General features: G+C 40.0%; 2 protein-coding genes across 2 annotated transcripts; one reads left to right on the forward strand and one right to left on the reverse strand.

The window, feature by feature from the left end:
* Window positions 1-41927: 41927 nt before the first annotated feature.
* Window positions 41928-89993, forward strand: nvl (nuclear VCP like). Its single transcript, XM_052089678.1, has 23 exons — window positions 41928-42110; window positions 44743-44813; window positions 44889-44941; window positions 45324-45411; window positions 45567-45627; window positions 45740-45913; window positions 46005-46137; window positions 47441-47517; window positions 47624-47758; window positions 47851-47952; window positions 48185-48302; window positions 48431-48575; window positions 49474-49657; window positions 52137-52358; window positions 55026-55130; window positions 55235-55297; window positions 57229-57348; window positions 60929-61028; window positions 64919-65025; window positions 65151-65227; window positions 66371-66459; window positions 66878-66957; window positions 89773-89993. The coding sequence occupies exons 1-23, from the start codon at window positions 42054-42056 to the stop codon at window positions 89815-89817; spliced, it is 2406 nt and encodes an 801-aa protein (XP_051945638.1). The 5' UTR covers window positions 41928-42053; the 3' UTR covers window positions 89818-89993.
* A 413-nt stretch (window positions 89994-90406) lies between these two features.
* degs1 (delta(4)-desaturase, sphingolipid 1) lies at window positions 90407-105981 on the reverse strand. Its single transcript, XM_052089680.1, has 3 exons — window positions 105740-105981; window positions 100632-101374; window positions 90407-91328 (listed from the first exon to the last, which is right to left on the reverse strand). Exons 1-3 carry the CDS (start codon window positions 105819-105821, stop codon window positions 91182-91184), a joined length of 972 nt encoding a protein of 323 aa, XP_051945640.1. The 5' UTR covers window positions 105822-105981; the 3' UTR covers window positions 90407-91181.
* Between the last annotated feature and the right edge of the window lie 9086 nt (window positions 105982-115067).

The raw sequence follows: 115067 nt of genomic DNA on the forward strand, positions 1-115067 counted from the left end.
ATTAGTATCACTATGGTAACTGCCTAGCAACCAGATGGGCTTACCCTAGCAACCGAAAGTAACAAATCACATATCTCTGCATCACAAAAACATAGAGACTTCCGGGTTGACTTATTTCAATCAGGCTGGCAAGGACACTTGATTAGTATCACTATGGTAACTGCCTAGCAACCAGATGGGGTTACCCTAGCAACCGAAGTAACAAATCACATATCTCTGCACCACAAAATAGTACAGACCTCTGGGTTGATTTATTTCATTCAGGATGGCAAGGACACTTTATTACTATCACTATGGTAACTGCCTAGCAACCAGATGGGGTTACCCTAGCAACCAAGTAACAAATCACATATCTCTGCACCAGAAAATATCACAGACCTCTGGGTTGATTTATTTCACTCAGGATGGCAAGGACACTTGATTACTATCACTATGGTAACTGCCTAGCAACCAGATGGGGTTACCCTAGCAACCGAAGTAACAAATCACATATCTCTGCACTAGAAAACAGTAGAGACTTCCGGTTGACTTATTTTACTCAGGATGGCAAGGAGACTTCATTAGTATCACTATGGTAACTGCCTAGCAACCATATGGGGTTACCCTAGCAACCAAGTAACAAATCACATATCTCTGCATCAGAAAAACGTAGATACTTCTGGGTTGGTTTATTTCAATCAGGATGGCAAAGACACTTGATTATGATCACTATGGTAACTGCCTAGCAACAAGGAGGGGTTACCCTAGCAACCGAGTAACAAATCACATATCTCTGCACCAGAAAATTGAAGAGAATTCTGGGTTGATTTATTTTAATCAGGATGGCCAGGAGACTTGATTAGTATCACTATGGTAACTGCCTAGAAACCAGATGGGGTTAACCTAGCAACCGAGTAACAAATCACATATCTTTCCACCAGAAATTTGTAGAGATTTCCGGGTTGACTTATTTCACTCAGGATGGCAAGGAGACTTCATTACTATCACTATGGTAACTGCCTAGCAACCATATGGGGTTACCCTAGCAACCAAGTAACAAATCACATATCTCTGCATCAGAAAAACGTATAGACTTCTGGGTTGGTTTATTTCACTCAGGATGGCAAGGAGACCTGATTACTATCACTATGGTAACTGCCTAGCAACCAGATGGGGTTACCCTAGCAACCGAGTAACAAATCACATATCTCTGCACCAGAAAACACTACAGACTTCCGGGTTGACTTATTTCACTCAGGATGGAAAGGAGCCATGTGTTGTATTACCTTGGTAACTGCATAGCAACCACTTGGGCTTACCCTAGCAACCGAGTAACAAATCACATATTTCTGCACCAGAAAATCGTACAGACTTCTGGTTTCATTTATTTATGACCATAATTTTTGTTCTTTTCAAGTTATAGCATGCTGTTTGATCTAGTTTTGCCACGACAAGCACCACTCACATTTTCTTCAGGAAATGTACCTATCTAGTTAGTGGTGCTTGCAAAGCATCACTATTGTAATCTCACATACTTATTAGTGGTGCTTGCAAAGCATCACTATTGTAATCTCACATACTTATTATACTTTTTATTTTTATTTTTATTTTTATATCTCTTAACAAAACTTCGCACCTAACTCGTCCCAGCACCGCTTAGTGAGACCCACTAATGAGGTGTCAAATCGAACGGCCTATTGAGGACACGTGTGCTATGACTTTTATAAGTTTATCGGGGTACGGTATTTGCCCCAGGGGCAAAAAAGCGCCTAAAAATCCCATAGACTTAACATTGAGACAAACTTTGACGCCACAGCTCCAAGCTGAGGATTTCAGAGAAACGCAGTGATTTGCCACATTTGAAGAGGCTGGCAGGCTCTGTAAGAGCATACCTCAATATGGGGTAAAAGTTGCACTCCTGGGGGCAGGAGCTGCCCAAAAATGCCCCAATTGACTTATAATGGTGTAGGACGGCCCATGAAATGAAAAGGCATAGGGATTTGTATTGAACATAGCTCTGGATCACAGTGTCATAGAGACGAGGGGTGGGCTCATTTTACTCAGACAACCAATCAGTCTCTCAGGATCATTGTGAAGCTATCAAGCCACGCCCTAGCAACCATTAAGAGCACCTTAGCAACAAGTCCCATAGACTTCTATTGAAACAGATCAAAGGGATATCTCCGGATAGAAGTGTCATAGAAACACAAGGGTGGTCTCGCTTGACTCGGGACAGCAAACAGCCAATCATGCATCACTTCAACACTTCCTAGCCCCTCCCTAGCAACCATTGTCGAGCACCTTAACAACCAAAATCCATAGAGGGATATCTTCCATTCTGAATGTCACAGAGGCATGGGAGTTGGTTTATATCATTCATACTGACAAGCAGCCTTTGGAGATTCATGATTGGCAGCTGCCAAGCCACTCCCTAGCAACTACACAGAGTACCCTAGCAACCGCTTAGCAGTAACTATATCTCTGCACCAGAAAATCAGAGAGACTTCTGGGTTGATTTATTTCAATCAGGATGGCAAGGAGACTTGATTAGTATCACTATGGTAACTGCCTAGCAACCAGATGGGGTTACCCTAGCAACCGAAAGTAACAAATCACATATCTCTGCATCAGAAAAACGTAGAGACTTCCGGGTTGACTTATTTCAATCAGGATGGCAAGGACACTTCATTAGTATCACTATGGTAACTGCCTAGCAACCAGATGGGCTTACCCTAGCAACCGAAGTAACAAATCACATATCTCTGCATCACAAAAACATAGAGACTTCCGGGTTGACTTATTTCAATCAGGATGGCAAGGACACTTCATTAGTATCACTATGGTAACTGCCTAGCAACCAGATGGGGTTACCCTAGCAACCGAGTAACAAATCACATATCTCTGCATCAGAAAAACGTAGAGACTTCCGGGTTGACTTATTTCAATCAGGATGGCAAGGACACTTGATTAGTATCACTATGGTAACTGCCTAGCAACCAGATGGGCTTACCCTAGCAACCGAGTAACAAATCACATATCTCTGCATCACAAAAACATAGAGACTTCCGGGTTGACTTATTTCAATCAGGATGGCAAGGAGACTTCATTAGTATCACTATGGTAACTGCCTAGCAACCAGATGGGGTTACCCTAGCAACCGAGTAACAAATCACATATCTCTGCATCAGAAAAGCGTAGAGACTTCCGGGTTGACTTATTTCAATCAGGATGGCAAGGACACTTGATTAGTATCACTATGGTAACTGCCTAGCAACCAGATGGGGTTACCCTAGCAACCGAGTAACAAATCACATATCTCTGCACCAGAAAACAGTACAGACTTCCGGGTTGATTTATTTCAATCAGGATGGCAAGGACACTTCATTAGTATCACTATGGTAACTGCCTAGCAACCAGATGGGGTTACCCTAGCAACCGAGTAACAAATCACATATCTCTGCATCAGAAAAACGTAGAGACTTCCGGGTTGACTTATTTCAATCAGGATGGCAAGGAGACTTCATTAGTATCACTATGGTAACTGCCTAGCAACCAGATGGGGTTACCCTAGCAACCGAGTAACAAATCACATATCTCTGCATCAGAAAAACGTAGAGACTTCTGGGTTGACTTATTTCAATCAGGATGGCAAGGACACTTGATTAGTATCACTATGGTAACTGCCTAGCAACCAGATGGGGTTACCCTAGCAACCGAGTAACAAATCACATATCTCTGCATCAGAAAAACGTAGAGACTTCCGGGTTGACTTATTTCAATCAGGATGGCAAGGACACTTGATTAGTATCACTATGGTAACTGCCTAGCAACCAGATGGGGTTACCCTAGCAACCGAGTAACAAATCACATATCTCTGCATCAGAAAAACGTAGAGACTTCCGGGTTGACTTATTTCAATCAGGATGGCAAGGACACTTGATTAGTATCACTATGGTAACTGCCTAGCAACCAGATGGGGTTACCCTAGCAACCGAGTAACAAATCACATATCTCTGCATCAGAAAAACGTAGAGACTTCTGGGTTGATTTATTTCAATCAGGATGGCAAGGACACTTGATTAGTATCACTATGGTAACTGCCTAGCAACCAGATGGGGTTACCCTAGCAACCGAATAACAAATCACATATCTCTGCATCACAAAATCAGTAGAGACTTCCGGGTTGACTTATTTCAATCAGGATGGCAAGGAGACTTGATTAGTATCACTATGGTAACTGCCTAGCAACCAGATGGGGTTACCCTAGCAACCGAAGTAACAAATCACATATCTCTGCACCAGAAAACACTACAGACTTCTGGGTTGACTTATTTCACTCAGGATGGAAAGGAGCCATGTATTGTATTACCTTGGTAACTGCATAGCAACCACATGGGCTTACCCTAGCAACCTAGTAACAAATCACATATTTCTGCACCAGAAAATCGTACAGACTTCTGGGTTGATTTATTTATGACCATAATTTCTGTTCTTTTCAAGTTACAACATGCTATTTGATCGTAGTTTTGCCACGGCAAGCACCACTCACATTTTCTTCAGGAAATGTACCTATCTAGTTATTATTTTTATTTTTATTTTTATTATATCTCTTAACAAAACTTCGCACCTAACTCGCCCCAAGCACCGCTTGGCGTAGACCCACCTAATGAGGTGTCAAATCGAACGCCTATTGAGGACACGTGTGCTATGACTTTTATGTTTATCGGGTACGGTATTTGCCCCAGGGGCAAAAAAGCGGCCAAAAATCCCATAGACTTAACATTGAGACAAACTTTGACGCGCCACAGCTCCAAGCTTAGGATTTCAGAGAAACGCAGTGATTTGCCACATTTGAAGAGGCTGGCAGGCTCTGTAAGAGCATACCTCAATATGGGGTAAAAGTTGCACCCTGGGGGCAGGAGCTGCCCAAAAATGCCCCAATTGACTTATAATGGTGTAGGACGGCCCATGAAATGAAAAGGCATAGGGATTTGTATTGAACATAGCTCTGGATCACAGTGTCATAGAGACGAGGGGTGGGCTCATTTTACTCAGACAACCAATCAGTCTCTCAGGATCATTGTGAAGCTATCAAGCCACGCCCTAGCAACCATTAAGAGCACCTTAGCAACAAGTCCCATAGACTTCTATTGAAACAGATCAAAGGGATATCTCCGGATAGAAGTGTCATAGAAACACAAGGGTGGTCTCGCTTGACTCGGACAGCAAACAGCCAATCATGCATCAAATCAACACTTCCTAGCCCCTCCCTAGCAACCATTGTCGAAGCACCTTAACAACCAAAATCCATAGAGGGATATCTTCCATTCTGAATGTCACAGAGGCATGGGAGTTGGTTTATATCATTCATACTGACAAGCAGCCTTTGGAGATTCATGATTGGCAGCTGCCAAGCCACTCCCTAGCAACTAAACAGAGTACCCTAGCAACCGCTTAGCAGTAACTATATCTCTGCACCAGAAAATCAGAGAGACTTCTGGGTTGATTTATTTCAATCAGGATGGCAAGGAGACTTGATTAGTATCACTATGGTAACTGCCTAGCAACCAGATGGGGTTACCCTAGCAACCGAGTAACAAATCACATATCTCTGCATCAGAAAAACGTAGAGACTTCCGGGTTGACTTATTTCAATCAGGATGGAAAGGACACTTCATTAGTATCACTATGGTAACTGCCTAGCAACCAGATGGGCTTACCCTAGCAACCGAAGTAACAAATCACATATCTCTGCATCACAAAAACATAGAGACTTCCGGGTTGACTTATTTCAATCAGGCTGGCAAGGACACTTGATTAGTATCACTATGGTAACTGCCTAGCAACCAGATGGGGTTACCCTAGCAACCGAGTAACAAATCACATATCTCTGCACCACAAAATAGTACAGACCTCTGGGTTGATTTATTTCATTCAGGATGGCAAGGACACTTTATTACTATCACTATGGTAACTGCCTAGCAACCAGATGGGGTTACCCTAGCAACCAAGTAACAAATCACATATCTCTGCACCAGAAAATATCACAGACCTCTGGGTTGATTTATTTCACTCAGGATGGCAAGGACACTTGATTACTATCACTATGGTAACTGCCTAGCAACCAGATGGGGTTACCCTAGCAACCGAGTAACAAATCACATATCTCTGCACTAGAAAACAGTAGAGACTTCCGGTTGACTTATTTTACTCAGGATGGCAAGGAGACTTCATTAGTATCACTATGGTAACTGCCTAGCAACCATATGGGGTTACCCTAGCAACCAAGTAACAAATCACATATCTCTGCATCAGAAAAACGTAGATACTTCTGGGTTGGTTTATTTCAATCAGGATGGCAAAGACACTTGATTATGATCACTATGGTAACTGCCTAGCAACAAGGAGGGGTTACCCTAGCAACCGAGTAACAAATCACATATCTCTGCACCAGAAAATTGAAGAGAATTCTGGGTTGATTTATTTTAATCAGGATGGCCAGGAGACTTGATTAGTATCACTATGGTAACTGCCTAGAAACCAGATGGGGTTAACCTAGCAACCGAGTAACAAATCACATATCTTTCCACCAGAAATTTGTAGAGATTTCCGGGTTGACTTATTTCACTCAGGATGGCAAGGAGACTTCATTACTATCACTATGGTAACTGCCTAGCAACCATATGGGGTTACCCTAGCAACCAAGTAACAAATCACATATCTCTGCATCAGAAAAACGTACAGACTTCTGGGTTGGTTTATTTCACTCAGGATGGCAAGGAGACCTGATTACTATCACTATGGTAACTGCCTAGCAACCAGATGGGGTTACCCTAGCAACCGAGTAACAAATCACATATCTCTGCACCAGAAAACACTACAGACTTCCGGGTTGACTTATTTCACTCAGGATGGAAAGGAGCCATGTGTTGTATTACCTTGGTAACTGCATAGCAACCACTTGGGCTTACCCTAGCAACCGAGTAACAAATCACATATTTCTGCACCAGAAAATCGTACAGACTTCTGGTTTGATTTATTTATGACCATAATTTTTGTTCTTTTCAAGTTATAGCATGCTGTTTGATCTAGTTTTGCCACTGACAAGCACCACTCACATTTTCTTCAGGAAATGTACCTATCTAGTTTTAGTGGTGCTTGCAAAGCATCACTATTGTAATCTCACATACTTATTATTTATTTTTATACTTTTATTATTATATCTCTTAACAAAACTTCGGCACCTAACTCGTCCCAAGACCGCTTGGCGTGAGACCCACTAATGAGGTGTCAAATCGAACGGCCTATTGAGGACACGTGTGCTATGACTTTTATGTTTATCGGGGTACGGTATTTGCCCCAGGGGCAAAAAAGCGCCTAAAAATCCCATAGACTTAACATTGAGACAAACTTTGACGCGTCACAGCTCCAAGCTGAGGATTTCAGAGAAACGCGTGATTTGCCACATTTGAAGAGGCTGGCAGGCTCTGTAAGAGCATACCTCAATATGGGGTAAAAGTTGCACCTCTGGGGGCAGGAGCTGCCCAAAAATGCCCCAATTGACTTATAATGGTGTAGGACGGCCCATGAAATGAAAAGGCATAGGGATTTGTATTGAACATAGCTCTGGATCACAGTGTCATAGAGACGAGGGGTGGGCTCATTTTACTCAGACAACCAATCAGTCTCTCAGGATCATTGTGAAGCTATCAAGCCACGCCCTAGCAACCATTAAGAGCACCTTAGCAACAAGTCCCATAGACTTCTATTGAAAAAGATCAAAGGGATATCTCCGGATAGAAGTGTCATAGAAACACAAGGGTGGTCTCGCTTTGACTCGGGACAGCAAACAGCCAATCATGCATCACTTCAACACTTCCTAGCCCCTCCCTAGCAACCATTGTCGAGCACCTTAACAACCAAAATCCATAGAGGGATATCTTCCATTCTGAATGTCACAGAGGCATGGGAGTTGGTTTATATCATTCATACTGACAAGCAGCCTTTGGAGATTCATGATTGGCAGCTGCCAAGCCACTCCCTAGCAACTACACAGAGTACCCTAGCAACCGCTTAGCAGTAACTATATCTCTGCACCAGAAAATCAGAGAGACTTCTGGGTTGATTTATTTCAATCAGGATGGCAAGGAGACTTGATTAGTATCACTATGGTAACTGCCTAGCAACCAGATGGGGTTACCCTAGCAACCGAGTAACAAATCACATATCTCTGCATCAGAAAAACGTAGAGACTTCCGGGTTGACTTATTTCAATCAGGATGGCAAGGACACTTCATTAGTATCACTATGGTAACTGCCTAGCAACCAGATGGGCTTACCCTAGCAACCGAAGTAACAAATCACATATCTCTGCATCACAAAAACATAGAGACTTCCGGGTTGACTTATTTCAATCAGGATGGCAAGGACACTTGATTAGTATCACTATGGTAACTGCCTAGCAACCAGATGGGGTTACCCTAGCAACCGAGTAACAAATCACATATCTCTGCATCAGAAAAACGTAGAGACTTCCGGGTTGACTTATTTCAATCAGGATGGCAAGGACACTTGATTAGTATCACTATGGTAACTGCCTAGCAACCAGATGGGGTTACCCTAGCAACCGAAAGTAACAAATCACATATCTCTGCATCAGAAAAACGTAGAGACTTCCAGGTTGACTTATTTCAATCAGGATGGCAAGGACACTTCATTAGTATCACTATGGTAACTGCCTAGCAACCAGATGGGGTTACCCTAGCAACCGAAAGTAACAAATCACATATCTCTGCATCAGAAAAACGTAGAGACTTCCGGGTTGACTTATTTCAATCAGGATGGCAAGGACACTTGATTAGTATCACTATGGTAACTGCCTAGCAACCAGATGGGGTTACCCTAGCAACCGAAAGTAACAAATCACATATCTCTGCATCAGAAAAACGTAGAGACTTCCGGGTTGACTTATTTCAATCAGGATGGCAAGGACACTTGATTACTATCACTATGGTAACTGCCTAGCAACCAGATGGGGTTACCCTAGCAACCGAGTAACAAATCACATATCTCTGCACCAGAAAATAGTACTGACTTCCGGGTTGATTTATTTCACTCAGGATGGCAAGGACACTTGATTACTATCACTATGGTAACTGCCTAGCAACCAGATGGGGTTACCCTAGCAACCGAGAAACAAATCACATATCTCTGCACCAGAAAAGAGTACAGACTTCCAGGTTGATTTATTTCAACCAGGATGGCAAGGACACTTCATTAGTATCACTATGGTAACTGCCTAGCAACCACATGGGGTTACCCTAGCAACCGAGTAACAAATCACATATCTCTGCATCAGAAAACGTACATGACTTCTGGGTTGACTTATTTCAATCAGGATGGCAAGGACACTTGATTACTATCACTATGGTAACTGCCTAGCAACCAGATGGGGTTACCCTAGCAACCGAGTAACAAATCACATATCTCTGCACCAGAAAATAGTACAGACTTCCGGGTTGATTTATTTCACTCAGGATCGCAAGGACACTTGATTACTATCACTATGGTAACTGCCTAGCAACCAGATGGGGTTACCCTAGCAACCGAGAAACAAATCACATATCTCTGCACCAGAAAAGAGTACAGACTTCCGGGTTGATTTATTTCAACCAGGATGGCAAGGACACTTCATTAGTATCAATATGGTAACTGCCTAGCAACCAGATGGGGTTACCCTAGCAACCGAGTAACAAATCACATATCTCTGCACCAGAAAACACTACAGACTTCCGGGTTGACTTATTTCACTCAGGATGGAAAGGAGCACATGTATTAGTATTACCTATGGTAACTGCATAGCAACCACATGGGCTTACCCTAGCAACCGAGTAACAAATCACATATTTCTGCACCAGAAAATCGTACAGACTTCTGGGTTGATTTATTTATGACCATAATTTTTGTTCTTTTCAAGTTACAACATGCTGTTTGACGAGTTTTGCCACGGCAAGCACCACTCACATTTTCTTCAGGAAATGTACCTATCTAGTTATTTTATTTTTATTATATCTCTTAACAAAACTTCGGCACCTAACTCGTCCCAAGCACCGCTTAGCGTAGACCCACGTAATGAGGTGTCAAATCGAACGGCCTATTGAGGACACGTGTGCTATGACTTTTATAGTTTATCGGGTACGGTATTTGCCCCAGGGGCAAAAAAGCGGCCGAAAAATCCCATAGACTTAACATTGAGACAAACTTTGACGGCCACAGCTCCAAGCTTAGGATTTCGTGAGAAACGCAGTGATTTGCCACATTTGAAGAGGCTGGCAGGCTCTGTAAGAGCATACCTCAATATGGGGTAAAAGTTGCACCCTGGGGGCAGGAGCTGCCCAAAAATGCCCCAATTGACTTATAATGGTGTAGGACGGCCCATGAAATGAAAAGGCATAGGGATTTGTATTGAACATAGCTCTGGATCACAGTGTCATAGAGACGAGGGGTGGGCTCATTTTACTCAGACGACCAATCAGTCTCTCAGGATCATTGTGAAGCTATCAAGCCACGCCCTAGCAACCATTAAGAGCACCTTAGCAACAAGTCCCATAGACTTCTATTGAAACAGATCAAAGGGATATCTCCGGATAGAAGTGTCATAGAAACACAAGGGTGGTCTCGCTTGACTCGGGACAGCAAACAGCCAATCATGCATCACCTCAACACTTCCTAGCCCCTCCCTAGCAACCATTGTTGAGCACCTTAACAACCAAAATCCATAGAGGGATATCTTCCATTCTGAATGTCACAGAGGCATGGGAGTTGGTTTATATCATTCATACTGACAAGCAGCCTTTGGAGATTCATGATTGGCAGCTGCCAAGCCACTCCCTAGCAACTAAACAGAGTACCCTAGCAACCGCTTAGCAGTAACTATATCTCTGCACCAGAAAATCAGAGAGACTTCTGGGTTGATTTATTTCAATCAGGATGGCAAGGACACTTGATAAGTATCACTATGTTAACTGCCTAGCAACCAGATGGGGTTACCCTAGCAACCGAGTAACAAATCACATATCTCTGCATCAGAAAAACGTAGAGACTTCCGGGTTGACTTATTTCAATCAGGATGGCAAGGACACTTGATTAGTATCACTATGGTAACTGCCTAGCAACCAGATGGGCTTACCCTAGCAACCGAAAGTAACAAATCACATATCTCTGCATCACAAAAACATAGAGACTTCCGGGTTGACTTATTTCAATCAGGATGGCAAGGAGACTTGATAAGTATCACTATGTTAACTGCCTAGCAACCAGATGGGGTTACCCTAGCAACCGAGTAACAAATCACATATCTCTGCATCAGAAAAACGTAGAGACTTCCGGGTTGACTTATTTCAATCAGGATGGCAAGGACACTTCATTAGTATCACTATGGTAACTGCCTAGCAACCACATGAGCTTACCCTAGCAACCGAGTAACAAATCACATATCTCTGCATCAGAAAAACGTAGAGACTTCCGGGTTGACTTATTTCAATCAGGATGGAAAGGAGACTTCATTAGTATTTATATGGTAACTGCCTAGCAACCAGATGGGCTTACCCTAGCAACCGAGTAACAAATCACATATCTCTGCATCACAAAAACATACAGACTTCCGGTTTGACTTATTTCAATCAGGATGGCAAGGACACTTGATTAGTATCACTATGGTAACTGCCTAGCAACCACATGGGGTTACCCTAGCAACCTACTAACAAATCACATATTTCTGCACCAGAACATTATACAGACTTCTGGGTTGATTTATTTATGACCACAATTTCTGTTGTTTTCAAGCAGGCTATTTGACGAGTTTTGCCACGGCAAGCACCACTCACATTTTCTTCAGGAAATGTACCTATCTAGTTAGTGGTGCTTGCAAAGCATCACTATTGTAATCTCACATACTTATTATTATACTTTTTATTTTTATTTTTATTTTTATTTTTATATCTCTTAACAAAACTTCGGCACCTAACTCGTCCCGCACCGCTTGGCGTAGACCCACGTAATGAGGTGTCAAATCGAACGGCCTATTGAGGACACGTGTGCTATGACTTTTATAAGTTTATCGGGGTACGGTATTTGCCCCAGGGGCAAAAAAGCGGCCTAAAAATCCCATAGACTTAACATTGAGACAAACTTTGACGCGTCACAGCTCCAAGCTGAGGATTTCGTAGAAACGTGTGATTTGCCACATTTGAAGAGGCTGGCAGGCTCTGTAAGAGCATACCTCAATATGGGGTAAAAGTTGCACCCCTGGGGGCAGGAGCTGCCCAAAAATGCCCCAATTGACTTATAATGGTGTAGGACGGCCCATGAAATGAAAAGGCATAGGGATTTGTATTGAACATAGCTCTGGATCACAGTGTCATAGAGACGAGGGGTGGGCTCATTTTACTCAGACAACCAATCAGTCTCTCTGGATCATTGTGAAGCTATCAAGCCACGCCCTAGCAACCATTAAGAGCACCTTAGCAACAAGTCCCATAGACTTCTATTGAAAAAGATCAAAGGGATATCTCCGGATAGAAGTGTCATAGAAACACAAGGGTGGTCTCGTTTGACTCGGGACAGCAAACAGCCAATCATGCATCACTTCAACACTTCCTAGCCCCTCCCTAGCAACCATTGTCGAGCACCTTAACAACCAAAATCCATAGAGGGATATCTTCCATTCTGAATGTCACAGAGGCATGGGAGTTGGTTTATATCATTCATACTGACAAGCAGCCTTTGGAGATTCATGATTGGCAGCTGCCAAGCCACTCCCTAGCAACTACACAGAGTACCCTAGCAACCGCTTAGCAGTAACTATATCTCTGCACCAGAAAATCAGAGAGACTTCTGGGTTGATTTATTTCAATCAGGATGGCAAGGACACTTGATAAGTATCACTATGTTAACTGCCTAGCAACCAGATGGGGTTACCCTAGCAACCGAGTAACAAATCACATATCTCTGCATCAGAAAAACGTAGAGACTTCCGGGTTGACTTATTTCAATCAGGATGGCAAGGACACTTCATTAGTATCACTATGGTAACTGCCTAGCAACCAGATGGGCTTACCCTAGCAACCGAGTAACAAATCACATATCTCTGCATCACAAAAACATAGAGACTTCCGGGTTGACTTATTTCAATCAGGATGGCAAGGACACTTGATAAGTATCACTATGTTAACTGCCTAGCAACCAGATGGGGTTACCCTAGCAACCGAGTAACAAATCACATATCTCTGCATCAGAAAAACGTAGAGACTTCCGGGTTGACTTATTTCAATCAGGATGGCAAGGACACTTCATTAGTATCACTATGGTAACTGCCTAGCAACCACATGAGCTTACCCTAGCAACCGAGTAACAAATCACATATCTCTGCATCAGAAAAACGTACAGACTTCCGGGTTGACTTATTTCAATCAGGATGGCAAGGACACTTGATTAGTATCACTATGATTACTGCCTAGCAACCAGATGGGGTTACCCTAGCAACCGAGTAACAAATCACATATCTCTGCACCAGAACATAGTACTGACTTCCGGGTTGATTTATTTCACTCAGGATGGCAAGGACACTTCATTACTATCACTATGGTAACTGCCTAGCAACCAGATGGGGTTACCCTAGCAACCGAGAAACAAATCACATATCTCGGCACCAGAAAAGAGTACAGACTTCCAGGTTGATTTATTTCAACCAGGATGGCAAGGACACTTCATTAGTATCAATATGGTAACTGCCTAGCAACCACATGGGGTTACCCTAGCAACCGAGTAACAAATCACATATCTCTGCATCAGAAAAACGTAGATACTTCTGGGTTGACTTATTTCAATCAGGATGGCAAGGACACTTGATTACTATCACTATGGTAACTGCCTAGCAACCAGATGGGGTTACCCTAGCAACCGAGTAACAAATCACATATCTCTGCACCACAAAATAGTACTGACTTCCGGGTTGATTTATTTCACTCAGGATCGCAAGGACACTTGATTACTATCACTATGGTAACTGCCTAGCAACCAGATGGGGTTACCCTAGCAACCGAGAAACAAATCACATATCTCGGCACCAGAAAAGAGTACAGACTTCCGGGTTGATTTATTTCACTCAGGATCGACAAGGACACTTGATTACTATCACTATGGTAACTGCCTAGCAACCAGATGGGGTTACCCTAGCAACCGAGAAACAAATCACATATCTCGGCACCAGAAAAGAGTACAGACTTCCGGGTTGATTTATTTCAACCAGGATGGCAAGGACACTTCATTAGTATCAATATGGTAACTGCCTAGCAACCAGATGGGGTTACCCTAGCAACCGAGTAACAAATCACATATCTCTGCACCAGAAAACACTACAGACTTCCGGGTTGACTTATTTCACTCAGGATGGAAAGGAGCCATGTATTGTATTACCTTGGTAACTGCATAGCAACCACATGGGCTTACCCTAGCAACCGAGTAAAAAATCACATATTTCTGCACCAGAAAATCGTACAGACTTCTGGGCTGATTTATTTATGACCATAATTTTTGTTCTTTTCAAGTTACAACATGCTGTTTGATCGAGTTTTGCCACGGCAAGCACCACTCACATTTTCTTCAGGAAATGTACCTATCTAGTTAGTGGTGCTTGCAAAGCATCACTATTGTAATCTCACATACTTATTATTTTTATTTTTATTTTTATTTTTATTTTTATATCTCTTAACAAAACTTCGGCACCTAACTCGTCCCGCACCGCTTGGCGTAGACCCACGAATGAGGTGTCAAATCGAACGGCCTATTGAGGACACGTGTGCTATGACTTTTATAGTTTATCGGGTACGGTATTTGCCCCAGGGGCAAAAAAGCGGCCGAAAAATCCCATAGACTTAACATTGAGACAAACTTTGACGCGTCACAGCTCCAAGCTGAGGATTTCGTTGAAACGTGTGATTTGCCACATTTGAAGAGGCTGGCAGGCTCTGTAAGAGCATACCTCAATATGGGGTAAAAGTTGCACCCCTGGGGGGCAGGAGCTGCCCAAAAATGCCCCAATTGACTTATAATGGTGTAGGACGGCCCATGAAATGAAAAGGCATAGGGATTTGTATTGAACATAGCTCTGGATCACAGTGTCATAGAGACGAGGGGTGGGCTCATTTTACTCAGACGACCAATCAGTCTCTCAGGATCATTGTGAAGCTATCAAGCCACGCCCTAGCAACCATTAAGAGCACCTTAGCAACAAGTCCCATAGACTTCTATTGAAACAGATCAAAGGGATATCTCCGGATAGAAGTGTCATAGAAACACAAGGGTGGTCTCGTTTGACTCGGGACAGCAAACAGCCAATCATGCATCACCTCAACACTTCCTAGCCCCTCCCTAGCAACCATTGTTGAGACACCTTAACAACCAAAATCCATAGAGGGATATCTTCCATTCTGAATGTCACAGAGGCATGGGAGTTGGTTTATATCATTCATACTGACAAGCAGCCTTTGGAGATTCATGATTGGCAGCTGCCAAGCCACTCCCTAGCAACTAAACAGAGTACCCTAGCAACCGTTTAGCAGTAACTATATCTCTGCACCAGAAAATCAGAGAGACTTCTGGGTTGATTTATTTCAATCAGGATGGCAAGGACACTTGATAAGTATCACTATGTTAACTGCCTAGCAACCAGATGGGGTTACCCTAGCAACCGAGTAACAAATCACATATCTCTGCATCAGAAAAACGTAGAGACTTCCGGGTTGACTTATTTCAATCAGGATGGCAAGGACACTTCATTAGTATCACTATGGTAACTGCCTAGCAACCAGATGGGCTTACCCTAGCAACCGAGTAACAAATCACATATCTCTGCATCACAAAAACATAGAGACCTCCGGGTTGACTTATTTCAATCAGGATGGCAAGGAGACTTCATAAGTATCACTATGTTAACTGCCTAGCAACCAGATGGGGTTACCCTAGCAACCGAGTAACAAATCACATATCTCTGCATCAGAAAAACGTAGAGACTTCCGGGTTGACTTATTTCAATCAGGATGGCAAGGACACTTCATTAGTATCACTATGGTAACTGCCTAGCAACCACATGAGCTTACCCTAGCAACCGAGTAACAAATCACATATCTCTGCATCAGAAAAACGTAGAGACTTCCGGGTTGACTTATTTCAATCAGGATGGCAAGGACACTTGATTAGTATCACTATGATTACTGCCTAGCAACCAGATGGGGTTACCCTAGCAACCGAGTAACAAATCACATATCTCTGCACCAGAAAACAGTACTGACTTCCGGGTTGATTTATTTCACTCAGGATGGCAAGGACACTTCATTACTATCACTATGGTAACTGCCTAGCAACCAGATGGGGTTACCCTAGCAACCGAGAAACAAATCACATATCTCGGCACCAGAAAAGAGTACAGACTTCCAGGTTGATTTATTTCAACCAGGATGGCAAGGACACTTCATTAGTATCAATATGGTAACTGCCTAGCAACCACATGTGGTTACCCTAGCAACCGAGTAACAAATCACATATCTCTGCATCAGAAAAGCGTAGATACTTCTGGGTTGACTTATTTCAATCAGGATGGCAAGGACACTTGATTACTATCACTATGGTAACTGCCTAGCAACCAGATGGGGTTACCCTAGCAACCGAGTAACAAATCACATATCTCTGCACCAGAAAATAGTACTGACTTCCGGGTTGATTTATTTCACTCAGGATCGCAAGGACACTTGATTACTATCACTATGGTAACTGCCTAGCAACCAGATGGGGTTACCCTAGCAACCGAGAAACAAATCACATATCTCGGCACCAGAAAAGAGTACAGACTTCCGGGTTGATTTATTTCACTCAGGATCGCAAGGACACTTGATTACTATCACTATGGTAACTGCCTAGCAACCAGATGGGGTTACCCTAGCAACCGAGAAACAAATCACATATCTCGGCACCAGAAAAGAGTACAGACTTCCGGGTTGATTTATTTCAACCAGGATGGCAAGGACACTTCATTAGTATCAATATGGTAACTGCCTAGCAACCAGATGGGGTTACCCTAGCAACCGAGTAACAAATCACATATCTCTGCACCAGAAAACACTACAGACTTCCGGGTTGACTTATTTCACTCAGGATGGAAAGGAGCCATGTATTGTATTACCTTGGTAACTGCATAGCAACCACATGGGCTTACCCTAGCAACCGAGTAAAAAATCACATATTTCTGCACCAGAAAATCGTACAGACTTCTGGGCTGATTTATTTATGACCATAATTTTTTTCTTTTCAAGTTACAACATGCTGTTTGATCGAGTTTTGCCACGGCAAGCACCACTCACATTTTCTTCAGGAAATGTACCTATCTAGTTAGTGGTGCTTGCAAAGCATCACTATTGTAATCTCACATACTTATTTTTATTTTTATTTTTCTTCTTTTTATTATTATTCTATCTCCGTACAAAACTTCGGCACCTAACTCGTCCCGCACCGTTTGGCGTAGACCCACAAATGAGGTGTCAAATCGAACGGCCTATTGAGGACACGTGTGCTATGACTTTTATAAGCTGATCGGGGTACGGTATTTGCCCCAGGGGCAAAAAAGCGGCCGAAAAATCCCATAGACTTAACATTGTGACAAAATTTGAGGCGTCACAGCTCCGAGCGAGGATTTCACAGAAACATGTGATTTGCCACATTTGAAGAGGCTGGCAGGCTCTGTAAGAGCATACCTCAATATGGGGTAAAAGTTGCACCCTGGGGGCAGGAGCTGCCCAAAAATGCCCCAATTGACTTATAATGGTGTAGGACGGCCCATGAAATGAAAAGGCATAGGGATTTGTATTGAACATAGCTCTGGATCACAGTGTCATAGAGACGAGGGGGTGGGCTCATTTTACTCAGACGACCAATCAGTCTCTCAGGATCATTGTGAAGCTATCAAGCCACACCCTAGCAACCATTAAGAGCACCTTAGCAACAAGTCCCATAGACTTCTATTCAAACAGATCAAAGGGATATCTCCGGATAGAAGTGTCATAGAAACACAAGGGTGGTCTCGTTTGACTCGGGACAGCAAACAGCCAATCATGCATCAAATCAACACTTCCTAGCCCCTCCCTAGCAACCATTGTCGAGCACCTTAACAACCAAAATCCATAGAGGGATATCTTCCATTCTGAATGTCACAGAGGCATGGGAGTTGGTTTATATCATTCATACTGACAAGCAGCCTTTGGAGATTCATGATTGGCAGCTGCCAAGCCACTCCCTAGCAACTAAACAGAGTACCCTAGCAACCGTTTAGCAGTAACTATATCTCTGCACCACAAAATCAGAGAGACTTCTGGGTTTATTTATTTCAATCAGGATGGCAAGGACACTTGATTAGTATCACTATGGTAACTGCCTAGCAACCAGATGGGCTTACCCTAGCAACCGAGTAACAAATCACATATCTCTGCATCACAAAAACATAGAGACTTCCGGGTTGACTTATTTCAATCAGGATGGCAAGGACACTTCATTAGTATCACTATGGTAACTGCCTAGCAACCAGATGAGCTTACCCTAGCAACCGAGTAACAAATCACATATCTCTGCATCAGAAAAACGTAGAGACTTCCGGGTTGACTTATTTCAATCAGGATGGCAAGGACACTTCATTACTATCACTATGGTATCTGCCTAGCAACCAGATGGGCTTACCCTAGCAACCGAGTAACAAATCACATATCTCTGCATCACAAAAACATAGAGACTTCCGGGTTGACTTATTTCAATCAGGATGGCAAGGAGACTTGATAAGTATCACTATGTTAACTGCCTAGCAACCAGATGGGGTTACCCTAGCAACCGAGAAACAAATCACATATCTCGGCACCAGAAAAGAGTACAGACTTCCGGGTTGATTTATTTCAATCAGGATGGCAAGGACACTTGATTACTATCACTATGGTAACTGCCTAGCAACCAGATGGGGTTACCCTAGCAACCGAGAAACAAATCACATATCTCGGCACCAGAAAAGAGTACAGACTTCCGGGTTGATTTATTTCAATCAGGATGGCAAGGAGACTTGATTAGTATCACTATGGTAACTGCCTAGCAACCAGATGGGGTTACCCTAGCAACCGAGTAACAAATCACATATCTCTGCATCAGAAAAACGTAGAGACTTCCGGGTTGACTTATTTCAATCAGGATGGCAAGGAGACTTGATTAGTATCACTATGGTAACTGCCTAGCAACCAGATGGGGTTACCCTAGCAACCGAGTAACAAATCACATATCTCTGCATCAGAAAAACGTAGAGACTTCCGGGTTGACTTATTTCAATCAGGATGGCAAGGAGACTTGATTAGTATCACTATGGTAACTGCCTAGCAACCAGATGGGGTTACCCTAGCAACCGAGTAACAAATCACATATCTCTGCACCAGAAAACAGTACAGATTTTTGGGTTGAATTATTTCACTCAGGATGGAAAGGAGCCATGTATTGTATTACCTTGCTAACTGCATAGCAACCACATGGGCTTACCCTAGCAACCTAGTAACAAATCACATATTTCTGCACCAGAAAATTATACAGACTTCTGGGTTGATTTATTTCACTCAGGATGGCAAGGACACTTGATTACTATCACTATGGTAACTGCCTAGCAACCATATGGGGTTACCCTAGCAACCGAGTAACAAATCACATATCTCTGCACTAGAAAACAGTAGAGACTTCCGGGTTGACTTATTTTACTCAGGATGGCAAGGAGACTTCATTACTATCACTATGGTAACTGCCTAGCAACCATATGGGGTTACCCTAGCAACCAAGTAACAAATCACATATCTCTGCATCAGAAAAACGTAGATACTTCTGGGTTGGATTATTTCAATCAGGATGGCAAAGACACTTGATTATGATCACTATGGTAACTGCCTAGCAACAAGGAGGGGTTACCCTAGCAACCGAGTAACAAATCACATATCTCTGCACCAGAAAATTGAAGAGAATTCTGGGTTGATTTATTTTAATCAGGATGGCCAGGAGACTTGATTAGTATCACTATGGTAACTGCCTAGAAACCAGATGGGGTTAACCTAGCAACCGAGTAACAAATCACATATCTTTCCACCAGAAATTTGTAGAGATTTCCGGGTTGACTTATTTCACTCAGGATGGCAAGGACACTTCATTACTATCACTATGGTAACTGCCTAGCAACCATATGGGGTTTCCCTAGCAACCAAGTAACAAATCACATATCTCTGCATCAGAAAAACGTACAGACTTCTGGGTTGGTTTATTTCACTCAGGATGGCAAGGAGACCTGATTACTATCACTATGGTAACTGCCTAGCAACCAGATGGGGTTACCCTAGCAACCGAGTAACAAATCACATATCTCTGCACTACAAAACAGTAGAGACTTCCGGGTTGACTTGTTTTACTCAGGATGGCAAGGACACTTCATTAGTATCACTATGGTAACTGCCTAGCAACCATATGGGGTTACCCTAGCAACCAAGTAACAAATCACATATCTCTGCATCAGAAAAACGTAGATACTTCTGGGTTGGTTTATTTCAATCAGGATGGAAAGGAGACTTCATTAGTATCACTATGGTAACTGCCTAGCAACCAGATGGGCTTACCCTAGCAACCGAGTAACAAATCACATATCTCTGCATCACAAAAACATACAGACTTCCGGTTTGACTTATTTCAATCAGGATGGCAAGGACACTTGATTAGTATCACTATGGTAACTGCCTAGCAACCACATGGGGTTACCCTAGCAACCTACTAACAAATCACATATTTCTGCACCAGAACATTATACAGACTTCTGGGTTGATTTATTTATGACCACAATTTCTGTTCTTTTCAAGCAGGCTATTTGACGAGTTTTGCCACGGCAAGCACCACTCACATTTTCTTCAGGAAATGTACCTATCTAGTTATTTTTATTATATCTCTTAACAAAACTTCGGCACCTAACTCGTCCCGCACCGTTTGGCGTAGACCCACGAATGAGGTGTCAAATCGAACGGCCTATTGAGGACACGTGTGCTATGACTTTTATAAGCGTATCGGGTACGGTATTTGCCCCAGGGGCAAAAAAGCGGCCGAAAAATCCCATAGACTTAACATTGAGACAAACTTTGACGCGTCACAGCTCCAAGCGAGGATTTCGTAGAAACGTGTGATTTGCCACATTTGAAGAGGCTGGCAGGCTCTGTAAGAGCATACCTCAATATGGGGTAAAAGTTGCACCCCTGGGGGGCAGGAGCTGCCCAAAAATGCCCCAATTGACTTATAATGGTGTAGGACGGCCCATGAAATGAAAAGGCATAGGGATTTGTATTGAACATAGCTCTGGATCACAGTGTCATAGAGACGAGGGGTGGGCTCATTTTACTCAGACAACCAATCAGTCTCTCAGGATCATTGTGAAGCTATCAAGCCACGCCCTAGCAACCATTAAGAGCACCTTAGCAACAAGTCCCATAGACTTCTATTGAAACAGATCAAAGGGATATCTCCGGATAGAAGTGTCATAGAAACACAAGGGTGGTCTCGTTTGACTCGGGACAGCAAACAGCCAATCATGCATCAAATCAACACTTCCTAGCCCCTCCCTAGCAACCATTGTCGAGCACCTTCACAACCAAAATCCATAGAGGGATATCTTCCATTCTGAATGTCACAGAGGCATGGGAGTTGGTTTATATCATTCATACTGACAAGCAGCCTTTGGAGATTCATGATTGGCAGCTGCCAAGCCACTCCCTAGCAACTAAACAGAGTACCCTAGCAACCGTTTAGCAGTAACTATATCTCTGCACCAGAAAATCAGAGAGACTTCTGGGTTGATTTATTTCAATCAGGATGGCAAGGAGACTTGATTAGTATCACTATGGTAACTGCCTAGCAACCAGATGGGGTTACCCTAGCAACCGAGTAACAAATCACATATCTCTGCATCAGAAAAACGTAGAGACTTCCGGGTTGACTTATTTCAATCAGGATGGAAAGGACACTTCATTAGTATCACTATGGTAACTGCCTAGCAACCAGATGGGCTTACCCTAGCAACCGAGTAACAAATCACATATCTCTGCATCACAAAAACATAGAGACTTCCGGGTTGACTTATTTCAATCAGGCTGGCAAGGACACTTGATTAGTATCACTATGGTAACTGCCTAGCAACCAGATGGGGTTACCCTAGCAACCGAGTAACAAATCACATATCTCTGCACCACAAAATAGTACAGACCTCTGGGTTGATTTATTTCATTCAGGATGGCAAGGACACTTTATTACTATCACTATGGTAACTGCCTAGCAACCAGATGGGGTTACCCTAGCAACCAAGTAACAAATCACATATCTCTGCACCAGAAAATATCACAGACCTCTGGGTTGATTTATTTCACTCAGGATGGCAAGGACACTTGATTACTATCACTATGGTAACTGCCTAGCAACCAGATGGGGTTACCCTAGCAACCGAGTAACAAATCACATATCTCTGCACTAGAAAACAGTACAGACTTCCGGGTTGACTTATTTTACTCAGGATGGCAAGGAGACTTCATTAGTATCACTATGGTAACTGCCTAGCAACCATATGGGGTTACCCTAGCAACCAAGTAACAAATCACATATCTCTGCATCAGAAAAACGTAGATACTTCTGGGTTGGTTTATTTCAATCAGGATGGCAAAGACACTTGATTATGAACACTATGGTAACTGCCTAGCAACAAGGAGGGGTTACCCTAGCAACCGAGTAACAAATCACATATCTCTGCACCAGAAAATCGTACAGACTTCCGGGTTGACTTATTTCAATCAGGATGGCAAGGAGACTTGATTAGTATCACTATGGTAACTGCCTAGCAACCAGATGGGGTTACCCTAGCAACCGAGTAACAAATCACATATCTCTGCATCAGAAAAACATAGAGACTTCCGGGTTGACTTATTCCAATCAGGATGGCAAGGAGACTTGATTAGTATCACTATGGTAACTGCCTAGCAACCAGATGGGGTTACCCTAGCAACCGAGTAACAAATCACATATCTCTGCATCAGAAAAACGTAGAGACTTCCGGGTTGACTTATTTCAATCAGGATGGCAAGGAGACTTGATTAGTATCACTATGATAACTGCCTAGCAACCAGATGGGGTTACCCTAGCAACCGAGTAACAAATCACATATCTCTGCATCAGAAAAACATAGAGACTTCCGGGTTGACTTATTTCAATCAGGATGGCAAGGAGACTTGATTAGTATCACTATGGTAACTGCCTAGCAACCAGATGGGGTTACCCTAGCAACCGAGTAACAAATCACATATCTCTGCATCAGAAAAACATAGAGACTTCCGGGTTGACTTATTTCAATCAGGATGGCAAGGACACTTGATTAGTATCACTATGCTAACTGCCTAGCAACCAGATGGGGTTACCCTAGCAACCGAGTAACAAATCACATATCTCTGCACCAGAAAACACTACAGACTTCCGGGTTGACTTATTTCACTCAGGATGGAAAGGAGCCATGTATTGTATTACCTTGGTAACTGCATAGCAACCACATGGGCTTTCCCTAGCAACCGAGTAACAAATCACATATTTCTGCACCAGAAAATCCTACAGACTTCTGGGTTGATTTATTTATGACCATAATTTTTGTTCTTTTCCATTTACAACATGCTGTTTGACGAGTTTTGCCACGGCAAGCACCACTCACATTTTCTTCAGGAAATGTACCTATCTAGTTAGTGGTGCTTGCAAAGCATCACTATTGTAATCTCACATACTTATTATTATACTTTTTATTTTTATTTTTATATCTCTTAACAAAACTTCGGCACCTAACTCGTCCCGCACCGTTTGGCGTAGACCCACGAATGAGGTGTCAAATCGAACGGCCTATTGAGGACACGTGTGCTATGACTTTTATAAGCGTATCGGAGTACGGTATTTGCCCCAGGGGCAAAAAAGCGGCCGAAAAATCCCATAGACTTAACATTGAGACAAACTTTGACGCGTCACAGCTCCAAGCGAGGATTTCAGTAGAAACGTGTGATTTGCCACATTTGAAGAGGCTGGCAGGCTCTGTAAGAGCATACCTCAATATGGGGTAAAAGTTGCACCCCTGGGGGCAGGAGCTGCTCAAAAATGCCCCAATTGACTTATAATGGTGTAGGACGGCCCATGAAATGAAAAGGCATAGGGATTTGTATTGAACATAGCTCTGGATCACAGTGTCATAGAGACGAGGGGTGGGCTCATTTTACTCAGACAACCAATCAGTCTCTCTGGATCATTGTGAAGCTATCAAGCCACGCCCTAGCAACCATTAAGAGCACCTTAGCAACAAGTCCCATAGACTTCTATTGAAAAAGATCAAAGGGATATCTCCGGATAGAAGTGTCATAGAAACACAAGGGTGGTCTCGTTTGACTCGGGACAGCAAACAGCCAATCATGCATCACTTCAACACTTCCTTGCCCCTCCCTAGCAACCATTGTCGAGCACCTTAACAACCAAAATCCATAGAGGGATATCTTCCATTCTGAATGTCACAGAGGCATGGGAGTTGGTTTATATCATTCATACTGACAAGCAGCCTTTGGAGATTCATGATTGGCAGCTGCCAAGCCACTCCCTAGCAACTACACAGAGTACCCTAGCAACCGTTTAGCAGTAACTATATCTCTGCACCAGAAAATCAGAGAGACTTCTGGGTTGATTTATTTCAATCAGGATGGCAAGGAGACTTGATAAGTATCACTATGTTAACTGCCTAGCAACCAGATGGGGTTACCCTAGCAACCGAGTAACAAATCACATATCTCTGCATCAGAAAAACGTAGAGACTTCCGGGTTCACTTATTTCAATCAGGATGGCAAGGACACTTCATTAGTATCACTATGGTAACTGCCTAGCAACCAGATGGGCTTACCCTAGCAACCGAGTAACAAATCACATATCTCTGCATCACAAAAACATAGAGACTTCCGGGTTGACTTATTTCAATCAGGATGGCAAGGACACTTGATAAGTATCACTATGTTAACTTCCTAGCAACCAGATGGGGTTACCCTAGCAACCGAGTAACAAATCACATATCTCTGCATCAGAAAAGCGTTGAGACTTCCGGGTTGACTTATTTCAATCAGGATGGCAAGGACACTTCATTAGTATCACTATGGTAACTGCCTAGCAACCACATGAGCTTACCCTAGCAACCGAGTAACAAATCACATATCTCTGCATCAGAAAAGCGTACAGACTTCCGGGTTGACTTATTTCAATCAGGATGGCAAGGACACTTGATTAGTATCACTATGATTACTGCCTAGCAACCAGATGGGGTTACCCTAGCAACCGAGTAACAAATCACATATCTCTGCACCAGAACATAGTACTGACTTCGGGTTGATTTATTTCACTCAGGATGGCAAGGACACTTCATTACTATCACTATGGTAACTGCCTAGCAACCAGATGGGGTTACCCTAGCAACCGAGAAACAAATCACATATCTCGGCACCAGAAAAGAGTACAGACTTCCAGGTTGATTTATTTCAACCAGGATGGCAAGGACACTTCATTAGTATCAATATGGTAACTGCCTAGCAACCACATGGGGTTACCCTAGCAACCGAGTAACAAATCACATATCTCTGCATCAGAAAACGTAGATACTTCTGGGTTGACTTATTTCAATCAGGATGGCAAGGACACTTGATTACTATCACTATGGTAACTGCCTAGCAACCAGATGGGGTTACCCTAGCAACCGAGTAACAAATCACATATCTCTGCACCACAAAATAGTACTGACTTCGGGTTGATTTATTTCACTCAGGATCGCAAGGACACTTCATTAATATCACTATGGTAACTGCCTAGCAACCAGATGGGGTTACCCTAGCAACCGAGAAACAAATCACATATCTCGGCACCAGAAAAGAGTACAGACTTCCGGGTTGATTTATTTCACTCTGGATCAAAAGGACACTTGATTACTATCACTATGGTAACTGCCTAGCAACCAGATGGGGTTACCCTAGCAACCGAGAAACAAATCACATATCTCGGCACCAGAAAAGAGTACAGACTTCCGGGTTGATTTATTTCAACCAGGATGGCAAGGACACTTCATTAGTATCAATATGGTAACTGCCTAGCAACCAGATGGGGTTACCCTAGCAACCGAGTAACAAATCACATATCTCTGCACCAGAAAACACTACAGACTTCCGGGTTGACTTATTTCACTCAGGATGGAAAGGACCCATGTATTGTATTACCTTGGTAACTGCATAGCAACCACATGGGCTTACCCTAGCAACCGAGTAAAAAATCACATATTTCTGCACCAGAAAATCGTACAGACTTCTGGGCTGATTTATTTATGACCGTAATTTTTTTCTTTTCAAGTTACAACATGCTGTTTGACGAGTTTTGCCACGGCAAGCACCACTCACATTTTCTTCAGGAAATGTACCTATCTAGTTATTTTTATTAGTGGTGCTTGCAAAGCATCACTATTGTAATCTCACATACTTATTATTATACTTTTTATTTTTATTTTTATTTTTATTTTTATATCTCTTAACAAAACTTCGGCACCTAACTCGTCCCAAGCACCGTTTGGCGTAGACCCACCGAATGAGGTGTCAAATCGAACGGCCTATTGAGGACACATGTGCTATGACTTTTATAAGCTGATCGGGTACGGTATTTGCCCCAGGGGCAAAAAAGCGGCCGAAAAATCCCATAGACTTAACATTGAGACAAACTTTGACGCGTCACAGCTCCAAGCGAGGATTTCAGTAGAAACGTGTGATTTGCCACATTTGAAGAGGCTGGCAGCCTCTGTAAGAGCATACCTCAATATGGGGTAAAAGTTGCACCCCTGGGGGCAGGAGCTGCCCAAAAATGCCCCAATTGACTTATAATGGTGTAGGACGGCCCATGAAATGAAAAGGCATAGGGATTTGTATTGAACATAGCTCTGGATCACAGTGTCATAGAGACGAGGGGTGGGCTCATTTTACTCAGACAACCAATCAGTCTCTCTGGATCATTGTGAAGCTATCAAGCCACGCCCTAGCAACCATTAAGAGCACCTTAGCAACAAGTCCCATAGACTTCTATTGAAAAAGATCAAAGGGATATCTCCGGATAGAAGTGTCATAGAAACACAAGGGTGGTCTCGTTTGACTCGGGACAGCAAACAGCCAATCATGCATCACTTCAACACTTCCTTGCCCCTCCCTAGCAACCATTGTCGAGCACCTTAACAACCAAAATCCATAGAGGGATATCTTCCATTCTGAATGTCACAGAGGCATGGGAGTTGGTTTATATCATTCATACTGACAAGCAGCCTTTGGAGATTCATGATTGGCAGCTGCCAAGCCACTCCCTAGCAACTACACAGAGTACCCTAGCAACCGTTTAGCAGTAACTATATCTCTGCACCAGAAAATCAGAGAGACTTCTGGGTTGATTTATTTCAATCAGAATGGCAAGGAGACTTGATAAGTATCACTATGTTAACTGCCTAGCAACCAGATGGGGTTACCCTAGCAACCGAGTAACAAATCACATATCTCTGCATCAGAAAAACGTAGAGACTTCCGGGTTCACTTATTTCAATCAGGATGGCAAGGACACTTCATTAGTATCACTATGGTAACTGCCTAGCAACCAGATGGGCTTACCCTAGCAACCGAGTAACAAATCACATATCTCTGCATCACAAAAACATAGAGACTTCCGGCTTGACTTATTTCAATCAGGAAGGCAAGGACACTTGATAAGTATCACTATGTTAACTTCCTAGCAACCAGATGGGGTTACCCTAGCAACCGAGTAACAAATCACATATCTCTGCATCAGAAAAACGTTGAGACTTCCGGGTTGACTTATTTCAATCAGGATGGCAAGGACACTTCATTAGTATCACTATGGTAACTGCCTAGCAACCACATGAGCTTACCCTAGCAACCGAGTAACAAATCACATATCTCTGCATCAGAAAAACGTACAGACTTCCGGGTTGACTTATTTCAATCAGGATGGCAAGGACACTTGATTAGTATCACTATGATTACTGCCTAGCAACCAGATGGGGTTACCCTAGCAACCGAGTAACAAATCACATATCTCTGCATCAGAAAAACATAGAGACTTCCGGGTTGACTTATTTCAATCAGGATGGCAAGGACACTTGATTAGTATCACTATGCTAACTGCCTAGCAACCAGATGGGGTTACCCTAGCAACCGAGTAACAAATCACATATCTCTGCACCAGAAAACACTACAGACTTCCGGGTTGACTTATTTCACTCAGGATGGAAAGGAGCCATGTATTGTATTACCTTGGTAACTGCATAGCAACCACATGGGCTTTCCCTAGCAACCGAGTAACAAATCACATATTTCTGCACCAGAAAATCCTACAGACTTCTGGGTTGATTTATTTATGACCATAATTTTTGTTCTTTTCCATTTACAACATGCTGTTTGACGAGTTTTGCCACGGCAAGCACCACTCACATTTTCTTCAGGAAATGTACCTATCTAGTTTTTCTTATTTTTTATATCTCTTAACAAAACTTCGGCACCTAACTCGTCCCGCACCGTTTGGCGTAGACCCACGAATGAGGTGTCAAATCGAACGGCCTATTGAGGACACGTGTGCTATGACTTTTATAAGCGATCGGCGGGAACGGTACTTGCCCCAGGGGCAAAAAAGCAGCCGAAAAATCCCATAGACTTAACATTGAGACAAACTTTGACGCGTCACAGCTCCAAGCGAGGATTTCAGTAGAAACGTGTGATTTGCCACATTTGAAGAGGCTGGCAGGCTCTGTAAGAGCATACCTCAATATGGGGTAAAAGCTGCACCCCTGGGGGCATGAGCTGCCCAAAAATGCCCCAATTGACTTATAATGGTGTAGGACGGCCCCTGAAATGAAAAGGCATAGGGATTTGTATTGAACATAGCTCTGGATCACAGTGTCATAGAGACGAGGGGGTGGGCTCATTTTACTCAGACGACCAATCAGTCTCTCAGGATCATTGTGAAGCTATCAAGCCACGCCCTAGCAACCATTAAGAGCACCTTAGCAACAAGTCCCATAGACTTCTATTGAAACAGATCAAAGGGATATCTCCGGATAGAAGTGTCATAGAAACACAAGGGTGGTCTCGTTTTACTCGGGACAGCAAACAGCCAATCATGCATCAAATCAACACTTCCTAGCCCCTCCCTAGCAACCATTGTCGAGCACCTTAACAACCAAAATCCATAGAGGGATATCTTCCATTCTGAATGTCACAGAGGCATGGGAGTTGGTTTATATCATTCATACTGACAAGCAGCCTTTGGAGATTCATGATTGGCAGCTGCCAAGCCACTCCCTAGCAACTAAACAGAGTACCCTAGCAACCGCTTAGCAGTAACTATATCTCTGCACCAGAAAATCAGAGAGACTTCTGGGTTGATTTATTTCAATCAGGATGGCAAGGACACTTGATTAGTATCACTATGGTAACTGCCTAGCAACCAGATGGGGTTACCCTAGCAACTGAGTAACAAATCACATATCTCTGCATCAGAAAACGTAGAGACTTCCGGGTTGACTTATTTCAATCAGGATGGAAAGGAGACTTCATTAGTATCACTATGGTAACTGCCTAGCAACCAGATGGGCTTACCCTAGCAACCGAGTAACAAATCACATATCTCTGCATCACAAAAACATACAGACTTCCGGTTTGACTTATTTCAATCAGGATGGCAAGGACACTTGATTAGTATCACTATGGTAACTGCCTAGCAACCACATGGGGTTACCCTAGCAACCTACTAACAAATCACATATTTCTGCACCAGAACATTATACAGACTTCTGGGTTGATTTATTTATGACCACAATTTCTGTTCTTTTCAAGCAGGCTATTTGACGAGTTTTGCCACGGCAAGCACCACTCACATTTTCTTCAGGAAATGTACCTATCTAGTTATTATTATTATTATTATTCTGAGACTAAAATAGGCCTTTATCACAGTGCTCGTGTCGTCACTTCCAATGGCGGATAGTAGCGTAAAGCGACTTGCGGTTTAGTCTGTAGCAATGGCGGCGAGCACAGCGAAGAATTGTTGTTGCGTTCCTTAATGTTCTAATAGTTCAACTAAACAGCCGTATCTCAGTTTCCATTCTTTTCCAACCGATGAAAAAGCGAAGAAAATGTGGAACCATCAATAGAACCATCAGCATCGAACCTTGTGTATTGGTCTAAGGCACAGAGACATAGTCTAGAGACGGTTCCAGGACCAAGCCCTAATAGAAAGCTTCAGCTTTTTGATGAGTTTTTCTTTATTGCTGTCGCAGTGTCTGCAGGTCTACGAGAGAAGGTCCTGGCAGATATATTTAATGTGAGTACGACAACGGTCAGTCGAGTAATCATAACATGAGCAAATTTTCTGTACCTTGTTTTGGGGTCTTTGCCTATTTGGATGACCAAAGAGCAAGTCAGAGCAACCATGCCAGCAAAATTTAAGGAGTACTGCCCAGATGTCCGTGTTATTTTGGACTGTACAGAGATCAGATGTGAAAACCCCACAGCACTTACACTACAGTCAGAGATGTTTTCATATTACAAAAACTACCCTACCTTCAAAGGCTTGGTTGGTGTTGCTCCATGTGGGGCCATAACCTTTGTGTCACAGCTGTTCACTGGATCCATCTCAGACAGGGAGATAACAAAACAGTCTGGACTTTTGGAACTGCTCGAGCCTGGAGACTGTTGTATGGCAGAAAAGGCTTTACCATAGAGCCACTGCTTGAAAATGTGGGAGCCAGACTTGTTATCCCTCCATTCAGAAGAGCAGCACAATTTACAAAAGAGACGAAACGTACACAATCAATAGCCGTCTAAGGATTGTGGTGGAAAGAGTAATTCGACGAATTAAAGAAAACCACATCTGGGACTCTACCATTCCTCTCACACTGACAGGCACATTGAACCAAATATGGGCTGAACTGCTGTTTAATGGCTAATTACCAAGGCCCACTTGATGTAAATGTTGTTGTATAAAATGTATATACATAAAAGAAACATGATTTAAGTTGCCACCAATCAAATGCCTGTCATTTCATAACTTTAAGTTTAGTTTAATTTGTACAAAAATATTGAATTGTGAAAACTTGCATTTAATGTTGCAACATTTCTTTAGTAAATGAGCCTAAAATTTGCAAACTTAAAAATTGGATTTTTTTTTATTGCACCACTTTTATACATATATGTACAAGTATTGACTGCATTGATATGTACAAGTATTGACTGCATTGTGACAATTAAAAAGTTAAGTTACAATTTCTCATTTATTCATTGACAATTTACAGAGAACTTGGTTATGAATAGGCACTATAAAAAATTTAAGACAAAAAGTTGTCCAACCAAAATAGACATTTGAAGAATCTTTAAGAGTAGTTTACCCAAAAATTGAATTTATCAACATCAGCACTCTTAAGAGTTAGTGTGTATATATGTATACATACATATGTATACATGTGTGTGTGTATATACGTATGTATACATATGTGTATATATATATATATATAGAGAGAGAGAGAGAGAGAGAGAGTGCATCATGTACCTCTAGGATGGCACGAGGGTGAGTAAATTGCATACATTACATTTTTGGGTGACCTATTCTTTAACAATAAACAAACAAGCAATCAATCAACACCAGTATTAGTTTAACAACTCCTAGAGTTAGAAAACACATTCATGTATATATTAAAGAAAAAAATGTCTGCTTTGTCCCTCATCAAGACAATTAAACTCTCATCTCTCCAGTCAGACTCTGTGAAGTGTTTCCCGCACACGTACGTACTCCCTTTTAAAACTGCAGAACTTTTGCCTTCATCTCGCCGAATAGCATGAATCCACATTTTCTTCGCTTTTTCATCGGTTGGAAAAGAATGGAAACTGAGATACGGCTGTTTAGTTGAACTATTAGAACATTTAGGAACGCAACAACAATTCCTCGCTGTGCTCGCCGCCATTGCTACAGACTAAACCGGAAGTCGCTTTGCGCTACTATCCGCCATTGGAAGTGACGACACGAGCACTGTGATAAAGGCCTATTACCAAGACTAACTCCTCCTAGAGCTTTTAAGCTACATGCACCAAACTCGGCACAGACCTTCAGACTAATCCCGAATAGTGTGCTATATCTTTTCTAACTGATCGGACTTATGGTTTTCCCACAGCGGATGATCAAAAACTGGAAAAATCCCACTGACTTAACATTGCGGAATGTTCAGAAATTTAAATCCAAACTGACATTTTCACACACACAGACAAAAAGGGCCTGTCAGCCCTGCATCTCTCCCTCTCTCGCTCCCTCAGAGGATTTATTTTATCAAGCAGCCAAAAAGTAATGACCTAAAATCTTCATAGCCACACGCTAAAACATGCTAAAAACGTGTTAGCATCGCCTAGCGAAGTGCTAAAAAATGCTAAAAACGTGCTAGCATCATGCTAACACATGCTAGCATCGCCTAGCGAAGTGCTAGAACATGCTAAAAACGTGCTAGCATCATGCTAACACATGCTAGCATCACCTAGCGAAGTGCTAAAAAATGCTAAAAGCGGGCTAGCATCATGCTAACACATGCTAGCATCGCCTAGCAAAGTGCTAAAACATGCTAAAAACGCGCTAGCATCATGCTAACACATGCTAGCATCGCCTAGCGAAGTGCTAAAAAATGCTAAAAATGTGCTAGCATCATGCTAACATATGCTAGCATTGCCTAGCGAATTGCTAAAACATGCTAAAAACGTGCTAGCATCATGCTAACACACGCTAGCATCACCGAGCCAAGTGCTAAAAAATGCTAAAAATGAGCTAGCATCATGCTAACACATGCTAGCATCGCCTAGCGAAGTGCTAAAACATGCTAAAAACGTGCTTAGCATCATGCTAACACATGCTAGCATTGCCTAGCGAAGTGCTAAAACATGCTAAAACGTGCTAGCATTGCCTAGCGAAGTGCTAAAACATGCTAAAAACGTGTTAGCATCACCTAGCGAAGTGCTAAAAAATGCTAAAAACATGCTAGCATCATGCTAACACATGCTAGCATCGCCTAGTGAAGTGCTAATAAATGCTAAAAATGTGCTACCATCATGCTAACACATGCTAGCATCACCTAGTGAAGTGATAAATCATGCTAAAAATGCGCTAGCATCATGCTAACACATGCTAGCATCACCTAGCAAAGTGCTAAAACATGCTAAAAACGTGTCTATCTATCCATCAATCTATCTATCTATCTAGCAACTAAGTTAAACTTGAAACTACTTTAAACTACAAATTAATTTAAACTTTAAACTAATTTAAACTATAAACTACTTTAAACTTCAAACTACTTTAAACTATAATCTACTTTAAACTAATTTAAACTAATATAAAATTCAAACTTCTTTAAACTTCAAACTACTTTAAACTATAAACTCCTTTAAACTATAAGCTACTTTAAACTAATATAAACTAATATAAATTTCAAACTACTTTAAACTAATTTAAAATACAAACTACTTTAAACTAATTTAAACTATAAACTACTTTAAACTTCAAACTACTTTAAACTATAAGCTACTTTAAACTAATTTAAACTAATATAAACTTCAAACTACTTTAACCTATAAACTACTTTAAAATAGAAACTACTTGAAACTAATTTAAACTAATTTAAACTTCAAACTACTTTAAACTTCTTCAAACTTTCTGGTCCAAACTTTCACAAGCCAACTTAAAGTTTGTACTCAAACTTTTTAATCTAGTTTTAAAATGAACTTCTTGGATTTTATTAGATATACAATACTTATATGGCAACAACCATGCTTTCCTCCAATTAATATTATTAATAAGAGAAGCTGAAGTTCGGAAATGTAATAATTGCCAAATAAACGTATTATTACAAGATATACTCAACAACGAAACTCCTTCCAAAGACAAAGTTCTAAAGTTGGGGCAATTGTTTATGGTATATCTGATAACTTAAAGAAGATTTCATTAAAAAAAATTAAATCCATTGGAATGGCTTTTATATTGGAGTGGAATTCTTTAAAGGGAACATCTTCATAAACTCCTCATACGATAACAAATCACCTTTACTATCAAATAAGTCTGCAACAGGTATTATATTTTTACTGAACCCTTTGTCCAAAATAATTACCTGTTTTTATTCTTGATATTGCCATTATTCCAAAGAATAGAATTGTGGGGGGAAAAGTTGTGATTGTACATCGCAGGCTGAGGCGTGGCGGTGACATGGCCTGGAGCTAACTCTGGCGTGGCGGTGCCATGGCCTGGAGCTGACTCTGGCGTGGCTGTGCCATGGCCTGGAGCTGACTCTGGCGTGGCTGTGCCATGGCCTGGAGCTGACTCTGGCGTGGCTGTGCCATGGCTTGGAGCTGACTCTGGCGTGGCTGTGCCATGGCCTGGAGCTGACTCTGGCGTGGCTGTGCCATGGCCTGGAGCTGACTCTGGCATAGACAGAGACTCCGGACGAGGCTGGCAACGTTGGCTCGTTGGCTGTGGCAGGCATGGGCTCATTGGCAATGATGTGGATGATGGCTTGGCGGCCATGACGAGGAACTCAGGCTCGGCGGCGGCCATGACGAGGAACTCTGGCTCGGCGGCGGCCATGTCGTGGAACTCTGGCTTGGCGGCGGCCATGTCGTGGAACTCTGGCTCGGTGGTGGCCATGTCGTGGAACTCTGGCTTCCAGCTGCCTCCCCCACAGCGAACATGGAACCGACGATCTATATATTGGGCCAGATTTAGGGGACTGCGACCGCCAGGCATCAAGGATGAGATAGACTTACTCAGTGCAAAGCAAAAAAATTTCCTTGAGGGCAACCTCATTAAAGTACACTTGGCTGTCCAGAAAGCAGAATTCCATCACATAGTTCTCCAGGGGACGATTCCGCTGACAGAGGCTTAGAAGTTGAACTGCTGGGTCCATTGTGAGGTGGAGTATTCTGAACGAAGAGACGATGACGATGACGTGAAGAACCCAAGTGCAGTTTATTAAACAAAATGTGAATTCCAAAAGCCCTAACAATGAACGAAAACTAAACATAAACTTGACTAGAACTTGATTATGACTTGACCATGACTAGAACAAAACAACCGTGTTACATTAACAATACTCCACAAAGGACAATGGCAAACATGAGGGCTTAAATACATTGACATGGGTAACAAGTAACATGGCTTAACAAGACCACCAATGAAAATACAAGACTGATAACAATATAACAAGACAATTACTAATAAACAAAGGAACCAATGAGAACAAAACACATGAAAAATGGTGGGAACAGGATAAATCACCTGACTAGACAAGGAAGTGAACAAATTTCAAAATGATGGACCTGAAGACATGAACAGGACTAACTTTTCAAAATAAAAGACACAAGAAACATGAACCAACAGAATAAACATGACATATGAAGGCTCCTTTAACAATTTTAATATAAAAGTCGAGTTCTAACTGCATTGCCTTTAATTAGATGGCTTCTGATTCTGAGTGCTTCTTTTTTAGATGATCTATATTACTTAACAGAGCAACTTATTCATTCTATTTTACGAGATGGTCCTCACTACAGACTATAGCATGATGACGTAGTGGATCTAATCCTTTATGTAGCTGATTTTGGTGATGTAGGATGTTTTGTTTTTAATGCAGTACTTTATTACTTTGTATTAAAGTATCACACTGAGACATTTGTTTAATATATTAAATATATTAAAAATGGTCATAACCATGGATTTCATAAATTATAAATTAAGCAATATACTCCTCACTATAATGTGCTCCTCATTTTAACATCTCCTCCTTTGTACATAAATGCCATGGGGTGACTTAATTGTATTTGTATAGTAACATGTGTGCCTTAAAAATGACACTCTCAGCACATGGAACTTAATGGAGCACATCTGTTACTCTGAGCATGAGATGGAGTTGTGGAGCACAGAACCACTCTGGATACACTCGGCCATTCCAAATACGAGTACTGCTGAAATTTGATTGGCCGGTGGCGGCCATTTTTGTTCATTTGTCGAATTTATTTTTTTTAAGAATATGTTTACATTTGAAACAAAGGTTGGTGCCATGCAAGGAGCGGACGTGTGAGCGATGAGCTGTGCTTACTTTGCTATTTTTAAAAATATTTTCATGTTATAATCCGGTGAGACTCGATACACCCAGTTACATATTTGTTCTTTGAGGTAAACATGGCAAAGAAGTCAAAATCCTCAGGCTCTGGAGACATTAAAAGACACTTACGTGCTCAAGCTGGAACCTCTGACAGGCCTGCGGACCGGGGACTCGTTTTGAATGGCGCAGTGGGCGAAATCCAGCGTTAACTGTTCAACATGTCTGTGATGCTGATGAAGGTTGTCGCTGACTTGGAGGATTTTGCTTTAATACGTCAATTGATTATGTCGATGGATACAAAATTCTCTGAGTTGGTTAGTTGTTGAGGAACTGATCGATTATCTGGAGTCATCGGAAAGGGAATTATCCGCTAATCTGCTCGCAAACAAAATAGACCTGGAAAACATTTAGGAAAAACTGGAAGATCTCGAAAATAGTAACCAAAGAAATAATGTATGGATTGGTGGAATTCCTGAGCATGAAGAAAGCAGAGATATGGTGAAATTCCTAGACGAGTTCTTCCTGAATTTGACAAGAGAAAAACATGATCGATTCAAGGAGTGTAAGAAACTCTTGCATCAACAGAAGATTGCTTTTGCACTGATGTTTCCGTCCAAACTGAGAATTGATACGAAGGATGGCCGCAGGGTATTTATGTGTCCAATTTATGTGTCCACTGTCCTTCACAAATACATTGGAGTGAGTATGCCATTTGGTGTTTCTCATTTGAGTGGATTGACTCGCTGAACCGACAGTTAGAACCAATACCAACTAAGTTCTTAAAAGAGGTACTCCCTGTAATCTCAGAACCTCTTCTTAATATTATTAACTCCTTGCTATCCTTAGGACATGTCCCAAAAAACTTTACAATGGCAGTTATCAAACAGCTTATTAAGAAGCAACAACTTGATCCTGGAGAACTGGCTTATTATAGACCGATTTCAAATTTTCCAAAAAGGTAGTATCCTCCCAAATATGTTTATAATATATTTTTACAGAGAAATAGTATATACGAAGAATTTTAGTCAGGATTTAGGCCTCATCACAGTACAGAGACTGCACTTATCAGAGTTACAAATGACTTGCTCTTATCACTGATCTCGGCTGCATTTCTCTTCTAGTACTTTTAAATCTTAGTGCTGCATTCAACACGATAGACCACGACATTCTCTTGAATAGGCTACAGAATTATGTTGGCATTTGTGGAGTTGCATTAGCATGGTTAAGGTCCTATTTAGCAGACCGCTACCACTTTGTCTATGTAAATGAGGAATTGTCAAACCAAACAAAAGTAAAGTATGGAGTGCCACAGGGATCAGTTTTAGGGCCTCTGCTTTTCTCCTTGTAATTGCTTAACCTGGGAGATATTATCAGGAATCATGGAATGTTTCCACTGCTATGCCGACGATACACAACTTTATATTTCTTCAAAACCTGATGAGATTTCACAATTCTTCAAACTAGCAGAGTGTATCAATGAAATAAAAGATTGGATGGCCAGAAATGTCCTTCTACTCAATTCTGACAAAACAGAGGTACTAATTATTGGACCAAAAAATATAATTTGACTCTCGGTGGATGTACTGTTACATCATCTTCAACAGCGAAGAATTTAGGTGTTATATTTGATACCAATCTGTCCTTTGAAAATTAAATTACCAATGTTTGTAGTACAGCATTCTTTCACATCAGAAATATTGCTAAATTACAGTACCTGCTCTCTGTTGCTGATGCCGAAAAACTAATTCTTGCGTTCATGACCTCAAGACTAGTTTATTTTAATGCATTACTGGGAGGAGGTCCAGCAAGATCAATAAATAAACTTCAACTGGTTCAAAATGCAGCAGCCAGAGTGCTAACGAGAACCAAGAAATATAATAATATTAGCCCCATTTTATCATCGTTACATTGGCTACCTGTTAAATTACCTAACCCTAACCCTAACTACATACAAAGCTTTGAATGGTCTAGCTCCACAGTACTTAAGTGACCTTCTACTATGCTATATTCCATCACGTTTATTACGATCGCAAAATTCTGGCCTGTTAATAGATCCTAGAATATCAAAATCCACAAAAGGAGGTAGATCCTTTTCATATTTGGCTCCAAAACTATGGAATAGTCTCCCTAACACTGTTCGAGATGCAGACACACTCCCTCAGTTTAAGTCTAGACTAAAGACTAATCTATTTAGCCAGGCATACACCTAATTTATCATTCAACTCACAATTAGGCTGCTTTAGTTTAGTCTGCCGGAACATTGATCATGATCTATAACTCTGCAATAAACTGAATGGCATCTATGCTTATATTATTTTATTTGTTTCCCTGTCTCAACCTCGGGACTCCTATCCTTAGGTCACTAGAACCGGCTGGATCCAGCACCATTCCTGCTTCGTGTTGGACTTCACTGCTACGTGTCGCTGAATGATGATGACTAAATGCAGCCGGTGCCAGCCAAACATCACTTCAGTCTATTATGATGGACTTCAGAGGATGAACTGATGCCAACTCCAACCATAAGACATGGGATACTTCATATCCCATTGTCTAAACCTTGGATTTAGGATGGAACACACCGAACCTCACAGAAATTACCAGCCAGGGATTCAGGCATTCAGGCATGCTGTGAATGTCAGCTGGTGAATCCACCGGGCACCCCAAGAGCACCATTGCGCCCCCTTCTGCTGATCGAGGTCCCTTTTGAAAGAATTGTTATGGACGTCGTCGGGCCATTAGAGTGATCAGCACATGGACATCGCTTTGTATTAGTCCTGGTGGACTATGCAACTTGATAACCTGAAGCAGTCCCTCTGCACAACATCTCAGCATGCAGTGTTACAGAGGCACTCTTCAAAATAATCTGAAGAACTAGTCCGGGAAGAATTAGAATTAGAATTAGGTGGGGATTCTGAAAGAAATCCTCACTGATCAAGGCACTACATTTATGTCATGGTCAGTCCGCAAGCTTTACGAATTGTTGGGTATTAAGTCGATTCGCACCAGTGTTTACCATCAGCAAACAGATGGGTTGGTGGAGCGAATTAATAAAACCCTAAAAAATATGATTCATAAATTTGTGCACGAGGATGTTAGAAATTGGGATTAATGGCTCAATCCCCTGTTATTCGCAACGCAAGAGGTCCATCAAGCCTCCACAGGATTTTCCCCATTCGAGCTGCTGTATGGGCGGTGCCATGCTCGATGTCATATGGGAAGATTGGGAGGAGGGGCTTGGTGTAAAAATAAATGTGGTGGCGGGGGCATGGTTGAGCGTTCGTTCGTTCGGAGAGAAAGCGGTAAGGTGCATACACTTGAGCCAGATAATTACTAACACCTGTTTCCAATTGCAGTAAGCTTGGGGAGAGCTGTAAGACCCACGCTCAAGAGGGGGAGAGAGATACTGGTCTGAAAGAGACTGTGCTGTGCTGGATTTAAGCTAGAGAATGTTGTGCAGAAAAGCCCCTTTAAGTTTATTGATTAAAGCTTACCTTGAGTTGAAGAATCCAGTTCCCTGTGTCCTCCTTTCCCTCCCTACACAAGTCTTTTACACCATAAAAATACAAACTCACCTCCTCGCTGCCTTTGTGTTACTCAACAGAATTTCAGCTACTCCAGCTCACACAAAGGTGGCAACTTCTCTGTATTTCCCTCTCAATGTCACCCCTCCTCCTCCTCCCCCTTCCCCTTTTTCAATGTATAACTTACAGACATGAGTTAAATGAACATTGAAAACCCAGACAAAACTCACAAGACAATGGATTACTTTAAGTTACATTTTTTGAAAACTTATAAACTTGAGTTCAATATCCAAAATTTGTCATAACAATTGGAGTTAAAGATCAGAAATAAGTTAACATAACTTAATGGGCTATCATGTTTTACAGTGTAGGGGCCGTGGCCACTTTTACTAAAACGGTTATAACTCTTGAATGGAATGAGATTTTATCAGCAAATTCGTACACATAATCATTCTGAGGACACACAAAAAATTCCGTATCTCTGCCTCTTGGTGGCACTATAATAATTACAAATTTAAAAATGGACAGTAACGATCCAAATCAGTGCAGAAAGGTTCTCTGGAGTCCCAATCTTAATTATTATGAAAAAAAGTTTGAACTTTCAACGCACCGTTGTAACAATATGCCAAAACGGACTAAGTGGATGTGGCCACTTTTACTTTATCGTTAAAACTCTTGAACAGAATGAGATATTATCACCACTTTTAAAACACTTATGTAGGAGGTCAATCTGAGGGCACATGACAAAAAAATGGGTACCTCTTTTCGCTATAGCAGTTAGAAATGTAAAAAAAATCCATATCTCTGTGCTACCTAACCTGCTGTTTCTGAAAATGACGGCAATTTATTGTTGTTTAAGTTGCAAACAGACTGTCTAATTAATATGTAATATCTGTTGCATATGTAATTAGATAGACAGACAGATAGATAATTTATTGTCCTCAAAGAGGAAATTTGTTTCCACCAATGTCCTATTAAATGTCCAATTAAAAGACATTATAGGCTTGAACCCCGTTAATTGCTGATTGCAGTTATATTTTACTATTGGAAGCGGAGTTGAACACGTATTTCGATTTTAGAAACGTTACACTATTTTGCACAAGTTCTGTGGATGTGTATCAACTTAAGACCACCAGGTGGCGGTGTTTATTGCTGTGTTTACATAGAACTAGAAATAAGCCAATCAAGTCATATTCAGTTGTAATGTCTTCAATGTCTCAAAGTCCTGACTTAACGTTTAAACAGAATAAGCACTTTCAATGGCAGTGAACCATCAAGGAGCTGAAGGTGACTATATAAAACGGTGGTCTTATTAGTGTGTGTGTGTGTGTGTGTGTCTGTAAACTCAAAAAGTAGTATATACATTTCGATACAATAACAGACTTTCAATTAGGTTAATTAGCTTAGGCATACATATGCTTGCATTCATATCAGCATTTTTCTAAAATAACGTTACTAAAGTAATATACATTTATAACATAACTTATATTTATATGTGCATCAGTTTGCATTTCAGTGACAGCTGAAGAATCAGAATCAGCTTTATTGCCAAGTATGCTTACACATACAAGGAATTTGTCTTGGTGACAGGAGCTTCCAGTGCACAACAATACAAAAACAGCAGCAAGACATAGATAATAATAATGAAAAATAAAAATGTATTATACACACGCGTTCATACACACATACACAGTGCAAATCTAATACAAATCTGTTGTCTGTTATGTACAGTGCAAAATACAACTCTGTTATCCCCCCCAGTTTCAACTGTTCATGATATCACCCTGGTCATGTACTAATGAGTGACTGTATAACTTGCAAGTGACGATGAACAATTAGGTAATAAAGACATTTTTTTTTTTTTTTATCAGATTGCTGCTACTGATGTCTATGTTAAATGCCAATTATTGATATGAATATATTTAAAAGAATGGATTATAGTGTGAATGTCTCCAAAAAGTGCCGCCTTGAAAAAGAGCAATTTTGTCAACAGTAGTGATAGGCTATTCTCCAGTCCAACAGGTGTCAATGTTGAGTCTCGCTGACAGCAGCCGATCAAAAGCGTCTGTGTTCAGTTTCTCCACATGTACAGCAGCAGCAAGACGCTGAAGATAAAACCGTGAAGTGTTTTTTGTGTACAGTGTTTTGACATTTGTACGGCGATAAACTGCAGCCGTGAGCTCATGTGGGATAAAAGATGAAGAACCGCACTGGATTTAATATAGATCAAAGACTCAAACACAGAGTCCAGCAGGTAAACAGACATCAGTGAACGTATGTAATAATAAAAAATCACTTTGTTATTTTACTTTTATTGCCATATACGGTACATTGCAGTTACAAAAAAGAACCACGGTATTACAATCTGACCACTGTATTTAGCGATCAATACGATTACAGTCTCTGACGTGTGTAGACACGCAGAAAAAAATAAGAAAATCAGTACAAATACAATTGTTTTTCGGCATGTTTCGACCCCAAATGACGCATCCCAGAGCTTTGCAGATGTTCTTGCTTATACTCGACAATAGTGTACATTTGGACAGGGAGGTTAAGAGTTTTGTTTTCTATATTCCAGACACATTCAGCGACACGCGCTGTCTTAAACGACTTAACAAATAATTTCCAAAATAGTATTACTGTGAAACGTGGGAAGATATTAATATCCCACAAGCTTGTTTTCATTATTTTCACTCAATATTATGAACATTGGCCTGCAGAAGTCGTCGCAATGTGAGTTACTCCCTCCTGTCGTAGCGGTAAGAGACCGTGGAGAAAAGGTGCGTTCACACTGCCAGCGACATCGCGCGAGAAAGCGACACCATCCCATTCATTTTCAATGAGAGCACAGCGACTTCCGGCGTCACGAGCTGTCGCGACCGTTGGCGACCAGATGTGGGCGTGTCTAGCGAAGCAACAAAGTTGACACAAGTTTAACTTTATTCAAATGAAGAGCGACTTACGGGAGCAACAGCCAATACGAGAGAAGACGGTAGAGCTCACATGATGCTTCTCTCAGCTCCTGCAGTAATGGAAAGATCAGGGGACCCACCCTCTGCAGCAGCTCATCAAACTGGGTCCTGTCAAGCATGAAGTACTGCTGGAACCGGACTTCATCCAGCCGCAGCTCCTGCACCACCGTACTGACTCCGAGATTTAATGGTTTTGTGGACCCAGACAGACTGGCCTTTACATTTTCACCGCATATTAACAGATGCTATAGCAAAGAGCACATCTTGTTTCTCGTTCGTCTTTGATATAAAGCATTTTATGTACTGATTCCATTTATATTTTCCCCTCCAAAATGTTTGTTTTTAGCGGCAAGGAAACCGATTCGCTGTCAACAGCAATGGAATGGCATCCCTGAATGTCATTTATAAACGTTACTAGGCAACCAGTAGTGGGTACGCCCACTAGCGACCTAACCGCCAGCCACTGGTGACCTGCAGCGACAAAGTTGCTGGCAGTGTGAACGCCGCTAAAGTGCATTTTTCCTTTCTTTTTTCAGTAATAGCTTTTTGTGTGGTTTTGTTGAAGGACATAGACACTAAAGGGGCTTTTCCACTGCACGGTATAACTCAACTCAACTTGACTCTTCTTGCTTTTTTGTGGTTTTCCACTGTGGATATTACCTGGTACCTGATCCTTTTTTTAGTACCACCTCAGTCGAGGTTCCAAGCGAGCCGAGCCAATACTAAATGTGACGTCAAAATCCTGCAGATCACTTATTGGTCAGGGAGAATAGTCACTACCAGCTGTCCAAACCTTGTACTTCCTGCAGAATTTCAGTCTGTCCTTGATGTTTTTCTTGGAGAGAAGTGGCTTCTTTACTGCCCTTCTTAACACCAGGCCATTGTCCAAAAGTCTTCACCTCACTGGGCATGCAGATGCACTCACACCAACCTGCTGCCAATATTGAGCAAGCTCTGCACTGGTGGTGACACGATTCCGTAGCGGACTCCTCAGGAGGAGAAGGTCCTGGCGCTTGCTGGACACTCTGGAACATCCTGAAGCCTTCTTCACTGCAGTTGAAACTTTATCCTTGAAGTTCTTGGTGATCCGGTAAATGGTTCTTTCAGGTGCCATATTCTTTGCATGTGAGGCCATTTTGATGCAAAGCGATGACGGCTGCATGTCTTTCTTTAGAGGTAACCAAGAACACAATGATTGGAAGCACTTCTTTCCTCCTTTTATAGCAATCAGTCTTATAATCCAATCAGAATGATCGAGGGATTTCACTTCACTAGTACTCGTTCACACTCACCCAGGTGCTGCGGATATGATTAGTGAAATTATGTTAGCTGGTCATTTTGTGCCAGGACCAAAAAAAAGTGAAATTTGGGTTTTTGTGATAGTTCATTTGTTTGGCCAATGAAGCTTTTTGCAGTTATTTAAAATGCATCTGATCACTCTGCACAATAATCTAGAAACAATGTGAATCAACACCATAACAAAACAGAAGCAGAAAACTTTGCGAAACACAAAATTTACATCACTGCCAATACTTCTGGCCACGGCCGTACAAGGACTTAAATATGAAGATACAAAAGGGATAGTTTGTTCTGAACCGGAATCTAAATGGAAATTAAGATATCTTGAATACTTCTGGAGTTAATTGTGCTCTAACTTTGCACAACAAAACTGTTTTTCTCCTGTAGTTTTGTTACTACAGCAGTATAAAATAATGGATTACTTGGTAAATATTGATCCAAGGCATACTCATTTGTCTTTGATCTTATTTTATTTATTTTCTTTGCCAGAAAAAAACCCCCATTATTGTAAAGTATTTTTGTAGTAATTTTGTAATCAAAAGCAACAAATGTATTACAGTAATGAGATTCACCTAAGGAGATTCATGAAATGACAATGTGATTTAACTGTTTCAGTATCTGAAAACACATAATGATGCTTATGTGGATATCTCATTGATGGCCTCTGACCTTCAGCAGCAGTTTCGGTGAGTTTTATTCCGTCGTATCACTGTATGAGTTCAACCCTGTCAACCCCTGAGCTTGTAATGTGATTTGAGCAGGATGGAGTACGGCCGGAGGAACAGGACCGCTTTCAGGATTCAGGTGGAAAAAGGTATAAACTCCTCAGAGGTGTTCATGTAAATGTGTGTTTTTTTTTAGATCAGAGAGTTCTGGCCTTGTATGCTGGAACAGTGTTCCAACCATGCTAAAATACATAATATACCAATGGCTATGATGTCAAAAATCTGCGCAACGTATCACTGCACTGAACCCATTTTTTACGTAGCCATTATATAAAAGCAGTAAGGTGCTTGAAGCCATGCTGTATTGTTAATAAAGTTACTCCTGTTATTGCTTAAACAATTATTGTCAGTTAATTGAACAATTTTATTTGTTTATATGTTAATACTATGTTTTCACTTTGATAATTCATCACTGAATCTTCAAGTTTGTGATGATATTTATGAAACATAATGAAATATGATTCTATGTAGTTCATGCAGCTATATGCAGCAAGTCTGAAATCACTGCCCTGGAAAACAAACATTCGGCCAAAAGAGCGAGACTCCGTCAAGAGGACGGGTATGACACAATACTCTCAGAATTCAAAAAGTATTTCTCAAATTTATGCTCTGCATGATAATCATTTTTGTCTCTTTCAAATCTGGCTGCTGAAATCTATTGTTTGTTATTTCTAGTGATAATTATTGTTAATATGATCTGATATTGTGTCTCAGGGATGACAGTCACATCACAGGAGACAGCACAGACAGTGAGGATGATATTTCTGAACATGAAGTAATTGATTTTGTCCTCTGTTTGAATGCAGATCTTAAAAATGTTTGTTCTTATGATGTAACTTATGGCAGGATGTTTTAAATGGCCTCATTTTATCTCTGCGTTTCAACAGCACACAAATCACATGAACAGCTCGCTGATGTCACTCTATCAGAGAGGAAACGCTCACACAGAGAGCACCTTGACAGTGAAGAGCAATGGTGTTGGCTGGATCATTGATAAAACTGGAGACAGAGAACAGGACAACATTTGCATTGATCTGTGTGAGGCGGCCACCAGCAATGTGGTACACAGCAGCACTTTATGGTTTTTTGTGTCAATAGCCATTTCAATATGATATTGTGTGTTGGTCATGTCAGACTGCATCATGTTTTCAGAAGCAGAAAGATGCATCAATGCTGAAAGAGAAGAAATCAAAGCAGGAAAAGTTGAAAAGAGTGAAAAAAAAAAAACATGGAGAAATGAATGGTGTGGATGCAGAGATCAATGCTGGAATACTGGCCAAAATGAGTGAGTGAACTTGATCATGTGCAAATCATGCATTACTTCATCAAAAGGATGAATCTCACGACACCTGTTTCGCTCACATCTCGCCTCAAAAGAAAATGAAGCCTATATTGAGGACTGTAAAGATATGTTGCATGGTGACATTTGATTGTCAGTTAAAGGAATATTCCGGGTTCAATGCAACTTAAAGGAATAGTTCACCTAAAATGAAAATTGTTTCATCATTTACTCACCCTCATGCCATCCCAGATGTGGATGATTTTCTTTCTTCAGCAGAACACAAATGAAGATTTGTAGAACACAATGAAACACATTTATTATCGTGCTTTAGCAGCGGAGACAACAGGAAATTCAGGAGCTTTACTGCCGCAGAAGCGAAAAGGGTCTGAAGACAGAAAGATCGGCAAAGGCAAAAAACTAGAGTAAATATCGATACGGCATACACAAGGATGAAAGATTTGGTGATGAACAAAAACACGAGTAGTGATGCCGATGTTGCTTTTTTTTGTTAGACAGGTAAGGAATTATTAATGTTTTAGGCCATGCACTCTCTAAAATAGTATCCGTGGAATTTACTCAAAGCTCATACAAGTTTCCCTCGAACTTTAAAAATGACGTGTGGAGTCAACGTAATGGATAGTTTTTAGATGCGTTTACAAACACATCATGTAATTGTCTTTTCTTTGTTATCACAGCTATAGTAAGGGTTGCCCATCTATGAAACGGCATACATCTTCATTCCTTTAGTATCTTGGCACATCGATTGTTGTGGATTTTGTGTAAACCATGACTTTGGTTGCTTGGGAAGAAAATAAGTTTGTCAAATATAGTATTCATGGATATGCTAAATTTGATCATCAAAAACGATTCTAATCTTTCCATTACCATGACATTCTGTATCGCTAGATCATTTTCCAGATGCAAATGTTATTCCAAAGCTGTCGGGTGCAGCAGAGACGAGCATGCTGATTCACATGGAAAGATGGCAGTACAGCATCTAACACCACTGTCGTACATGAAGAAGAACAATGCTAACGCTAGCTAGAGAACTACTAAATGCCCCTTGTTTCTCACCTACACCTATCATATCGCTTCAGAAGATATGGATTTAACACAGTTAAATGTATTTTTTCATTACTTAATGAGAATTGGGGTTTTATGCAGAAAATCGTTGTCCTGTTAACATTCAATTATTGTTATTTCGTTTTTCCCAGTGGAAAAAGATGTGCTCTTGACAGGTTTTGTGAGGTTCACCCAAAAAGAAAATGCTTTTATAATAAATGTATATTTATCATTTGAATTGAAGGTAAGAACAGAGCCCCAGAACTTCAGTATTCAGCGATGAAGTTTGAGGATTTTGGAGGCAGTGAAGACACGCTAGCGGTGCTATTCAGTCATAATTAACTCTTTACATTCATCTGTATCTGTACTTCCCACATTTGAATGAATGAACCTATAACTGCTGTCTGCATCTGCCTCTCTTCTTCAGGAGGTGTGTAAATTGCTCATCCATATGAGACATCCAGAAGTGTACCAGCAGCTGGGAATTGTGCCTCCTTGTGGATTCCTGCTTCATGGGCCCCCAGGATGCGGGAAGACGCTGTTAGCTCAGGCAGTGGCCGGAGTGAGTCATTTCAATCCTACGGATATCTGTATGTTCTTCACTGTGAATGAACAACACAAGCGAGTTGTTATTTTGTGTATGTTTGTGTGTAGGAGTCAGGGCTGCCGATGTTGAAGGTCTCTGCTCCAGAGCTGGTGTCAGGAGTCTCCGGAGAATCGGAGCAGAAATTGCGGGAACTGTTTGAGCAAGCCTTAGTAAGATGCACATGACTGTATTTAGTGCTTATCACAAGAGACAGATGTTATTAGCTGGGTTTCCATCCACATATTTTGATGTGCATTTTGTAATATTGTATTAAATCTGCATGATGGAAACACCAAAATGCAAAATCAAAATGTGCATAAAAATGGATACACTAGCTTGAATTTAAGAATGCCCATAAACTATGATGGAAACACATTTATATCCCCTCTGTTGTTCCAATAGAGCAGTGCTCCCTGTATCCTCTTCATTGATGAGATTGATGCCATCACTCCAAAAAGAGAGGTTGCCTCTAAAGACATGGAGAGGAGAATCGTCGCTCAGCTACTCACCTGCATGGACGGTGTGTCTTACTGAAAGAAACCGGTCTGCTTATAATCAACTTTATGTGCCTTCAATGTGGTGGAGCTCATTTTTATCACTCTTAAGACTCATAATCCATTTCGTATTTGTGTTTCTTGTTTACTTTAGACCTCAGTACATTATCAGAACCAGCTCAGGTGTTGGTTATTGGAGCCACCAACCGTCCAGACTCGTTGGATCCAGCCCTGCGCAGAGCGGGCAGGTTTGACCGAGAGATCTGTCTTGGGATTCCTGACGAGGGTGCACGGCTAAAGTAAGTTTCTCTTAATGACAAAATAACACCAAACTACTGTAGAAAAAAAAACATTCAAAATTAGAGGCAGTTTTAGCTGGGAAATATATTATAAGTATAGCTTTCTAATATTTAAGATTTTGAACATTGATAATCACTGAGCTCACACCTTGTATACGATGTAAAAAATATTGCCCACTTTTCAGTTTGGAAAAATACATTGTATAAATGTTTTAGGACTGGCCTTGCAAACAGTGCTGGGTCTTAACGGATTACAGGCCCTATTTTAAGAGTATTGTCACCTGCGGACCCCAGTGTATGTGTTGTATGTTCTTTATCGGCCTCTCTGGGACTGTTGGCTCTCATCCTGCTCACCCCTGTCTTTCCTGCTTGAAATATTCTTTTCTTTATTTTTTCTTCTCTCCCATTGTTTTGTAATGCATATTTGTAAAATGTTTCTCTGTTTTATGTTTTGTTTAATTTCTGTACAGTGCCCTTGAGCTTTGGAAAGGCGATATAAAAAGTAAATTTATTATCAATCATATTGATCTACTGGCAGAGAAATCATGGCTAGCATTAAAAGTGATAGATGATATCATCTGCTAGTGGAATCCCATGTGCAAATGCAGGAACTGAGTTTAGACTGCGCCAGGAATTGACGTGCTTCTAAAAGGTCTTAGTGCAATGACCTGTTTCTCAGGAAATAGCGCATTGTGGTTTTTGCCACTTCATTAACATGCAAACCACCCACAGTTTGCTTGTATATACCCGCAGGTCATGCAAACACTCCAACCAACGGCCATTTGTGCTTTCACGAAAATTGGATAAGATGTAGCGCATGGTCAAAAAATGCAGATCTAGATTGGCTTGAGGGATTACAGTTGACGGTGACATTATCCTTTTATTATTCCCATCCCAGGATTCTGAGGACACTTTGTCGGAAAATCATGCTGCCAGAGGATTTTGACTACAGGCAGTTGGCGCATCTCACACCAGGTTACGTGGGAGCAGATTTAATGGCATTGTGTCGAGAGGCGGCTATGACTGCTGTCAACAGAATCCTGCTGGAGCAGACCAGTGAAGAAGTCACATCACCGGCACTGGTAAAGCAGCTACGAGTCATGACTTTACAACAAGTAGACAATACATGATTGTCTCTAACAAATTGTGAGACTGGAGAATCTTTTTTTATCAGCCAATATCCTAAGACTAGTGTTGTCAAAAGTACTGGTACTTCAGTACCATGTCGAAACTAAAATAAAAAAGAATAATGTCCTTTTAAGTACATTGAAATGCACAATTAATCAAATAAAAATTTGGAAATGTCCTAGTTATTATTAAACCGCAAAAGGCTGCAATCTTAGTCTGTGTTCGAGCTGTGAGCTTTAAAGTGAATGTGTGAGGCAGACTGCTCATATATTGAACTCCACAGGCATTGAGAATCATTTGCGTTGTATGAGATGACAAAGCAGAGCTGTGAAGTGCTCAGCATGTGTAGACTGTATGTTTATATAATTAAGTCACAGCATTTGAGACTTAACGATAACACTGGGCCATGTAGCGAACTGTTTATCTAGACAAGAGTAGCTTCAAAATAAAAGCATGTTTGAAAAAGGATAGATGCCTGAAATTGAAGAGATTGCAACAAATATATTCTTTAAAGTAAAATGTAATATTAATAATAATAAATAATGATTAATAATAATAATAATAAGCAAAAGATCACAAGCCAGAATAATGTCGTACTGAATAAAATTTTGTTTAAAAAAAAATGCAATGGTATGTTGAAAAGTAATTGTTTTATTTTCACTTGTTAAAGGTTTTAAGAATTCAATTGATTAGACACCATTTTGATTATTAAATTAAACTTTAAAACTTGGAATTTTTAATAAAGAAAAGGATAACAGGATTTGGGAATAATAAACCAGTAGGGCCCTACTTAAAACACTTAAGCAATGCATAGATATTTAAGAAACGCAAAAAGGAAACATGCATTTGTTTTAATTTATTATTTACATTGAAAGAACCCTAATTGTTACAATGCTTGATTAAGTCTGGAAATTACTCAAATTTCTCCATCACTGTTGACTATGCACAAGGCATATGGCTTCTAGCGGCTTTTCTGTTGTGAGGTGTATTGGTGAGGGCTAAGCACCTAACTTTGTTTAACAGGTCAAACTTGTGCCAGTGCTTTAATGGACAGTCCTTTTAATAAGATCTTGTGGTGGTGTTTGGTCCTGAAATGAGATTGTGGCCAGAGCAAAACTCCAGGAGCCAATGTCTATTGTCACTGACCTTGGAAAGGGCGAGATTTTGCACAACATGTGATTCTTGTTCCATGCCTTCAACTCTGACTCTTTAGAGTATGGCTTTACATTATAGAAACTTGTTCATGTAGCTGGAGAATGTAAGGAGAACTCTGTGTGGAATAATATTAAGTCCCCCTGAAGTGCCTTGAAAATGCAGTTTTCTTTGACCTGTTGACTGATTTCCTACTGAAACATGAAGTTTGGGCAGGACTTGTTGAACAGCCCGTGCCTTTTTTAAAAACAGGCAGTTGGCTTTACTTTACATTGCAGACAAAGCAACACACATACACACACACACACACCTGATGGTTCTCATTTGATATGTAAATTGTGTTGTGTAAGTATGTTGTTTACTGTAATTGGTATATGTCTCGTCACTGTCATGACTGCTATGTTGCTCGGAACTGCACACAAGAATTTCACCTACTGTTGCACTTGTGTACATGGTAGTGTGACAATAAAGTGATTTGATTTGATGCCAGAGAGAGCCGGTGTTCAGACGGAGAAGTGAGCTGCCTTTTTCACTGACTCGGACCGAAAGACGATCAAACTAATCCATTTCTACAGAACCAGCCCCCAAACAAACAGCACATCGTGGTCTTTGCTTTTAACGAGGCTCGATCCATTGTGCACATCAATGCTGATGAATGAGAAACAAGCGAGTAAAACATCACAATATATCCAGGTTTTGAACCACGATACACTAAACAAAGAATAAAGAACACTTGTGTTGTACATCCAATGAAACCTCAGAAAAACAGCTGCATTAAACTTAAGAAACTCCTGCACATTGGCGCATTCCATTAGAAGTGATCATCCCTATGCCCTATTCCCTTCACTGACCATTACACTCCACTGTGAGAGCTTCAGAAGGTGATAATGGTCATTAACAACTAAATTTTTTACGTGATCGTTATCTGAAAATCTATTTGCCCTACAGCATGGGTTGTTCCCCTTCAAAGTGCCCTGTGAAGTCATGATCAGCGCTAGTTAAAACGCAGCCATGTGCGATGATCAGATGTAAGGGGACGGTGCGTTCTTGTTCTAGAAAGCATTTGATTGGACAAAGTTAATGCAGTAAGTTGTGAGTCATATATTTGGCTTATATCCTCTGAAAACTAATTTTGTCAATGTTGAGAAGTACACTAGCATATAGATGGCCATATAGATAAGGACTAAAAGCAGCAAAAGGGTCTTTAATAAATTCTTCTGCAAGACTTTTGATTGTTGCATTGTGTTTTGTAGACATTAATGCAGTCTATCTTCTTGGCAGAAAGTGGAGCTGGTGCAACTGTTGTCTTTGTTAAAGAAGAACGAGTCTTTGACTGAAGAACAGCTAGCTGGACTCTGCGTCGTCATGTCAGACTTCAAGATGTCGTTGGCCAGAGTTCAGCCTTCTGCAAAACGCGAAGGCTTCGCCACTGTACCGGACGTCACCTGGGAAGATGTCGGTGCACTGCAGGACATTCGAGAGGAGCTCAACATGGCCATCATGGTAAAGCTTCCCCTAGAGCAGTGTTTCTCAATCCTTTCCCGGAGTACCTCTAACACTACACATTTTGGATATCTGTCTTATTTGACACAGTGTTAGTGGTACTCCAGGACAGGATTTAGAAACGATGCCCTAGAGGGTTAAAAATTTGAACCCCTCTATGAAGCCCATAATTGGGTCCAGAATTGACCTCCCCTCTTACGTTGATAGCTGTTAGTCCAGTACATGTTGGATCAGTAGTAGTAGGGGTGGGCGAGATACATGATAAAACGGTCGAAATTTTCCAACCGGTATACATTTTGCCGAAATATATAAAATATATAATTGCCACGGGAAATGTGTACAGCACGTAACACGTATGCATTTTTTGGCATTGCTTTGAGAACATGTTAAGTTTCTCGAGGAAGTTATAACAATAATCATAATAACAACAGCAATAATAAGAAAAAGGACAAAATTGGCACACATCATCAGATTGAAATGTGGCAAGTTTTCCTTTTTAAAGTATTTAATTCACTGACTGGATTACTCAAAATGACACATTGCAACATGGCTTAATATAAAATAAAATTGTATTGATTTTTCAGAAAACTTTTACAGTATTGTCATATAGATTGGTGGCCAAAAGTTTGGAATAATGTAAATTTTTTGCGGTTTCGGAAGGAAATTGGTACTTCAATTCACCAATGTGGCATTCAACTGATCACAAAATATAGTCAGAACATTACTGATGTTAAAAACAGCACCATCAAGTAATTTTTGATAAAATCTAGATGGGCTCCATTTAAAACGGCCATTTCTCCAACACCTTATCCTGGAGTAATCATGCTAAATTGCTAATTTGGTACTAGAAAATCACTTGCAATTATATCAAACACAGTTCAAAGCTATTTGGTTTGTTAAATGAAGCTTAACATTGTCTTTGAGTTACCACAGTATGCAATAGACTGGCATGTCTTAAGGTCAATATTAGGTCAAAAATGGCAACAAAGAAAAATCTTTCTCTAGAATCTCATCAGTCAATCATTGTTTTGAGGAATGAAGAGAATACAATGCTTGAAATTGCCAAAAAAAAACTGAAGATTTCAAACAAGTGTACACTACAGTCTTCAAAGACAAAGAACAACTGGCTCTAACAAGGACAGTAAGAGACATGGAAGACCAGATGTACAACTAAACCAACTAAACAAGAGGATATGTACATTGGAGACACTGAGAAATAGACACCTCATGTCCTCAGCTGACAGCTTCATTGAATTCTACCCACTCAACACCAGTTTCATGTACAACAGTAAAGAGATGACTCAGGGGTGCAGGCCTTATGGGAAGAATTGCAAAGAAAAAGTCATTTTTGAAACAAAAGAACTAAAAGAAAAGGTTAGAGTGGGCAAAGAAACACAGACATTGGACAAAAGAGAACTGTAAAAGAGTGTTATGGATCTTAAACCCATTGAGCATTTGTGGGATCAGCTAGACTGTATGGTGCATGAGAAGTGCCCGACAAGACAGTCACATCTATGGCAAGTGCTACAGGAAGTGTGGGGTGAAATGTCACCCGAGTATCTGGACAAACTGACAGCTAGAATGCCAAGGATCTGCAAAGCGGTCATTGCTGCATGTGGAGGATTTTTTGATGAGAACTCTGTAGTTTAATAACTTCTGAACATTGTAATAGTAATTTTTCATGTTATTTATATCCTGACTATATATTGTGATCAGCTGAATGCCACTTTGGTGAATAAAAGTACCAATTTCTTTCCACAAGAGCAAAATCTGTACATTATTCCAAACGTTTGGCTGCCAGTGTATATCTTTATCGTGATATAAAATTACTCGTATCGTAATATAGGATTTTGGTCATATCGCCCACCCGTAAGTAGTAGTTTACTCTTTGATTAATTACAAAAATAAATAAATTCCTCTTGATCACCCAATCAGTGGATTATTAATACAATAGACTATAACTTCGTCAATAATATTGAAGTTTTGTACAGTTATCTTAATTAATAATGTTAGAATATTGATATTCGAAATTCATTATTTCAAACATATCAATCCAGGTTCTCAGTTTGGCCTGATTTGCCCTAGGTGAATGAAGCTGGCATTTTACTACGCATGGCATCTTGTTTCTGTCACTGTGTATAACTTACTGTTCCAGCCATGGAAATAATGGCAATAATACAGGTCTTTCTCTCCATGGATCGGTACTTTTAGCACTGTATCGCTTCTTTGTGGAGTTTGTGTTGTGAATCATAAAAAATAGTATACTTCTACACAAACTCTGAGTTATCCATTTAACGACAGTGATTTAGATAACAACTCCTCAGTTGGCACATGCAATTGTAAATAACAAAGGTCTCATCCAAACATCACCAAAGATTAGTGTCAACCAATCACCAACGCTCTTCGACCAGCCAAGTTCTGCTAGGTCAAGAATTTCAGAGATGTGCACGAACAGGAAAAATGTCATCAAACGAACACATTAGTAGAACAAAAAATGCATTGCGTCGTCATTTTGCAGGCGAGCTAAGGGAAGCATGTTCACCCAGTAAGCATAAATTGGCCTTCACAATTACTGCTGGGTTTTAATCTAATTTTACTTGTAGTAAAATGTATGAGGTGAAGTTAAAAAAATAAGGTCAGTTTTCACTGTTGTTTAAACATTCCTAGGCCCCCATCCATTATCCAGAGCATTTCAGGGCTCTCGGTCTCAACGCCCCCTCTGGAGTGATGCTAGCTGGACCGCCCGGATGTGGAAAGACCCTATTAGCAAAAGTGTGTTTTCTATTTCTATTAACAATTTCTTTCATTTCCTTTGTAATACATTAAGAGTTCTTCTCCATTGGCCTGTGGAACTGAAATAAGTTGTCTCTTCACAGGCTGTTGCTAATGAGTCTGGCTTAAACTTCATCTCTGTCAAGGGTCCAGAGTTACTCAACATGGTGAGAAATTGAATCAGGATTTCAAAGGGATAGTTAACCCAAAAATGAATTCATCATTTACTCACTCTCATGCCATCACAAATGTGTACAACTAGTTTTCTTCAGCAGAACACAAAGATTTTTTAGAAGAATATCTCAGCTTTGTAGGTCCATACGGTGCAAGTGGATGGTGATCAGCCATCTGTGGTTAAATTAATGTCTTCTAAAGTGATACGATCACTTTGGGTGAGAAACAGATCAATATTTAAGTCCTTTTCACTAGTGGTTGCTCTCCAATGCGGGTATGAGGGTAATCAGTTCACGCTGCCTCTCGCGTGAAGTAAGCGTGCTGGCTTGTTCAGATGAAAGCAAAACAAAAGAAGCTTGTGAACAGCGAGTGCTGCACTTCTGGTTATATTGCATCAGTTCTCACGTGAACATGCTAATACGCTTGCGTCATGCAAGAGCCTTCGTGAACTGATTCCCCTCATGGATGAGCATTTTTTTTATTTAATATTTACCGCTAATGAACTCTGATATTGTACAGCTATTGAAAACATTCTCTTACAGTGCATCCGGAAAGTATTCACAGTGCTTAACTCCACATTTTTTTATATTACTGTCTTATTCCAAAATTTATTAAATTAATTATTTTCCTCAAAATTCTACAAAAAATACCCCATAATGACAATTTCATCACAGAGAAACGCTGCAGCTCTGTCAGAGTAACCATCGGGTTCTTGGTCACCTCCCTGACTAAGCCCCTTCTCCCCCGATCGCTCAGTTTGGCTGGGCGACCAGCTCTAGGAAGAGTCCTGGTGGCTCCAAACTTCCATTTACGGATGGAGGCCACTGTGCCCATTGGGACCTTCAATGCTGCAGAAAATGTTCTGTACCCTTCCCCAGATCTGTGCTTCGATACAATCCTGTCTCGGAGGTCTACAGACAATTCCTTGGACATCATGGCTCGGTTTGTGCTCTGACATGCACTGTTAACTGTGGGACCTTATATAGACAGGTGTGTGCCTTTCCCAATCAAGTCCAATCAACTGAATTTACCACAGGTGAACTCCAATCAAGTTGTAGAAACATCTCAAGGATGATCAGTGGAAACAGGATGCACCTGAGCTCAATTTTGAGTGTCATGGCAAAGGCTGTGAAAACTTATGTACATGTGATTTTGTATTTTTGTATTTTTAATACATTTGCAAAGATTTCAAACAAACTTCTTTCACGTTGTCATTATGGGGTATTGTTTGTAGAATTTTGAGGAAAATAATGAATTTAATCCATTTTGGAAAAAGGCTGTAACAAAATAAAATGTGGAAAAAGTGAAGTGCTGTGAATACTCTCCGGATGCACTGTATGTAACGGTCGCCTGGGATCACGCAATGCTTCTAAGATGATCATATAAAGGCCCTGAAGTCAATTAACTGCTTAGGGTGTTATGACAGGAAATCACTGTTTGCAGATACCCTAGAAATAAATGAATCAATTTGAAGTGGTAACGGAGGCAAAAATTCTGCCTAACATCTCCTTTTGTCTTCAGTGGAAGAGTTGACAGGTTTGGCACAACATGAGGTTGAGTTGATTTCAGCACGTTCATTTTGAAAATGAATGAAATTAGGACAAAACAAGAAATACATGGCATAATTTACCCTAATGTAATATAAAAACCTTATGACTGTTTGCAAAACAAAAAAGGAGGTGTTTTAGTGAAGGTAGCCCTATGTCTTAATACAATGGCAGCTGATAGTGACTCATTTTAAAACTTAAAAATAAGTCTGAAAAGTAGTCCATGTGACAACCCAGTGTTTAAGTCACTTTTCAGGATTTTTCATGGGAAGTTTCGGCAGATTCACTTGTTATAATGGTCTGTAATATTCATGGATGTTGGCATTAAACAAAACATACTACTACTACTATTCATGGATGTCATTGATTTGTTGTAGTATGTGGGAGAGAGCGAGCGAGCTGTCCGTCAGGTGTTTCAGAGAGGTCGTAACTCTTCCCCCTGCGTCATCTTCTTTGATGAGATTGATGCACTTTGTCCTCGACGCTCAGAACATGAGGTGAGAGTAAACTCATATCAGATACATTAATCAATTCATTTACATTTCATAATAATGTGTTAGGTGCCGGGCTATGCATCATGACTATCTCATTTTCAGGTAACATGCTACTGGGTGTGGGTGGGAGTGTTTGTGCTGTCTGTGTGCTAATGCAGACATTAGCTATGTTTCCATTCAAGTTGTCAATTTAATTTATGCGAAAAACCATATTATCCCAAAAACAATCAAATAAAGCTTCGTTTCCATCCAAGGGGGTTCAAAAGGATGAAATCGTCACTTCCGTAGAAATTTTAGCCACTGTGAGTGTTTTCTTAATAAAATACTGCCGGTTTAGAGCACGCACACAAAATGTCTCATGTTTGGGAGCGTCAGCACATCACACACTTCTGGGAGAGCTATATATGTGCATTCATCAATCCTTATGACTATACCATGTGGATCTGTAAGATATTTTTCAAAAGCGCCAATATACCTTCTCCTCTGTACAGTTCAAGTTTGTTTTCTACTTATTTGCTCTGCAGACTCTTTGTAGGCTTTGGATTTTCTAGACACCGTTATTTCAGGATGACCAGAGCAACATGTCAAATCCAATGACTGGCTCGCCGTTTGGTCCAGTAATGAACAAATGTTTCTGTCACATGACCTTGTTGATCCATCCATCCATCTTCAACCGCTTATCCGAAGTCGGGTCGCGGGGGCAGCAGCTCTAGCAAGGAGCCCCAAACTTCCCTATTAACCACATTAGCCACATTAACCAGCTCTGACTGGGGATCCCGGTGCGTTCCCGGGCCAGTGTGGAGATGTAATCTCTCCACCTAGTCCTGGGTCTTCCCCGAGGCCTCCTCCCAGTTGGACGTGCCTGAAACACCTCCCTAGGGAGGCACCCAGGGAGCATCCTTACCAGATGCCCAAACCACCTCAACTGGCTCCTTTCGACGCAAAGGAGCAGCAGCTCTACTCCGAGCTCCTCATGGATGACTGAGCTCCTCACACTATCTCTAAGGAAGAAGCCCGCCACCCTTCTGAGGAAACCCATTTCGGCTGCTTGTACTTGCGACCTAGTTCTTTCGGTCATGACCCAGCCTACATGACCATAGGTGAGGGTAGGAACGAAAATTGCTCTCTTTTCGTGACAACGGTGCGATAGAGCGAGTGCCAAACCGCACCCCTTCCCCACCCCGACTACGCCTCGTTATCCTGTCCATGAATATCACAAACAGGATTGGTGACAAAGCGCAGCCCTGGTAGAGACCAGCCCACACATGGAACGAACTCAACTTCGTGCTGAGGACCTTGACACAGCTTTCACTTTGGACGTACAGGGGATTGGATCGCCCTAAGAAGGACCACCCCACCCCGTACTCTCGCAGCACCTCCCACAGTATCTCCCGGAGGACCCAGTCATATGCCTTCTCCAGATCCACAAAACACATGTAGACTGGATGGGCATACTCCCAGGCCCCCTCCAGGATCCTTGCGAGAGTAAAGATCTGGTCCGTTGTTCCACGGCCAGGACGGAACCCGCACTGTTCCTCTTCAATCCGAGGTTCGACAATCAGCCGTCAATCGACACTCCTCTCCAACACCTTGGAGTAAACTTTACCAGTGAGGCTTGTTGATGTTCATCTTTTATTCCAAGGAAATTCAATAGGAGTTTATTCAGCAAATGCGTTTATCATAGTTTATGCGCTGTTCTTCTTATTGAATAAAAAATGTATCCAACTCAGCGAGCGTAATAGTTCATGCGCATTTGAGATTTATTCGCATCTTGGTGTTTCCATCCAGCAGTTTTTATGGAATATCCCAAAATGAAAGAAAATGTTGATGGAAACATAGCTAGTGGGTGTACGTGAAGAAATATATGGTACATGTAAATGAAATGCCAGAGTTAATGGGCAAAATAATGTAAGACACAAATGGTCTGTATTTGCATTATATTTAACAGTATTGCATTCAACCTTTTTACACTAGCTACCTACTTATAAAAGGGCTGTCGTGCTTTATCGCTTGCGATTTGCACTCTTGATTTCGCCAACCCACTCATGCCTAGACTTTGCTCTTGCTATCAAAACATCACTATGTTTGTTTGAGTGGCCGTCCAGTCCGACTTGACAGTTGCGTGAGTTTACTTCAGTTTGTACAACCAATGGAAAATGTGGGAAATTTCTGAAATCTGTTTGAAAACATTATTATTATTATTATTCATAGGGCTGGGAATTGCCAGAGACCTCCCGATTTGATATTACAGCTGTATTTCCTAGCCAATGTGATATGTATTGCGATATTGCAATTCTGGGAGTATTGCGATTTGATTATTTGATATAGCCTAAAAACTTTCCAAAACTCCTTTTTCTCAGAAAGAAATGTCTGTTGAAGAACCATTGTGTCTGACCATTGTTTCACAATATAATTTGCAGGTAAGAGGTAGAGATGTGCAAAACTACCAATTTAAAACTTCCAATCGACCAGTCAGTGCATTGTCTGAGCTAGGCAACTATAATGAACCCATGTATAAGGCTGCATTATGTCCATTTGCATTCAACAAATAAATATGTACAATATATCATTTTAACTTACAAAACTAATTTTGTTATTTTAGAATATAAAATCTGACATATATTACCATAAGCTATTACTATTATCTTAATTATCATTTTGCAACATATAAATGGAGGCTGAAGAGTAAACTTGTTCAAGAACCATTTCTGGGGCTGTACTGAATTATGATACAACAATTCACCCGTAATCCCAGGATGGTTGCATGTTATTTGCATATGCATCCTGAAATAGTCTGAGCATTGTTCTCATAGATAATGCTATTCTTACAAACTGCTCCCAGATGACTGACCAAAAAGGAAGGTGTTCCGCGAAACACCGCGCATTTCTTTCATCTGCTGTTCAAAATATAATCAGGTGTGTTTCCTCTTTTCGTCTTAGTGACTAGCTACATTTCTTGTCAACAGTTACCCACCACTGTGCATGAATACCCTGGCTGTTAGATTATAAATGTTGCTGGGGCGTGACATGTTTACGCCATCCAACAGTTTATAAGCCTTTTTACAGCTAAACTATTTATTAAAGCAGTATCAGACAGAATCTGCAGAGTGACTTCTGACAAATAAACTTGTGGATTATGCATAACAGGAACAGCAGAGGATTTGGATGTCTGACAGTGAACAAAGCTGGCTGTAGCAGTGGTGCATTAAAGGACTAAACAAAGAATTAAAGAGACAAAACCTGTTAATGTGGAACTCTGCACAAACATAGCTTCATATGTTTGCCTATTAATTATTGTAGCATTAATATAAATTGTTTTGTTTTTTTATAAAAAAAAAAAATTTAATCTGGGAGACTATTTTAAAATAATTTGGCTCAAGAATAGTGAGTTGTAAACGAATCTATATTTTTTCCCAAGCCCATATTTTTTAATTCCAGTTTATGACACTAGTTGCACACAGTTGACAGACGTCAGGTGTAGAGAGCCCATTATCTAGTTTATATACCATTTGTGGGTTATAACAACTTCATGACTTGCTGAGGAGGTGTAATGGTTATGTGTGTGCGCTGTGTGTGTCTTCAGTCAGGATCTAGCATCCGTGTTGTAAATCAGCTGTTGACAGAGATGGATGGCGTTGAGAATCGTCAACAGGTTTTTATCATGGCTGCCACTAATAGACCAGGTAAGGATTCTTGAAGAGGGAATATCTCTGAATATCTCATGAACTAGGAATATACATTTTCAGGATTTGTTTACATTATGGATTGTCATCACATTTAATGATCGATTAATTGTTATCATTAATACCGCAAAAGGACACCAAAACCATGTAGGGGTTTCCAGTCTGGAACTTTATGAATTCTGGACCAATTTGCTATACTCCTATCATTCTCTTTTGAATAAAATATCCAAACAAATGCATGCAGTTACAGTCTCCATTTACCTTTATCACCTTTTGGGATATTTTTAGTGATCATTATTTACAATTTTCCATTTTGCAACCATGTGTAAATGTGCCCCCTTGGAAAATACTGGTCAATCAGTTCTGGCAATTTTCCTGATTAAGAAGTTGGAACATTACCTGAAAAGTTTTTGATGTCAAGTGTAGTGCTGCAACAACTAATCAATAATTTTCTCCAGCACATGACTTACATTTCACGGCTATTGTCTGTTTTATAATGTACAGTATATACATGTTATGAATTCACAATCAGGTGCGTATTTCTGCGTACTTCACAAAACTGTTTTTTTTAAACTTCACTGAGCGAGCGTGCACATCCGTGTCAATCAAACTGATTGCAATGGAGAAAAAGAGCACAATTATATTGATTAAACTCGTGCAAGATCATACCTCAATTTCAGTTTCAGTGTAATTGTGCAGCATTCATTGATGTCACGCTGATGTCTCAGAGGTCAAAATGTGCAGTTTAAAGTGTTTTCTCATCATGTCAGCGCATGTAATACAGTGAGCACCTGGATGAGACTTTTCAGCACGAGAGTGAATCTGCACTGCATTTACAGATTATTTTACTATATTAAACTATATATAATGCTGAATATAATGTTTAATTGATATTTGATGGTCCTCCATGCCAAATGTAATGTCTGATTTCATCAGTAAATTTATACCATGGAAAACATTATTTTACTGGATAAACACATATTTTTGAAAAGAATAGTTTAGAAGAATATATTTGCCATAAATCCTTTGTAACAGATTGGAAATGAGGATGCGGGAAACGGTGAATCCATCTCAAAGGCAAGAACTGTTCGGCCTGCCCACTCCCCCCCTCTTTCTTGAGATGAAGTCCGCAACTGCCATCTGCGCCCCCGGCCTGTGGATCACCTCGAACTTTAATGGCTGGAGTGCGCACTACTTTGGGTTTGCTGTGAGTCCCGCTCGTCGCAGCGACCTCAGAATGGCCCCCAAATACTGCATGTGCCACTGCCAATCATTACTATAAATAATGATATCATCCAAATAGGCAGCGGCATACGCAGCATGTGGTCTGATTCACCTGTCCATAAGATGCTGAAACGTATCCGGGGCCCCAAACAAACCGAACGGAAGGGTCACAAATTGGTGTAAGCCAAACTTTGTGGAGAAGGACGTTTTTTCACGGGACATCTGCGTTAAGGGGATCTGTGAATATGCCTTTGTCCAATGTCGAATAAAAGCGAGCTGTTCATTGTGACTGCGAGAGGTGGTCTCCACAAGGGTGAAGTTACTGTCGCCAAGGATACGGTTACCACCTCACTCCATTCTCAGAATGCCGCACATCACCAACAAACATCCCTGTGAATGCCCGGCCAATAAAAATGGGCCATGAGAAGGCTTAGTGTTTTCCCTTGTCCCTAGTGACCGGCCATCAGATTATGATGAGCTGCCTTCAACAAAATTTCCAGACGGCTCTTTGGTATCAACAAATTTGTTGTATTTTAATTTGTCAGAGTGTCCCATGTATACAACCGATCTTTTCTAATTGAAAAATATGGATATGTGAGTGTGATGCTTAGCTCGAGACATTGACCATCAATCACTTTCACTTGGTCAAACGCATGCTTTAGGGTTTCGTCTCGCGACTGCTCTATCTGTATATCCCCTACCGGGAATTCCCTAAGGGCGGGGGAGGATGACACCTCCCCTTCCTCAGCATCAGCCTGATGCGTAGCAGCCGCATATGGCCCTGGCCACACCTCCCCAGCCAGCGATTTGCACATCCCACACAGATTTACATTCTCACAGGACCCAACCACACAATCCTTTCAATAATGATCGAAAAGCCGGCCAATTAGTTCCTAAAATTAGCAGATGGGTGAGGCGAGGACCTCAAAATTATGCTTTTGTCCCCGGAATATACCGTGATGGTCACTATAGGATAATCATGAATATCCCCGTTCACACACCTCACCTTGCATATGCTACCAGATGGTCTTTTGCCAGCTGGATCGCTTCGTCCAGTGATGCTGGTCAGTGGTACTGGACACACTCGGCCGTCCCCTTTGGCAACCAGGAGATGAAATGCTCCAGCACCACCAGGTTGATGGCGTCCTTGGTGTCGCTGTTCCTTGGACAGCACCCACCACCGGCAGGTCGACCTTGCTCGGCATTAAGTAGCGGAAACGCTGGCAGTGTTCTTCTTGGCTGTGGCCGACCCGTTGCAGGATTTACTTCTTCAGCACAGAGTAGTCCAGAAGATTGGTGACCGGAAGCTGTTGTGCTGCGATCTGGGCTTTCTTGGTTAGCAGCGGCAGAAGATGGGCCTCCCACTGTTCCGGCGGCCATTTCAGAACTTCATCTGTGTGCTCAAATAGCTCAAGGTAGGCCTCCGGATCATCTTGAGGCCCTGTCTTGGTGAGCAGCAAGTGGGGGTGCGTTGCTGCCGGTGTTGGGGATGCCGCCCCCTCCTGGGGTACTAAGATCCGCAGTAGCACCTCAAAACACTTGCTGTTCTCTCCGAAGCTCCATGAGGGCCTGGTGTTGACCCTGGTGGATGCTGGCAAGAGAACAGATGACATCCTCCAGCCGCGATGTCTCCATGACAGCGTATCCTCCACTCCCAGGTTTCGGCACCAGTGTAACAGGTTAGAGGAAAGGAGAATGCGGGAAATCCAACTCAGTTAAATGTATTAATAACATAAAACACATTTGCTTAACAGCATAACGGTTAAGCTCCACATAGAAACACTCAAACGCTCTGGGAATGGATGCGGCCAACACACACGACTTGCCAGCTGGATTCTCTCTCACACTCATGTGTGGCCCCCTTTTTATTTCCCCCGTCTCTCACTGCGAACATAGAAACAGAAATGACCAGCAATTCTTCTCAGGTGAAAACCCTCACTCCTCTCCTCTCCCCAGATGAAGGCTCGACCATATCCTCGCCTCCACATCCTATTTTAAAACCTACAATATTATTTAATATTATTATATTATAATATTATTTAATTTATATTTAAAATACTTAAAATGTATGTAATCAGTGATTACATACTCGACCATATCCTTGCCTCCACATCCTATTTTAAAACCTACAATATTATTTATTGCGGGAAAGGGTGAATCCATCTCAAAGGCGAGAACTGTTCGGCAAACTGTTTACAGTCAAATTTAACAAGCGTCATGTGTGAAAGTGGCTAATGATTTTGGAACAACACTTTACCTTACTGAATGCTTTTTTTTTTTACTAGTAGAAATTATTTTTTGGTGCGTTTAATCAACATTATGGGAGATGCTGTCAATTGAGCTTAACTTGCATCGAACCTTAAACATTCATTTGATTAAATTCACATTAAACAACCTAAATGTATTCAAAAGAGAAATTTTATTTATTTCAGTTTTCTGTTAATTTAGTGCTGTTAAGAATAGAAAAGAAAACTGTTGTCATGAAAATACAGAAAAGACTTGTGCGACAGATGTGACTCATTGTTTCGGCAGTGTCTGCAGATTTAGTGCTGAAGTTGATTATTCGACAATTAATAAGCTTTAATTATTAACAATTAATCGATCATCCATTATTAACATATATATGTTTTAGTTTTGGATAACTGACTATAAATTGTTGTTTCTAGATATTATTGATCCTGCTGTGCTCCGACCAGGACGCTTGGACAAAACTCTCTATGTGGGTTTACCCCCACCTGCAGACAGACACGCCATATTAGTTACTATTACTAAGGTAAACCTCCTCATAACATGATTAAGACTAACAAACCCTTTTGATGGTATGTTATGGAAGTAAAACTGTTATAAATAATAACTGACAGAGAATCTGTTGATTTAACTTGAATTATTTTGTCACAGAATGGCAATAAACCCCGTCTTGATTCAGATGTCAATCTAGAGGAAATTGCACATGATGCACGCTGTGACAGTTTTACGTAAGTTTTAATTTGTTGGTAGATTGCTCTGGTTAATAAACACACATATACATATATATATATATATATATATATATATATATATATATATATATATCATACTTTTATAAATATACTATTGTTTAGGGGTTGGTAAAAATTTTATTTTTCCGATGCAATGCGATCTTCATTTGAATGATCTCGAAATCAATCCTTAAATCCCAAAATTGATCTTTCACTCAATACTACAATGAGAGGAAATCACTCGCATTTGCAACCAAATTTCGTGCTATGCGACTAAAGTGAATATATATTTTTTCTCTCACCAGTAATTGTGTAGTTTAGTCATGAATTGTTCAGCAGGAAGATCCTTTCACAGCATGTTGAGTAAAAGTTGTTCCGTGGAATGTTTTCAAGATCCACGCGACCCATTTGTCATTAAATAATGTCATTAAATAATGCCTTTCTGTTCTTTACAGTCAGTTGTTGATCAAAAATAACTACAAAAAAACATCTACTTCTAATCATGCATCGTACAGATGAGGGAAAGCCATTCAAGTCCTCTGTAGTTAACTTGCGCTCATTTAAAGGCGTTGGATACAGAAATGCCATTTTTTGTTTAAGTGACAGTAACGGTTTTTGCACGTGTTCAACAAATCAATTTCAAAACTTGTAAATAGTACAATTATGCAATTTAACAATATATATATGAGATATAATATTTATTGATTAAATGCATTTATTTGTTCATTTTTAAAAAGCCAAAATGTGATCAAAATGATGAAAAGTAATAAAATGTAATTAGTTAAATTAATATTTTCCCAGTGAACCTAGTTAAAAGGTCCCCTGTATAATTAACAGCTGGGAGAGAATTTTATATGTAAGCAAAAAGGCCATTATAACTGAAATAAACCCATATGAATCGATATTGAATCCGAATCAAGAGCTTGCGCATCAGAATCGAATTGAATCTGGAAATCTGTACCCAGCCCTACTCTTGTGCATTGTAAGTGCATTCTAATTAACAATACATTTCTGTTAATGCTACAAATGTACAGTATATGTAGAAATGAACATTAACAAGATTAAAAAAAGCATTTTCTGTTCATGTTAACATGCACATTGTGAAGTGTTTCCGGGTCATTGTTGGGTTGTGTGTTTTAGAGGTGCAGATCTGTCAGCGCTGGTGCGAGAGGCGTGTGTGAACGCTCTGAGAGTTCATCTGAGCACTCAACCATCACAAACACACACAGGTAACACACACACACACACACATAGTGTAACACAGGACTATACATCATGATCTGGTCTGACAAACATGCATTAAAGACCCTGTTTACACCTGTTTGCTTAAATGGGTCTCCAGTGACCACTTGTTTTCAGATTTAGAGGGAGGTTCTCTGAATGCATGATGACATGGTAAAAAGTAAAAAAAGAAAAGCGTGAACAAACTGTCGCAGTGTTTCTCGCAGATACAGCGAAAATTTTCGCTGCCGTTCGGGACACATAGCATATACACCTCAAATACGATGTGGTCTCATACGATTTTGACCAACTCAGTAAGTGCTTTTTGTGATCCGATCACAAAATGTTGACCACTTGTGATCAGATTACCCGAAACGCAATCTTAATAAACAGGGAACTCAAAGAAACACATTTCTTCTGTCACAGAGCCAGTGGAAGACATTAGGGTGAGCAGAGTTCACTTTGAAGATGCTTTTAAGAAGGTGCGGCCATCTGTGTCCAAGAAGGTGAGTGACAAGAACAAGAGAATTTAAATGTGAAGAATCTGGAGGTGTTTAATTTTGGCATCAATAGCCCTATTCGGACGGGATTCATTTTCTAACGACATTTGAGTTACAATTATAACCCGACGTCTGAGATTTAATGTACTGGTTCGGACGGGACTAAAGATCAACGTGTTTATTACAGGTGGGAGTGTCTGTTTTCTAGATGTGGGTGGTACAGAAGGTTAAACATAATTTAGGTTATAAAATTAACGTATCTTTAATATTTTCAGTTTAAATAAATTTTAAACCCAATGAAATAAATATATTAAATATCTTTACCAGACGCTTATATTACAGTGGCCAGTCATAGCAGTTTCCGCAATTTGGTTCTCCTTGTTGATTTTATTATATTTTCGTCGGATGGCAAAAGATCTACATCCAAATTCGAAAGTCACGCAGCAGACTGGCGTTCACAGTGCATACAAGCATGATCTTAACGGTAGTTCATTCAGATGAAAAAGCATAAGGTGAAGCGTTGTGAAAATTCCATATCAGCAATCACTGACTTTTGCATTCGGACAGGATTGTTAAAGGACCCTTGTATGGGCTGAAATATGTGCCACCAGAAACTGAATTTGAACCATTTATATTTGAATTTGAATGGCTAAACTTGAATAATTGCATTGAAAAACTGAATTTGAATCACATCATTTGAAATTGTATTGTTTAATTAAAATTGAATTTATTCAAAAACTGAATCTGAATTGTATCATTTGAAATTGAATTTATTCGTTTGGAACTGAAGTCCAATAAAATTTGATCCTCACTGAAAATTAAACTCTCTATATATCTTCACATTCACTTCTCACAATTCAGATTCAGTTCTCAAATTCAATTTCAAGTTACTGAGACAGACATCCGGGTAGTTGGAGGATGAAGGAAGAGCAATCGAGCGCAGATCGATAGATAGCGTTCATTGGCGCACAGGACTCCTCTTGGGCCAATCAGCACCAATGTTTTGGAGCACAGTACGTTACCCGCCATGAAACTATGGAATTACGATTGTGTCAATAATAATGAATGTAACTTTATAAAACTGAACGTAACTTTTTCAGAAACTATGAAAAATATTCCATTACAAAAGAAGAAAAACACAATTAAAATGAAAAAAAAAATGAACTCAGTCGCATCGAATTTAACAGGCTCTTCAAATATGCTTCATTTTTTGTTAATGTTTTTCAAAGATTCGTTTTCGCAAATCGTGGATTCTGAATACATTGCCACAGATTTACGCTTACGCTTCGCAGTTTTTCGTTTGCTGTTTTGAGACAAACCTCTCGTGGGGGTGGGCTTAACAGTGATCTACTCTGATTGGATAGTGAGCTTTTGATGGACAGGTGCTCTCTGACCCGGATGTACAGACGTCACTCAGTGGCGCGCATATTGGAAAGCTCTCGCGGTGATTTGTAGTTATGCAATACGTCGTGCTTTGTTGTATTACTTACTAACAATATGTAAATAATATTTGACCTATAATTATATAATTTAATATTATATGAGACCTTCGATCGTCTAATAATCGTCTTCGATCAGTCTGTAAAGATGAGCTTTCAGGAGAGACATGGAGCGGCATCATCTTCCTCTTATTTATTTAATATATATATATATATATATATGTTTTTTTAATGCAAAGAACAGGAACATACAAAAGAGAAAGCATACGTACATCACATAATATCAACCAAAACAATAAAGAAGACAAAAATAAATAGAAAAAATAATAATAATAAAAAAAAAAGATAATAATAATAATGTATATAACAATAAAAGAAGAGGTAGGGCATTACATCACACAAAAATGTTCACATGAAGAGATCAAATGCAGTGCAGATTCTAACAGTCCTTATGGCTTTCTTATTAGTAGATACTGAAATCAAATTTAGATAATTTTCTATTTCTTTTAAGAAGACAGAGAAGATAGGTTTACAGTTTAAAAATTTGCATTTGTGAATATAGAATTTGCTTAAGAAAATAATTAAATTAATAACAAAACAGACATTTTCGTTTGTGGGGTCTGAATCAAAATACCCAAATATAATGTTTCTAATATGTATTGAGAAGCCTGGCAAAATCTTACACTTGATAAAAACATCAATTTCATTCCAGAGCTTCTGAGTGTAATGACACGACCAAAATAAATGAACCACTGTTTCATCAGAATTCACACAAAAAGAGCATGTTAGCTCAATGTCAGATTTAAATCTTTGTATAAATTTCTTAACAGGATAGAACCTGTGTATCAACTTAAAGGAAATTTCATTCACTTTATTTGTGAGAATGAATTTCTGCTGTAAAGACCAGATTTTTTCCAATTAAGGTTACCAAACAAATTATTCCAAAAGGAAATAACAGGTGGAACAGAAATCAAATCCTTAAGAAATAAAGATCTTATAGTTTTTAGCTTTCGACTCTGAAAAACAGATTTGACCAACAGAAGTATCACAAGGTTTAGGAAAGGATGCAGTAGATACTGGTGTGAAGTAATTACGGTTTTTAAAAAGCATACATAAACCAGAGGGAATAGCACCCATTACTGTAGCAAATTCTTTTGGGGTTACTGGTATTTGGTATTCAGAAAGAAATTCTGAATATCTGAATAAAAGACCTTGCTTATTAAACAAATGCTCCACTCCTCCTCCTCTTGTCCTTCAAGGCAGCTTGAAGTAAGTTCGTGTTACTGAAGTAACCAATAACATCGATACAATTTTCTAATTTTACAGAAAACACTCTAAATTTCAACACAGTGGTGGAATATTGCATATATTTTATTATATTTATTCACAATGTTTTGATAAACACATATAAAATATCATATTTGTATATATTTTTTAATAATTTTTTTATTGTCATTCACAAGTTTGCAATGCACTGATGTCATGTCATGATGTTATGTAGTTTGATTGTTTGCTCTTTTGCACAGTTATTATATTCAAGGACGTGTCAATGTAGACAGTGCAGATATCAAACTGGTCTTCATTCTACAGCAAGGCAGAAATCTTGGTGCAGATGCTGCATCTGCAGCTGTACATAACAACCTTGAAATTCTTAACCAGTCGCTCGGGAATACCAGCACAAGGCAGGGTCAGCAGCAGTCCGTTCAGCAGTCGGGGCAGAGTCAAACAGTGGACCAAGATATGGCCAGGTTTCAGTTTTGCAGTCATGACAATGACAAAACAGCAACATTTTATTTAGCATGCATTTACAATACAACAATAAATTTGCAAAATAAAGCCAGAACTGTTGCACACTGTAACGTTACATGAATAAAAGTTTTATCGATGTTATTGGTTACTTCAGTAACACGAACTTACTTCAAGCTGCCTTGAAGGACAAGAGGAGGAAGATGATGCCGCTCCGTGTCTCTCCTGAGAGCTCATCTTTACAGACTGATCGAAGACGATTATTAGACGATCGAAGGTCTCATATAATATTAAATTATATAATTATAGGTCAAATATTATTTACATATTGTTAGTAAGTAATACAACAAAGCACGACGTATTGCATAACTACAAATCACCGCGAGAGCTTTCTAATATGCGCGCCACTGAGTGACGTCTGTACATCCGGGTCAGAGAGCACCTGTCCATCAAAAGCTCACTATCCAATCAGAGTAGATCACTGTTAAGCCCACCCCCACGAGAGGTTTGTCTCAAAACAGCAAACGAAAAACTGCGAAGCGTAAGCGTAAATCTGTGGCAATGTATTCAGAATCCACGATTTGCGAAAACGAATCTTTGAAAAACATTAACAAAAAATGAAGCATATTTGAAGAGCCTGTTAAATTCGTGCGACTGAGTTCATTTTTTTTTTTCATTTTATATGTTTTTTCTTCTTTTGTAATGGAATATTTTTGATAGTTTCTGAAAAAGTTACGTTCAGTTTTATAAAGTTACATTCATTATTATTGACACAATCGTAATTCCATAATTTCATGGCAGGTAACGTACTGTGCTCCAAAACATTGGTGCTGATTGGCCCAAGAGGAGTCCTGTGCGCCAATGAACGCTATCTATCGATCTGCGCTCGATTGCTCTTCCTTCATCCTCCAACTACCCGGATGTCTGTCTCAGTAACTTGAAATTGAATTTGAGAACTGAATCTGAATTGTGAGAAGTGAATGTGAAGATATATAGAGAGTTTAATTTTCAGTGAGGATCAAATTTTATTGGACTTCAGTTCCAAACGAATAAATTCAATTTCAAATGATACAATTCAGATTCAGTTTTTGAATAAATTCAATTTTAATTAAACAATACAATTTCAAATGATGTGATTCAAATTCAGTTTTTCAATGCAATTATTCAAGTTTAGCCATTCAAATTCAAATATAAATGGTTCAAATTCAGTTTCTGGTGGCACATAATTCAGCCCATACCCTTGAGTTTGCCGAAAAACAGTAGGTCACAGACTTGTCAGATTCGGATGGGATAAAAATCACAAAGTGCGTCTGTTAAACACAAATTTCTTCCTCCTCAGGGAAAACTAGTCCAGTCCGAATAGGGCTAATGTGAATGTTTATGTATGGTTTCATTCTTAGTCACTGGAAGAGAGGAAAAAGTGGCCTAAAAGAAAAGTGTAGATGATTTGAAGTTATCTCGCGTTTAGTTCAGTGTTTCCATTAGCTGGTAAATTAAGTTTTTTGACCATTAAAAAATGGGCAATACTGGCAAAAGTATCCTGCATCATTCCCGTCTCTATCATGCTATGGAGAGAGGCTTTTCACTGTAGAGCTCTGTTAAAACAGCCTTGCCTAGCCAGTCTTCTGGCGGAGGTCACAAGGCTTAAAGGTTTAGTTCACCCATAAATGAAAATTATTTGATAATTTACTCACCATCATGCCATCCTAGATGTGTATGACTTTCTTTAGAACACAAATGAAGATTTTTAGAAGAATATTTCAGCTCTGTAGGTCCATACAATGCAAGTGAATGGGTGCCAAAATTTTGAAGCTCCAAAATGCACATAAGGGCATCATACTGGATATCATTGGCTCTGTATCTGTACTCTGCACAATAACAATAAAGTTAAATTTAATCTAAAAGTACTTCAGATGACTCTCATAGGTGTGGGTGAAAAACAGATAAATATTTAAGTAATTTTTCATTCACTTTCACCATCTCATTCTGTTTTTAGTAATTCTTCATGGATTTCACCCCTAAAAATGACTTGTTTATTGAAATATTTATATTGTTCTGATTCTCACCCACACCTATCATATCGTGTCTGAACACATGGATTTAACCACTGGAGTCTTATGGATTACTTTTATGCTGCTTTTATATGAATTTTGGAGCTTTAGTTATTAACAATTTTTTTATTGATTCCATGTAGCAAATCAAATAAGCATAACTGAAAATGCTAAATCAAAAAACATGAAATCATAACTTCCACCCAAACACAAACAAGAACTTCAGTGGTCAAAAGCCAACTGACAAAGACACACAAATAGACAATAAAACAGCATAAAAGATTTAGAGACATAAAAAAAACACTAGTCTTGCTCTCCACTGACCATCCCCGAGAGCCCAACAAAAAGGCCAGATAGCCGCCCCACTTCCTGATGTATATATCCAGGTTGCCCATTCTTCTATATACCATCTCCTCAAACGCTGCCACCCTGCCCAACTCAATACACCAATAATGAAATGTAGGCACACCAGACGACCTCCATCCAATGAGGATAACCCGCCTGCCAATCATCACGTCGGTCACTCTCCATATATCCATCACCCACATTCAGGACTGCCCCATCGCCCAAAACACAGTCTGGGGCAAAAAGAAAACCGAATGTCCACCACTTCACACACAAAGCTCTGAATCCTCAACAAAAACTCTTGGATCTTAACACATCCCCAAAAAACATGGGTTGTGTCCCCGTCTTCTGATTGGCATCGCAAGTAGGTGGGTGTGTCTTTAAGACCAAGACTATAAAATCTAGAGGGGGTCCAATAGAATCAATGCAAAATATTAAATTGCATAAGGCTCACCCTTGCATCTCTAGATGCAGACTTGAAGCTTTTTAGAATCCTTGCCTACACTCCCTCCTCCAATACCAAGTTTAAATCTTTCTCCCATAATCTCTTGATATAAGTTAAAGCTCCATCCTCCAGACTCTGAATTAGCAGGGAGTAATACACCGATGCCTAATGACTTTTTCCAAAAGCAGTAATCACCACTTCCAGATTATCTGCCACTTTAGGTTGGTGTATAATACTCCCATAAATAGTACAGAGCAGGTGGCACAGCTGTAAATACCTTAAGAACTGAAATCTGTGAATCCTAAAATGTTAAACCATATTTTCAACAGATCTCAGCACTCCACTCTCATATACATCACAGAGCATCTTAACCTCCCTCACAATCCCCTCGGTCCAGCAGAAAGGGGACTTATATGTAATTTTGGGCACCACCTGCTCCGCCATACATTTTATATTTACATATTTTATGTTTAATAGAAAGGTTTTGCAATGGCAAAATAGGGGCAAGAAATTTCTGTTCAATACAAAATCAGGGAGGGGCTCTCTCAGGTGGAAGCGACCAATGAGCCAAATGTCTGAGACAGAATGCATAATAAAAAATAAAAAAATCTTGGGTAGGCCTAGCCCACCTTTGTCAATTGGCCTATGTAACTTACTGAAATGTAATCTGGGACGTTCACCATTCCAAATGAAGGACATCGCTATACTATCAAATTGCTTGAAATAAGGGAGGGGGACATCTACAGGGAGAGATTGTAGTAGGTAGTTGAATTTTGGAATACAATTAATTTAAATAACATTAACCTTCCCAATCATCGATAAATGTAATGAAGCCCACCTGCCCACATTGCTTAAATCTTTTTTAAGGGGTCGAAATTAACTCATAACTAAAATCACACAAATTTGCTGGGAATAAGATGCACAAATACTTAATGCCCTGTTCGGGCCACTGGAAGGTGCCCAGCTGAAAAGCCGTTACTGGGCAGTATGTTGTAGCTGAACCCTTCTATTTCTAAAATGATAATCCCATTCTACCATATCGAATGCCTTTTCAGCGTCATATGAGATGGCAGTGACTGGAGTCTGATCATTCACCACTGACCGCATGGTATTGATAAAATGCCTAATGTTATAAGAAGAGCTGCAGCCCCAAATAAACCACACCTGATCTGTATGCATAAGAGAGGTCATAAATGAATCAGTTGGACAAAAGTTTTGACTACTTTTTACGTCTAGCTGGATCAGGAAAATTAGACAGGAACTTTTATACTCGCTTGATCTTTGTCCTTTTTAAGAATCAGACTGATCCAGGCTTGTGTCATGGTTGGTGGAAGCTTTCCTTTCTTTAATGATTCCATATAAACTTCTAACAAAAGTGGAGGCAGTTCTGTAGGACCAAATCTAACTTCTAAATTCAGTGGCGAAGCCATCTGGCTCCGGAGACTTGCCTGTAGGTAAAGCCTTAATTACCTTGTCAAGTTCCTCCAAGGTTATCTCAGAATCAAGAGAATTTTGTTGCTCAGTTATCAGTTTAGGGAGATCTAATGGTTCCACCAAGTTTCTAATATTTTCATCAGCAGACGAAGACGTGGAACTATAAACATCAAGATCAAAACATCAAAATTCTTTAAAAGCATTATTAAAAATTTCACCACCAGCAGATTTCACTGAGGGAATGGTTGAAAAAGACTCTCTCCGATTTATAAATCTACCCAAAAGCTTCCCTACTTTGTCACCAGACTTAAAATATGTCTTGCCCTAAATACCAAAACTCAAAATAGTATTATTTTTCAATCGGGTCAATTCTCTGAGGCCATCAAACGACATTCAGCGCTTCAGATCGGTCTCTGTACTTTTAATATTCTCTTCCAACTCCACAAGTTCTGATGCTTTGGATTTTTTTATAAATGAGGCATACTCTATGATCCGACCCCTAAGGACCACTTTTAGTGCCTCCCAATCCATGCCCACGGAAGATACTGAGGACCAGTTGGTTTCCATATAAACAATGATTTCAGCCTGTAACATTTGTTGGAAATCAGGATTTTGCAATAGGGATACATTAAAGCATCAACTATATGGTTTCTTTTTCGCTGTTTGTGGCAACATCTATAAACTCAACAAGGTATGATCTGAGACAAGATGTTTACAATTGAGCAATCCACAACAGATGAAATGAGGGACTTGGATAAAAAAAAATAAAAAAATCTATTTTAGAATAAATCTTAGGGACTGATAAAGAAATATGTATAGTCCATATCAGATGGGTTTAATAGTCTCCAAATATCTGCAAGACCAAGATTTTACACATCCTGAGAAGCATCAATGTTGCTCTAGGGGGCTTGCACACTTTTGCTTCACTAGGATCAAGGACTGAGTCCATCAAAAGATTAAAGTCTCCTCCCAATATTATATCATATGGGGGGCCAGCAGCTTGCAACATCCCTTCAAGATCTATAAAAAAAGCCCTGATCATCAGCGTTAGTTGCATAAATAGACAAAATCAACCTTTCCCCCTGAATTTCTGCTAAAACAATAATGACTCTTCCTAATTTATCTTTAATCTGTTTGAGACATTTGAATTGTAGATGTTCACTTATCAATGTAATAACTCCCCTGCTCTTACTTGAGCCAGCACTGAAGAAAACATGTCCACCCCTTATCTTCACAAATTTTTCAGCTTCCTGTGGGGAAAGATGCGTTTAAGAAAATAATCTTCCTTAATATTAACATTTGACATAGAGAAATGAAATTGTGTCAAATTAAATTATAAAGACCCCATTCCACATTAGTGCAACAATCAACCCCCTTACTTTCCCCAAACAGAAAAAAGAAAAACACGCACGACATCACCAACTGGCGTCCATCCCTCTAAACTCAAACAGTCCATGTACGCCTATGAGAGCCCCTGGGAAAAGACGGAATGCTCATGTCCGGTGTTTCTATATTAAAATTTGTAATACAGAATTACATAACAGAAGATAATCTATAAAACAAACTCCAGCCCATAAACAAATAAATAAAAAACGTGTAGATTCATCCACTTAATTGTCTCGAAGGTGTGTTCCTACAGAAAACAAGCTCCAGCTACTAGCGAAACAATCACAAAAAAAAAAAATGGGCCGTTCAGTTCTTCGGTCAGTCAGTCACTCCAATGTCCTACAAGAATATTACACAAAACAAACTCAAGCCACTAAGACCTGCACAAAAAGAGAAGAAAAAGGCACCCACTTTTCCTTAAAACAAGATCTTTATTGGATTGTCTCAGAAATTTGGCCAGAATTGATGTCTTCCTGTCTCCCTCGTCTCCCTTCTCAGAGCCGGATCTCTGTGAGCTTGCTGAATTTACAGCTTATGGCCTTTTATGTCGAGCAGACTTGAGAAGAGCCCGTCTAGGAATTTTACTGTAGCTCGGCCTTCTTCATGCTCAGGAATTCCAACAATTCAGACTTTGTTTCGCCGGCTACAATTCTCAAGGTCTTCCAATTTTTCCAAATCTTCCTTGGTTGCTAGCGGATTAGCAGCTAATTCTCTCTCCGAAGACTCCAGATAATCAATCGGTCTCTCGACATCTGATCATCTTGTAACCAACTCATCCATAGAGAATTTCATCTCTATGGAAGTGATCGATCAACGTATTACAGCAAGATCCTCCAAGTCCGCTACGACTTTCGCCCAGCCTTGCCATCACATTCAACAATTCACTCCGGATTTCTTTCAGTTCACCATCCAAATTGAGTCCGGGACTTTCGGCCTGCTGCCGAGGGCAATCAGCTTGAGCACGTAAGTGTCTTTTAATATCTCCAGAGCCCGAGGGTTTTTAATTGATTGACATATTGTCTTCTACAAACCGTTAAGAATCAGAGCTCGCTACTCACTCGTCAGCTCCGTGTCACGTGACTCGTGGATTTTGGAGCTTAAAAATTTGGCACCCATTCACTTGCATTGTATGGACCTACGGAGTTGAAATATTCTTCTAAAAATCTTTATTTGTGTTCAGCAGAAGAAAGTAAGTCATACACATCTGGGATGCCGGGAGGGTGAGTAAATCATGAGAGGTCATGAGATAAATTTTTGGGTGAACTATCCCTTTTAAGCCAGCGTCACACTAGCCGACTCCAAACAACTTTATTTTATCCAAGGGTTACACACTTACTGTCTGTTTTACTAAGATCTTTTACTAAGATCTGTCTTCAATCGGAGGTATGACACATGCCTATATAGAATGGTGGAGGAGTTACAGACATAGAGATACTCTCTCCGATTCCCTGCCATGTGGAGCTTGCCAAAATAAAAGGAGTAGAATGTGTTTCATGCACACAGGCACAGATCTGGCCAAGGTTACAAAAAAATTTCTGCTGCCCTTAAAGTTCATAAGAGCACAGTGGCCTCCATAATCCTTAAATGGAAGACATTTGGGACGACCAGAACCCTTCCTAGAGCTGGCCGTCCGGCCAAACTGAGCTATCTGGGGAGAAGAGCCTTGGTGAGAGAGGTAAAGAAGAACCCAAAGATCACTGTGGCTGAGCTCCAGAGATGCAGTCGGGAGATGGGAGAAAGTTGTAGTAAGTCAACCATAACTGCAGCCATCCACCAGTCGGGGCTTTATGGCAGAGTGGCCCGACGGAAGCCTCTCCTCAGTGCAAGACACATGAAAGCCCGCATGGAGTTTGCTAAAATACACCTGAAGGACTCCCAAGATGGTGATAAATAAGATTCTCTGGTCTGATGAGACCAAGATAGAACTTTTTGGCCTTAATTCTAAGCGGTATGTGTGGAGAAAACCAGGCACTGCTCATCACCTGTCCAATACAGTCTCAACAGTGAAGCATGGTGGTGGCAGCATCATGCTGTGGGGGTGTTTTTCAGCTGCAGGGACAGGACAACTGATTGCAATCGAGGGAAAGATGAATGCGGCCAAGTACAGGGATATCCTGGACGAAAACCTTCTCCAGAGTGCTCTGGACCTCAGACTGGGTCGAAGGTTCACCTTCCAACAAGACAATGACCCTAAGCACACCTCTAAAATAACGAAGGAGTGGCTTCACGACTTAAACCCCATTGAGACCTGAAAATGGCTGTCCACCAACGTTTATCATCCAACCTGACAGAACTGGAGAGGATCTGCAAGGAGGAATGGCAGAGGATACCCAAATCCAGATGTGAAAAACTTGTTGCATCTTTCCCAAAAAGACTCATGGCTGTATTAGATCAAAAGGGTGCTTCTACTAAATACTGAACAAAGGGTCTGAATACGTAGGACCATGTGATATTTCAGTTTTTCTTTTTTAATAAATGTGCAAAAATGTCAACAATTCTGTGTTTTTCTGTCAATATGGGGTGCTGTGTGTACAATAATGAGGAAAAAAAATGAACTTAAATGATTTTAGCAAATGGCTGCAATATAACAGAGTGAAAAATGTAAAGGGGTCTGAATACTTTCCGTACCCGCAGTATACTTTGATAATAACTGAAAATAGGTGGAAATATAGAACGCAGCAAGGCGTTTAGTGAACCTGTTTAGAGGTACCCTATCTATCCATATCTAGATAGGATCTAAAGTTAATGTTGAAGGGAACGTTAGTGTTTCACAAAATGGTAAGTGTGGATAGCTAGATGCCAGATAGTTCCCAGCTTGTTTGTGTGGTACTGCAAGGGCCATCCACTACTCATCAGCCTCTACATTAATTCATTATATAGATGAAATGCAGGCTCAGAGAGGAAGCCAGTCAGGCCCTGGGACCCTTGGGGCTGGGAAAGCAGAGCAGGTGCAGCAGAATAAGGCCAGGTTAGGAAATCAAGTGTACATCAAATATAATATTATTACAGGAATATCTCTGAAATGTTTGATTCTGATTTGTCAGTTACAACATTATATGACCGATAATGATCGTCGTCAGCAAGGCTTTATAATGATGCGCATCCGGCCCTTCTTTCATGTCTCTTATCACACTTCAGATGGACGCGCTCTTGTTTTATTCAAACGCAGCTAGTGTCATCTTGCCTCTCATATATATATATGTATGTGTGTGTGTGTGTGTGTGTATGCACAAAACATCTTACAGCTACAAGAAATTGAGGAATTTAGAAAGAAACCATAACCTCTTTACTGTCTGCAACATCCTTCCTACTTTCTGTCTGTTCTCGTCCAACAACAGCCAATCACGAGAGATTCGAAGAGATGCAGCCAATCAGTACAGTATTTGGTCAGCAGCCAATAGCATTTGTTAACAAAAAAGGATTGGGTCCCACCCTGAGTGTCAAAACCGACTTGTGTGCAGAAAATAACTTGCGCGTGTGCAGAAAATAACTTGCGCGTGTGTACAGATCTGCGCGCGCGTGCGTGCAGAAAATAACTTGCGCGTGTGTGGGACTTGTTAATTTGTGTGCACAATCATATTTTTTGTGATTTGCAAGTTCTGCAGGTACGTGCAAGCTGTGTCATGGTGCTCACACTGTTGAAATTCACTTGCACGCTGTATTTTTGCGCTTGCGCTGTTTTGTCCAATATTAAACGCCATATACCACCTGTTTACTCCAGAGGGCAGTAAGTGAAATTTCAGATGTGTGAACAACACACAGTTTATACATTGAAGAAAACAACACAGATATGCGTTACTAAGGGATCTCAATATGTGTTTAAAGATTGAGTATTAAACTATATTTAACTTGACACAGTGACCTAAACATTTTATTTTTATGACGCAACACACCCGAGACGCTACACAAGCATGTCTGACGCAGGTCGTATGGTAGGGTGACCACCTGTCGCAGTCCTGAAATTGGAAGCTTTGTCCCGCGTCCCGCAAGTCTTAAGCAATGTTCCTCATTTAAATTTTGTCTGTATAATTTTTTTATCTTTATTATTGTTTCGGCATCATTTTATTTCATCGTACTTTAATTACAAAATCACTATTAAAAAAAGTTAATAAGAAAACACTGAACATGCGCAACGCAGCCTTTTTTTCTTGCCAGAGCTTGAAAACACTGGAAAACATTTTTTTGGGAGAGTTTTCTTGAGAAGAAAAATTGTCTTGGTTCGTATAATAAATAATTGGAGAAAATATATACATGGTTAAAACCAGTTACAGGTGACCCTAAAAAAGGACAGTGCAGGGTATGCCTCCAAAGTTTCACAGACAGCTCTGCTGAAGCAGTTCAGTGCCCCAAACATGACAGCTCTGAAATCTTTGGCTTTGAGCATTCCTGTCACCAACGCATTCGTGAAGAGGGTGTTTTCACTGATGACCGCTGCGTGGACAGAGACAAGGAACTGAGCATCTGTGGACCTTATCAAAAGTGAACTCCTGGTGAAAGTGAACACCTACACCTGCCAGGAGTTCTACAGTCATAATGAATGAGAAGGCCCTACTCGAAGCAGCCAGATCAGACAAAAATATTTTATTCAAGATGCACTAAATCCGGTAAGAACGCATTTAATCTTTCAAGTCTTTAATAATGGAATTGATGTGCTTATTTGGAAATGTGCTTTTTAACGATTAGATTATTATTTTCACTTCATTATATTTACATTGAGTAGGTCTGAGCTGTTAAAATGAGTTTGTATCGTAGACCTTATGCCAAACTGAGTGACGTTCACAGCGCCGTCATTAACATTTAACCTCACTGCAAAAATACATCTAATATAAAATCAATATTTATTCACCTAGTACAATTATAGTAAGTTATCTCTCCCTCGTGTCCCACATTGTTCCGCAAAATCAGGTCTGTTGACCTGCAACAGAGCAATAGCCAGGTGGTCACCCTATCGTATGGTCTTTACCTCACAAATATTTAATTACCGGTTAAGGAGGTGTCCTTTAAACTGTTACACCATTTTTACCCAGTCAGTCTTTATTTAAGAAACATGCTCCCTGAAATAGATCCACTTTGCTCCTTCTGTAATGGTGTAGATGAATCTGCCCCTCACTTTTTTTGGGAATGTGCCCACGCAGTAGTATTTTGGAGAATTTTTTTAATATATATTATTTTAAATACTCTTTGTACCTTCAAAGCATTGAAAAGCATTGCACTATGTAATGAATATAATGTCTTGGCATTATTGTAAAATATATCTGTAGTATTGTGTACCATGTATACCCCTGGCTTATAAATTGACAAGCTTAAACAAGCCCTCATAATAAACCTCCAACTGATTGCCAAATTCACTTGTGTAATGGATTGCTGTGAACTGTATGCCAATGATTGACTTATGATCAATAACATGGTAGTAAACAATACATTGTATTCAAAAGCCACTTTTATATTATTTTATCAATGATGAACTCTTCTGCTAGAATGTAATGCATTTTAATTATCTGAATATATGTTTTATTTTATATATATATATATATATATATATATATATATATATATATATATAATTTTTAATATTTAAAGATAACTATGTATAATTATTTCATCATTATATATTGAATTATTGTTATATGAGGGGCTTTCTCAGCAAATATTTGTATATGCGATTAATCACGATTAATTAATCGGGAAAAATTTAATTCGATTAAAAAATTTGATCAATTGACCGCCCTAAAATAAACATTTCACATTAAACAGTAATTTCATATCTACATCTGCCGCTATCAGTCTTGGGATTTTGTTAGTCAGAAAAACTTTCATTTAGAACATGACTTATTGGTCTAGTGGTCTAGTAAAATGCAATAAATGATGCTGGGAGACTAGAGTAGTGTAAACACAGACACTTATTGACAGTCCGTACCAGAGCACAGATGACTGAGATGGCACAGCTCACAAACACCCTTCTCCCATAGCATAACCTACCCATGGAACAGTTTATATAGGAAGGAAGCCGATGCGCCCCAATTAACAATCGGAAACACAGACACATTTATTTGACAGTCTGTGCTAGAGCACTGATGACCGAGATGGCACAGCTCACGAACACCCTTCTCCCATCGCATAACCCAGTCATGGAACAGTTTATATAGGAAGGAAGTCACATGACACCAGGTGAGGATCGGACGTAGTGACTCTCCTCAATCCTGGTGTGGAGGACAAATCTCAGTTGCCTCCGTGTCTGAGACAGTCAATCTGTGCATCTTATCACGTGGTATGTTGAGTGCATTACTGCGGAGGCTTCACGCTTTTCTCCGCGGCATCCACGCACAACTCACCACACGCCCCACCAAGAGCGAGAACCACATTATAGCAACCACGAGGAGGTTACCCCACGTGACTCTACCCTTCCTAGCAACCAGGCCAATTTGGTGGAGTCATTCAGCGTGCCCTGGATTCGAACTTGTGACTCCAGCGCTGGTAGTCAGCATCTTTAATCGCTGAGCTACCCAGGCCCCGCACTTTGCTAATTTGAATACATTTAATGACATAAACCAGAGCGATTGGATACATTCTATGCCATAACTGTCCTAGAAGGACAACATGTCAAAGAATTCAAAATCCTCGGGCTCTGGAGACATTAAATGACACTTATGTGCTCAAGCTGACACCCCCAATCAGGCCGCAAGCCTGAGCGTTAATTTGGTTGGGGAGATGCAGGAAATGCAGCGAGAGATGCTGAACATGTCGGCAATGCTGAGACTTGTCTGACTTGGAGGATCTTGCTGTGATATGTCGATCAATCACTGCCATGGAGGCAAAGTTCACTGATGTGGTTACAAGAGTGGAGGATGTTGAGAAATGGATCGATTATCTGGAGTAATTGGAGAGGGAATTATCTACTAATCCGCTAGCGACCAAGGTGGCTTTGGAGCATGTCTGGGTGAAGTTTGAGAACGTGGAGAACTGTAGCTGTCGGAATAACGTCCATATTATTGGATTCTCTGAGGGAGCAGAGGAACAGGATTTGGTGAAATTCCTAGATGGGCTCTTTCCGAATCTGCTCGACATAGCAGGCCATAAGCTGGAAATCGAGCGTGCTTACAGGGCCCCTGCTCAGCTGAGGGAGACAGACCCCAATCAATTCTGCCCAAATTTCTGAGATCATCATAAAGATCTTGTGTTACGCGAGACGTGGAGTAAAGGAATTTTCTTGTTCCCAGACTTTGCGAATTCAACGAGAGAAATGGGATCGATTCAAGAAATGCAAGAAACTCTTACATCAACGAAAGGTCACTTTTGCATTCATATTCCTGACCAAATTTAAAATAGATGCTAAGGATGGCCGTAAAGCATTCAAATGCCCACAACTAGCGATGTCCTTCATAAAGTCACCGGAGTGAGAAAGTCATCTTGTTGTATTAAACATCTACAATTCAAATGTCAAATGGAAGTGTCATTATTGTTTTAGCTGAAATTCAGGGGCAAAGTCTTATTTTGGCTAATATTTATGCACGTTGATGATCAGGGCTTTTGTATACATCTTAAAGGGATGTTGCAAACCGCTGGTACCCCTCATGATATAATATTGTGTGGATACTTAAATCTTTTGATGGACTCAGTCCTTGATCATAGTGAAGCAAAAGTGTGTATTTTACAGGATGCGTAAAAATCTTGGTCTTACATATATTTGGAGACTTCTGAACCCCTCTGTGAGGAACGATAAAATGTTTTCATCAGTCCATAATATTTACTCTAAAATAGATTTCTCTCTCTCTCTCTCTCTCTCTCTCTCTCATACATACACCTTAGCCAAATACATTTAAACTCCTTTTTTCACAATTCCTGACATTTAATTGTAGAAAACATTCCCTGTCATAGGTCAGTTAGGATCACTACTTTATTTTAAGAATGTGAAATATTTGAATAATAGTAGAGAGAATTATTCATTTCAGCTTTTATTTCTTTCATCACATTCCCAGTGGGTCAGAAGTTTACATACACTTAGTTAGTATTTGGTGTCATTGCCGAAGTATTTAACTTAGATCAAATTTTTAGGTTGCCTTCCACAAGCTTCTCACAATAAGGAATTTTGTCCCATTCCTCCAGACTGAACTGGTGTAACTGATTCAGGTTTGCAGACCTCCATGCTTGCACACGCTTTTTCAACTCTGCCCACAAATATTCTATCGGATTGAGGTCAGGGCTTTGTGATGGCCACTCCAATACCTTGACTTTGTTGTCCTTCAGCCGTTTTGCCTCAACTTTGGAGGTATGCCATTGTCCATTTGGAAGACTACTTTTTGACTGAGCTTTAACTTTCTGGCTGATGTCTTGAGATGTTGCTTCAATACATCATACTCATGATGGCATACTCATGATGCCATCCATGTTGTCAAGTGCACCAGTCCCTCCTGCAGCAAAGCACTCCCACAACATGATGCTGCCACCCCCATGCTTCACGGTTGGGATGGTGTTCTTTGGCTTGCAATCCTCACCCTTTTTCCTCCAGACATAATGATGATGGTCATTATGGTCAAACTGTTAATTTTGTTTTATCAGGCCAGAGGACATTTCTCCAAAAAGTAAAATCTTGGTCCCATGTGCACTTGCAAACTGTAGTCTGGCTTTTTATGGCAGTTTTGGAGCTGTGGCTTCTTCCTTGCCGAGCAGCCTTTCAGGTTATTTCGATGTATGACTCGAGGTCCTTTGCTGTTGTTCTGGGATTGATTTGCACTTTTCACACCAAACTAAGTTAATCTCTAGGAGACAGAATGCATCTCCTTCCTGAGCGGTATGGTGGCTGCGTGGTCCCATGGTGTTTATACTTGCGTACTATTGTTTGTACAGATGAACGTGGTACCTTCAGGTGTTTGGAAATTGCTCCCAAGGATGATCCAGACTGGTTGAGGTCCACAATTCTTTTTTTCTGAGGTATTGGCTGATTTCTTTAGATTTTCTCATGATGTCAAGCAAAGAGGCACAGAGTTTGAAGGTAGGCCTTAAAATACATCCACAGGTACACCTCCAATTCAGTACACCTCCTGTCAGAAGCTAATTGTCTAAAGGCTTGACATAATTTTCTGGAATTTTCCAAGCTGCTTAAAGGCACAGTTAACTTAGTATGTAAACTTCTGACCCACAGGAATGGTGATATAGTCAATTAAAAGTGAAACAATCTGTCTCTAAACAATTGTTGGAAAAATTACTTGTGTCACAAAGTAGATGTCCTAAACAACTTGCCAAAACTATAATTTGCTAAAATGAAATCTGTAGAGTGGATAAAAAATTTGTTTTAATGACTTAAATCTAAGTGTATGTACATTTCTGACTTCAATTGTACATATCAGTCTGGCTTCAGACCCTTGCAGAGCACTGAATCTGCATTGTTGAAGGTCACTAATGATATTTTTCTCTCCATGGATTCAGGTTCACCTGTTGTCATAGTTTTATTTGACCTCAGTGCCACGTTTGACACTATCGCCCATCATTTTCATCCTAAATTGCTTCAAAGATATTAAACATTGGCTGGCAAACAGTTTTTTACAATTAAACAAAAGCAAACCTCTAATCTTAGGTTCCTCCATGTCTTCCTTACCTGGCCTGGTTGCCCAGTTAGGTCCTCTGTCAAGGGTAGTTTTTTCCACCTGAGATCTATAGCTAAATTTAAACATTTTCTTTCCAGCATAGACCTTGAAATTGTCTTACAACAGTCTAAACTTGATGAAATTAGTAACACATTGTACACTGGTCTCCCACAAACTGCGTTATCTCACCTACAGCTGGTTCAAAACGTGGCATACCAGGCTGTAGATTTATGTCTACAAGGCACTGTCTGGTCTTGCGCCCCCAATTTATCAGTGACCTTCTCCTCCCTTATTCCCCCGCATGAGCACTCAGTTCTGATCAACTTCTTTTGAGGGTTCCTCGTTGTCGCTATAGATCTAAGGGCGATCGTGCCTTTTCTGTGGTAGGTCCTAAACTCCTTTCCATGTGAGGTCAGCTTCTTCATTAGCCATTTTTAAATCTTCTTTATTATTTTGAATAGGTCCTTGAATAGGCTGAAATAGGTAAATACATGATGCTGTATTTAAAGGTATTTATTTATTAGAGATGCACCGATTGCAATTTTCTTGGCCGATTTCGATTTCCGATCTTTTGCAAGTTGGAAATTTTCTTGGCCGATTTCGATTTTTTCCGAAGTGTGACCTGCCGATACCGATTTTTTCCGATTCAGATTTTATTTCTAAGAACTATTATTGACCTGATTTTCTTTCTAAGAACTATTATTGACCACATATACAAACAAAATTCAATTCAATTCAATTCAATTTTATTTGTATAGCGCCTTTCACAACACACATCGTTTCAAAGCAGCTTCACAGAACATCAGCATTAACAGACGACAAAAACTGCAACGTCCATAAAGTCGATTAATCATCATTGTGTAATTTAGACAAAATTTGATTTTAATGGTTTAAAAATAATTAAATGATAATTATATTAACTCTTTCCCTTCCAAACACGGAATTTTCCGGGTTTTATGAAAAAAAGCTTCCCGCCAAACACGGAATTTTCCTGGTATCCGTGTTTTAGGTGGAATACGGTAAGAAAGACCCGCACGCATGTTTTGAAAGAGTACGCAACTCTTTGATCTAAGAAACAGACTGCGATCATCTTAAACGTAAAGTGGAGTTTTGAGAATGTAGCTCAAAATGTAGATAGAAATGCCTTTTTCTCAGCTTTTTGTCCGAAATGTTGTTTTTGACAAAGCCTACCTTTAATGCCTTAATGGCATTAAAAATAACAAATGAAGATAAAATAAAATCGTTTTTTATTTGCCTAAAAGCAGAGGCTCAGATCTTTATTTTGATATATAGCATCTTCATATATTCATGGAATTAAATATTCTGCGGGCCATTAAAGTTTTGCGAAAATCGTCAAAAACCCTGGCGGTGGCTGGCAACTTTTTTTTTTTAAAACGCTGGCGGGGAAAGAGTTAATAACCCCAGTGAGCAAGCCGTAGGCGACTGTGGCAAGGAACACAAAACTCCATAAGATGTAGATTAATGGAGAAAAATAACCTACCTTTCTTCAATGCTAAATTTTATTTTCATAATAAAATAAATTATTAAATGGTGTTACAATTTCCCCCAACTGCACTAAGGTACAGGATCTTCTTTCACTTAAACAACTCTCAAAATAAAGTGCTCTGTGACTAGAAAGAGGTAGAAATAACAATTAACTGCAAATGAGTTGCTTTATATAACAAATGTCATTTTCCACTATTTTTATAAATGGACCTTTTTCTCTTTATTAGTCATCTAACAAAACAATTCCAAAGATCTGAAAAACTGAAATATCAGTTATCAAATATCAGTTGTAAAACTGAGCACTGCTTCGGGAACGGCTTGCATACCTGTCAACACTCCCGTTTTTCCCGGGAGTCTCCCGTTTTGTTATTTCTCCCCAAAAAACTCCCGTAATTTGTATGGCCCAAACCAGGTTATATGAATAATCACATCAATATATTATTCCAAGGTGGTCCAGTTGCCAGATCTTGAATGAAACGCATCCTACTCACACAATCGACACATCATACAAATTACAAATCATTTATGACCACAATCTGGTAACCTGCAACCCATTTGCGCTGTTGATATCAGCGCAGGCAGTAGATGTACAGTTATTATTGAACAGTTTGTTAAATCAAGCATCACTGGTAGATGGGAGGAGAAGAATCAGCTGGTGCTCCGGTGAAAAAAACTAAATGTGCATGTACATTTAACAACAGCTGTGTGGAAGAATTGAATTTCATATTCCGAAGCCATATCGACAATGCCCACGCCTTTTGCAATGTGTGTAGAACTGATTTTAATATCGGACACGGTGGGAAAAATTACGTTAAATCACAACGGCACAATTTGTATGTATTTAGCCTGCCTCTGCCATCCAGCACCCCCCTTCCCCTCTCCCGGATTTGTGTACCCAAATGTTGACAGATAACAGGCTGCGTGTGTGACATGGAACAAGATTAAACAACTCGGGCAGCGCGACGTCGGAAAGTACCTCCTACTCTGTATCGAGGAAATTTATCAGATTTCTGAAGCCTCTGTCCTCAACTATGGAGAACAGCTGGTCATCCAGGACCATGAATTCCATCATTTTCCTCATAATTGCTTTGGTATTTTCGCTGCTCATTCCAAGGAATGATAGGAGAGGCTGCTGACTTGTGACTGGCTCTGAGCTCTGGCTAGCTTTAGCCGCTTTCACTTTTTAGCTTCTTTTTTAAAATGGGCATTTTCAGCTGGGTGATGGTGTTTTAAATGTCTAATTAGGTTTGTTGATCCGAAGGTTATTGTGGTGGTTCCCCCGCGGTTTACTTTGGCCTTACAATTAGTGTTGTCTAAAGTACCGACTTCGGTACCAAGTCGGTACTGAAATTTAAAAAATATGACCCTTTGAGCGCTGTTGAGCGGAATCGTAATCACCTCTGATTGGCCATTGTGTTCACGCGCTCATCGGATATGTCTGTGATTGGCTACAATGATCAGCGCTTCAAAAACATGTTGTAAATATACATCAATGACGCTCTTCACCGAGCGCTTGCACAGATACACACGGGAGCGTTGGAAAGCAGGACCGGTCCGCTGATAGACGGCTGCTTGTGCTTTCAAAAGCTCCCACTCCCGGTTTTTAAAAACTTTCAAACACTTCCGTGTACTCTCATACGCTCCCGTGCGTTGATCATTGTAGCCAATAGGTCAAAAATGGCAAAAAAGAAAAATCTTTCTCTAGAATCTCATCAGTCAATCATTGTTTTGAGGAATGAAGAGAATACAATGCTTGAAATTGCCAGAAAAATTAATTTTATACCAAGGTGTACACTACAGTCTTAGAAGACAAAGGACAACTGACTCTAACAAGGACAGAAAGAGATATGGAAGGCCAGTTGTACAACTAAACAAGAATAAGTACATCAGAGTCTCTAGTTTGAGAAATGGACACCTCACATGCCCTCAGCTGACAGCTTCATTGAATTCTACCCACTCAACACCAGTTTCACGTACAACAGTAAAGAGATGACTCAGGGGTGCAGGCCTTATTGGAAGAATTGCAAAGAAAAAGCCACTTTTTAAACAGAAAAAGAAAAGGTTAGAGTGGGCAGAGAAACACAGATATTGGACAACAGATAATTGGAAGTTATCTGGACAAACTGACAGCTAGAATGCCAAGGATCTGCAAAGCGGTCATTGCTGCATGTGGAGGATTTTTTGATGAGAACTCTGTAGTTTAATAACTTCTGAACATTGTAATAGTAATTTTTCATGTTATTTATATCCTGACTATATATTGTGATCAGCTGAATGCCACTTTGGTGAATAAAAGTACCAATTTCTTTCCACAAGAGCAAAATCTGTACATTATTCCAAACGTTTTACCGCCAGTGTATATCTATATATTACTCTGTTATTGTATATTTATTTGTTTGATCTGTAAACCACTTTGGTTCAACTTCTGTTTGTTTTTTTTAAATGTGCTCAATAAATAAAGGTTGACTTCATGACTTGAAAGACCCCAAATTTGGTTCAGTTATACTGTAGTTCAGTGTCTTCTATCTTCTATCTAACAACTTTCATCCAAAGGGTTCTATGGGCTTCCATGGCCATATAAGCAGAATAATAAGAAAATGAATATACAATAGGTCCCTATACACCTTAGGTGTTTGGCCCCAAGGGAGTTTCACACCCATGGTTTAAATGTTTTGGGTTTTATTTATTTTTTCATTTGTCAAAACGAAGGACACTATTTAGAATTATCTGTCAATGTTTTAAAAATCTGATAAAGGACAGGAAATTTTCAGTTAATGCAGCTGAGATTCACCATGTTACAGGCAAAATAAACACCACAGTGAGTTTTTCCCAAGTCATGAAGCTCTGGTGTTTCTAATTTATTTCTGGTTCTTTTGTCATCCTTGCAGGACCAACTGATGTACGAAAAACTGAAAGATTCCCTCACAAGATAACGACGTCACTAATTCATGAGATTACAACAAACAATAATGAAAAGAAAATGAATATCTACTTTTGTTCAAACGTTTTCTTTATGGTGATGATAAAATACTGTTGCATCTTTTTCTCCAAGCACACATTTCAAGTGTCCATTGTGTTGCTGGATCTGTGTGTGTATAGGCAATGCGAAAAAGTATATAAAGGATGTTGCAGAAGTAAAGTTGACAACATGCAAAGTGTTATAAATATCTGCATATTATGTTTGTTTCAAGGTGCAGGTGATCAAACAGGAGTCTGCATGTAACCAATAACACACTCGGAGCAATGTCAATGATTTTGTTATTGTATTTTTGGTATATGTTACATTTTTAATGTATATGTTACTAGTACATAATTACAGTCTGCTGTTCTTCTAAAATACTATTTGCCACATAATATCTCAAATGTGTCCCTTGACTGGCAGAAAATGGCAGATGCGTCATGCACTGAAGATGACGGTAGTCGAATAGATACAGAAAACTCTTGTTTTTAGATTTACAGTAGTAGTGTGGTTTTGAGTTTCTTACATTTTTCACAATTGCAAGATGATACACACGACAGTAATAATCATTAAATGATGACAGATTTATTAAGGAGTTTTTTGTTCAGAAATGACATCTTATGTTATATAAAATGTAGAAATGTTGACATTGTACTTCATTGTTGCCAATGTGTGTGAATTTATTTTGGTACTTGGTAAAATAACAGAGGCATGAACAACCCATTGTGCCAAAATTAATGTAACATTTTCATATGAATACAGATTGTACCAGTAAATCCTGCATTTATCAGTATCAACCAGTTTAAAAGTAGGCATTGTCTTTAAAACAAGATATATTATGTTGGAAATGAAACTTTTACCATTTCATACTCCTATGAGCTCTGGAAGTGTGAACAAACAGTAGCTTCTTGTTCACGTGTTATTCATACATTACGACAGGAGCGCTGACTGCTGATCGAGACAGTCTGTGAAGAGTTACAAGATGATTGACATCAATGAAACCATTTTCAAATCTTCACAGTTACATTTTCCATGTTAAAAGCTCTTATATGAAGCAGATATTAGCATACACTGTAGAAACATTACCATTGAAATGCAAAACACGAACACAATGTAACAGTCTAGACTTGTGCGATAGATCTCAAGTCAGCATTTTGGTTTAGAATTAAGACTCAATTAAAAAGTACACTTGCTTAAAACAGTAATGTTGCTATTTCATTTCTGTCACAAAGTCTGAAATGAAGACTAAAATCACACGAATATCTCTTTCACACTTTAGTTGGTGAGCGATATATTAAAGCAGTTGGCGGTTTGGTGCTCCGTGATGGTTCAGATGCGTTACTCTTGTTTGATGTCTCCTGTAAGTTTTCTCTTCACACGCGAGTACGGGCTCAGTTTATCATCCATGATAAAGTCATACAGAACCTTCACCCATGACGTGTAACACGGAAGATCTTTGTAGTATTCTGCTGCTATTTTCTTCACCTAGAGGAAAAACAAATAGGGACAAAATTGTTCACTTTACCAAATGATTATATCCAGCATTAACAGGATCATTGGAGAAAGGCGACAAATTACATTTCTGCTCGCAACAATGAGATAAAGAGTCTAAATATCTCTTTAAATATTTCAGTAAAGTTTCAAGTTTCTGTGATGGGTGATTCTGATGTAGGATGAGCTCAATGCTAGTTTGCATATCAAATGTAAGCAGTGTGTTCTGATGTGAAAGATTAACTGCATTATGTGTGACATGCAGCAGATTCAGATATTAGTTTTTTACTAAAATGTCAGTTTGTTCTTGCCAAACGTAATTATCTAGTAGATATAATTTCATAATGATTCACTGTTTGATTCTTTAAAACATTATTTTAAGTTTACTTTAGTTTATAAATCCCTTATTGCTAGTGATTTTAATATACATAAAGCAATTATAAACATTTACACATTTTGGCAGACACTTTTATCCAAAGTGTCTTACAGTGCACTTATTACAGGAACAATCCCCCCGGAACATCCTGGAGTTAAGTGCCTTACTCAAGGACACAATGGTGGTGGCTGTGGGGATCGAACCAGCAACCATCTGATTACCAGTTATGTGCTTTAGCCAACTAGGCCACCACTCCACTATAAAGATTTTTTTAATACATTGGCCTTCAACTTTTTTTTTTTCATAAATTGAGCAAGATTAACATGAGAACAAAAGGAGCACTGTGATATATATAATCAACATACCAGTTTAAGGAAGCAACTGAACAAGCTAAACAATTTAAAGGTGATGTCATTTCTCCTTTGCCAACCTAATACTACAGCCGTACCTTTATTAGGTGAACTGGCAGAAAAATAGAAACAATGTGGCTCTGTGGAGCTTTCAAAACTTCACCAGCCAAACATAGAAATGCTGCCTCAACTAATGGTTTAAGCACTGAAAGCTGTTTTGACTCGAGGAAGAAATCCTGAACCACCACTGAGGATGTGAACTTAATTTGCATTAAACGTCTAAAATGAAGTTCAATGGAAAGGACGCGAGAACCGGTTTACATTATAAATAATAGTTTAATAACAAACTCAAACATATGCTGGGCAGCTGCCCGTAACACTCTCTGGAACTGCCTCCTCCGGTCACCTTTATCCCTCTCGAGGGCTTGATTAGCCTGATTACGGGCCAGGTGTGCAGCATCACGACCCCACCCTGCTCCCTGCCACAGTCCTCCCTCCTTTCCTTCAGACCGGATAAATCTTCAAAAGCAATATGATAGATGTGGGTAAGAAACAGATGAAACTCCAAATCTCCACTTTTAAATCTGAAAGCCCCACTGGCACTTGTTTAGTTCAACTTTCACATCTTAAAAGTGAAAGTGGAGATTTAGAGTAAAAAAAAGGACTTAAGTTTCTCACCCACACCTGTCATATATCTTCTGAAGACATGGATTTAAACACTGGAGTCTTATGGATTACTTTTATGCTGCCTTCATGTGATTTTTGGAGCTACAAAGTTCTGGTCACCATTCACTTGCATTGTATGGACCTACAGATCTGGGATATTTTTCAAAAACTCTTTGTTTGTGTTCTGCAGAAGAAAGAAAGTCATACACATCTGGGATGGCATTAGGGTAAGTACCAACTAAAGGAAATGTAAGTAATAAATTCAAGGGAACACAATATGACATCGCATTGTTCTCTATATGTAAATACCTAGAAACCACAAGAACTTCATAAATACACTATGTACCAGTGATGGGCACAAACACATGAAAATGAATTAAAAAAAAAAACAAAATACCTCTATGGAATTTTTTTTATCAAAATAAAACAGTATTTTGTATCTTTAAATACACAAAATATGGGGCGGCTGTGGCTCAGGTGCTAAAGCGGGCCAGCAACTAATCACAGGGTTGGTGATTCCACATGCTGAAGTGTCTTTGGGCAAGACACTGAACCCCAAGTTACTCCCAATGGCAGGCTAGCACCTTGCATTCATCTCTGCCATCATTGGTGTGTGAATGGGTGAATGAGTCACAGTGTAAAGCACTTTGAATACAGCAAAGGTTATAAAGGTGCTATATATAAGTGCAGACCATATACAAAGTACATGTAAAAGGGAGCCCCAGACCCAGTCTAGTGGTTGAAGCCATGCCAACAGACTTCTATGCAAGTGAAAGCTTGCATAAAACCCCTTTGTTTTACAGACCGACACGGGATGGGATTTCACCCTCTGTTCGGATCATGCCCCACTCCACTGGCTCCATCGCATGACGGATACCAATGCGCAGATCACCCGCTGGTATCTGGCACTTCAGCCATTTAAGTTTGATGTGGACCACAGGCTGGGGGTGAAGATGGCTGTTGTGGACTTCCTTTAGAGAAAAAGTGGGGGGTACGCTTGAGTGAATGGAGAGCGAGATCAGGAGATGAGAACAGTAAGGATCATCACCTAGCAATGATTGTCTCCGTCATTGCAGTGAGAGTTGGAGATGGATTTAAGGGAGAGAAACCTTCACACACCCAGAGACAGTGCTGTTCGAATGAACATTGTATGAGTGTTTGCCGCTGAAAAGAGTAGTTTTGCATTTTGCAAAATAAATAACTACAGAGTTGGATTCGCCGTCTCCCGCTTCCTGCTTTCACATTTGCCTTATCATTTTAATCACATTTTAGCTTTTATAAATGTACACATTTCACATTCTATCAATTCATATGATGCCATGAAATTGCATTTTTAATAATGATACAAACTATTAAATTATATAAAATTATGCAATAGTTAAATATTTCTGTCTTGAATTCTTCACACAACTTTATTTTAAGGCTCTCCGATGAACTCATGAGACTTTGAGATTCTGTTTCTAGAATTATATCATCTCTACAGAAATAAAGTAGGTGCGCATGACCAAAACATTTGACATTACACAGTTGTTACATGAAAGTGAAACTGGAGTGCTTTGCGCTCACTATCAAATTAATATGTTTATACCTCATGTATATTTTCACGGGAGTTTGGGCTCTGTAGATGAACATCAGAGCGCTTGAGAAGTGAATCATCTTCACGTGCTCTCAAGAGAGCTGATCTGGTGACGTCTGTGGTGAGACGCTCGGATGAGACACTGTTTTCTGTGCGCTCATGAGACACAGCATGCAGGGAAAGACGAGACCGAATCCAGCATCTTAATTGCCTGCTATTTATTCAGTAAAAGGGTCTCGGTGCTTCGACACTATACAACTCAATCATTGGAGAGTGAAATGTTAATATTTAATCACCAGTGGCTAATAACAGACATATTTTATTCACATAGCGTGAAATTTGCTCACTTATGCAAGTGATTTACTCGCTATGTAGAGGGCTGTTCTGTCCTGTGAAATTAGTCTACTGATGCGCTCTTTATGAAACTTTAAAGCACATTCAAATCATCGTGATATTCTCGATATTGGTCAATTTTACATTGTCAGCAAAATGATCTTGATTATAGGGGTGGGTGGTATACCGGAACACATGACAAACCATTAGAAATTTGGCAACCAGTATCCAGTACATTTTGGATAATCGTCTGTATCATGTTTACGCAAAAGCGTCACCGCGTGCAAGAAATGTGCACTTCATTCTATTCACGTAACAAGTACGTGGCATACATTCTGTCTGAGAAATGGAGAGAGGTTTTATATGAGACAGAGAATTGAAGAAACATGATTTTTCAGCGGCCACCCAAACTAAATTTCAGGCAAATTCAATGACATTAATCTCAGCTGTGCTTCATGTGATTTTCACATGTGCTGTCTCTTAAGCATGAAAGTGTGCGTGAGTCCAGCAGGCATCCAGATTGGGCAACGCAGACACTTGTGCTACTCAACCTGGTTTCTCTCTATTGTGGCACAAATTTCAAAACTTGAGTTCTGAGTTTGAATGACCTTAAAGCGCTATGGAGGAAGTCGAACATCTCAAACGGTGAGACAGCCGGACACTCTAACAACACTGATGAGGAAAACAGCTAAAACTGTGTCATGCGGATCTTTCAGACTACACCTCATCACCATTAATGAAATTCAGTTTCTACAAAGAGATGACTTAAACCATGAATAGCCTAATTAAGTGTTTTATCATAATAATAATAATAATAATAATACTCAACAACATCAGACTGAAATGTGATATTAAGCATTGTGGTAAGGTTGATTACCACTTTTGACTACCACCTATGTTTTTTTTTACTCTGACTATGTTTGTCAAGTTCCAAATAAAGATAACATTTTTTTTTTTTTACTATATTGTGAAATACTGTATATCATTATCATGACATAAACTAGTGAGATCTTGATATATGATTTTGGTCATATAACCTTCTCTACTCGAGTATATAGTTAATATTCCATACATCGCTCAGCTCTAGTGTCACTTTGATGTACTTTTTATTTTTTTTATTTTATTGAACAAGACAATGCAAACCCGCCATTGGCCTTTCAGTGCTTCTCTAGCTTATTTAACTACCAAATGGACTATTCGTGTACATGCTGCTACATCTTTGTTTTGTCTTTTGGTTCAACTCAAGGCAGTACTCTTTGTTTTTGCCATATTCAAATTAAACTGCAAATGGTTGCAAAAACCACTGCAGGTTTTCTAGTGAATGCTTTTTAAGACTTTAAGTTTACAGAAACCGGTGTAAGAGAAAGATGTTGATCTCAAGTGTTTTAATAAAAAATAAACAAAACTCGTTCTCTAACTTAGAGTGGAGTTTCACACATTTTAGACTGCCTTTTGGCTTACTTTTAATCATGTGATTTAGTGTAAATAAATGCAAAGAAACTACAGATGCATATATTGGTGGCCATTATATTATTAGCTGAAACTGGGAAAAATCAATTATCATCCTGGTGATAGTGGAACTTATAAGGCACTTCCAAGCGTCAGATTGTTTTCAGAACATTTTCACGTCACTGCTCTGTGAGGATAATTTCAAGATCTATGCACTGTTATGTTGTGTTTGGGCTCATTTTAATCTGGATCATTTCCTCAAAGTAATTTTTTGCCATCTTCCATATTCTGTATGTGCCATGAAGAAATATGCAACAAAAACACATCTGTATATAAGAGATATTTTTTTTTGCTTTTTTGATCAAAATGACATATCACGTTTACACAACATTACATGGTGCATATGACATGCTCCAGACGAATTAGGAGGTGGGAAAACCAGAGTTACAATATCCCACTTCCCACAACAATGCATTCCAGACAATCACACATCATGGTCACATGTAATTTATAATGGTATGCAGGGTCTTTCAGATGCTAGCGAGATGGCTATATCTATTATCTATAGATATACAAGCAAAATATGTGAAAAAAATAGGCATTGATTGATCCACAAACCATTCTTCTTAATATCCTATTGTATATTTTTCTGCATTACATGTTCATTCATTTAGTCCAGTGAAAATATTTACGTTTGTTTTAACATGCTCATTGTCACTAGACCTATGAATCTTCACTGGCCTCACGATTTGATTAAGATTCAAAGGGTGACAATTAGATTATAACATGCTACTACATGACCACAGCAAGCAATGTCCTTCATAAAGTCAATGGAGTAAGTTATTTTGTGGAACTCTCTATGCAGCAGAGTGGGCTGACTCACTGAACATTCACTTGACTGTCCGAGGAAACGGAGCGCCTTTTTTGTTCCTTTCTGTGTTGTTTCCGCCTAGCGGCTGGAGTTCGCTTTGTGGAATAACACTCCTTCGGAACAGTTTGTGGATGAATCTGCACGTTCTTTGTGCTTATGCCTCAAATGAATACAGTTTGTTTTGTAGAATATTTCTTGCAAATCATTAGTGATAAGGGCATTTGTTACACTCATATAACAGCCGAATGGGCCGGCTCACTGAATATTCATTTTACTGCCTGAGGAAACTGAACGGCTTTATTTATTTATTTGTGTTGGTTCCATGAGAGGCTGGAGCTTGTTTTGTGGAGGAACACACCTTTGGGACAGATATGTGGATGAATCTACACATTATTTGTGCTTATTCCACCTATTGGCTGGAGATTTTTAATAGATTATATTCTGTTGTGTAATTCTGTTTTACAAAATTTGAATAGCTTGAGCAATCCAACGGCAAAGTTGTCGTGGGGTATCTCAAAAGCATACACAGACTGTTGGAGTTTAGAGAGATGGACGCTGGTTGACGCTGTCATGCCTGGGGCTAATGCACATGTTTTTTTTCCAGGGGATATTCGGGGGTTGAATGTAACACCAATGTTGGAATGTGTTCTTTAAATTTTATTTGAGACACACAATCTATTTTTACCTCTGTGGCAGGGGGGGGGGCGTGGTCAAGCGCCCGTCCGGGAGAGAAAGCGGTAAGAGGCTTACACTTGAGCTAAATTATGTCTTACACCTGTCTCTAATTTCAGTGAGCATGGGGAGAGTGGCATAAAAGGCAGCCACAGGGCCTCCATCAACAGAGAGAAACTGACTAAAGAACTACTCTGTGCATTACTTAAATAGTACCTGTCTTTGTAAAAGTGCTGTGTGCACGTCTAAAGTGTTGAGAATAAAGAACCTCACCTCAGAGCAGTGCTTCAAGTGTCATCCCTTGGAGGAAATCCTTTACAACCTCATATGTCAAAATTTTAAATGTTAATATGAGCAGATTGTCTCTGTTCACGTGGAATGTGAATGGGTTGGGGCACCCCATAAAAAGAAGGAAGGTTATTTCTTTTCTTAAATGTAAGAAATATGATATAGTGTTTCTTCAAGAAACACATCTTTCCCCACAGGAAAATGAAAGATTTGGAAAGACATGTGGTGGACATGTTTTCTTTAGTGCTGGCTCAAGTAAGAGCAGGGGAGTCAATACATTGATAAGTAAACATCTACAATTAAAATGTCTTGAACAGATTAAAGATATAGTAGGATGAGTCATTATTGTTTTAGCAGAGATTAAGCCCCCTAGTGCAACATTGACACTTCACAGGATGTGTTATTTGGAGACTTCTGAACCCATCTGGTAGGGACTGTACACATCAGTCCATAAGATTTATTCTAGAATAATTTTTTTTATACCCAGGTCCCTCATTTCATCTGTTGTGGATTGCTCAATTGGAAATATCTTAGTCTCAGATCACGCACTTGTGAGTTTAGAGGTGTTGCACAGAGAAAAATCATATAGTTGATGCTTTAATGTATTCCTTTTGCAAAATCCTGAATTCCAACAAATGTTAAAAGCTGAAATCAATGATTACATGGAGATCAACTGGTCCTCAGTATCCTCTGTGGGCATGGCTTGGGAGGTACTAAAAGCGGTCCATAGGGGTCGGATCATACAATATGCCTTATTCATCCAAAAAAAATAAAATAATAAAATCACAAAAAGCCTGAGAACTCAGGAGTTGGAAGGGAATATTAAAAGTGCCGAGGCAGAGATGAAGCACTGAATGTCGTCTGATAGCCTCAGAGAATTTATCTGATTGAAATACAGATATAACACTATTCTGACACGGAAGGTGGAGTTTTCGCTATTCAGGGCAAGACAGTCATTCTTTGAGTCGGGGGACAAGGCAGGAAACCTGGGTAGATATATAAAGCAGAGAGAGAATTTTTCTACCATTACCTCAGTGAAATCTGCTGGTGAAATATTTACCTCGGCCATTAATATTAATAATGTTTTTAAAGAGTTCTATCTTGATATCTATAGCTCAAAATCTTCATCTACTGATAAAGATATTAGAAATTTTGTGGAACCATTAGATCTCCACAAACTGACGGATGAGCCAAAAAACATTATCTTGATTCTGAGATAACCTTGGAGGAGCTTGGCAAGGTAAATAAGGTCTTGCCTACAGGGGCAAGATGGTTACAGAACTGGCTCCACTTTTGTTAGAAGTTTATACAGAATCATTAAAGAATGGAAAGCTTCCTCCAACCATAACACAAGCCGGATCAGCCTGATTCTTAAGGACGACAAAGATCCGGGACCTGGGTAGCTCAGTGGTAAAGATGCTGAAGATAATAAAGATGTTGGCTACCACCCCTGGAGTTTGCTAGTTTGAATCCCAGGGCATGCTGAGTGACTCCAGCCAGGTCTCCTAAGCAACCAAATTGAAAGCTGAGAGCTCTACATTTAGAAGAATGAGGAGGTACAACATGTTCATGGAGAAATGGGGTGGGTATATGTCATTTATGAATATGTGTTTATTTATTTATTTTGTGTGTGTGTGTGTGTCTATATCATTTGAGACCACTGTGATGTTGTTGAGGTCAGAGTGGGATTGGGAGGGTTGGGTGTTAAGACTGATTCTGTGTATATATGATGAGCATAAAAAACAGGTGAAGTGAATAACATTTATTATCTCGGTTCAATGGTACCTTTCAAGGGGTGGGATATATTAGGCAGCAAGTTAACAATCAGGTCTTGAATTTGATGTGTTGGAAGCAGGAAAACAGGCAAGCGTAAGGATCTGAGCAAATTTGACAAGGGCCAAATTGTGATGGCTAGATGACTGGGTCAGAGCATCACCAAAACGGCAAGTCTTGTGGGGTGTTCTTGGTATGCAGTGGTTAGTCCCTACCAAAAGTGGTCCAAGGAAGGACAACTGGTGACAGGGTCATGGGCGCCCAAGGCTCATTGATGCACAAAGGGGGGCAAAGGCAAGCCCATCTGGACAGATCCCACAGAAGAGCTACTGTAGCACAAACTGTTGAAAAACTTAATGCTCCACATCAGATTTTTCAGGCTATTCTCTGACCGCCAACTCTCATCCTCATCTCATTGAAGTACCATCTTCTCTTGCCTTCAACTCTGTAATTTAATCCCACGCCCCAAGAAATCTTTTCGGGTCCCATGGGTCCTGCAATAGTTCTGCGGGAATGCAGACCTCATTTATGAGTCTGAGAATAAGCATGTCCTGGAACAGCTAGCATTAGGAATTTGCATGTTAATTATTTGTATTTCAGTTAAAAATGGACAATTATATTCTGAAAGAATCAATTTCAAAAGTAGACATCTCATTTTATGTAGAAGACATGTAGATTGGCTGGACCTGTATGTGTATGTGTTATATGGTATATTATTGAGAATAAAAATAGAATGCATACTTAAGATAAATATAATAAACTTTAAGATCAGATACAGTCACATGGTCAAAAGACCTAAACCCTTAGGTCTTGGGTCCGTGAAAGTGATGACAAATCTTAAAATACAAATTAATGTGGGTTGTGCAGTAAAAATATAGTTGAAGTTGAATGTGAGTGACCATTATAGTTGGAATGTGAGTGATCATAAAACAGAACATCTTACCATGGGCAATCTGCGTCCTGGTATGCTGGGGAAGTCGTGGTGCTCGTTGTGGTACCCAACATTAAATGTGAGCAGGTTGAGCGATCCATAGTAAGAATAGGTCTCATGGCCTTTGAGGAACATATAATGCTCAGCAATGAAGTGTCCCGAGATGGGATGGAGACCCATCCCTAACATCGACCCCATCAACATATAGACCAAGGGCTTGGCACCCCACATCCAGCAGAGCAGACCATTAAAGGTGAACTGTATGGCCACATTCACGAGTTCTAGCTGACTGATGGGCTTCGGGTTTATGCAGAGGGGACGAATGGCATAAAACAGTGGTTGAAACATGATCCAGACAAGCTTGCGGAAGCGGGAGGAAAAGAACCAGCCCTCAAAATCAGTGGGGATGTCAACATCCACACCATCTCCACCCAAGTACCGATGGTGGTCTAGGTGGTAGCGTTTAAAGGATGCCGAGTAAGGCAACCCAATGGGAAGATTGGCAAAAATGGCAAACCAGCGGTTCCATTTTGCACGGTTGTTACCGAAAGCCGTGTTGTGAGAGATCTCGTGAATAGCTAGTGTCATTGAATGGTTTAAGCAACTCCCAAACACATACGTCCAGAACAAGACCCATTTCCAGGGCAGATCCTTCACCAGGTAGAAAGCCAAAAACTGGACCGCAACCATCATACAGACGATCCATTTCAGTCTAGGGTCAGGTCCCATCAGAGATTTGATCTCTGGATATTTCGCTGTCAAAGAAGAGGTAAAAACATATTTTTAAGTTCTCAGATAACTTCAGCATACATTTGGATTTCAGGAGATCTAATGCAGAGTCTAATAAGGGAGATTACTTTATTAAAATAATGGGAATTTTCATGACAAATCAATGACACTTTGACACAAATGACACTTTCAAAGTGATCTAGTAACTCTGGAGACCAGTCCTGACATCTCCTCTTGATACTAAAGGAATGTTTGGGTTCAATACAAATTAAGCTCAATCAACAGCATTTGTGGCATAATGTTGACTACCACGGAAAGAATTCAGCTCACCCCTTGTTTTTTTTTTTTTTAATGATTACAGTGAGGCACTTACATTGAACGTTAATGGGGCCAGTCTATAAACATTAAATACACACCATTTCAAAAGTACAGCCCCAAGACTTAAACATTATACATGTGAGCATGATTCAAGTGTGATAAAAAATGTTTTTGTTCTACATGAATTTGGTGTGATAAGATTGTTTACAGGCATTGAGTTATCATGGCAACATTGTAATATTAGATATATAGTACCTACACACATAGAATCTACACAGATAAGTTTATCACACTAAAATCATGTTACATTGTATAATGTTGAAGTCATGTTGTTATAATTTTGAAACAGTGTGTATTGTAATGTTTATGGTCTGGCCCAATTCACTTCCATTGTAAGTGCCTTACTGTAACCACTATTTTTTTCTTTTTATTAAATAAATAAGGGACATGTTTAAACATTTTTTTTGTGATAATCAACAATATGCCACAAATGTTGTCAATTGAGCTTAACTTGTACTGAACCCGGAACATTCCTTTTAGTTTAAAGGTGAAGTGTATCATTTCTGCTCCACTAGTGACACCAAGTGGAACTGGAAAAAAACAACTTAAAAAAACATTTTGTTTTCAAGCAGGTTTGTTATTACTCCCCCATCTTCAATTGGTCAGAAAAAAAAATGATAGTCCCACCCCCAAACTCTCCCCATTGGTGAATTCATTGTTGTGGCATCAGGCTGTTTTGAAGGGTTTTACAATTTTTACACATTTTGGGTGAAAACCAACCTATAACTTGATTGCTTATAGTTATCGCTGTATTAAACTGGGATAGGAGAAATTAATTTAACATAAAAAAATACATCAGCTTTGATATCCTCTATTAACCAGGCTTAGTGCAGTGTCATTTTTCTAAAGCTATTACAACAAAAACAGAAGATGAACACAATGCAAAGCAAATTTTTATTTAAATAATGTGTGCACTTTTCATCCAAACATTTTATAATGCAAGTACATTGAGGCAAGAGAGATGCTATTTTTGAAAGTTTTGCATGTCAGCACAAGTAGACCATGCATACCGAAACATCGTAAAAGCTGGCAAACATGAACTAGCAAAGAGACTTTGCTCAACACTTGTACAAATATCACAGTGTGAGGATGTGTTGTTTATACAGTCAGTGCTCAGTAAGACATCAATGATGAATAAATACTGAAGCAGGAGGGATACTGTAATTAATAATGGCTTGTTGGTAAACATGCACTTAGATAATAAAGAATATACAGATTTTGAACATTTACACTTTCTACAATGTTCTCCTCCACCGAGAACAATGACTTTTGAAAAACACTTCCCATAACTGCATACTTCGGAAAACTATAAGGTTGCAAAACTAAAAGTTGAGTTTTCAAACTTAAACATTAGTATTAAAAAGTGGCCTTACTTTCTTCTACAGAAAATATTCACATAGCACGCGTTGTAGGGAGTGAAACCGAGAGCGTGCATTATCGCCCTAAAGGTCTCTATCGTTTCAAACACAGTCTCTCCCAACTCACGTTACATCAAGTATCCTCAGATGTATTTGCATGTTATTTGTTGATTAATTCATTATTACATCCATTTTCAGTATCTTTGTCCTCTCCGTATCTAACTGTACCGCAAGTCAGAATTACTACCGTGATGACTGTTGGAAATGAGCACCATAATATTAATGTAATCCAAACGAGCATATTCATCTGACTCACATGCATGTCTGAAAATGTAATTTCATGAATATTTATATTTGGCAACAGCTCACACTTCAGTGGCCGCAATGTCGTGTTCGAGAGCTGAGCAAGTGCTCATTCATTACAGTAGCAGCGTATATGTGATTTTGTGCATTCTGCAAATTAAAAAAATCAGTCCTGATCAGCCCGGCTCTCGATCAGTGGCCAATCCATCTGTGCATCCCTAGTTTGAATGAAGCTGCATCCACACAGTGCAAGTGTAAAGCCCTGTACACACATGCAGCGACTTTATCGCTTGATGTCACTGTCTCTGTACTGAGAAGTCTCTCATGGGCGTTGCTACTGCTGTCACTTTAACATTACCGGTGGACTGCATGTCTGGCAAATCTCCTGATCAGGTCAGGTGAGGCATTTCGCCATTAAAACCATTCTGATTTGACAAGAAATCAGTTTTCCCTAAAAATGCACAACCATATGCATACCGCTGCATGCGTGTACAGGACTTAAGGTTTAGTTCAACCCAAAATGTAAATTCTCTCTTGATTTACTTACTTTTAAGCCATTCCAGAAGTGTATGACTTCACTTCTGTTCTGCTGAAGAAGGAAAGACTTCTATAAGCACATTTCAGCTCTTTTTGTCCATACAATACAAGGAAATGGGTGCCATCAGGCTGCTGGCTGTTTGACGGTCCAAAAGGTACCAACCTATTGATTTGCTTCAGAAGACATTAATTGATCAACTGGTGACAAGTAGATTACTTTTATGCTGCCTAAATATGCCTTTTGGTCCGTCAAACAGCCAGCAGCCTGTTGGCACCCATTTCCTTGCATTGTATGGACAAAAAGAGCTGAAATGTGCTTATAGAAGTCTTCACTTCTGTTCTGCTGAAGAAGGAAAGTCATATACATCTGGAATGGCTTAAAAGGAAGTAAATCATGAGAGAATTTTCATTTTGGGGTGAATTAACCCTTTAAGATGATAATAAAAAATAAATTGCCTACTGAGTGCACCTTTAAATCAAGTTTTTTGCCACCTTGGAAGACTGCACTATGTGCATCGAAATGTATTTATAATACGTTTTTTTTTTTTATTTCAAGTCACGGGAGAAATGATGAAGTGTCATCTGCATGAGGCACCAACATTCATGTGAATTTAAAACAAAAACAATGCCATTAGTAGAAAAGCTACAGATCCTTCATGTGTCAGTGAGTAATACGAAGAAATCATGAATTTGCAAAAGAATGGTTTTGTATTAAACACAATGATTAACTTGACCTTCTGTGCAGTCAGACCAGTGATCCATAAACTCGGTGTACGTTTATCAAACCACAGAACCATGTTAAGTTTAAAAAGTGTCACTTTATCTGTTGAAGTGAGGAAAAGAACCCTCTTTCTCCAACCAAGATACTAAAATGTCATAATAATAGCATCATGTAGTCTTTCTTTTGTGTGTTCACTGACTACTTCAACACAACGCCCTGTTGTAACTTACACAATGTCCTGGAGTGAATCACATTTTGGTTTTTGTAGGTCAGCACGATCCACTAATCCAAGATACGAATTCACATTCTTGTACCTCAGTGTACCATTATGTGACTTCAGAATGAATGGCTCAGAACCAAACTCTTTATAATCTTGTGAACACTGGGAGTATTAAGTATTCGAGGGCTATTAGATAACCCTCCTCATGTGACTGTCAGCCTCTCACTTTACCACACACACAATTTTACATCATACATCATGGTTGACCAAACAAATACAAATATATACAAAACAATTCAAGTAAAAACTAAAATAACCTGGGTTACGCAACACGCTATAATCGAGTAGTTAGGAAACTAGTTAGCTAGTAATTATCGCTGGAAAAAATGTCGCGTTTTAGCTAGATACTAGCTAGTCCAACAGGCCTTGATTAACTCTAGATTAAACTCTACACCGAATATCTAAGCAAATACATTCACTAGAGCGTAATCGAGCGAATGTGAAGTACTTTCTGTATGTAGTCTGGTATTGTAATGTGTCGGGGTGTGGCCTTCACATAACGGTCATGCTTTACTCGAACTTAATCTCCAACACCACGAGAAACAACAGGATACATTCATCAGTACAGTACACTTGAAAACACTTTGCAGTACACACTCAAGCAAATAACCGCTGTGCTCATTTTAGCTTCTAAAGGGATATTTTTTTTTTACATAACAGTATCAGCAACGCGATTTACTAGCACAATAAACTGCCGCAACAAAACAAAAAATAAGCATACAGGAAACGTCATATATTCGCGTAATTTTAATCGACCATAATATCGTATAAAGAGCAAGTGAGAGAGTAACTATGGAGCGGAAAATGGACTCACCCAAAATGTCTTTCCTCCGATTCGCGTGAGGCTGATCTGTATAAACCCACTCAAAATCTTCGCGAACAACACGATTCCCCATTTGGCACGCTAGTTCGGTGAATGGTTTAGAATTCAATGAATTTTCACCGTGAGTTTTTTGGAACAGCACCAGTTATTTCAGACTTATCTAAAAGCGACTGCACCACATCCTTCCGTTCCTCATTCAGATCAGCGCTCTCAAAAACGAAGAACTTTCCATCTCGAACAAAAACTGACGACAACGTGGGCGGAGCTTTCGGAAGGCGTCACTCCATCTCTTTTCCAATAAACAAACACTGCATTTAGCAAAACTGCGAAATATAAACAATCAATATTTCAATATTTTTTAGTTTGTTTTGTGTCTCCTAAATACACTAATAATAAGAAATCAAATCCATTTTTAATCTGCAAGATTTATTATAAATACATATTATTGTAGGAAGTGTAGGGATGGGAGGTGCTGTCATTTATATTCATTTGCTTCATTTCTCGATCTATTTTCTGTTTTTAATTATTATAACATAAACTGTAAACTCTACATATGTTATGTACTCTCATATAATTAAAATGTCCACGGTTTGCATGATTTGTTCTTTAGAACAAATCATGCAAACCGTGGACATTTTTATTGTAGGAGATTTTTATAATATGAGAGTACATAACAAGTGTTATAATAAAAAGGACTTACATTTTCATCTGTTTCTCACCCACACCTAATATATCGCTTCTGCATTCATATGGATTACTTTTATGCTGCCTTTATGAGCTTTTTGAAGCTTCAAAGGACTGGCTACCATTCATTTAATGGATCTACAGAGCTGAAATATTATTCTTAAAATCTTTGTGTTCTGTAGAAGAAAATCACACATCTGGGATGGTAAGTGTGGAGCAGAGGGGTCCGGGGCCGGGTCGAATATCGCGCGCCCGGTCCCCAATCGGCCTGATGAGGCGCGCGAGGGATAAAGGCGGCCGGTGACGATGGTTCGAGAGAGAATTACGTGTGTGTGTGTGTGTGCGCGCTTTTAAGTTTATCATTAAAATTATGATTTATGTTGACAACCCGGTTCTCGCCTCCTCCTTGCCCATCCTTTAACTGTGTTACAGCATGAGGGTGAGAAAATGATGAGAGAATTTTCATTTTTGGGTGAACTATGGCTTTTATTTTTTATGTAAATAAAAATGATAGGGGAGACTTACTGTCTCGTCTTCAGTGGTATGCACCTAACCGACTTGAGGTTCACCGCCATTCTTTTAAATCCAGCGTATGAATGATGATGTCCCCCAGGGATTATGAAGTGTCCAGTCAATCCGTACTTGAAAATATTGCCGAAACATCTGGTAATTTCTCGCTTACTGTTTTATGAATAATTTCATAATTCATACTTCTCCACTGGCATGCTAATTTTGGTATACTATAGTAAGTAGGGAAGTAAAATTAAATCGGAGCATAGGCCCCTCTCCCAAAGGGGAGCCATCAAATATGGCAAAACAAAGCAAATTGCAGAGCTACACTGAGAACTGAATTCGTTTTGATTGTTAAACTGTGCTTGGAGTGTAGGATGTCGAAGAATTCATGTAGAAAAAAATGTGGTCCTCAGTGTCCTCTGTGGGTGTGGCATGGGAGGCGCTTATGGCAGATCTTAGGGGGCGGATCATAATATATGCCTCATTCATCAAAAAAATCAAAACACAGGAATTCATAGAATTGGAAAAGAGTATTAAAAGTGCTGAAACAGAGCTGAAGTGCCAAATGTCATCCAATGGTCTTAAAGAGTTGACTCAGCTGAAACATAGGTACAATACTATTTTGTCACAGAAGGTAGAGCCAAGGCAGGGAAACTTTTTTAGATCTTATGTCACAGAACTGGCTACACTTAAGTTAAAAGTTTACACAGTCATTAAAGAAATGTGAACTACCACCAACCATGACACAAGCCCTGATCGCTCTCATTCTTAAAAAGATAAAGATAAATTCATGTAAACTTTATCGTCCAATTTCCCTGATCCATTTAGATGAAAAAATATTGTCAACAATTCTGGCTAATCGATTAAGCAGAGTAATTACATCTCTTAAACATACAGCTCAAGAGGGGGTTATCATGGTCGTTGTTCTTCTGATAATATTAGCCATTTTATAAATATTATGTGGCCAAGAGTGAATGATCAGGCCCTGATCACCTGATGCCAAGAGGGCGTTTGATAGGGTGGAATGGGACTATCTTTTTAAGATTTTTGAAATTTTGGGAACACTTTTATTGGGTGGATTAAGTTACACTATAAACATCTATCACTGGCAGTCAAACTAATGGATTAATTTCAGATTATCAGACATCCCAAGTCTCCCGGAAGTTCCGGGAGTCTCCCGCGTATTGATAGCGGCTCCCTGATGCCCGCAAATTAGTTAAAATCTCCCGGAATCAAGAGCGAGCGAGCAAGAGCGGTTAGACTGTGCTCCAAACCGTGTAGCGCGCACGGCAGAGAGGGAGAGAGCGAGAGACCTTGCGTGTGTGTATGCATCAAGACGTGCATGTAAGACAGAGAGCATCCTGATTAGACGGTGGGCCAAGGGGAGATTTCGTGTTTTCAGACGATCTCTGGGGATGGATTACCCAGTTTTTTTATATATATAACCACTACAATTCTCAACAAAGCAAATAAAAATTGTTGCCACTCACATACTTTGCACATTACTATAATATCGGTAACTTTCTCCAGGTTATTTTCCCGGCGAATAGAGCAGGCGGCTATGTGTGGGGTCCGACATTCATGACGTATTTGTTGCCTTCATCCAATAACGTGCGTGGGAAAGTGTCGGTGTTGGTGATGCGTTTGTCAACACACTGGCACGCTGATATGAAGTTGCTGTCTGTGCACATCTTTTCGAGAAGTGCTTTTAGCCCAGGAAAGATTGAACTTGTTAACTCATTTTGCCCACTTATGCTACATATTCAGTTTGACACAAAATGTGAATGTAGAGGTAACGTTATGCATTTTCACTGTTTTTATTTTATGTAACCATCTTTTGTCATACGATGTCCTGTCATTTCGTTGTAATCTTTAATAAATATACCGTTCTGATTTCACACATTTGATCCATGGTATTGCTTGGAAACACAACATTATAAAAACCATAGGATACAACGTTAAAATAGCCTAAATATAAAGTTATGAAACTTCACTTTGCCCTCAGCCAAAACGATTTGCCAAGAAACCAATTATAGATTGAGACCAAAGATCGCCCGTTAGATATACACAAGACGAATTATATCTCATGTTTAACCACTAGACATCAGAGCCAGCGGCAAACGTCAGAAGCACTAGCCGAGGTAAGGCTGTTACATGTGGGGTACATGAGAACTGAGCGCCTGGATCTCTCACTCCGAAAACGTCAAATCAAAATTTTAAATAGGCTCTATCTTTATGAATAAACCATAGATTTGAGCTTTAGACAACTACATTGTCGACTGAAAAACTACATTTCATGACACAATAACAGTAGTATTTTGAAATTTCGAATTATTTACTAATTATATAATGGCCAGATACAACCAGAAACAAATGTTCAGTCTTGCTTGTGAAAGGTAATTCCTCGAGACCCGTTTTCAATTGTGTGGCGATTTGTACAGCCCCAATCAGCACACAAAACACATTTTTCTCAATTCCCGCTATGAAAGTTATGGGAAAGTTGCCCTCCGCAATGTGGCGGCACCTTTGACGTACGCTCCAGCGGGAAATTGGGCGTCTATGTATTTATTATGTCTATGATAAAAACGAGCCAGACAATACTCTTTCCCGCACATTTTTACTGTGGAAGAAATAGCAAAAACATGAAGTGCTGCATGCATATATGCGAGGGAAATGGACCCACCATTCCCTTCACAGACATAAGTTGGGAGAAATTTATTAAATCGGTGTTTCTGTGGAAAGACCTTGAATGCAGAGAAAGTATTATAGCAGAAGAGGCAGTACAGGCATAGAAGTTACAAAGCCAGGAACCTACAAACCAGTTAGTCAAACCAGCTAACATTGGCTACCACAGGGAGTGCTACAGCCATTTCACAAATATCACAAAGATAGAACGAGCACAAAGGAGAAGAGAGAAGGCAGTATTAGTTGAAGAAACTGCAAATGAAGGTTGGTATTATATTGTATAGACAGGAGGTGCAGTAAAAGACATACAGTGCAGTATTATATTGTATAGATAGGTGGTGCAGTTTAAGACATTCGGTACAGTGTAGACAGTAGTATACGTTTAAGAAAGTACTATGTTTTACTAATACAGTGTGAAACACTCCATGCCGGGAAATTGCTTCTCGCCGCTGAAGGGAGAAGGGATGAGTCTCTCCTTCTCCATATCCAAGACAGGGACTTGGTGGCTAGTGAAGCACGGCATCACTTCACCTGCTATCGAGATTATACCCGGTACCTGACCACACAAAAAAAATGAGAGAACAGAAACAAACATATATGAAAATGGATACAAGCACTTCTGCAAAACAGTCAATGAGGAGAGGCTTTTAAAACACCACAAAGTGCTTCAACTGTCAAAGCTGAATTTGCTATTCAAAAAAACTGTGGAAGAAACAGAGGGAGTGAAGATTGCAGCTTATAAGGCACATTCACTTAAGGCAAGACTTCAAAAGTCTCATCCCTTCTTGAAATTCCTGAAGGCATCCACAACCTATCTTGTATATGTGGACAATCTGTCAGCTGACGAGATTGTGCATGAAGTTGCTGTCTCCTCTGCTTCCTCCTCATCTGAAGAAAGTGAAGGAGAAATGACAAGTCAAGAAGCTATTGAAAATGCCACCATCAACACAAATGATTCTCGGGTGTTATATCATGCAGCAATGATACTCAAAGAAATCATAAAAAAAACATCAAAAAGATCACCAAAGCTTCCATGGCCTCTCACAGCAGGTGACATCACACTGGAAAATGCCCTGAGTGTAGTGTCTCACCAACTTTTTAACTTTATTGCATGGACATCAGGAATGTCATTACAACCATCAGATGAACGTGTTGATGTCACTTCAGAGGACAGCAGAAAGATAGTGTCCACTTGTCAGGACATTATTACCTTGGCAACCAGGGGACGGTGGCTCATGCCAAAACAGTGCTCACTTGCAATGGCAGTTCGGCATATGACTGGCTCTGCACAGCTTATAGGGTTGTTAAATGGTCTGGGTCACTGCTCATCCAATTCCCAGGTCTTTGAGCATGATACTGCCCTTGCTCAACTACAAATGGAGAGAGGAGAAATATACATCCCTGAAAACATCAGTGCTGAAGTGCCTGTGACTCTTGTCTGGGATAATAATGACTTTGGAGAGGAAACTCTTTCAGGTAAGTCATGGCTGGAAGATGGTAGGAGATTTCTACGGAGTGGACCGGATGACACTTCTGCCAGCTCCAGAGGCCATAATGGAACTTGTGCACTGCTCATGTAAAAAAACAAATTGTGTTAAGGGTAGATGCACCTGTAAACTGCATGAGCTGCCATGTACAAACCTCTGTCAGTGTTGTAAACTGTGACAATAAGTCACTTGAAGATGACTAGGGCACATGTGGTTTTGTAAATACACATGTGGGGAGGGGTGTGTGTGTGTGTTTGTGTGTTGGCTACTCCTGCAGAAGTAAATCTGTACGATGTTTATGTACATTATAACTCTGCTCTGTTTGATAGCCTATGTTCTTTGATAGTATAATCTTATTTCTATTACTTTTAATTAATTGTACTATTTTTTTTATGTATTTTTTTTTTTGATACTTCTATATACATTTTTATTCACATGTTTGATTTGTTCTGTACATGCTGTAGCGCTTTGAGTCTGAGAAAGGCGCATTACAAATAAAATTTATTATTATTATTATTATTATTATTATTATTATTATTATTATTACATGCCATTCTTCTTGAGCTCTTAGCTCTCCGGTTATAATATTGGCTGCTTGCTGACCCTTTAATGTTATGTCAGATGTAACTGATAATTAAATATGTCTTAACCATCAAGAGGTTCATGTTTACCTTGAGTTTTTGGCGAACGTTTGCAAAACAGTCGGAGGTAATTATCCGCGGACATACCGTGGAGCTGTAGCCTATGTGAGATGGACGAAGTGTTACCGTTAGAATTAAGTATTTAAACTTTACACCAAATCAAATATGTAATCGCATGATGCTAGCTACTGCTAGTTAGCCAGCTGAAACTACCCTACTTAAAACGACACTAACGAGACGCTTACATACGTTTGAACAACACAGTGTACAAAACAATTTTTTTTATAGATATCATATTCTAATTAAATGAATACTTACAATCACAAAAACAATGTCCTTGGCGATAGTCACTGTGCTGCCGCCGCAGATGCTGCTCGTGTCTGACAGCTGAATCATCCGTGTAACAGCTGTTCTAAATAAGCTACATCTGATTGGTTAATAATAATCATATGTCAGTATCTTGCCACGCTATTGGCTCGACTGATATAGTAGGCAACCGCGTTTGCCTGCATATTTATGGTCGTGCATTATGATTTCGGGGGAAAATGTGCAATAAATGGGAGTGGCAACACTCTCATATCGTTGAGAATAAAACAACCGTCCCAACTTTAAAAATTCAGGTTCTCCCTCCATGGGGATCATCCATTTCGAAAAGTACAGCAGATACGGGTCCTCGGCCCACCGTCTAGATTGGCCTGTTTCGGTAAGTCAACCAATCAATTGTCAGTGTGGGCGGGCTTTTATCTCTTCTCCCGAACCTAATTAATCAGTTCAGAATATCTAGACACAGGAGCGCCATGGCAGAGGGAGAGTGCCCCAAAAAGCGAAAATATAAGACACATTTTACGCCAGACTACACGAAAGTGTACCCCTGTCTAATAAGAGTGAAACATAATGACAGTTTTGCACGCTGTACAGTTTGTAACAGTGACTTAAGCATTGCCCATGGCGGGTTAAATGATTGTAAAAGACATGTTGAGGTGAGTTAAACAAGTTTCATTTCATGTGCATATTATTCAGGCCGGCTAGTTACGGCTACATGAAAACAATAAACTCCTTAGACCTGTTTGAAGTTGCAATGGAATATAAATAAAAGCAGTTTACATAAATAGTATAAGCAGTTTATATTAAAAGTAATCTACATAATTAACTAATAATTGCATAGGCCTATAGCCTAAAGAAATTATATATTATGCTTTTATATCTTTTAGGGACCACAACATGTTAGGGAGGCTAAGCGCAGGGAAGGCCATGTCCCATGTCGGGGGGGATACCTCCCTGAAATGACTTTTTGCAGGTTGGGATGCCTGGATTATTTTTGTCGTGGTAGTGGAACCCGGCAAGGCTGTCCTCTCTCCCCTTTGCTGTTCTTTCTTGCCCTGGAACCATTGGCAACTGCAATAAGAAAAGAGGATTATTTCCCTGGTATTGTAGCAGGAGGTGTGGTGAATAAACTTTTACTCTTTGCAAATTATAGATTATTATTTGTCTCCAAACCAAGAAGATCTATGCCTAGCCTCCATAGAATTACTAATTCTTTCTCCAAATTTTCAGGATACGAGGTGAATTGGTCTAAATCGCAAGCAGTTGCTCTGACAGCATATTGCCCTATCAACAGCTTTCCAACCTGGTCTCTTCAATGGCCCAAGCAAGGAATTAGGTATTTAGGCATTTTTTTCCCAGCAAATTTGAGAGATTTAGTTCGAGCTAATTATGACCCATTAATTAAAAAGTTCTCGTGTGATGTTGATAGGTGAGCTTCAATACATTTGTCTATGGCTGGGAAGGTCAATGTTATAAAAGTGAATAGTATCTGCAAATTAAATTATTTACTGCAGTCTCCTGCTCTAAAAGTTCCTCTTTCTAATTTTAAACAATAAGAAAAAGCTATGGTTTCTGGATCAAGAAACCACAGCTTGATCCAGGAGAATTGGCTAATTGCAGACCGATTTAAAAAATCTCCCATTTATGTAGAAAATACTACAAAACTATGTTCATTTTTACAGAGAAATGGTAAATATGACAAATTTCAGCCAGGCTTTAGGTCCCTTCATAGAAGAGAGACTGCACTTATCTGAGTTACAAAGTTGCTCTTATCATCTGATCATGGCTGCATTTCTCTTCTAGTGATCTTAGATCTTAGTGATGCCTTCGACACCATAGATCATGACATTCTCTTGGATAGACTTGAGAATTATGTAGGCATTTGTGGACAGGCATCAGTTTGGTTTAGGTTCTATCTCTCTGACCACTACCACTTTGTTTGTGTAAATGATTGTGGCATGGGGGGCGTGGTTACGTGTCGATCTGCAGGAGAGGGAGAGCGGTAAGGATCGTCACCTGGGTTGTGATTACTCTAACACCTGTCTCTGATTATAGTGATGGTGGAGGGAGACCTGAAAAGGCACATCAGAGTGGGCGAGATAACCCTAAAGCAATACAAATATCCCTTTTGTTGATTTGGCTATAAGCTGTGACATTGTATAGAAATAAAGAAACTGGCCTTAACTGTTAGCAAACATTGCCTATGAATATAGAGCTTTTCACAGTGGTGCCGAAAGCCCGGCTTTGGAGGATCTTCAAAACCCTCGCCAGCATCCAGCAGACTCAACACCAGGCCCTCAAGTCCTGCTCCAGGCACAAGTGGAGGACCGGCAGGTGCTCCGGAGCCTCATCGCCAGAGAGAGGCCCCGCCCAAACCCCATCCCGGCTCTAGCATAATGTTGCACTCACATACCTGTACTTTTCTATTATTAAAGAGCTGTTGTATCGAGTAACGCAGGACACTCAGACCAAAGACAATACAATGCAGCTATTAGTACCAAAGAGCCATTGGGAAACACTCTTCCAGGCAGCTCATTATAACCCAATGTCTGGCCACTTAGCTCATGAAAAGACTTTGAACCGCATAACGGCCCGCTTCTTTTGGCCGGGAATGCCAGTTGGTGAATCCGCATGCCACCTCAAAAGCGCCAATGCACCCTCTGTCGTTGATCCCCTTCGAGAGATTTGGCATGGACCTCGTCAGACCATTAGAGTGGACTGCACCCGAGCATCGCTTTGTATTAGTTCTGGTAAACTATGCAACGTGATATCCGAAAGCAGTGCCTCTTCGCAACATCTCAGCATGTAGTGTTGCGGAGGCATTCTTCAAAATGATCATCCGAGTGGGAATTCCAAAGGAAATCCTCACTGACCAAGGGACAACATTCATGTCACGTACACTACGCAAACTGTATGAATTAGTAGGCATTAAATAGATTCATACCAGTGTTTATCACTCGCAAACCGATGGGTGTTATATTTGAT

Source organism: Xyrauchen texanus, chromosome 24 (genome assembly GCF_025860055.1).
Source record: "Xyrauchen texanus isolate HMW12.3.18 chromosome 24, RBS_HiC_50CHRs, whole genome shotgun sequence".
Classification (NCBI taxonomy): Eukaryota; Metazoa; Chordata; class Actinopteri; order Cypriniformes; family Catostomidae; genus Xyrauchen; species Xyrauchen texanus.

Bases quoted from the DNA above. Each gene is read 5' to 3' on its own strand.
- nvl (XM_052089678.1), top strand. From the start codon at position 42,054: ATGAAGAACCGCACTGGATTTAATATAGATCAAAGACTCAAACACAGA. The intron at 42,111-44,742 runs GTAAACAGACAT...TAACTGTTTCAG, and splicing joins TCAAACACAGAGTCCAGCAG to TATCTGAAAACACATAATGA. The intron at 45,412-45,566 runs GTATGACACAAT...ATTGTGTCTCAG, and splicing joins AGACTCCGTCAAGAGGACGG to GGATGACAGTCACATCACAG.
- degs1 (XM_052089680.1), bottom strand. From the start codon at position 105,821: ATGGGGAATCGTGTTGTTCGCGAAGATTTTGAGTGGGTTTATACAGAT. The intron at 101,375-105,739 runs GTGAGTCCATTT...CTTCTTTGACAG, and splicing joins TCGGAGGAAAGACATTTTGG to CGAAATATCCAGAGATCAAA. The intron at 91,329-100,631 runs GTAAGATGTTCT...TTTTTCCTCTAG, and splicing joins CAGGACGCAGATTGCCCATG to GTGAAGAAAATAGCAGCAGA.